We start from the raw sequence: 144,179 nt of genomic DNA, 5'->3' as shown, positions 1-144,179 counted from the left end.
TCCACCATGTTTATGCTTAAAGATTCCATCTTTGTTGTTTCTCTTGCAATTAGGAACATGATTAGTGAGTAGTCTTCTACTAGGACTCGGTTTGACCCGACATGAGTAGTTTTACTAATTGATTCTCATAAAGGCTAATTGTTTGGGGAAATTGGTGAGGGTAGTTTAGAGGAATTACATGGTTTAAGGATTGATTTTTGGGTAGTGTCGACTTGTAACCCTTGTCCACCAACGAGAGTTGGTTAGGTTGTAAATTGGATACCCGGAATTTGTCCTTGTCACCAACCAAGGTTGAGACCGAAAGGGAGAACCGAGGGAGGGTGCCTCTAGACTAGCGTTTGAAATCGACCCTCGAGAGAGGGAGTGGGATGACCCGGAATACGATGAGTACTTAATGACCTCGACCAAGTTCTTGACCACCTTGGGAATGTGCACGTTTTCGGGGTTGTTGGGTGTTGAGTTAAGGATTCCGACCTTCGAACCCGAGAGGGGAGTTGGTGGGTACTGCTAGTGTCCTACTTCGAACCCAAGAGTGGGGTCTTAGGCGAATTAGAGCCATCTCCCCCTTGCCCGTTTACCTAAACGATTAGCCTAGGGAGTTAATATGTGGAATTATGAATTGTTGTGGGAGAACCGAGTTCTAGGCCCTTTAATTATTTGAATTACAAGTTAGTCCTATCTTGCTCATTTTACATTCTCTAGATAGATTGCATTTCATTTTGTTTAGTCTAGTTTTTAGATATTTACACTCATCCTTTTATTGTTGACTTGGCTAAGCTTAAGGATTAGAACAATTAGTAATATTCTTAACTCCTAGTGGGATCGACCCTCAATTTTGCACAACGATAAATCGTGCACTTGCGAGGTTTAATTTGATAACCATCAAGTTTTTGGCGCCGTTGCCGGGGAGTTCGGCAAAATATTAGTTGTTTTCATTCTAGTTTAGACTAAGTCATTTGTTACTAATCCTTTCTTTCAAGTGCTTAGGCCTTTTGCACGAGTAGGCGACAAAGAAGAGGTCAACTGACGTATCCTATTGATCTTGAAATCGAGGCTACGGCAAGAAGGCTTAACTCACTTAGAAGAAGGGGTTTTCTTGATACACCACCGGTAGAAGAAAGTGACCAACAAGTGACTATTGAAGAGTTCGAGAATCCTTTTGGAGTAGGTGAAGAATCTAGCACAATGGCCGCGATTCCTATGCGGGATAATTTGGCTCCGAAAAAGGTGGTGAATCCAAGTATTGTCAAGCCACCTATTCAAGCCAATAATTTTGATGTGAAGGCTACCTTGTTACAACAAGTCCAACGAAACCAATTCGGAGGGGGAGCCACCGAAAACCCCAACGAACATCTCAATGAATTCTTGGATAGTTGTGACATGTTCAAAGCAAATGGAGTGTCGGAGGATGCCCTCTGCCTTAGGCTCTTTTCTTATTCTTTGAGGGGAAGTGCTAAGGAGTGGTTAAAGAGTTGTGAGCCCGATTCTCTTTGGACTTGGGATGATGCCTCTAAGGCCTTCCTAAACAAATACTTCCCACCACAAAGAACCACAAGGATCAAAAGTGAGCTTCAAGGCTTCACTCAACAAGAAGATGAGACCCTTTACGAAGCTTGGGAAAGGTACAAAGGACTCCAAAGTTTGTGTCCACACCACGGGATTGGAGATGACGAGTTGATCAACAACTTTTACGAGGGGTTGAACAATGAAATGAAGATGAACCTAGATTCCGGTTCGGGAAAGGGGGCCTTGGACAAAATTGACCACAAAACGGCCAAGGAACTTATTGAGAAATTGGCTTCTCGAACTTTTAATTGAACAATGACAGGCACAGGAGGAAGGGAAAGGCAGTCGGCCAACAATGTTGAGGTTAAAGGGATAATAGAAGAGCTCAAGCAACAAGTTGCTTTGATGAGTTCAAACAACACTACTTCTTCTATGAGGAACCAAGTTTATTCTTGTGAGATTTGTGGAGACCAAGGGCACCCACCCAATGAGTGTCCTTTGATGGTAGGAGAGGGCAATTGCATGGAGCAAGTAAATGGGATTTGGGAGTCTAGTCCGGCAAAGCAAGCATTTAACAACAACCAATATCACCCCGGAATGAGAGCCCACCCAAACTTCTCTTATGGCTCACAAAATGTCCAAAACCCCACCTTCCAACAAAAATCACAACAACCAAACTTTCAAGCTCAAAAACCAAACACAACATTCAACCAAGGTCCACCGGGTTTCCAAGGAAGATCCTTCCAACCAAGACAACAATTCCAACCACTCAATCAACCAAACAACCCACCATTCCAACAAAATTCCCAACCTTTTCAACAAACCACCCAACCTAAATCCAACGTGGAGCTCATGATAGAGCAATTGATGAGCTCTCAAACCCAATTCATCACTCATTCCAACCAAAAGCAAGAGGAAACCACATCCTCCATCAATCAATTGAGGACCCAAATGCAAGCTTCTCAAAGGATGACGGACAACCAAATTTCTCAATTGGCTTCTCAAGTGAGTCAATTACAAGCCTCAAATGGGAAATTCCCGGGTAAAACCGAGGAGAACCCGAAAACCATAAATGCCATTCATTTGAGGAGCGGAAGAGAATTGGAGGACCGTGTATTCATCAAGAAAAGAAAGAGTAACAAGCCGGATGATGTGGTTGAACCACCCAAGGTGATGCAAAAAGAGGTTGAAGATGATATTGTGGAGATTGTTGTGGAGACTCCAAAGGTAGTTGATGAACCAACAAAAATTGTTGAAGAGCCAAAACAACAAGTTGTGAGGACTTATGTGCCACCCGTTCCTTTCCCACAAAGGTTGGCAAGGGCTAAGCTTGAGCAAAAATATGGAAAGTTCATGGACATGATGAAGGGAATCAACATCACCATGCCCTTCATTGATGCCATCAAGGAGATACCAAGCTATGGAAAATCCTTGAATGAGCTAATTTCAAACAAAAATTCCTTGAGTCCAACAACAACGGTGAACTTATCCAAGGAATGTAGCGCAATCCTTATGAATGAGGCTCCTCAAAAGCTTGAAGACCCGGGGAGCTTTTCCATACCTTGCAAAATTGGAACCGTACATATTGAGAGAGCCTTGTGTGATCTAGGGGCAAGCATTAGTCTTATGCCTCTCAAGATTTTTAAGAAGTTGGGGGATTATGAGCTCTTGCCAACAAGAGTTTCTTTGTAATTAGCGGATAGATCGGTGAGATATCCCATTGGTCTTGTGGAGGATGTCCCATTCAAGGTGGGAAAACTTGAGTTCCCATGCGATTTTTATGTAATGGACATCCCCGAGGATTTAAACATTCCAATTATATTGGGGCGCTCTTGTCTTGACACAGGGGGTGCCTTGATACATGTGAAGAATGGGAAGCTATCCTTCCAAGTTGGTGAAGAAAAGGTGGAGTTCCCTTTGAACAAGGCTATGAAGGAGCCTTCGGAAGAAAATCTTGTTATATGATTGATATGGTTGAAGAAGGGATTGAAGTGAAAAGAGTTAAAGAATACAAGGGCTTGCAAGGGTACCTTGAGGGCAAGGTAAAAGATTGCAAGAAGCACCGGGAGTATGCTTTGGCTATGGAAGCAACAATTGAGGAAGACCCGGACAAGGAATTTGAGAGTTCGAAGAGGAACGGTAAAAAGGAGGAGAGATCCACGCCTCCTCAAGTGGAGTTGAAACCTCTTCCCTCTACTCTTAAACATGGTTTTCTTGGCCCTAATGACACTTACCCTATTATTGTCAATAGTGCACTCAATGACACCGAGCTTCAAAAGCTACTTGATGTTGTAAGAAAATTTAAGGATGTCATTGGGTACTCGATTGATGATATCAAGGGAATTAGCCCTTCTTTTTGCACTCACCGTATACACTTGGAAGATGAGGGTGCATCTTCTATTTAGCCTCAACGCCGCCTTAACCCCGCTATGAAAGAAGTGGTGAGGAAGGAGGTGTTGAAGCTCTATGATGCGAGTATTATTTACCCTATCTCCGATAGTGCATGGGTGAGCCCGATGCATGTTGTGCCAAAGAAGGGCGGTGTCACGGTAGTTGACAGGGTAGTCGTATACCTATCAAAAATAACCAACTGGCTCTAACTAATATAACTAGAGAACTTCGGTCGATCTCCACAGGGAGGCAAAAATGAGATTTATCTGTTTTAAGTTAGTCTAAGAGTAACGGGGGTTTGAGTACGATTTCTAAACTAAGAGAGGAGAGAAGAGAAATTGAGCGATAAAAATAAAGGGATTAACAATAAAGAGAGAGAACTAGGATTGTCGGGTCATCAATGAATATCAGATAACTGCAGCTAAGGTCACAAATCGGTTGCTTGTATCGGTCTAAGGGGCAACGAATATCTCCTTTCGGTCTCAATTCGCCCTAAAATACTATTAGCTTAGCTTCCGCCCTCACTAAAGCATCCTAATGTTCACTGCTGGTCTCACCCCTTCCAACCTTCCGGTCTAGATCAAGGCTTACCAAGATTAATTATCTAGTTGTGTCGACTCAAGTAAATAAGAACAATTATATGCGGTGATTAACAACAAAGACATGATTTAAGCAACAGATCTGCAAACCTAATTAGCAACTAACATCAATTCATTGAATCCCCTAAATCCTAGCAGAAGAATTAGCTAAACATAATAATGAATAAAGAAAAAGAAAAGGAAGAAGAAAGAACAAACATAATGAAGGAATAAGCAAAAGAGAATTAATATAAAAAAAGAGAAGAAAGGTTACAAAAGTTTAGAATCCGGCAAAAGAACATGGTAGCAGCAGTGATTAAGAGTAAAAACAGTGATTAAGAGTATATGAGATGTGATAAGTGATGTTTATTAACCTAATGACGACTTCCTTATATAGGGAAGTGAAAATAAACAAAAGATAACCTAAACACGGATTAAAAATCCCGAGTATAATAGCTAAATACTCGATCGAGGACTTTTATATCACTCGATCGAGCAAATCCAAGCTAAAACCTCACGATCGAGTACTTTAGTTAATCGATCGAACACTTTTTAAATAGGCACTACTCGATCAAGTAGAAAAAGGAGTCGATCAAACGCAATTGTACTCGATCGAGTACTTTCCAGCGCACAATTCCTGCTTCACGTACTGAACTTCAAACGGCTGCCATTTCTTCGTTACTTGGGCAAACAGGGCGTTTCCGGTGGAGTTGGAAATCTAAGAGGACAAGCTTTCATCTCCAATTAGAATCACCTGAAAATAAGTTGTATAACTTGAGATATGGCTCTTCAAAGTAGGTACTAGTAATTTGAAGTTCTTCCTTTGCTCGTCTAGCTTTCTTACTTCTTTGCGCATCACAATTAGTAGTTTAAAAGCTCCGACTCAACTCATCTCCTAAATGCATGCATAGGGACGTGTTTTAGGATTGATTATGATACTTTCCGGTTCATACCTGTAAATAATACAAGAGAAACCAAAGTAGACAATTCGGGGGACATTTGTAGCTAAACACTACACAAAATGCATAGAAATGCGTGCAAATGAAGTGCAAAATACTTATATAAAATACACGCATCAGTAGTCACCAATGATAAGAATGAATTATTCCCAACAAGAATCACCACCGGATAGAGAATGTGTATGACGCCTCAACAAGGCGACTAGGAAAGACCATTTCCCCCTTCCTTTCCTTGACCAAATGTTGGAAAGACTTGCCCAACACTCTCACTTTTGCTACCGAGATGGGTTTTTCGGGTTTTTCCAAATCCCGATTCACCCTAATGATCAAGAAAAGACCACTTTCACGTGCCCATTTGGTACCTTTGCCTATAGGCGCATGCCCTTTGGGCTATGCAATGCGCCGGCCACATTTCAAAGATGTATGCTAGCTATATTCTCCGAATATGTTGAGGATATCATGGAGGTGTTTATGGACGATTTCTCCGTCGTAGGCACCTCATTTGATGGATGTCTAGCTAATTTGGGTAAGGTCTTGAAAAGGTGTCAAGAGACCGGTCTTGTCTTAAATTGGGAGAAATGTCACTTTATGGTGACATCCGGAGTTGTTTTGGGTAATGTTGTGTCAAGTAAGGGCTTAGAAGTGGATCAAGCCAAGATTGAAGTGATCAAAACTTTACCCCATCCCACAAATGTCAAAGGAGTTAGAAGTTTTCTTGGACATGCCGGTTTCTACCGGAGATTTATTAAGGATTTTTCTTTGATTGCCCGGCCATTAACATTGCTACTTGGCAAGGATGTCCCCTTTGAGTTTACTAATGAATGTTTGAATGCTTTTAATAGGTTGAAAGATACTCTCATCATCGCTCTAATTATGCAACCTCCCACTTGGGGAGAACCTTTTGAATTGATGTGCGATGTAGCGGTGGGAGCGGTGCTTGGACAAAGAAAGGATGGCAAACTTCATGCCATATATTATGCAAGCAAAACCTTGGATGAAGCTCAAGCACACTACACCACCACCGAAAAGGAGCTTTTGGCGGTCATATATGCTATGAACAAGTTCTGTTCCTACTTGGTGGGCTCTAAGGTAATTGTACACACCGATCATACGGCATTTAGGCACTTGCTAATCAAGAAGGAATCGAAACCACGCTTGATCCGGTGGATGCTTTTGCTTCAAGAGTTTGATATTGAAATTAGGGACAAGAAGGGTGTGGAGAACGTAGTGGCCGACCATCTCTCTCGATTATTCCATGCAAATGTAAAGGGTGGGCTACCTATTGATGACTCATTGCCGGATGATCAACTATTTGCTCTTGCTCTATTGGATGTCCCTTGGTACGCGGACTATGTCAACTACTTGGTATCCGGAGTCATCCCACATGACTATGACTCACACAAGAGGAAGAAATTCTTTTATGATCTAAAGCAATATTTTTGGGATGAACCTTGCCTTTACAAATCTTGTGCGGATGGTATAATTAGAAGGTGCATTCCAAGCGAAGAGGTGAAGCCGATAATCTCTCATTGCCACGACATTTCAAGTGGAGGGCATGGAAGTTCAAGGAAGACCGCCGCAAGGGTGCTCCAATGCGGTTTATATTGGCCTACCCTATTTCATGATGTGGCAACTTATGTCAAGAGGTGTGATAAGTGCCAACGAAGCGGCAATATTTCAAGGAGGCGTGAGATGCCAATGAACTACATCCTAGAGGTTGAGTTGTTTGATGTATGGGGTATCTGTGGGGTAATATCCGTATAAGACCCTCTAAATTTAGGACTATAACGTAAATTTAGCATGCGAATATGGTCATAAAACATAAAAACAATAGAGAAACGATAAGGAACAAGAATTAACCTCGGGTCCTTTATAGTGCGGCGTAAAGAACAGAAATCAAACGAGATTCCCTCCTAATTGTTGCACCCAAGACTTGTCCGAGATATGCCCTTGTGCTAGATGGTGTTCTCCGATTGCCTTGCAATATTGGGAGAACTGATGTGAGTTTTTCGAGATGAGAGATCTCGGTTTTTCATAGAAGAATGCTCTTCAAAACCCTAGTTATTTTTCACTAATGATGATTTTGGTCAGAAGGGAGGAGAAGCTCTCCCTTTTGATCTCCTAATCTCGGCCAAACCGAGTCCATGGGGAGGAAATGGGCTTTTCCATTTCCTCTTCATTTTAACTCGTAGTCCGTACCCAAATGACTAAATGTATATGACGCGGTTTTTATAAATCGTCATCGGTTATCGGCTATTAAAACATCAACTAATAACACGGGTTAGTTGAAGTATTAATACATGTCCGACAAAGACGATATTGTATAATTTATTCAATATACATTAATTAAATATAAATCGCTTATATTTAATTTTACGAATTAACTGGTTAATTCGCCTTAGCCCATGATATTTAATCTGTATTAAATATAATATCTCAACATCACATTTTGACTAATTACTAGTCAAATAACTCGGACTAACCGGTTAGTCGATTTGGCATCTACATGATTGTATTTTCATATCGTCACGTCTCTCAAACGTATCCTATAGGTGTGACTTTTAGGGACCAGTTGATCACCGCCATCAGTATGACAATAACGTCAAACTTATCTAGCAAGCCAACCGTTATTGATAAACGTGGATCAACCGATAATAATACCAAAAGTATGCCCTTTGATCCTTTTAGAGGTTTATAAGTCCTTGCACTAACCGTTAAGGACACTAACCCCAACAAGCTCCCACTTGTCCGTACAAGTGCATGTGCAATGACGTTATCCGCACTAACTGGAGGACACAAGCTCCAACAAACTCCCACTTGTCCGTACAAGTGTATGTGCGATAACCGATTCTCATATTCATTTAAAATTTCTCCCACTCAATGTAAAACAATTTGCAGATCTGGATCCACAAAGGTCGTATTTTACAATCGATCTGTATCTAGAGTGGTTTCCCCGACTAGAGAGTAACTCAACTGATAAAACGAATCCGTATCCGAGCATGGCCATGCATTTCGATTCTGACTCCTCGAGTGGCCCCGAGAAATATCGAGTACCGATAAAGGCTGAATATTTCCTTCAACTCGACTCCTTCCGATCTAAGCACAGCATGAAATGACCCAGAAAAAATCTACTTGGCCCCCTGTTACGGATGACCGTGAGAAAGAAACCAAAGTCACCCAAAATCGGCCTTAGTCTCAAGAGACAGTCGATAGTCAAAAGAATCGACTCTTAGGATCACCATGGAGGTCCTATCCACGACCGGGCACCGAATGTTATAAAACATTTAGGACTCCACGTCGATGTCACAATTGTGTCCTACGAAATATCCGTATAAATCGCCTTTGTGATTGGTCAGTCAACCGGTTGACTTATGGCTCGTTGAACCCACCATCAACCAACGTCACAAAATAATTGCCAGAGTTATCAGCTCATGTGGGCAATTAAGGCTCGAAACATATAATGTTCGTTCGAGTTCACTTTGTGGTGTTCAAAATTTGTCGTACAAATCCACATGAAAAACAAAATATATATATAAAATATCAAAACGATGATGTCGTATAGAGTACAAGAGAGAATGAATCTGATCCATAAAAGAGTACTACAACTTAGGAACACGTTTAATTCCCATGGAATTAACATGCCCTTCATGCTTATCTTGTCGTAATGCTTTAGTGAGAGGATCTGCTATGTTATCATCTGTAGCAATCTTTTCTATCACTACTTCCTTTTGCTCCACGTAATCCCGGATTAGATGAGCTTTCCGTTGTACATGTCTAGACTTGTTGCTAGACTTTGGCTCCTTAGCTTGGAAGATGGCACCACTATTGTCGCAATAGATGGTGATCGGGTCATTCGAACTAGGCACTACTGAGAGCCCATGTAAGAATTGACGCATCCATATCGCTTCCTTTGTAGCTTCAGACGCGGCATAGTACTCGGACTCGGTCGTAGAATCTCTTAATGTGATTTGTTTCGAACTCTTCGGTGATGCAGCGCCATTAAGAGTAAAAACGAATCCAGATCGAGATTTCAAGTCATCTCGATCCGTTTGGAAGCTAGCATCTGCGTAGAGGTTGCGCATAGCTTTTGATCGCCTCCATAAGTCAATGCCCAATCTTTAGTCCTCCGTAGGTACTTAAGAATGTTCTTGACGAGCCACCAATGTGGTTCACCTGGATCTTTGTTGGAATCGACTTGTCATACTCAATGCATATGCCACGTCCGGACGTGTGCATATCATGGCATACATGATTGATCCTATTGCCGAGGCATAAGGAATCCGTGTCATGCGCTCTTTCTCTTCCGGTGTCTCTGGTGCCTGAGACTTGCTCAAATGCACCCCTGGAGACATAGGAAGGAACCCCTTCTTGGAGTTAGTCATCTTTGAATCTCTCTAGGACTTTGTCTATGTAAGACTCTGATCGAGAGATAACATCCGTCGTGATCTATCTCGATAGATACGGATGCCTAGAATTCTTTGTGCCTCTCCCAGATCTTTCATCTGGAAATGGTTTTTCAACCATACTTTCACCGAAGTTAAGAGAGGTATGTCATTCCCAATCAGGAGTATGTCGTCAACATACAATATTAGGAAGACAATCTTGCTCCCACTCGACTTGATATATAAACATGGTTCCTCGACCGATCGAGTAAATCCATTTTCTTTAATCACTTGGTCGAAGCGATGATTCCAACTCCGAGATGCTTGCTTAAGTCCATAAATGGAACGCTTAAGTTTGCATACTTTCTTAGGATGTTGTGGATCGATGAAACCTTCGGGTTGTACCATGTACAACTCTTCCTCCAAAAAACCGTTTAAGAAGGCGGTTTTCACGTCCATTTGCCAAATTTCATAGTCATGAAAAGCAGCGATCGCTAAGATAATCCGAATGGAACGCAGCATGACTACGGGTGCGAAAATTTCATCGTAGTGCAAACCTGGCACTTGGGTGAAACCTTTAGCAACTAGTCGTGCTTTATAGATGTCTTGTTGACCTTCCACAGAATGCTTTATCTTGTAAAGCCATTTGCATTGAAGGGGACGAACCTTAGCAGGTAAGTCAACAAGATCCCATACGTTATTCTCATACATGGAGTCCATCTCGGATTGCATGGCCTCAAGCCATAGCTTTGAGTCAGAACTAGTCATGGCACCTTTATAGGTTGCGGGTTCACTACTCGTTAAGAGTAGAACGTCATCTATGTCATGTTCCTCGACCATACCAATGTATCTGTCTGGAGGAATAGAGACTCTTCCCGACCTCCTAGGTTCCTCAGGAATATTCACCGCAGCCGGGATTGAAGGAACAGGTTCCTCCAATGGTTGCTCGGTGTTTGGTTCTGGAATCTCCGACAGGTCGAAGGTTCTATCACTCTTTGCATTCTCGAGAAATTCCTTCTCTAAGAATGTCGCACTAGCCGCAACAAAAACGCGTTGTTCGGTTGGCGAATAGAAGTAATGACCAAGCGTTCCTTTAGGATAACCTATAAAGTATGTCTTGACCGATCGCGGGCCGAGCTTATCCTCGTGTCTCCACTTGACATAAGCCTCGCAGCCCCAAACCCGTATAAAGGACAAGTTAGGGACCGTTCCCTTCCATAGTTCATATAGAGTCTTGTCAATGACTTTAGACGGACTTCGGTTAAGTATTAGAGCAAATTTGTAAGAGCATAACCCCACAATGAGTCGGGCAACACGGTGTGACTCATCATGGATCGAACCATATCAAGTAGTGTTCGATTTCTCCGTTCGGACACACCATTCAACCGAGGTGTTCCGGTGGAGTTAAGCGTAGGGCAATCCCACAAAGTCCTTTAGGTGCCGATCAAACTCGTGAGAAAGATACTCGCCACCACGATCCGAACGCAGTGTTTTAATCTTCCTACCTAATAGGTTCTCAGTACCCTATTCGGTATTCCTTGAATTTCTCAAAGGATTCACTTTGTGCTTCATTAAGTAGACATAGCCATATCTACTTAAATCGCCCGTGAAAGTGATGAAATACCTATAGCCTTCTCGTGCGGTGATTGACATAGGACCACATACATCCGTGTGTATGAGTCCTAATAGGTCGCCAGCCGCGCATTCCAACACCTTTGAAGGAAATCCGAGTCATCTTACCGATGAGACATGGATTCACACGTGCCAAATGATTGAAAATCAAAGGCCGAGATAGCTCCATGTTTAATGAGCTGTTTTACGCGTTTCTCATTAATGTGTCCCATACGCAGCGATTGCCATAGATACGTTTGATCTTTGTCACCAACCTTTACCCTTTTATTCATTACGTGTAATATTTCGGTGGTCTGATCTAAAACATAAATTCCGTTCATGGAGACTGCCTTGCCATAAATCATATCGTGTAAAGAGAAAATGCAAGTATTATTCTCTATTACAAATGAAAAACCAAGTTTGTCAAGTGCGTAAACCGAAATAATGTTTTTCGAAAGACTAGGAACATAATAGCAATCATATAATGATAACTCAAATCCACTAGGAAGCTGGATCACATATGTTCCCCTCGAGACGGCAGCCACTCTTGCTCCATTCCCGACACGCAGGTCAACCTCACCCTTTACGAGAGGCTCGAGATTTCGGAGGCCCTGCACATGATTACACAGATGAGAACCACAACCAGTATCAAGTACCCAAGTTCCGTAACTTGCGTGGTTAATCTCAATCATATGAATAAAAGTAGAAGAAGAGGAAGACATACCAACAGGTTTAACACGACCTGCCTTTAAGTCCTCATGATAAACAGGACATGTGCGTCTCCAATGCCCGGTCTTGTGGCAATGATGGCATTCCATGTTTTCACTCTTGCTCTTTGTCGTGCACGATGAGATGCTCGACTCACCAGGCCCACTCTTACCCGAACCCGACTTCTTGAACTTCGCCTTACCTACTGCTAGGTTTGCCCGAGCTTTGCCCTTACCCTTTCCCTTGTTTGTCACAACGAGAACATCCTGTTTCATGCTCCCACTGAACTTCATGTCCTTCTCGGTCTGTACGAGGAGGGAGTGCAGTTCATGGGGAGTTTTCTTCAAATCATTCATATAGTAATTCGCTCTAAATTGCGAATAACCATCGTGGAGTGAGTGAAGTATGCGGTCGATAACGATGTTCTCGCTGATCTTACAATCAAAGGTCTCCAGCTTCTCGACATTCTCAATCATGCTGAGAATGTGTGGGCTAACCGGTTGGCCCTTCTGGAGTCTCGCATCAAAGAAGCGAGTGGTATGCTCATAGGTCACGATTCTCGGTGCTTTCGAGAATTCCTTAGTGAGCGTGGTGAAAATCTTGTTTGCACCTTGGGCTATGAAGCGTTTCTGCAAATTGGGTTCCATTGCAAAAATGAGTACGTTTTTAATCGCACCCGCTTCCATACAGAAATCATTAAACTTGGTGATTTCAGAAGCTCTAGCCGTGGGACCTGGGTTTGCCGGGATGGGCTCTAATAGATATTTGAGCTTCCCGTCGCCAGCGGCAAGCATTCCGTAATACCGCCTCCCGTCCGCGAAGTTTGATCCATCATTCTTGATCGAGTAGACCGATTCATCCGATTCATGAAGATCCGAAGCCAGGACTCACGGTCCAATGTGGCACTTGGCATTGGGTTATCGGTAGAACCAGCCATTTGTTATTTGCGAGTTTAATAAAACGTGATCTACATCGAAAAAGAAAGAAAAACAAAACGAAATAAGCAACTCATCGAGGTGATTTAAGTCTATTAAAAATTCATTTTAACATGTAGACTCTCGCACTTGCATAATTGATCTCCCTCAAGAATGATACAAGTGATCCCAAGACTCAATTTCTGTAAATTGATAAGCCAACTGTTTAGCTAATTCTTCCGGAAGAACTCTTGGTCGATAGATTTCCGTAAATCCTATCTATAGTCCACCATAGTCACAGGATCGTACGAGTGACCATGGTGTTGAGATAAAATAGGTCAATCGGTTCCAACTTACCCGACGTAGAAGGGGTCATATTATGCCTACCGACGAAGAAGGGACTCATTGGAGTTTGACCTATAAAGACCGTTCTCAATTTTTGTTTATACGAGGAAGATCCCATCAACTAAATTATAATTCATATTAAATGAACGAATAACTAGCGTCTGCGTGAATGAATTAATTTGGGTGATGGCTTAAAAACGTGTGACATACGAATGTCAAGGAAAACTAACTCGTGACCTCTATATGTGTCAGTTTTCATGCAATTATTAGGTGGTTTGGTTTTAGGCGGAATATGATGCATACTATCGTTACGATAAAATAAATAATTGAATGCAATACGTAAATAAAATTTCCTAGTGTGGCCTATCCTAATAAAAAGAACAAAATACAACTTTGGAATCCACCGTTGGACCCAAGAAGCTTGTCTTGTTGTTCCATCTTGATCCAGTTAGCGGGAGTGAGCATCTGGTCTCCGTCTTTGGTCTTCTCAAAATTACAATTAAAATTACAAAAATAAACCTATTTACATTCTAATTAAAACTGTAATTACAAGTGAAAAATCCAAAACGGAGATACGAGATCTCAAAATACAACCAAGACCGTGTTCCATCATTACGGTAACACGTTCTACTAAGGCCACACTAAGTTACAATCGATTGTAAAATTAAATACGTAATAAAAGGCATTCACAAGCATTCAAAATTAACGATAAAAAAAAATGCATCAACTAAAACAAATTCATTCGTGACATAATTCCGTAATTATGTTAAATTTATCCAAACCTCCTTTTAATGATTAAAATTCATGTGATAAAACCGCTTCTATCATTTAATTTTAATCCAATACAGTCCGTTACTTTAAATACGCTTTAAAATAACTTAATGGTACGTGTGTGAACTGTTTCACAATCATAGCGAGTGTACAATATCCGTATAATGTACATTTTGTAGCCAAAAGAAAATTTAAAGCAAAAAGAATAAATTTTCAAAGTCAAAAAAGTAAATCCTTCGATCCAGGGACACAGGTGCTCGATCGAGGAATGAAAGGGCTCGATCGATGAATCGCAAGTCGATCGAGAGGTGTGCTAATCGGGAAGTACTCGATCGACAAAACTGGTAGTCGATCGAGGACTTATATCAACAATATCTTGCTCGATCGAGTACGAGGACTTCTCGATCGAGCGGTGGGGTTTTAAAGCGGGTCGATCGAGTACAAGCCAAGGACTCGATCGAGTAAAAACATGTCAGAAAAACCATTCGATCGACTAAAAACATGCTCGATCGAGGGAAAAAGTTTCTGGAAAACATAAAACCCTCGTGAAAACAGTTTGACAAAACAAAATCAATTGTAATTTTGATCAAAAACGCATCAAAAACAATTTAACAATTGACAAAACTTGACATGTTGCTGTAATCTCCGTATAAAACAACAATATGCATAAAAACAAATCGAAAACAAGGTGATAAAACCGTGTAAAACATGTCACGGTTTCAACAAGAACAAAAACCGAATCAGCCGTGTATACATGGCACGGAATTCGAGACAAAACAATCGTTTCAAAAACGTTTTATGAAAAACACATGAAAAAATTTACGTGGCCTCGCTCTGATACCACTTGTGGGGTAATATCCGTATAAGACCCTCTAAATTTAGGACTATAACGTAAATTTAGCATGCGAATATGGTCATAAAACATAAAAACAATAGAGAAACGATAAGGAACAAGAATTAACCTCGGGTCCTTTATAGTGCGGCGTAAAGAACAGAAATCAAACGAGATTCCCTCCTAATTGTTGCACCCAAGACTTGTCCGAGATATGCCCTTGTGCTAGATGGTGTTCTCCGATTGCCTTGCAATATTGGGAGAACTGATGTGAGTTTTTCGAGATGAGAGATCTCGGTTTTTCAGAGAAGAATGCTCTTCAAAACCCTAATTATTTTTCACTAATGATGATTTTGGTCAGAAGGGAGGAGAAGCTCTCCCTTTTGATCTCCAAATCTCGGCCAAACCGAGTCCATGGGGAGGAAATGGGCTTTTCCATTTCCTCTTCATTTTAACTCGTAGTCCGTACCCAAATGACTAAATGTATATGACGCGGTTTTTATAAATCGTCATCGGTTATCGGCTATTAAAACATCAACTAATAACACGGGTTAGTTGAAGTATTAATACATGTCCGACAAAGACGATATTGTATAATTTATTCAATATACATTAATTAAATATAAATCGCTTATATTTAATTTTACGAATTCTTGGTTAATTCGCCTTAGCCCATGATATTTAATCCGTATTAAATATAATATCTCAACATCACATTTTGACTAATTACTAGTCAAATAACTCGGACTAACTGGTTAGTCAGATTTGGCATCTACATGACTGTATTTTCATACTGTCACGTCTCTCAAACGTATCCTATAGGTGTGACTTTTAGGGACCAGTTGATCACCGCCATCTGTATGACAATAACGTCAAACTTATCTAGCAAGCCAACCGTTATTGATAAACGTGGATCAACTGATAATAATACCAAAAGTATGCCCTTTGATCCTTTTAGAGGTTTATAAGTCCTTGCACTAACTGTTAAGGACACCAACCCCAACAGTATCGATTACCAAGGCCCCTACCCTTCCTCCTATGGATACGCGTACATACTTGTGGCGGTAGACTATGTGAGTAAGTGGGTCGAGGCTATTCCGACCAAGACTTGTGATGCCAAGTCGGTTGGCAAGTTTTTGAAGAATATGATTTTCCCAAGATTTGGAGTGCCGAGAATACTAATAAGTGATAGAGGTTTGCACTTTCATGAAAGGACCTTTGAAGCTTTGCTCAAGAAACACGGGGTTCAACATAGAAGAAGTCTTGCTTATCACCCCCAAGCCAATGGGCAAGCCGAAGTCTCTAACCGGGAAATCAAGTCTATTCTTGAGAAAACCGTGGCAAAGTCGCGAAAAGATTGGTCAATTAAGCTTGATGATGCTCTATGGGCGTACCGTACCGCCTACAAGACTCCTATTGGCACTTCGCCTTTTAGGTTGGTTTATGGTAAGCCTTGTCATCTCCCCGTTGAATTGGAGCACCGTGCCTTTTGGGCGATAAAATTCTTGAATTTTGACATGAAGAAAGCGGGAGAGAAAAGGCTTCTTGACATGAATGAGTTGGAGGAATTTCGCCTCGATGCATATTAGAGTTCAAGAATTTATAATGAGAAGACGAAGAAGTTCCATGACAAAGCTATCTTAAGGAGGGAATTCAAGGTGGGAGACTTGGTTCTCCTCTTTAACTCGAGGTTCAAGTTATTTTCGGGAAAGTTAAAGTCAAAATGGTCGGGTCCCTTCACCGTGGTCCGAGTTTTCCCCTATGGTTCGGTTGAAATATCCGATGGGGACCAAGCTTTCAAGGTAAATGGACAACGGCTAAAGCACTACGTCGCCGGCCCTCCCATATCGAAGAATATAAGCTCAATTGACACATATCTTGTAACACCCCCATACTCCAAGTGCCTTACCAGGACCACTCAGTTATAAGGATACTACCATCTCGGTTACCCAAGGCATGATAATCATAAGACAATAACGAAATAACATTTAATAGTATAACTTTAGTGAAAAGTACAAATCAAGCCAAATCCCAAAATACGGGTACAAGTTCTCAAACCAACTGTCTAATCAACTAAATGCAAAGTTTATTAAACTATTAAGCTACAGCGGAAGACTTCTATCGTCAGACAGTGGCACATCCCAGCAATCCCATGTGACTCAACTCAAACCTGCTCAATTACTGCTCACCATCCCCGAATGGATCACCGCAGTTTTACAAACAACAACACGGGGTCAGTACTAATCACACAATCTATATATATCAACAATACGATAAACAGATATCTCACACCGTCACACACACAATCACATCAGTCCCACCAATCTCAATCACCGACTGTCCACTGGACCAGCCCTGCCAGTGGGGGGACCGCAGCCGTACCCACCAAATCCCCGCTCATCATATTGAGCGATTTCCACGTTCATTAATGTGCACATCCCCTTTCGTGGCGGGTTCCACGAAGGGCGAAACTAGGGCGTGAAGCCACTCCCGCAAGTGACTCCACTCAGCCGAGAACGCGTCTCGAGAACCAGAGACAACCAATCACAATCAACGACCGTCACAATACAATTACTATATTATTCAATCAACCACAACACATCAACATCACATTATGGGACTAATACTGAGTAGGAAATCCTACCTGGAAAGCACAACTATCAGACGGTCTCAACAGCTGTATCAAAAAGCCTCTTCTACAAAACCTCCTCCTATCATACAAACACATAAACACTACCAAATCACAATCTACACAAAACCCCCAAATCCCCATATTAAGGTTTAAACAACTTAAAGGAAATACTATAAAAACGGTACATAGGTCTTACCCTCGACGCAAGGATCTCAACGGTATAACGAACGATGAAATCCGACCTTCCAAACTCCGGGATTTGCTAACAATGCGATTAAAGTGAAGAACGTACTTTGCTATCTCTCTTGACAGTAATTTAGGTTTTGAAAAGTGTTAAGAACAATGACGGAAAAGATTATATACCTTAATCGCATAATTAACAAAACCCGAGAAATAACTCCCTCAGAACCGGCTACTCGATCGAGTAGCTAAGGTACTCGATCGAGTGCCCCCTTACTCGATCGAGTATCTTAGTTACTCGATCGAGTACCCAACAGGTCAGAAACTATTTTAAAACGCAACTCACCCTTACTCGACAGAGTAAGGCCTACTCGATAGAGTACCCAGAGACTCATAAATACGGAGTATTACAGTCTTCCCTCCTTAAAAAGAACTTCGTCCCCGAAGTTCAAACCACCACAAAACAAAGATACACCCACAACACTTCCGACTCAACAACCAAAACAAAACTCGACATAAAACATGTTACTAACCCAAACTCATCCCGACAAACATACCGACACAACATACAAATGGGTACAAAAACTCTTAAAAGCTCTTCGCGATCATCTCCTACCCCCCTAAAAGAAACAAGGTTACGTCCCCGTAACCATACATACCTGATAAAAAAGGAAAGGGTAACGCTCTTTCATGGCCTCCTCTGGCTCCCATGTAGCTTCCTCGGTCTCGTGGTTAGACCAAAGGATCTTAAGCAAAACTGTCTCACCACTCCTAGTCTTCCTAACCTTTCGGTCAAGAATCTGCTTAGGAACCTCAAGATATGATAAGGACTCATCTAGCTCTAAGCTCTCTGCCTCTAACACATGTGACGAATCACTCACATACTTCCGCAGCTGCGATACATGAAACACATTATGCACTCTCTCTAACGCAGCTGGTAAAGCCAGACGATATGCAACTTCCCCAACTCGCTCTAAGATCTCATAAGGCCCGATAAACTTCTGACTCAGCTTGCTTTTCTTCCCAAATCTCATTACCCCACGCATAGGAGACACTTTCAGAAGAACCTCGTCCCCAACCTGAAACTCTATATCTCGACGATGTAGATCTGCATAACTCTTTTGCCTATCCTGAGCTGCTCTCATCCGTTCCCTGATCATCTTGATCTGTTCAACCATCTCATGTACCATCTCTGGTCCTAAAACCACTGCCTCAGCACTATCATCCCAACAAATCGGACTCCTACATCTCCTCCCATACAAAGCCTCAAACGGTGCCATACCAATACTAGTGTGGTAGCTGTTGTTGTAAGAAAACTCTATCAAATCCAACCTCTGTTCCCAGCTACCACCAAAGTCCATCACACAAGCTCGTAACATATCCTCAAGAGTTTTGATCGTTCTCTCTGTCTGTCCGTCTGTCGCAGGATGAAATGTTGTACTCATCTTCAAAGTTGTTCCCAACGATTCCTGCAACTCTTTCCAAAACCTTGATATAAATCTCGCATCTCTGTCAGACACTATGTCCTTAGGGACTCCATGTAACTTAAGCACGTTCTTTCGATAGGCCATAGCCAATTGTGCTTTAGTCCATGTATCTTTCATTGGAACAAAGTGAGCTGACTTTGTCAGTCGATCCACTATTACCCAAATCATGTTGTTACCCTGTTGACTCTTTGGCAAACCCACGATAAAATCCATAGAAATGGACTCCCACTTCCACTCAGGTACCGTTAAAGACTGAATCTTACCTTGTGGTCGTTGCTGTTCCCCTTTAACTCTCTGGCATGTCAAACAATGGCCACAAACTCAGCTGTCTCTTTCTTCATCCCAGGCCACCAAAACGTGTTCTTTAAATCCTTATACAACTTATCTCCACCTGGATGAACTGAATATGGTGTGCAAAGTGCCTCTGTCATGATAGTCTTTTTCAACTCCTCGTCTTTAGGGACACACCACCTACCGTCAAACCTCAAACTACCATCTGTATGAATAGAGAATCGAGACACTGTCCCTTTCTCTACTCCAGCTCTCCACTCAACCATCTTAGGATCCAACGCCTGTTTATCTCGAATATCCTCATAAAGATCAAGCTGCACTGTCAAATCTCCCATGGCATCTCCTTTCTGCATCATATGTATCCCAAACTTCGCTACCTCATCTCTCAACCTCATCAAAGATAGAGCTGTACACAAAGAATGTACACTCTTCCTACTCAAAGCATCTGCAACAACATTGGCCTTCCCTTCATGGTAGATAATTTCCATGTCATAATCGCCAATCAGCTCCATCCACCTCCTCTGTCTCATGTTCAACTCCTTTTGAGTGAAAATGTACTTGAGACTCTTGTGATCAGAAAATACCTTAAAGATTGCTCCATAAAGGTAATGTCTCCATATCTTGAGAGCAAACACCACTGCACCCAACTCCAGATCATGAGTAGGGTAGTTCTCCTCATAAGGCTTCAATTGCCTAGAAGCATAGGCAATCACCTTACCGTTCTGCATCAACACACATCCCAACCCATTCTTTGAGGCATCTGTATAAACCTCAAAGTTCTCAATCCCTTCAGTCAATGCTAAGATATGAGCTGTGGTCAAACGCTCATTTAATGTTTGGAACGCCGTCTCACAACTCTCATCCCAACGAAACCTGTTCTCTTTTCTCATCAACGCTGTCATAGGTCTAGCTATCTTGGAGAAATCTTTCACAAACCGTCTATAGTACCCAGCTAAACCCAGAAAACTCCTGATCTCAGCAACATTCTTTGGTGCTTCCCACTTTGTCACTGCCTCAATCTTCGCCGGATCCACAGCTACTCCCTCCTTAGAGATCACATGCCCCAGAAAAGCAACTTTCTCTAACCAGAACTCGCACTTGGACATCTTAGCATATAACTCATGCTCGCTCAGAGTCTGCAACACAATCCTCAGATGCTCCTCATGCTCATCCTTAGTCTTGGAGTAGACTAAGATGTCATCGATAAATACCACCACAAACTTATCCAAAAACTGTCTGAAGATCTTATTCATCAAATCCATAAACACTGCCGGTGCATTAGATAACCCAAACGGCATCACCACATACTCATAATGGCCATACCTCGACGTGAAAGTGGTCTTTGGTATGTCCATCTCTCTAATCTTCACCTGATGGTACCCCGACCTCAAATCAATCTTGGAAAAGACTGATGCACCACTCAACTGATCAAACAAGTCATTTATCCTTGGCAAAGGATACTTTTTCTTTACTGTCACTCGGTTCAGCTCTCTATAGTCTATGCACAACCTCAAACTCCCATCTTTCTTCTTCACAAAAAGAACTGGTGCTCCCCACGGCGATACACTTGGTCTAATGTATCCCTTCTCTATCAGATCATCTAACTGCTTCCTAAGCTCCTCCATCTCCTTAGGACCCATCCGGTACGGTGCCTTAGAGATTGGTCCCGTCCCCGGTTTCAACTCAACTGTGAAATCTATCTCCCTCTTCGGTGGTAACCCCGGAATCTCCTCTGGAAAAACATCTGCAAACTCACCCACCACTGGTATCTGATCAACTGTCGGACTCTCTATCCGATCATCTCTCACATGGCACAAGATCAAAGGGCATCCCTTCCTCAGATAGGACTTCAAGGTAACAGCTGCAATCAACTTAAATTTAGGTTTGATCACAAACCCACGATAAGACACACTAACGCCCTTAGGACCTCTCAAAGACACTTTTTTTTTATGACAGTCTATCTTAGCTTTATACTTTCCCAACCAATCCATCCCGACTATCATCTCAAAACCATCAAAAGGAAACTCTAGCAAGTCTACAGGTAGATCAACTTGCCAAACTATCATAGATACATCCCTATTCAACCTCCCACATGATACAGACTCACCCGAAGGTATAAAAACTTTCTCACTTACAGACTCATATACCCTCAAACCCAACCGTTTAACATGACTCGAAGATACAAACGACTGAGACGCCCCCAAATCAAACAAAACAAAGGTATGAATACCGTTAACAAGAAAAGTACCAGTGATAACGTATGCATCATCTTCAGCTGCTTTCTTCTCCATCATGAATGACTTTCCATCGGTCTTTGTCCACCTCCCCGGACAAGTCTTTGGTGATGTGGTCGGCTTAGCACCCGACCCTTGATTGTTGTTGTTGTTCGTTGGTGGTTTCTGATAAGAATTACCGCTGTTGCGGTTACCTCCACTCTGATAGCTCTGACTTCCCCGGTTTGACCATGATCCAGTCGGTCTATTGCTCGCATAGCTCTGCGCAAGTCTCTGGAAAGTTCCAGGTGCACTTGTGCACTCATGTGTCTTGTGGCCTACGCCACCACAACTATAGCAGGTCATTCCCCAACTACCACTAACACTTCCACGGCCACACCCAAAGGAAGCCCCAGCACTGAACCCTGACCCAGAAGAAAACCCTCTAGTTTGATTGTGGTTGCCTTTCTTGTGACTAGATTGGTCACCACCCTCACTCTCAGACTTTCTTTTCTCAACACCCACTCTCTCCTGAGCCATCTCTACTAACCTCTCAGCTCTTCCAGCTCTCTCATAAGCTTCCTTAACGTCAGTAAGGATTCCCACGGGTAACTTATCCATGATCTTAGACTTCTCATTAAATTGCCTATAATACTCGGCCACAGACATGTTAAACCCATCGAACTCCTCACTCAAACCCATATCCTCAGCATACCTAGACTTCTCATTAAATTGCCTATAATACTCGGCCACAGACATGTCAGATGTCATCTTAAACCCATCGAACTCCTCTCTCAACTTACTCCTCACATGCTCCGGTACAAACTCTTTTCTCATAGCCTTACGAAACTCTTCCCAAGGTATAGCAGGTAAACCTTGGTTCGCATACAACTCCTTAGCACTCACTTTCACCGTATCCCACCACTTGCCTTTTTGCTTCCCTCGGGTAGAACGCAGCTTGTTCTACTCTCATCTCATCAGGACAGTGAACCAAATCTAGTATGTTCTCCATCTCTCTATGCCAGTTATCAAGAAGGTTAGGCTCCCCAACCCCCTTGTACTCTTTCGGGTTAAACCTCGCTATATAGAGGCTGATTTTAGAGTGATCAACCTCCTTCTCCTTATCCTTATCCTTATCCTTTTCCACCGTCTTTAAAGCCTCCGTAAGAGCATCCTGATGCTCCAACATCTTAACGATATCATCTATGTTCATAAGCTCAGCTCTCGCATACAAAGCATTCTTCTTGGGTGGCATCTTGAAACTATATCAGAAAAGGGGTGGATATAAACATACGTACCACAACCTCAAAACACGAAGGCAAGCTGCCCAGGACATACTCGATCGAGTTCCCTAACCTACTCGATCGAGTAGCAGGCTACTCGATCGAGTGCCCAACATACTCGATCGAGTGCCCCGACTCCAGACCCAAAACAGACCTTCTGACCTCTAACATACTCGACCGAGTAGCCCGGCTACTCGATCGAGTAACCCCCTACTCGATCGAGTGCCCGAGGTACTCGATCGAGTGCCCAAAAACACGATTCTGGATTTAAAATCGTCAAATACCCACCCGATCAAGTCAGTCCCACTTGATCGAGTCATGCTAACTCAAAAACGTTGATGTATCACTTTCATATATACTTTTATAGCTCCCTTTGTACCGTTTTACATACCGATTCGTGCCTATTATATCATTTATATGCTTTATTTCAATGAATTGTCGATACTGCCGCTATTTTGTGTTTTGATGCAGAAATGACTCGTTATGAGTATGATCAAGCTAAGATTAGCATGGCGGAGACGGCATAGAAGAATACACGAAGCATGGCACGGGAAACGAGGAATCATGAAGACTAGAAGTCAAAGAAGAGAAGGAGGAACCTGTGAGCTAGTTCCTCGATCGAGTCACCGCCGACTCGATCGAGCGGTAAAGCTGGCCCTCGATCGAGTCACCTCTGACTCGATCGAGGATCCTTTCTGGCGGGTTTATTTCCGGAATTTCCTAAAACGTTAATCTTTTGGTTATAAATTAAAGACTCGGGTTTTATTGTAAACTCACGATATATTTTGCTTAGTATTGCTGGAAAACTCTCTTAAGAACCCTAATCTTCCTTTTGTATGGTACTGTAGATACCCGTATCCGTCGATATTGGAATTTATAGAGAACCCGACAAACACCCGATGATGATAGGACACATGTATTCTTTAGTTGTCATTGTCATTATTTGGAGCTCGTTTTACGAGGTAGAATGGGCGTCGTCGATGAAGTATTCTATTAATTTAAATGATATTTAAATTAACGTTTTTAGTGAATTCATTCTGTTAATTTAAATGATATTTAAATTAATGTTTTTAGTGGGTTCATTTTGTTATTTTAAATGATATTTAAAATTAATGTGTTTTTTGAGTGAATTCATTTTTATTTAGTTTAAATGATATTTAAATTAAAGCTTTATTTTGAATTTATTTTCTTAAGTTTATTTTTATTGAAAATGAAATAAATATTTGATTTGAAAAATAATTTTATAAGTATATTTGATTTGAAAAGTCATTTATTTCAATTTGTTAATTGATTTGAAAAATCGTTTTTTAAAAGCGAAGAACTCGTTTTGCATCGTGTGTTTTGAGCTCGATTTTAGCTCGGTTTTTAAGCCCGTTTCCTTTGCGAATTGGCACGAATCTCGAGTACACTAACCCACCTATACCAATACCCATCAACCCATGTTCGAACCCCCTCACGAGCAGCCCAAATTCTCGTTCAAAACCAACCCCAAGCAGCCCGCATAAAACCGCAAACAGTCCCCTGTTTTGCGAGCCAATTCCCGAGCCCAAACCCGCTCCAAACACTACCAAGACCCGTACCCATTAACCCTAACCCATACCCTAGTATCCTACCCATATTATCCTAGCTTAATCACCAAGAAAACCCCAAAAACGAACCCTAGAAACCCCCCCAAAAGCTGCTGGACAGCAGCTATGTTCAGCTAGCCCGATTTGCCCTCCCTCTCTTTTAACCTATTTTAACTCCCTATAAATACCACCCCTCCACCATACAATCATTCCTCTAAGTTCTCCACACATCCAAGCATCACATACAAGCTTTAAACCTCAGAAACAAACCCTAAACATCCTTCAAAAACCCTAAACAAAACCGACACACAAACTGAAACTGTTTGTGTGTCCCCTTCGAAAACCCTTTCGTTCCTCCAGCAAAACTCCATAAAAATTCGAGTTTCTTATTCCTAATTAACCACATAACATCCATCTACATATTAGACAAAGAATTACGAGCCAAATTGCCCTTGAGAGTACACGAGATCCCTCGAAAAACAGAGTGAAATAACACTCTGTTTTCGCGGTTTACTCTTGTCTGTCCAGTTCTGTTTGTGCTCGTTTTTCGTGCCCAATAACCCAAAACGAGCCGGGGTTGCTTTAAGATCCTTGTTCTCCTCTCTTTCTAGTTTCCAAAACATCTTTCGAATCGAATTTTCGTCGTGAAACGAGGGAGATATCACTGTTTTAAAATCGCTGTCCAGAAACTTTCCAAAACCCGTGTTTGCTTTGTTCTTCGTCGACGACGGCCTCTCGAGATAAAATCTACCATCGATTACGACCCAAGACGGTGTCAACGATACATGTAGGTTGAGGGTGCATCAAATCCCCTTCTCTTTTCTCTTTTTATTTCGTTTTTTTATGCCCTTTTTATTGTCTTTTGTTTGTTTGTTTTTTCGCTTGTTTATCGTTTGTTTTAATTAACTATGAAACTAGTTAGTCCGAGTATGAGTTAAAGTACCACCACGAACACCCGCGTTGACTTGAGATGGGAAAAGAAACCGCTACTTCTGTCGGTCGTACACCCCCGTCTCATTTACATATCCTCGTGTTCAAGGTAGGGCATAAATAAAACGAGTTGTCTAACTTTCATCGCTTTCGACCCCTTTTTTGTTTCGGCCAAATCGACATACCCTAGGACCCGTTGCATGTTAGTTTAACCTCTGATTGTTAACCTATGACGTATTTAGATGACTTTAAATTAATTTAATAATCTAATTAGACACGATAGGTGGCTTTGACGTAAGTTATAAAATCAATCGACGATTCTGTAAATAATTGAATGCATCCCTCTCTTTCACCTAATTTCTCGCTAGTATAAGAGTGCGTGATTAGCACCTTCTTATTGACACTCGATGAGTTAAATTAATTAGCGAATTTGACCTAATTAGACCCTTTAGGCCGTGTAGAATGCACCCTTGCGCGACAATCAATCGACATCGTTTTCAACTCGTTTCCTAACTTGTTTCCTATCCCTTTTCGCAATCATTCGATCTAACCAATGAATCTAACTTAGGAACTAGGTTGGCTTTCTCTTGGCCGTGGCTTTAGGCCGTGGGGTTAGCCACGTCTTTCTTTGTCTCGCTTCATTTCTTACCTTTCGTTCTTTGTCGTTTGTTAGCTTGTAATTTATCGTTGTTTATTGAGTTGTAATTTTCGAGTTTGTTTTACTTCTTTTGAGTCAAAACCTCTTCAAAAACCTTGGTCTTGTTTGGTTAGACGGTTGTTCCCCAATGCTTGTAGGAGCGTAGTAAACCGCATGTTGTTTAAAGCAACATGGCCCGGTTTATGCTAATGCATGCTTTGGTGCGTAGCCTTATGTCTAATTCGATGAGATTAAGCGCGAGCACGCATTACGAGGAGTGACCCAAGGACCGTGGGTCATGTGAGCCGTGGGCCACCCTCATGTGCACGGTTTTCAAGGCCCAATGGCCGTGTGTTTTGTGTCGTGTTTTGAGTTGTATGTAGCAATTGTAATTAGATCGAGTTGTAATTTATTTATCGTTGTGTCGGCATGAAATGCCTGGTTTGTAATAGGTAGATCCCAACGGCTCCCCGATTCCCCCTTAAGCCTTGTTTGTTTGCCTTGAATGTTGCTAGATTAATCAACCCACATGCTAAATTACAACTTTGACAAAGTTAGTTTAGTTACATCTAAAACGACATAGAAATTGTTGTCACATGATAGGGTTAAAACAACGTTTGCATATCATACATCGTACGTAGCTATGACCTTGTTTGAAATCCGACACTTGACTTAGTAGAGGCCGTTATTGACGGGCGGGGTTGGGTGTCCTTATGGGCTTCCCAACACGTACCCTCACCCCTTACTCAAGATCTATGGTTTGTGGATCCGTCTAAATACCATTGGATTACGAGAGTCATTTAAATCGAGTGATATAGGGTACAAGTCTTTATCTTTAATCACTCGTAGTCGATGGGCTTTATGCTTTTCGATGAAAGGTGTAAAGTTGACTTGAACGGTTCCAAGTTCCCAAAAAACTTGGTGGCGACTCTAATTGGTCTTAATTCGATTCGAAAGAACCTCGAGTCGATTATGCCTAGTGTGGATCCCGCGGACGCAGATCCCGAGGGCCTTGTCCTGATTTGGCGACTCTTTGGGGAAAAGAGGACTAGTTACACTGTGTTTCTAGGGTCCTTTCCTCCGAGGTGAAACTTGAAAAAAAAGTGTTGGAAAGTAAAACATTACTCATAGTGCTACGATTCATGCATAAACCCTTAAGGACTTGCCCGGGCCGTCCCAGCGTTTCTTCGTGATGCGTGGGGGGCGACGTCCCACTATGCCAGGAAGCTGCACATTGCTCGCTTCCACTCCGCCTCGCGTGGTTCTTGAGGGTGGGGACGATCTTCTAGGTACTTTACCTTAAGACACCTTGCTCTATAAGACCGCAAAAGGATGGAGGGCATAGACCTTCTTGTAGAAGACCTGCCGAGACTTAGAGATGTCTAGGAGCATACATCCTTATAACATGAGAATGACAATGTGCAATGTGTTTTCCCGAGTCCTTTTTTCGAAAATTCCAAGTCCTTTTTAAAACCGAACTTTTGAACAACTTACTTTCAAACCTAGCATGATTTTCAAAACGCGGAATGCTGCCCAAATAGGACTAGAATTTCGGCCCAAAACAAGCTTTTATAGCCGGCATGCTGCCCATTTCAAATCTCATTTTTCAAATCGATCATTCATTTTTCAAAATCAATCCAAAATGTTTCTCGAACCTCAACCAAGCATGAAATGCATCGAGTCGTGTCCGGGTCATGGCCGTGTTAGGCCGGGTTTGTTTCAAGAGTCTAGAACACGACCTTGTTGGGTCACCCAAACTCACCTCTTGGGCTTTGAGTCATGTTGGTCGACCTTTTGGTCTAGAATAGTCCATAAAAAAAAAAAAAAAAAAAACGTCCAAGCTAGGCCTTATGGACGTTTCACTCGAACCCTGGGCTATGTTAGCCCAATCACGGGTTTAGTCACACCGAGTCCAGTTTAGAATCGAGTTATGACAGTTTGAGTCATGTCGTTTTGTCGAGTCTAAAGTGAACCGATGTCTAAATCAAACCGTGAGTTGAACCTTTGGTTAGTCAATCTCAAGTCGAGTCTTTGTTCAAGTCAAGTTAGGGTCGTGTCCTTAAGTGTGCATGGGCTCTTACTTTAAATATTGACTCAGTGCGGGGTTTTCTTGTAGAAAGGCCGCCAAAAACCTGACGTCAAGCAATGGAAGATGCTGTTAACAAGCTTACTGAGGCCGTGAACCTCATGATGACCCGAATGGATGCAATCGAATCCAAGCTAGGTGAAGACTCCGCCTCATCTACCCCACCTCTAACTGATCTGGAGAAACGGTTCAAGTTCATTGCGGACCGTTTGAAGCTCTCCCAGGGGAAGAACATCCACTATGAGAATGCTAGGGCCTATGCCCCAGTTCAGGACAAATTGCCCACGAACATGGTACTCACTGACATCCCAAAGTTCAAGGGCACCGAAGATCCAGTCCACCATGTTAAGGCCTATAAGGGGTACTTAGCACTGAAGGGAGTACCTGCTGACATGCTCTCTGAAATTTTCGCTCAATCTCTGGATGAACACCCGAAGGCGTGGTTCTATAATCTGGACCTTAAGAACTTCCCCACTTTCGAAGATATTACGGTGGAGTTCTGTAAGCACTATGCCGACAATGTTGAGATTCAAACCAACATAAGAACTTTGGAGGTTATGACACAGAAGGAAAAAGAGGGCTTTACTGAATTCCTCGCAAGATGGCGCGCTGAAAGCGTGAAACTAGCTAAGAAGCCTGATGAAGTTGAAATGGTAGATAAGTTCGTGAAGAATTTATGACCTGTTTACCGTAATGCTCTGAAATACCAGAATTTTGGCTCTTTCAAAGAATTGATAAGAATCGGGATAAAGGTAGAGGACGATGTCCGAATGGCAGAAGTTGAGAAGCCAAAAGGATACCAAGGGGCCTCATCGTCTAGGACCAAAGCCCCAACAACGACCCATTTGGATGAAGCCATCAATCTCTTAGAAGGGCAATCGAAGAAGCCGCAGCACCAAGCTCCGAGGGCATTCACCGATATCGGATGCACTTATACATACGCTCTCCAAAGGCTCATAGCCCAAGGCAAGTTGAAGCCTATTGGTCCAACTCCGGACCCTCCCGCTGATCAACAAGGTAAATGGTATAAACCAAATGCCTACTGTGCCTTTCATCAAGCGAAAGGCCATGATACTGAAAGGTGCTATCGACTGAAGCACGAAATCCAAGACATGATTGAGAATGGAACACTCCCGATCCCAACTATTAAACCCAATAACATCACCAATCCATTTGGCGATCACGCCAACTTTGTTTCTGTCGAAGACAATGTCGATTATTCCCATCTTATCCGCCCATGTCACTGGAAAGGAGTGTTTATCGGCAAAATATTTGTGGATTGCTCTGAATTCTTACCAAACCAGAAGAATGAAATTCAAGTCGGGAGTCTTACTCTAGAATGAACTCCTCTCGTTAACGAAGTTAATAAAGGACAATTCGATCCACCAACCTTCATCATTGGCGTAGATCCTCAGAGGACTACCTCGGGATGGAGGAAGACCATCAAAGGGATCAAGGATCAGAGCCGAGCATCTAAGCTGACAGCTGAACAAGAGAAAGCTCATGACCAGATTTGAAATTATGAGTCGGGCACTGTTTTCTTATCTTAGTCGAGTCGAGTCTAGGACTTTCTTTTCTTGAAGTTGAGTCGTTTGTTCCACGATGACCTAGGGTGTGTCCCAGGAATCGTTCCTTCGAGTCTGTTAAGCATGTGTCATTCCAATAAAAGTTCCAGTTTCGTTTCCAAATTTGTCTTGTTTCCAATCCTCAATCATTCTGAAAGCATGATAAAATGCACAACACACTCAAAGGCATCCCTGGGGTAGAAATATATCCCGTTTCAAAATGTAAGGTACACTAGGATCCTGTGTTTGATTCCTTTACCTATTCCATGTCTGGCGGTAGAAAACCTCCATCAAAACCAATGCTTAACACACACCTTTAGATGATTCTATGATGAACCCGGACTAGCTCCTTGTTTCCCCTATCGATGATGGAAGGCAAGCCTTTTCCCCAACAAAATCATCCCATCTCGAAGAGAGAAGATATCAACCCGTTCTAACAAGGAATTGTTAGTTCTTACCCAAATTAGTTGGCGAAGCCCAGTTTTCAAGGTGTATCCATTTATGACTAAGAGAATGAATAGAAGATCATTTTCAAAGAGAGAAAAAAGATGAAAAAGAATGAAAAAAAGAGAAAAAATGAAAAAATGAAAAAATGAAAAAAAAAAAGAAAAATGAAAAAAAGATGAAAGAAAAAAGGAAAAAAGGAAAAAAGATGTTGAAGTTATTGCGGAATGCTTTTTGGTTGAATGTCGAAGTTCGAAGCCGTAAGCTTTAAATCAAGTCAAGTACCCATAGTTGAAGTTCAATGGGCGAAGCCCAAAAGCTTAAGTAGTAACCTCTTTACCCTCTAAGTCCTTCCTGAGACGGTTACAACGGGATAGTCAGGAATTTTGAGAATCATTCCACTTGTGTTGTTATACCTAGCCTTTAGGGTCCAGACATGGAAATTTGAACCCACATCATTTTCCAACCCATTTGCACACGGGTTTCATCAAACCCGAGACACCATTTCCAACCACATCAGAAGCCATATCCTTTGGCCTTAGCACCACAAAACGAACCTTCAGAATGATGGTTTACTTTTCAAACCTATTTTTACCAAGCTTCACATCCCAAAAGATCCAAGCCTTTTACACCTAACCCCAAACACGGGATTTAACGGTACTTTACATGCTAGAATGGGATATGACATGATACCTTAGGTGAAACCTTCGAGGGTGTACACACAATCAAAATGCCATGTTTATGCACCTTGATCGAACTACGTCGGATTTGATTTCGCTCCATGCGAATACGTAGGCAGTCCTTCAGAATAAGGGATTCAATCCACTCATCAACCAAGTTGTCATCTTGTCGGTTTCTTACGGGTCTTAACCAAGTCCAAATGAAGCCACCTTTGTTTGAGTCGGTCTTAGCACTCGATGTAGGCTAGGATAAGGATATAGGTTCAGATGAGTAGTGTCAAGTCTCAGAATGAGCTTTATCTAACGGTGTAAGCAAAGATGCTCAGTCATATAGATGTGGGTTTTTGTTGGGAACAGAAAATATGAAAAGCCCGCTGAAAAGAAAGAAGGCGGTGGCAAGAAAATATGAAAAGCCCGCTGAAAAGAAAGAAGGCGGTGGCAAGAAATGATGAAAGCCCGCTGAAAAGAAAGAAGGCGGTGGCAAGAAAATATGAAAAACTCGCTGAAAAGAAAGGAGGCGAGGAGAAGAGTGACAGAATGTTCCCAACAAGAGTGATGTGTGATGTCTAAGTGTTCTCATAAAATCAGTCTGTGTTTAGTGTCTGGGCGAAGCCAACGTTGTTGCTCCATGAGTTTAATCCACCTTGTCAATGCCAAGTGATCTTGATTCCCATGTGCCCTAGGGAGCACGCCCATGCCATACGATATCTCTGTCTCAAGTCCGGCGACCTATAGATTCCCATTTGCCATCTTTTGGCGCCAAAATGGCCAATTTACATTTCTACCTCCAACAAGTCAATAATTGAATTAAAACCCGTGCACACTTACGGTTTTATTTTCCTTTTTGTTTTACGGTAGCGGGCTACGCCCACGTTGTTTACGGGTCATACGGAATGTCTGAGTCGTATTTCATGCTCACCCATCAAGGTTCGATTTCAAAAATTTCAAAATTTCAAAATTCCAAAAACTTTTTGCGAATTATGGGATAGATGATCCAAGTAGTGGAATCCTTGTGGGTCGATGACCCAATCATTCAAAATTTTCAAATTCAATTTTCGGGTCGATGACCCAATCATTCAAAATTTTCAAATTCAATTTTCGGGTCGATGACCCAGTATTTCAAATGATCCAATTACAAGATCGATGATCCAAATGTGCTTATGTGATGATTATTGCTAGTACGTTTTTGTGTTTCAAATGTAGCAGGATATGCTTCAACATATGCTTCAACTGGGGGCTCTAAAGACTTCGACTTTAGAGCCATTGCAAACTGGGGGCTCTGAAGCCGTTGGCTTCAGAGACCATTGTCAAGATGAAATGGATGACATCCACCGAGAATTCAATTCAATTACAAGAGTATGAAATGGAAGAATTCCTTAGCTGAAAGCAAATGATGAAAGCGACGGCAACCTCCTCGGAAAGTCCCGTCCCATTTAGACAAGTGCCAGCAGATGATATATTTTGGGCCAATGTCAGTAGATGATGAATTTTGGACATACGCGCAGATGATAAACTTTGGGCTGTGTCGGCGATTCTGCCGAACTACGACGCTGGTTTGATTCCGTCGAAACGGATACGTAGGCGCCTAAGGATAAGGCTCAACCCACCATTTATGCAATTCATGGGTCGATGACCAACAATGATAATTCGACGCAACAGAAGCAAGAGTTAATCCCCAACGAAGTTTCAGGTATGATCTCTTCTTATGGCTGGCGAGCTTATATACGCAAGTCTAATGGACTATAAACGACCGAAGAATCCTCGGGTCGAAAGGGACTGGGGTATACTTTGACTTTCGCCTTGTCCAAGCCTCAGTCAAAGTGGGGGCTCTGTAGATACCCGTATCCGTCGATATTGGAATTTATAGAGAACCCGACAAACACCCGATGATGATAGGACACATGTATTCTTTAGTTGTCATTGTCATTATTTGGAGCTCGTTTTACGAGGTAGAATGGGCGTCGTCGATGAAGTATTCTATTAATTTAAATGATATTTAAATTAACGTTTTTAGTGAATTCATTCTGTTAATTTAAATGATATTAAAATTAATGTTTTTAGTGGGTTCATTTTGTTATTTTAAATGATATTTAAAATTAATGTGTTTTTTGAGTGAATTCATTTTTATTTAGTTTAAATGATATTTAAATTAAAGCTTTATTTTGAATTTATTTTCTTAAGTTTATTTTTATTGAAAATGAAATAAATATTTGATTTGAAAAATAATTTTATAAGTATATTTGATTTGAAAAGTCATTTATTTCAATTTGTTAATTGATTTGAAAAATCGTTTTTTAAAAGCGAAGAACTCGTTTTGCATCGTGTGTTTTGAGCTCGATTTTAGCTCGGTTTTTAAGCCCGTTTCCTTTGCGAATTGGCACGAATCTCGAGTACACTAACCCACCTATACCAATACCCATCAACCCATGTTCGAACCCCCTCACGAGCAGCCCAAATTCTCGTTCAAAACCAACCCCAAGCAGCCCGCATAAAACCGCAAACAGTCCCCTGTTTTGCGAGCCAATTCCCGAGCCCAAACCCGCTCCAAACACTACCAAGACCCGTACCCATTAACCCTAACCCATACCCTAGTATCCTACCCATATTATCCTAGCTTAATCACCAAGAAAACCCCAAAAACGAACCCTAGAAACCCCCCCAAAAGCTGCTGGACAGCAGCTATGTTCAGCTAGCCCGATTTGCCCTCCCTCTCTTTTAACCTATTTTAACTCCCTATAAATACCACCCCTCCACCATACAATCATTCCTCTAAGTTCTCCACACATCCAAGCATCACATACAAGCTTTAAACCTCAGAAACAAACCCTAAACATCCTTCAAAAACCCTAAACAAAACCGACACACAAACTGAAACTGTTTGTGTGTCCCCTTCGAAAACCCTTTCGTTCCTCCAGCAAAACTCCATAAAAATTCGAGTTTCTTGTTCCTAATTAACCACATAACATCCATCTACATATTAGACAAAGAATTACGAGCCAAATTGCCCTTGAGAGTACACGAGATCCCTCGAAAAACAGAGTGAAATAACACTCTGTTTTCGCGGTTTACTCTTGTCTGTCCAGTTCTGTTTGTGCTCGTTTTTCGTGCCCAATAACCCAAAACGAGCCGGGGTTGCTTTAAGATCCTAGTTCTCCTCTCTTTCTAGTTTCCAAAACATCTTTCGAATCGAATTTTCGTCGTGAAACGAGGGAGATATCACTGTTTTAAAATCGCTGTCCAGAAACTTTCCAAAACCCGTGTTTGCTTTGTTCTTCGTCGACGACGGCCTCTCGAGATAAAATCTACCATCGATTACGACCCAAGACGGTGTCAACGATACATGTAGGTTGAGGGTGCATCAAATCCCCTTCTCTTTTCTCTTTTTATTTCGTTTTTTTATGCCCTTTTTATTGTCTTTTTTTTGTTTGTTTTTTCGCTTGTTTATCGTTTGTTTTAATTAACTATGAAACTAGTTAGTCCGAGTATGAGTTAAAGTACCACCACGAACACCCGCGTTGACTTGAGATGGGAAAAGAAACCGCTACTTCTGTCGGTCGTACACCCCCGTCTCATTTACATATCCTCGTGTTCAAGGTAGGGCATAAATAAAACGAGTTGTCTAACTTTCATCGCTTTCGACCCTTTTTTGTTTCGCCAAATCGACATACCCTAGGACCCGTTGCATGTTAGTTTAACCTCTGATTGTTAACCTATGACGTATTTAGATGACTTTAAATTAATTTAATAATCTAATTAGACACGATAGGTGGCTTTGACGTAAGTTATAAAATCAATCGACGATTCTGTAAATAATTGAATGCATCCCTCTCTTTCACCTAATTTCTCGCTAGTATAAGAGTGCGTGATTAGCACCTTCTTATTGACACTCGATGAGTTAAATTAATTAGCGAATTTGACCTAATTAGACCCTTTAGGCCGTGTAGAATGCACCCTTGCGCGACAATCAATCGACATCGTTTTCAACTCGTTTCCTAACTTGTTTCCTATCCCTTTTCGCAATCATTCGATCTAACCAATGAATCTAACTTAGGAACTAGGTTGGCTTTCTCTTGGCCGTGGCTTTAGGCCGTGGGGTTAGCCACGTCTTTCTTTGTCTCGCTTCATTTCTTACCTTTCGTTCTTTGTCGTTTGTTAGCTTGTAATTTATCGTTGTTTATTGAGTTGTAATTTTCGAGTTTGTTTTACTTCTTTTGAGTCAAAACCTCTTCAAAAACCTTGGTCTTGTTTGGTTAGACGGTTGTTCCCCAATGCTTGTAGGAGCGTAGTAAACCGCATGTTGTTTAAAGCAACATGGCCCGGTTTATGCTAATGCATGCTTTGGTGCGTAGCCTTATGTCTAATTCGATGAGATTAAGCGCGAGCACGCATTACGAGGAGTGACCCAAGGACCGTGGGTCATGTGAGCCGTGGGCCACCCTCATGTGCACGGTTTTCAAGGCCCAATGGCCGTGTGTTTTGTGTCGTGTTTTGAGTTGTATGTAGCAATTGTAATTAGATCGAGTTGTAATTTATTTATCGTTGTGTCGGCATGAAATGCCTGGTTTGTAATAGGTAGATCCCAACGGCTCCCCGATTCCCCCTTAAGCCTTGTTTGTTTGCCTTGAATGTTGCTAGATTAATCAACCCACATGCTAAATTACAACTTTGACAAAGTTAGTTTAGTTACATCTAAAACGACATAGAAATTGTTGTCACATGATAGGGTTAAAACAACGTTTCCATATCATACATCGTACGTAGCTATGACCTTGTTTGAAATCCGACACTTGACTTAGTAGAGGCCGTTATTGACGGGCGGGGTTGGGTGTCCTTATGGGCTTCCCAACACGTACCCTCACCCCTTACTCAAGATCTATGGTTTGTGGATCCGTCTAAATACCATTGGATTACGAGAGTCATTCAAATCGAGTGATATAGGGTACAAGTCTTTATCTTTAATCACTCGTAGTCGATGGGCTTTATGCTTTTCGATGAAAGGTGTAAAGTTGACTTGAACGGTTCCAAGTTCCCAAAAAACTTGGTGGCGACTCTAATTGGTCTTAATTCGATTCGAAAGAACCTCGAGTCGATTATGCCTAGTGTGGATCCCGCGGACGCAGTTCCCGAGGGCCTTGTCCACAGGTACTAATCTTTCCTCACTAATTTAATCATTGTTTTATGTTCTTCAATTATTGTTTTATACTTGCAATTAGGTCTTCATCTTTAATCATATTCATTGTTGTTATCGTAGTTATGAGTAGCTAATCCCCTCATCTAGGATGAAGGGGATCTAGGTTAATTAAAAGGGAAAATCAATTAGTGCTATTGATATCATTAAAGTTGTTGTTTGATTGTTGTAATTCTTCTAGTTAATGAACTTGAGGCCTGAGTTATTAATTAGTGTAGCGAATCGATCCTATCGCCGACCGGGTTAGAATTGATATAGGCTGCGATAATCAAATAGAGAGTATCTAATCATAGCGACCGTATGTTAGAATCGATCTAAAGGGCATAATTGAGTCGACCGATCTTATGACGTTAAACAACTTGATAGATCTAGTAATTGATTGATAATCCCCAACTGATTGACCTAGTGAACCTAATTCCTAGACTTTTAATAATATTGTTTTTCATCCTTTAATTACATTGCAATTAGTCTGTTAGAATCAACTCAAAACAAAACCCCCGAAATTGGTTACTTCTAGACAGTTTGAATACTCTTAGACTTAGCTTTTACCGCCTCCCTGTGGATTCGATACCTGTCTTATCACTAGCTATTCTTGTTAGTCCTGAGATAGTTTTACTTTGATTTGGTAATACGACTTTAGCCACATCAAATTTGGCGCCGTTCCCGGGGAGGCAACAATTGTTTAGTCTTTTTGTGTTTATTTTGTCTTTTTGTCTCAGGGAACCCAGTTCCTTGAGACCGTTCTCACACTTTCTTGTTAGTTCTGTTTATGCCCAGGTCTAATAGGTCCGAGATTATTCCTTTTGATCCTGAACCTGAGAAGACTTTTCGCTACAGACGGAAATTTAATCAAGAAGTGAGTCAAGTAGAAGACTCGAGTATACTTGACGTCGAAACGGCGAGCCCTACAGAGATAGCCGATCGGTCCTACGAAGAGGAAGAGGAAGAAATTCCTATCTCTGATATTCCTATTCCTGAAACTCCTGTTCGAGATTATCATCATGTCTACCCTAGCAGTCACTCGAGCCAACCTTAGATTCTATTCCACAAGGTTTCAAGCTGCCCACTTCTACCAATGGAACATTCGAGATTCGGCCATCTTACATTAATTTGGTGGAACGAAACATGTTTGGAGGGACAGCTGCTGAGGACCCTACGACGCATATGGAAAAGTTTGTCACTTACTGCTGTTCAATCCCATTAACAGCTGGAGTGACACAAGATCAAGTTAAGCAGGTGCTCTTTCCTTTCTCTCTGAAAGATGGAGCTGCTGAGTGGTTAAGAGATATGGATATGGACACAGAAGGAGTTACAGACTGGAATTCCTTGGCTCTTGCTTTCTACAAGAGGTACTTCCCACCTAAGAAGACTAATGCTTTGAGGAATCAAATTACTAGTTTCAAGCAAGCGGCCACTGAAGATTTGAACGAAGCTTGGACTCGCTTCAAGCGTTTAGTTCGATCAGTTCCCCATCATGGTTTCCCAAAGTGGTTCCTTTGCAACCAGTTTTATAACGGGTTGTTTGACGATCATCGTGCCCTTTTGGATTCATCTGCTAATGGGAGGTTTCAAGATAACACACTAGATGGTGACGCGTGGAAGTTGATTGATCAGATTGCTACCCATACCGCGAGGTATGGAAATCCTAGGGGAAGCACGCGAGGCACTGGGGTTGATAGTGCTTTGGCGGCACAGCTGGAGGCTATTTCTGCCCAGATTGCTGAGATGAAGACTACCCAATCATTGGGTAGTAAAGAGAGAGTTCATGCTATGAGTCAGCAAGTAGAGGAGACTTGTGCTAGATGCGGTTTGGATGGTCATGGTGCAGCTGATTGTATGAGCACATTTGAGCAGGTTAACGCCTTTCAGGCTTACAGACAAGGTGCACAAGGTACACCTTTCTCTAATTTCTACAATGAAAGAACAAAGGAGCATCCGTTCCTTCAATGGTCTAGCCAGAATGTGCAAAACCCGCAGCAGTCACAACCGCAAAAGAATCCTTATATCCCTCCTAACAATCGCGGTAATCAACAACAAGGGGGATATCAAAGGCAAAATCAAGGAGGCCAGCAGTTCAACAATCAATATCAATGACCTCCTCAAAGCAAATTCCTCAACAAATTCCTCAACAAGCTCCGAATAATGATATGGCAGAGTTGCGCAATCTTTTGCAACAAACTTTGTCAATGCAACGCAGACAGACGGCTCGATTTCGAGTTGATTGCCCATAACAAGATGCTAGATAATCAAGTGGCTCAGATGGCACTTCAAAACCCATCAAAACAGGCCGTAGGTCTTCCTCCTCAAGGTAAGCAAGCTCATGAGCAAGCTAATGTCATTGATTGAGGAGCGGTACTTCTTATGTGAATCCCGACCTACAAAGCCTTGAGAGAGATGTGCCCATTATTGTTGATGAAGTCCCTTACATGCATCCCAAAGGATTGGGTAATTTGGAGCTTAGTGATGATGAGAAAGAGCCTGACGAAGTTGAAACACGAGCCGACGATAAAAGTAAGAAAGACGAAAAAGTCGAATCAGTAAAGGTTCCTCGACCGAGTCACAAAGCGACTCGATCGAGGATCCACCAGCTCGATCGAGTCACCCCGACTCGATCGAGGATCCAATATTGCCGCCGACGGTGTTTCAAAAGTGGTTTCTAAGGATAAGCAAGCCGAGCCCATAACTATTTCTCTACCTTTTCCTCACCGACAACAAAAATCCAAGTGGATAAGCGATTCGGTAAGTTTATGGAGGTCGTGAAGAATATACGGGTAAGTGTCCCTTTTACTTGAATTGATCACTCAAGTGCCGGCTTATGCAAAGTTCATGAAGGAGATTTTGACAAGGAAGAGATCCTTTGACGCGGTAGAAACTATTGCTTACACTCGAAGTGCGGTGCCATGTTGCCAATTAACTCACCACCGAAATTAAAGGATCCAGGAAGTTTTTCTATCCCTTGTCAAATTGGTCATCTTTCTATTAGTAAAGCTCTTTGTGATTTGGGAGCTAGTGTCGGTGTTATGCCGTATTCTATCTGTAAAAAGTTAAATATGGGTCCGTTGTGATTACTAATATGACACTGCAGATGGCCGATAGAATCGTTAAACACCCTGCGGGGGTGTTAGAGGATGTTCCGTTCGAATAGGGAAGTTTTTCATCCCCGTTGATTTTGTTGTCATGGACATGGCTGAAGACAACCAAATCCCTATCATCTTGGGCAGACCGTTCTTACATATGCGGGGCGGTCATAGATGTTAGGCAAGGGAGATTGACCTTAGTTGTGGGGGATGACACGATTATTTTCAACTTAGAAAAAGCATTGAAAAACCCCATGATAGAAGAGACTTGTCATAGTATAGATGTTGTTGATTTTACTATTGATGAGTGTCTTCCTATGTGTTTTGACAGGATCCTCCGGAGATTGCCCTGGTTTCGATCCGGTGATCGACGGGTTCATGGAGTCCAGAAGTTCATCGAATTGAGAAGCTTCTAAGCGGAGAGGAATGCCCACATCGAAGGTATACGAGTTTGGGTGTCACACCTAAGGTAAGCGAGGTAAAGAAACCGAATTGAAACCCCTTCCCTCTCATCTCAAATATGAATTTCTTGATGACTGTGAGATGAATCCAGTGATTGTCAATGCTAACCTAATCAAGGTCAACTATCGCTTTGTTGACGATTGTTTTGAGAACTCATAAAAAGGCAATTGGGTATAGCATTGACGATCTCAAAGGTATTAGTCCCGACTTTTGTATGCATAGAATTCACTTGGAAGAAGGCCACAAGCCTAGTGCACAAGGTCAGAGACGACTAAATCCTCCTATGCAGGAGGTGGTAAGAAAAGAGGTGAGAAATTACTTGATCTTTGGTATTATTTTCTCTATTTCGATTCTAAATGGGTGGATCTGTCCAAGTTGTACCTAAGAAGGAGGTACTAAAGTAGTAAGGAATGATAAAAATGAATTGATTGCTACTAGACTTGTCACAGGATGGAGGATGTGCATTGACTATAGGAAGTTGAACACGGCCACTAAAAAGGACCATTTCCCACTTCCTTACATTGACCAAATGTTAGAGAGATTAGCATGTCATAGTTATTTCTGTTACCTAGATGGCTACTCCGGTTTCTTTCAGATACCCATTCATCCTGAGGATCAGGAAAAGACCACTTTCACTTGTCCATATGGTGTATTTGCTTATAGGAGGATGCCCTTTGGTTTATGTAATGCTCCTGCTACCTTTCAGCGTTGTATGATGGCCATATTTTCTGATTACATAGAGTCTATCATGGAAGTCTTTATGGATGATTTCGGTGTATATGGTACTCGATTTTGATGTTTGCTTGAGAAACTTGACTAAGGTTTTGCAGTCATTGTGAGGAGAGCAACCTTGTTCTCAATCGGGAAAAGTGCCACTTCATGGTTATGAAGGAGTGGTACTCTGTCATTTGGTGTCGTAAGGGCATTCAAGTGGATAAAGCTAAGGTTGAGGTAATTGAGCAACTCCGTGCCGGTTAATGTTAAAAGTGTGCGTAGTTTTCTTGGTCATGCAGGGTTCTATCGCCGCTTTATAAAGGATTTTTCTAAAATTGCCCAACCTCTAACTCAGCTTCTTCATAAAGATGCTCCTTTTGTGTTTACTGACAAGTGTGTTCAAGCCTTTGACAGGATCAAACAAGCACTTATCTCAGCTCCTATTATCCGATCTCCGGATTGGAGCCTTCCTTTTGAGATTATGTGCGATGCCAGTGACTATGCAGTTGGAGCTGTTTTGGGGCAGCGAAAGGACAAGGTGTTACATGCCATTTATTATGCAAGCAAGACTCTCGACGTTGCACAAATCAACAATGCTACTACAGAGAAGGAGCTTCTTGCAGTTGTCTATTCTTTAGACAAATTTAGAGCTTATCTTGTTGGTTCTAAAGTTATTGTACACACTGACCATGCAGCTTTAAAATATCTTTTAACCAAACAAGAGGCTAAACCTAGACTTATTAGATGGATTTTATTATTGCAAGAATTTGATTTGGAAATCCGTGATAAGTCCTGGTCTGAAAAATGTTGTTGCAGATCATTTGTCAGTTGAGATTCTCAGGAAGAGAGATTTTGCCCATCGATGATTCTTTTCCAGACGACCATCTTCTAGCTGTAGCTGCAAATACCCCATGGTTTGCAGATTATGCCAATTATTTGGTAGGAGGTACACTTCCTCTTGATTTATCTTATCAGCAGAAGAAGAGGTTCATGCATGATGTGAAGAGGTACTTCTGGGACGATCCCTATCTGCTTCGAGAGAGTGTCTTTGATGGTATATACGAGACGATGTATCCCGAGAGGGTGAGGTACGTGCCATCCTTTCTCATTGTCACTCTTCTTCATATGGTGGTCATCATGGTCCTTCTAGGACATTTGCTAAGGTAATGCAATCGGGTTTTTATTGGCCTACTATCCTTAAGGATGCTACTAACTTTGTCCGTTCTTGTGATGCTTGTCAAAGAACTGGCAATATCTCGCAAAGGCATGAGATGCCTCAAACTGGAATCTCCGAAGTAGAGATTTTTGATGTTTGGGGCATTGATTACCAAGGGCCGTTCCCTACATCTTTTGGGAACCAATACATATTAGTAGATGTAGATTATGTTTCTAAATGGGTAGAGGCAATTGCCACCTCCACTTGTGATGCTAAATCTGTTGTTAAGTCGTTTTTAAGACTATCTTTCCACGGTTTGGAGTGCCTCGCGCAGTGATCAGTGATGGAGGCAAGCATTTCAATGAGCGTCATCTCAATTCTCTCATGAAGAAGTATGGCGTTATACACCGAAGAGGACTGGCTTATCATCCTCAAACCAGTAGACAAGTAGAAGTTTCCAATAGAGAGCTGAAACAGATCTTGGAAAAGGTGGTAAGCAAGAATAGAAAGGATTGGAGTCGGAAGCTCGATGATACTTTGTGGGCTTACCGATCGCCTTCAAAACGCCGATTGGCACCTCACCTTACCGACTTGTCTATGGCAAGTCCTGTCATTTACCCGTGGAGCTTGAGTATAGGGCTATGTGGGCCATTAAGGAGCTGAATATGGATCCCTCATTGGCGGGTGAGAAACGACCGATGATGCGATTGAATGAGCTAGATGAATTTCGATTTCGCATGCCTATGATAGTGCTCAAGTTTACAAGGAACGAACGAAGAAGTGGCATGACAAGCATATCTTGCAAAGAGAATTTCATGTTGGTGAGAAAGTTCTCTTGTTTAACTCTCGTTTGCGCTTGTTTCCAGGTAAATTGAAGAGTAGATGGTCCGGACCGTTCATCATTCGATGTGAACAAATTTGGGTCGATTACACCGCATTGCATTCGACACAGGAAAGACCTTCAAAGTGAATGGGCAACGCTTGAAGACTTATTATGAAGGTGCTTTCGTGGGGGTAATAGAGGCTCTTGACCTCTTCCCCATTGATTCTTCTTACTGATGAAGAATTACGGTCGTGCGGGACCGCAAAAACCTGGCGCTACCGAGAGGCGGCTCGGATTTTGTAAATCATTAGTTTGTAATTAGGATTTAAATTCACGTATTGCTTTTGTTTTTATGTTTCTTTGAACTTGGAGAGACGAGGAGAGGGTACTTGATGTGCTTTCAAGTGTCTTTTGCAGGAAATTTGACGGGATTTGAAGTTATGAGTAACAAATGACGAAGAAAGGAGCCTGTACCTACTTCCTCGATCGAGTCAATGGCGACTCGATCGAGGAACCTATCAGCTCGATCGAGTCACTTGCGACTCGATCGAGGAACCTGTGGTGAATTTAGAAAAGTTTAAAACGAGAGTTGGGTATTCCTGAAATTGGTTCCTCGACCGAGTCACATGCGACTCGATCGAGGATCCAATTTAAACCCGGTTCCGTGCTTTGTTTATACCGGTTTTGTGATTAATTGCTCCTACTTCTTTCACTTTCCTTCTTCCTTTATCGCCATAATTCCTGCATTCCTTCCTCCTCTACTACTCATTCTCTCTTGATTCTTCATCAATCATCATCAAAACTCACTTAAACTTTGTGCTTTCTTGCTTATTACTTGATTGAGTCATTCTCTTGTGCTTATTTTCTCCATTCTATTGCTTAAACTACCAAGGTAAGTCGCGATTTGGTCTTTGTATGTCTCGAAAATTCTGATTTTTCTTGCTTAAATCTTGAGTTTATTGTATTCAATCTTCCATTGCTAGTATACAATTGCTATTTCCTTGCTTTCTAGCCCCTTACTTGTTGAAATTCATGCCTAATTTGCTAATTTGGGAATTAGGGTTCTTTAAAATCCGGGTAGAAATTTTGCATTAAATTGGTTAGAATTGTATTCTATTGCTTGGAATCTTCAATATTTGATACATACTCATGTTCCCCTAAGTTTTTGGATGCTTTCATTGTCATTTGGAGTCTTAAAAATTGATTTTTCGGACCCATGAGTGCCAAAACCGGGACTGTTTTCTGACATTGTTGGAGTTTAATTTTCTACTTGCTCTTATGTAGATAATGTCGACTTCCAGGCAAGGAAATAAGCGGACTAGAGAAAGGAGAGCACCGGTTCAACAACCCGAAGTAATTCCTGAGGAGGTTGTGTCTTCAGAGGATGATTTGTCTCCCTTAGACGATTATCCATTTATCGAGTTTCGTGACAAAGTGCGATGAAGGACGGGTTTGTGTATCCGTTATCCAAGTCTATGAGTGCCACTCGATGTGTTGATAGGAAAATTTTGCGCACTTTGAAGATAGACGACATTATGTTTGGCATGTTTAATGAAATCGGTGCGGGGTCTTTTCACGCTCCACGAGTTATCTTACCCCGCCCTAACTCTTGAATTTCGAGCTCTTATACTTATTTCCCGGTGATCACCTAATCGATTTCGTTTGCTTAATGTTGAACGGTCTTTAACCTTTGGCCGTATTTCTGAAATCTTGGAGTTGGATAAGCATACTGAAGGGGACTTGTATGGTGTTGGTGGGTTGTCTGCCGTTCATTATTTTCCATTGTTTACTGGTTATATGGATGCGGACATTAGTGCTATGGCTTTGTTAGATGTCCAACACGTTTGCCTTCGTATGTTTTTGAGATATTTGAGCTATTTGTTGTATGGTCGGAGCGATAAGAGCAAGACCTCCACTATTGAGGTCTTAATACTTGCTAGTTACTTGAATCCTTATAGGGAGGAGACATTCCAATTCTCTCCCCCTGCTCTTGTCTGCTCAGCATTTGATACGGCGATTGGGCGGTACGGGAACTTTGACTGTGGTGCTCTTATCACCAAGATTGCTAGGGCTGTTTGTGACTTTGAGGGTGATGACCCATATGAGCCCATGGCTGACTATGAGCCACTTGTTGATGATGACCACCTTCGCTATGACATTTCCTATATTGATATTAAGAATGGGAAGGACCATTCTTTGGAGGGTCCGAGGTGAGTCGTACATGCTTCTTCCTTGCGCCCGTTTGCCTCGTTGACCCCCTCGAGGAGAGTACGGCGTGGTGCGACCCCACCCGTTACTTATCCGATTCCCGAGGATCTTTTGGTTACTTTTCCGGGTCTAGTACTACTACCACCACGGCGGGCGCCGAGACGTCGAGCACCCACTACCCATCCGCCGGGTTCCTACCAGCCCGCTCCTCCTCCACCTCCTTCAGCCTATTCCACTTCAGGCTATGCTCCGTGTTACCATTTTGATCCCGTCGTTGAACGGGAAGTGAGGATGCATACTGGCATCAACACTACTTTGACAGAGAGGAGGATGTGGGAACAGATGGAGGCTATGACTTTAGCTTCTGGGGGACAGTATGGCGGTGTGTCACCTTCTTACTACACTACTCCTGGTGACGACAGCCATGTGTTTCATCTTTACAGAGTGACTCCTACAGAGTTTGGACAGTTTAGCACCGAGTTTGGTGCCTTAGGCCGTCCCTTCTACACTCCAGTCCGCCCCTCTCAGCCTACTGCATTTTGGGAGGACACGGCATCCCTTGTTCCCAGAGAGGCCCATTCGGCCGTTTGTCGCTTCTACTTCCACCGTTTGCATCGGAGGCACTCGTGGTCGCAGCCGTGTTAGGAGACCCACTCGTGGTAGAGGCCGTGGCCGCAGTGCCGTTCCTGATCCTGAGCTTATGTCATTATATGCTGATATTGATGATTTTGATGATGCTTCTGGAGCCCAGTAGTGACAGTTGGTCACTACATCCCTCTCTTTCCATTTGGTTTGGGGAGGCTCTTTGCACACACTGGTGGTATTATCTTTCTTGTTTTGTTTTATTGCATTTCTTTTTACCCTCTTTCCTTTATTAGTAGTGTCCTATAGGTTGCTGGTTTTCTGTGTGATTGCTATGCTGTAGGCGTCACAATGAGGACACTGTGACATTTAGGTTTGGGGGAGTGTGTTTATTCTCGTTGTGTGCTTTTATTTAAAAATCAAAAATTCAAAAAAAAATTGAAAAATTAAAAAATCCAAAAACATGTCTTCTATTTATTTTTGTTTATTTTGAGTCGAGTCATGGTGAATTGTATAGCAATGATGATAACTTGCTTTGTCTTTGCATTTGAGTCTCATTTAGTTGTCCATGTACGTTGTTTTGACCTGTTAGCTATGATGAACAAAGCTCTTTACTCAAGTCTTGACCGTCACAATATGCCTTATGCCGAGTAGACTTGACTTTATTTTGTTGGTAAGCCACTTAAATTTCTGAGGTCTTTAGAGCTTCCTAGGCCGGGAACATAAATAAACCGGTCTCATTGTTATTTAGGCTAATGAGTGTGGTCTCCTTGTGGTATATGTAATATCAAACTGCATAAGTGTGACATTAGTTTCTTAGCTTTTGCGCGTTCATTTGATTAAGTACATGTGGATAGGCGATTCTTATTGTTCAAATAAGCCTTACATTACCCAGTTTTGTTAGCCCGTTTGAACCATGTAGCCATTTTATATCCTATTTCTTAGCTACATTCCAGAATTTGCCTACCTTTTTCGGGACAGTCGCAGTTGTTTGAGTCCTTATTGTTATAGCTACTTTGGTTGGGTTGGGACTTTATTTGTCATGTGGGTAGTAGCTATCTTTTTGTAGCAACTGTGTGACCTCTTATGTGGAAAAGGAGAATGTTATGAAGCAGAGAAAAAAAAAATGAAATGATGAAAGTCTCGAAAAAGAAAAAAAAAAAGAGAAGAAAAAAAAGAAAAAAAAAAAAAAAAAAAAAAAAAAAAATGAAAAGATTCAAAAGAGAAAAGAAGAGAAAAAATGTATGCTTCATTCAGTTTTGTTAGGAGGTCGTGTGTGGTAATTACCGGAGTCTAATGCACATTTGGAGAGCCTTTACATTTCTCTCATATGTTGTCAAAGTTGAGATTATTTCTCCAGTCGGATGTTTGATTTGTTACTTTTTAGTTTTGGCTATTGGTCTAGAGCTGCGACTACCGTCTGAGCCTCACATACCCATACGTGCTTTTGCACAAGCCACTTCTATACCCATGCCACTTTACCACCATTCTGTCCTTGATACATGTACTTGGTCTGTTTCGTGAATGCGTATTAGTTGGAGAATCTCTTATCACATTAGATTGCATGCATATCTCATAAGTTGAGTGAGAGTCTACTTCTTTCTATCTTACATAAATCACCCATTATGAGTGCATGAGTGAAACCGCGAGAATCCGACAAAATGGTCTTGCAAGGTTGAAAAGTGTTTGGTTGAGTCTCGGTATCATGTCACATCTTGAGTAAGAGCTGCGTGAGTCTATTACCCGTGCTTTTGAATTTGTTTTATTAGCACAACTTCGGTCATTACTTTGTTATAGATATGGACAATTTGAGTCTTGTATGTGCCTAGACATTTGCTCTGAGTTATTCATTCACCATATGTTTGTTGTTCTTTGTTTGGTCTGACTGCTTTGCTTGAGGACAAGCAAAGGTTTGGTTTGGGGGAGTTTGATGTATCACTTTGATATATACTTTTATAGCTCCCTTTGTACCGTTTTACATACCGTTTCGTGTCTATTATATCATTTATATGCTTTATTTCAATGAATTGTCGATACTGCCGCTATTTTGTGTTTTGATGCAGAAATGACTCGTTATGAGTATGATCAAGCTAAGATTAGCATGGCGGAGACGGCATAGAAGAATACACGAAGCATGGCACGGGAAACGAGGAATCATGAAGACTAGAAGTCAAAGAAGAGAAGGAGGAACCTGTGAGCTAGTTCCTCGATCGAGTCACTGCTGACTCGATCGAGCAGCTCGTCTCGATCGAGTCACCTCGACTCGATCGAGGATCCCCTTTCTCAGCGGGTTTATTTCCGGAATTTCCTAAAACGTTAATCTTTTGGTTATAAATTAAAGACTCGGGTTTTATTGTAAACTCACGATATATTTTGCTTAGTATTGCTGGAAAACTCTCTTAAGAACCCTAATCTTCCTTTTGTATGGTACTAATCTTTCCTCACTAATTTAATCATTGTTTTATGTTCTTCAATTATTGTTTTATACTTGCAATTAGGTCTTCATCTTTAATCATATTCATTGTTGTTATCGTAGTTATGAGTAGCTAATCCCCTCATCTAGGATGAAGGGGATCTAGGTTAATTAAAAGGGAAAATCAATTAGTTGCTATTGATATCATTAAAGTTGTTGTTTGATTGTTGTAATTCTTCTAGTTAATCAACTTGAGGCCTGAGTTATTAATTAGTGTAGCGAATCAATCCTATCGCCGACCGGGTTAGAATTGATATAGGCTGCGATAATCAAGTAGAGAGTATCTAATCATAGCGACCGCATGTTAGAATCGATCTAAAGGGCATAATTGAGTCGACCGATCTTATGACCTTAAACAACTTGATAGATCTAGTAATTGATTGATAATCCCCGACTGATTGACCTAGTGAACCTAATTCCTAGACTTTTAATAATATTGTTTTTCATCCTTTAATTACATTGCAATTAGTCTGTTAGAATCAACTCAAAACAAAACCCCCGAAATTGGTTACTTCTAGACAGTTTGAATACTCTTAGACTTAGCTTTTACCGCCTCCCTGTGGATTCGATACCTGTCTTATCACTAGCTATTCTTGTTAGTCCTGAGATAGTTTTACTTTGATTTGGTAATACGACTTTAGCCACATCAAACGCTACCCGCATGTTATATCATATCCCAACATTATATCATAACTAAGCATATAATGCTACACAACTCTTCATAAGATCAACGAAATAACTCTATTATGTTATTAAACGCCACATAGTAAACATCCATCATGCTTCTCATTCCAACAACAGTTCTATATATCTCATCAATCTTTCTTTCACATTCTCAACTTTCTACTAAAAACATCCAACAATTACACATACTTCATCACATCCACACACAAGCTAACAAACAACGCATACGACCTCGACATACACCCCCCATGTGACCGGTTCAAAATTGTAGGGCAAGTTCGCGACTTCAGGACGTCTCCCAAGCCTTTGCATTAGATTCTACAATCTTTACCCCGGGTTCATTTTAATTGACTCCCTATATTCATTAGATTTATTGGTTACAGGTTTCAGGATCGTCGCTCTGATACCATTTGTAACACCCCCATACTCCAAGTGCCTTACCAGGACCACTCAGGTATAAGGATACTACCATCTCGGTTACCCGAGGCATGATAATCATAAGACAATAACGAAACAACATTTAATAGTATAACTTTAGTGAAAAGTACAAATCAAGCCAAATCCCAAAATACGGGTACAAGTTCTCAAACCAACTGTCTAATCAACTAAATGCAAAGTTTATTAAACTACTAAGCTACAGCGGAAGACTTCTATCGTCAGACAGTGGCACATCCCAGCAATCCCATGTGACTCAACTCAAACCTGCTCAATTACTGCTCACCATCCCCGAATGGATCACCGCAGGTTTTACAAACAAAAAACGGGGTCAGTACTAATCACACAATCTATATATATCAACAATACGATAAACAGATATCTCACACCGTCACACACACAATCACATCAGTCCCACCAATCTCAATCACCGACTGTCCACTGGACCAGCCCTGCCAATGGGGGACCGCAGCCGTACCCACCAAATCCTCGCTCATCATATTGAGCGATTTCTCTGTTCATTAATGTGCACATCCCCTTCCGTGGCGGGTTCCACGATGGGCGAAATTAGGGCGTGAAGTCAGTCCCGCAAGTGACTCCACTCAGCCGAGAACGCGTCTCGAGAACCAGAGACAACCAATCACAATCAACGACCGTCACAATACAATTACTATATTATTCAATCAACCACAACACATCAACATCACATTATGGGACTAATACTGAGTAGGAAATCCTACCTGGAAAGCACAACTATCAGACGGTCTCAACAACTGTATCAAAAAGCCTCTTCTACAAAACCTCCTCCTATCATACAAACACATAAACACTACCAAATCACAATCTACACAAAACCCCCAAATCCCCATATTAGGGTTTAAACAACTTAAAGGAAATACTATAAAAACGGTACATAGGTCTTACCCTCGACGCAAGGATCTCAACGGTATAACGAACGATGAAATCCGACCTTCCAAACTCCGGGATTTGCTAACAATGCGATTAAAGTGAAGAACGTACTTTGCTATCTCTCTTGACAGTAATTTAGGTTTTGAAAAGTGTTTAGAACAATGACGGAAAAGATTATATACCTTAATCGCATAATTAACAAAACCCGAGAAATAACTCCCCGTAAACCGGTTACTCGATCGAGTAGCTAAGGTACTCGATCGAGTGCCCCCTTACTCGATCGAGTATCTTAGTTACTCGATCGAGTACCCAACAAGTCAGAAACTATTTTAAAACGCAACTCACCCTTACTCGACAGAGTAAGGCCTACTCGATAGAGTACCCAGAGACTCATAAATACGGAGTATTTCATATCTTGTCCAATATTGATTGTCATTCACTTTTTGGTGCATTGTCCGTGTACATGGGTAATTTGTGACTTAGTCGAGCCTACGACGTTAAACAAGGGCGCTTCATGGGAGGCAACCCATGGGTCACACTTTAGTTTAATTATTTACTAGCCTAACCATCGGGGAATCGAAACAATTTGGTGAGCAACTAAGCTTGGCATTTGATTTTTTAAAGGAGGATGTTATGTGGTGGCATAACAATGCTTTGTATGAAGGATTGACAGGGGGAAGGGTGACCGGTGGCCGGTTGGCATACCGGTGCCGAGGCATATGGAATTTGGGGATAAAATCTTTTTAAAATCAAGCAAAAGAAGGCTGGGAGCCGGATGACCGGCGGCCGGTTGGCATACCGGCGCCGAGACATCTCTATTTTGACACTTAAAAATTGTTTTTGAAAATAGGCTGAATGACTGGGAGCCGGGTGACCGACCGCCGGCACCCAACCGGCTCAGCGCCGACTTTCACTGGCCTATTTATTCTCTCCACTTCCCAAATTCACACCACTCTCTAAAAAACACACTCTCTCTCTACAATCCCACAACCTCAAATCCTCTCTAATTCCCCAATAATCCCACCCACCAACACTCAACCTTTCCAACCAACTTGACTATGGCATCTAAGAGAACAAGAGTGGACACGGCTAGGGCCGCTATGGAACCGGCTCAATTCGGAGTGGCTCAAATGACTGATTCCTCGCCGGATCCCGACTTCACCAATCTTGTATTCGCATCCGGGGCTCAAAAATGTAAGTTTCTTTTATTCAAAAATCGTCTTATTCATGCTACTAAATTCATTTGTAGCCAAACCATGAAAGATTTAGGGATCGATTCCGATGCTAAGAAACTATTTAGAGGGGTTGGAATGGGATTCTTGTACACCCTTAAACGATTGACCTACCCTTGCCTTACTTGGGAATTCTTGAGCTCACTCCAAGTGGATAAAAGGAGAAGTACCGGTGAAATTGTTGAAATTAGGTTCCGCCTTATGAACCGTGACCACACTATGACCTTGAAGAGGTTTGGAAAAGTTTTTGGCTTGAACTACATGGACTCCTATAGAGCACCCGCTGATTTCCACCATTCTCGGGTTTGGGAAGCTATATCGGGTAAACCCGAACCCACGGTAGGGAAAATGAGTGCCAACTCTATCCATTTTCCGGCTATTAGGGTTTGGCACCGATTCATGGGGTGGACTATTTTTGCTAGGAGTGAACCGTGGACCGTTAGAACTGATGAACTAAACATCCTTGGTTCTTACCTTTTCCAAAAGCCCAAGCCGTTTCAAATGAACATTGCCCACCACTTTGTGCTTCACCTTAGGAAATTGGCGAATTTTCCGGATCAAAGTGTGGGAATTTTTGTGGGCGGATGATCACACAATTGGCCAAGGATATAGGCGGGTTTGATGAATCATTGTACAATCCGGTTCAAGAGCCTAATGTCCTATCAAAGTTTTACATGACCCACTCCTTAGATTGGTTCAAGGTTGACCCGGCCGATAATCGTGAGTATTGGCAAATCGATGATAAGGATTAAATTGTGCTTCCTAACACTAAAGCTACAACAATCAAGCAAGATTAATCAAGCTACCTCCTCTCGGTACATGAGCGTGATCACACAGGGGGTTCCCACCAAACACTTTCTCTGCGAGAACGCCACGGCCCAACCTCGGATTCCCACCCATCCACTTTTACCACTTTACCACAGCAATTTGAAGCTCACTCTATGCCATCAACGTCTCAACAACCGAACTACCAATACCCTCCCCTCGACCCGACTTTAGTAGGGTAATTGGACAACTTTAACTTGGGATTGGGTGAATTGAAGAGAAATGAACACTCGGTTTGACGTGGTGAACCAAAGGCTAGATCATATCTACTATAACCAAGGAGTAGGGAATTTCCCGATTTATGATGACTATGCCCGCCGCGGGTTTGTCACTAGGGATGGGCCGCACTCGGATTTCTTCGCATGGCCTACCCAAGGATACACCGCGCCGACTATTCGTGGAGAGTTCCATATGCAATCAGATTACTTTAGTAACCCGGCTTTTCCTACTCCCGTGGTTCATCAAGAGAGTGGTGCGTGGTATAGTGGAGTGGCTCCTACATTCCATGGTGACACGGGGGCATCGGGGTCCGGAGGAGGGTGGAATATGAGTACCAATGATGATGTTATCCGTGATGAAGGAAATGCCGTTTTTAATGTGGAAGATGATATTGATTTTGATAGTTGAGTTGGTGAAGTGGAGTGGGTACTTTTAAATGTGAGCTCTTGGCAATGGTGTCTTCATATGCATCTCGTTCCTTGACCCTTTGTAAGTATTTCATCTCTCCATTTCTTGTTGGTTGGAAGAGTCGAGGGACTCTTGGTGATTTATAGCCTTGCACCACCATGAGGCTATTGCTCCCGTTTGAAAATCCAAAAAGACAAGTATGACCTCTCCCTTAATCCAAATTTTCTCATTCATGTTTTTTTTTTTTTGTATGCATTTAGCTTAGAAACTCACATAGTTGCATTCATCTAGGATTGCATTAGATTTCAAATTTATAATATATCGTCACATTTAGACATTGAATTCATGTAGTATACCTTGCATTGTAATTCAAATATTGCATATAGAATAGACCATGCATTGCATTCTTATTTTTAAAATCACAAAAAAATCGAAAAATGACAAAAACCAACAAAAACATGTTCTTTTATTTCCCAACATGCCCTCCCATGTTTATAAATAAGTGTAGGGAGGGCCTAAAAAAAACTTTCAAAAAAAAAAAAAAAAAAAAAAAACAAAATTCCAAAAACATGCATTTTAATTTTCCTATTTCCTCCACACATTTATTTCCATTTGGAACTAATGTAAATAAATAAGTGTGGGGAGGAAATTCAAATCTTGAAAAACACCAAAAATATATCCTTTTAATTTTCAAAAAAACAAAAATACCAAAAATATGTTATTTTTATTTTCAAAAATCAAAAAATACAAAAATATGTTCCTTTCTTTTCCTGTTCTCCTTATGCTTTTGTCCATTGAGGACAATGTACATCTCAAGTGTGGGGAGGGAAATATCCACTCTTGTGAATATTTGTTTATATTTGTAAATACTTTAAATTTGATAAAATTTCAAAAAAAAAATCCATAAAAATTTAAAAAAAATTCAAAAATTTACAAACATATTTGCATGTATATATATGTCTTATCTAACCTTTGGCATAGCGCATTGAACACTTGAGGCAAAAAGTAGCTAGAAGACCGCTTGGTATAATCCTTCCTATCTCTTACTCCTTTTTACTATTCTTTCTTTTTGGTATCTTGAATATTTTGAAGGAGAATGGGAATTTTGTTACCTTGGGTGTCTCCTTGGGAGACCACATGGATTGTTGGTATTGATGCGTGCTTCTAGGATTAGATATTGGTTGCATGTCTATTTTCACGTTCTTTTGATTTCCGCTTGCATTTTGTCACATGTGCATATGTGTTGTTGTTAGACTTAGTTGCACTTAGTTTGTAAATATTTTGCATAAACATGGTCAAGGAAGGGAATCAAGTACCCCCGTGATGAGCTATGTATCCAATTGTGCCTTTCCCCTCCCCGTGGCTCGCACCCGTGACCTCTTAGTTAGCCGAGGGAGGTGGGCTTGGCCAATGAGTTTAGACCGATCTTGTGAGACCTAGGACCGTAGACTAGACCTAAGGCTCGACTTAGCTACTCAAAGGTAAAGGTAGAGCCTTCTAGGGTGGGTACATTCATACCCCAGCCTCATCTAGGTTTGAGAGTAGGCCTCCTCGCAAGGCGTGTCACATCAAGACGCGTAAGTGTGTCATTTCGTCCTTAGACCATGAATTGCATTTCATTTTTTTTGTGCGCATATTATGAGACAAAATCCATTTGTATGAGCCTCACATAGCCAAAGTAGCTAAGTTTCGTCCCTTGTATTGATCTCCTTTTTTATTCACCCCCTTGAGCCTTAACCTTTTCATTTGGCAAACCCATTAAAATAGCTACATTCCATAACCACCCTTCCTTGATCAAGAATTGGTCGGTTTTGTAGTAGTGTTGAAGGAGGTGATTTGGGTCATGATGGTGGATAGTATACATATCTACTTGGGTCGGAATTTGGTGTGTATTTGGCGTTGTAAATAAATAAGAGGTCTTGAAAAAGAAATGAAAAACAAAATAGAAAAGTGAAAATGTCATGAAAAATCAAAAAAATGAGTCACTTGTGTTGTACATATGTTGTCAAGAAAAGAAAAAGGTAAGCAACGCCCCTCCTGATCATTAAACGGGGTAGAAAAAGCCGTTGCTAAATAAAGGGGCAATTTGATGTTTTTCCAAAATGAGTCGGGTTTACACATTTTTTGCATGGCTTGGGAAACCGAGCCTTTGTTACGGTGTAGACGTTACCATTTGTTGAAATAAGAGGAGTACTTTCAAATTTTTCAAATTTGAGTTGGGTTTATGCAATTTTTGCATAGTTTTGGTAAGCAATCCTATGTTAGGGCATAGACGTGTCTCCTGTGTTGCAATAAGAAATGGGTTACGATGTGTCGGCAATTCTTGATTTGAACTCCACATATCCAAACGGTGCTTGCACCAATCCCGTTTTGTCCTACTCCTTAGCCCCGTTACAACCCTTGTTTCATATTGTGTGCATTGTACCATTGTTTGCATTTCATTGGACATAGGACGGTCTTACACATTAGATTGCGGGCACGTTTTCGCTAGTCGGGTTAGGAGAGTGATTTTGGTTACTTTTTGTCACAAAAATCACCATGTTCTTTCATTGCGTGACGAGTGAAAACCGTGAGGATGTCATTGCCTAGGTTACCTTAGTCATGGGTCTCATGGTCGAATCTCATGTCGGTTTTGTAATTCTCGGCGGACTTTCCTATTTCCCCTTACCCCGCTCTTGAATGTGTTTCTTGAGCATTGGTCACGCTAAGGGTTGCTTGAGCCATGCTTAGGAGGTTGGCACCTCCGTTGGAACTTCTGAGACGGTACTCCCGACCAAGACCATGTTTTGTTGTTTGAAAATCCGGCCACTTAGATGGGGAAAGTGGACTATTTTTGTTAGATGTATTCTATTGCTTGATTATGTGATTCATGATAGATGCATTGCAATTTTGTAGCAAGACCCAACTTAACTTGCGATAGGGCACTTTTCCCTCATGAGTGTCAAATTGTGAGTTGAAGGGGCGTTGAGTGCGCTAATACTCATTCGGCTATTAATTTAGAATAATTGAGTGATGCTTATATAGTGCACACACTCTTGGTGGTTATTGTAGTAGTCTCTTATGCTTTGGCTTTGGACTTACTCGGGGACGAGTAAGGACTAAGTGTGGGGAGGTTTGATGATTGAACATTTAGCCTCTTTTTAGCCTTCGGTTTGCTAATCCTTTGGACTACTTAGGCACAATCTTAGGCCGTTTTCTTGCATTTTGCCTTTTATTCCCGCTATTACCGACTCTGGCACTTGAATGTAGGTAATTGAGCTAGCTAAAGAAAATTTGGCAAGAAACAAGGCACACGAGGAAGCTAGCAAGGAGGAAAGGGAGGAAAAAGCAGAAGATGCTCCTGGGCCGACCAGCCGGCGGCCGGTCAACCGGCGGAGCGTCGCTTGGCCATTTTAAAAGCTTCAAATTTGATATGTCTCGGCGCCGGAGGTGCAGCCGGCCACCGGTCGACCGGCTGGGGGTCGCTGCTACCCGTGTTTTGTCTTAATTTCCCTTTTTTGTAACCTAAGAAGGAGGATACTATAAATACTCCCTCAAAATCGTGTTTAGACACAGAACCCTAGATCCATTTTAATTTCCTTTTCCAAGTTTGAATCTTGTTAATTACATTACTAATCTTTCCTTAATTAGAGCAAGTTCTTCAATAATTACATCATATTTAGTCTTAGAAATTGGGTTGTAAGATGATTGAAGGTTTCTCCTTTCTTATTATCAATCCAAGTTCCTTTCTTTGCTATTAAGTTGGTATAATTTCTCTTCCTTATTTCATTTGTTTACATTTTGTTTTTCTCTTAATTCTTGTTTAGTTGTTCATGTTAGAATACTACTTCTTGTTGTTTAATTGATGCTATTCTCTCTCTTGTTCATCTTTTATTTATTTTCCATTGTTGTTGCCCTCAAAGATTGAGTCTTTAACTTTCTTGTGTCAAAGATTGAATCTTTGAGTTACTTGTGTTAAAGGTTATGTCTTTTAGTTTAATTCTCACCCATTCTTAGTTTAATTTGTCTTTCTTCATAATTTGTGTTGGATATTTGCATGATTAGTAGTAGAATTTGTTCTTCCACCATGTTTATGCTTAAAGATTCCATCTTTGTTGTTTCTCTTGCAATTAGGAACATGATTAGTGAGTAGTCTTCTACTAGGACTCGGTTTGACCCGACATGAGTAATTTTACTAATTGATTCTCATAAAGGCTAATTGTTTGGGGAAATTGGCGAGGGTAGTTTAGAGGAATTACATGGTTTAAGGATTGATTTTTGGGTAGTGTCGACTTGTAACCCTTGTCCACCAACGAGAGTTGGTTAGGTTGTAAATTGGATACCCGAAATTTGTCCTTGTCACCTTCCAAGGTTGAGACCGAAAGGGAGAACCGAGGGAGGGTGCCTCTAGACTAGCGTTTGAAATCGACCCTTGAGAGAGAGAGTGGGATGACCCGGAATACGATGAGTACTTAATGACCTCGACCAAGTTCTTGACCACCTTGGGAATGTGCATGTTTTCGGGGTTGTTGGGTGTTGAGTTAAGGATTCCGATCTTCGAACCCGAGAGGGGGGGTGGGTGGGTAGTGCTAGTGTCCTACTTCGAACCCGAGAGGGGGGTCTTAGGCGAATTAGAGCCATCTCCCCCTTGCCCGTTTACCTAAATGATTAGCCTAGGGAGTTAATATGTGGAATTATGAATTGTTGTGGGAGAACCGAGTTCTAGGCCCTTTACTTATTTGAATTACAACTTAGTCCTATCTTGCTCATTTTACATTCTCTAGATAGATTGCATTTCATTTTGTTTAGTCTAGTTTTTAGATATTTACACTCATCATTTTATTGTTGACTTGGCTTAGTAATCTTCTTAACTCCTTGTGGGATCGACCCTCAATTTTGCACAACGATAAATCTTGCACTTGCGAGGTTTAATTTGATAACCATCAACAGAGTATGAGTAATTTAGATCTATCTTAGTGTTCATTCCGGAGTATTATAGTTTTTGTTATCGAGCTCAACTTGCTTAGATTGTAGCTATTCAAAAACAATTTTAGCCATAACTTCGTTAAACTGTTGTACCATCCCCTATTTACTAAATGAATAGGCGAAACTCCAAATTTTCTCGCCTAAGCATATTTCCTAAAATAAAATTTAGTTATTTTTAGCATATTCTATTGTATGGTGTGTTATAATACACATAATCTTTCATATTTATAAACCTATTTGTGATATTCATGTCATTTAGTATTTTATATTCTACACAAAATTATCTCCAATCTTTTTATAATATAAAAAGGGAGTTTTTTTTTTTGTTTAAAGAATCATACGAAAAAAATTTCATTGATTTTCTATGATAAAAGTTGCGGCAAAAAATGTATTATCAGTAAAAAATTATAAAATAACACCATTAATCTCTCGCTAATAAGAAAAACTTTCATTGAAATACTCATTTCATGATTAATACGATTTTGACTTTAATTTTTCAAATTAAATATAACGATGAGAAACGTTTAAAAAAAAAGATTATTTAGTTTAAATTTCATAAATATAATACACTAAAAAAAGTAAAACTCTATATATACCGTGCATATATTGCACGGGAGCTAAACTAGTTTTTGATTAAATGGCTTGGTACATCCGTACATGGTATGATCACCTACCTTTTGGTTATTATGCATTCTGTTTGGGCCCAATTTTCACCTGGAGTGGGCCAAATGAGAGATACGAGTTAGCTGGAAGTCAAGGGGAAGAGCAACCACGCACGTATCCTGCAAGATAGATGGGGCAGTTGGAGGCCCATCAAAGCGAGATAAAAACCCAATTTGTAAATATCAACGACGTTTTATTAACTATCGACAACGTTTTTAGTGCAAAAGACGGTATTGTCCCCCACATCTCATTCTTTTCTCTCTAATTCAAAATTCTTCAAAATTCACCCAACTTCCACCATCACCACCACCACCTAGCCGACTACCACACGTCACCCCCACTGCCGCCACCAACATTGAATTAGTTGCTTGTTTGAGGTTTTATCCAATTTAATTGAATTAGTTTTTGAATTAAGTTTAGTTTTTGTTAGAATTTGAGAGAAAAATACTTAGAGAGAGAAAGTAGTGTTAATGTGCAAGGGGGTTATCGTCTTTTGGATTGAAAACTTCGTCGATAGTTACTAAAACGTCGTCGATGAAAATCAGCCCTCGTTGTGAAGATCCTATCTTGGCACGCAAGACAGAGAAGCCCTAATAGGGTAAAGGTTATATAAGGCAAGGGGGACGTGTTATGAAGATCATTCACAACTTATGCCAAACCCTACTCTATACGAATCACTAACAATTAGCCGTCTTTGTAACATCCCGACCCAAACCCTGGGTGGGGCTGTCACTCAGGTAACTAGCTATGATGTGTACACGGCTCATAGATCAACAAGTGTTCTTTCCAGCGCATTTTGTCTCCATTCATGCACATCCCGGGAACCTTCATATGAGGTCACCCATTCTAAGACTACTCTCATAGCCAAGCACGCTTGACTGTGGAGTTCTTCTACATGGATAATCATAAAAGAAAGTGTACTTTGTGGATATTAGTAGTACTTTCAATTACTTTAATCACTAGTCATTTAAGCCTATTAATGGATCTCTTCAAGGGAATACTCCCACCCGAATAACGTCTTCGGTTCACATGAAGTTTTACACTCTTTCTCCTAATGTACATGTGTCCCCATATTGATTGCTAGTGAACATATTGGTGGAATTCCATCTTCTCCACGGTTCTTTCCCACATCGAGTTTTCTGCATCACCAAATCTCTGGTGTCATTTCTTTAGATTCATCCAATCATATATTCATCTCCGCATAATAAAGTCGATTAGTAGATATGTCGCTTTAACCCACGCTTAAATATCATCATGGTAGAATTTTACCAAACGGTGCTCCTTTTTCGTTTCTTAATCTTATATATTGTACAAATTTGAGTATAATTTATATTTAGAATTTTTTAATGAAATCTCATTATTTATTACCTCGAATAATTCACATATACACATAATTGCCATTGCCATTGTATTACCTAGCAAGGGATGTATAATTTGCATTATATTTTTTTCTACTAGATATTGAAAAGAATTTTTTTTACACATTTTGGGATATTTTCACTCAATAGGACTTTAGTTATGGTTGAAGGAGGTTTGTTTGCTGCTAATAATTTTATTTTAGTAAAGAAATGATCATTCGGCCTTCTTTCGGTTAGAACTTGGGTATAAAAGTATTCATACGAGGTCAAATGTTCAAACTTCGGCCTTTTTTTTTTTTTCTTCAGAGTTTGCCACTTTTAGAAATGACAAAAGATCGGGTTAAGGTCGGACGAACTTTCCTCCATCATTAATCCATCGCTTTAAAATCTCACATCCAATAATCTGTGAAATATATCAACCGTCATCCATCGTCCACTTTGTACACTAAGGCATATTGAAATTCCCAGACTAGCCTAGTCGAGAGTCGACTCGAGACTTGAGAAATCAATTGTTTTTGGAGCATAGTCAGCAACATGGACAAATTTGATACTAAGAAATTGCGAATAAGGTCATAATTGTCATTTTTCATAACTTTCTGGTTAAGTCAGCTGATATCTAATACCGTATAAAATCAATATACCGTGTAAGTAATTTAATAACCAATGTTGGCAAATTCAAATAATGAGTGAGATCCAGTCCATAATTATGAGTCATAGCCTAATTAACTTAGGTGCATTGGCAAAACTCTAAACGGATAAATGCCAGATAAGCTATAAAATATAATTTGATTGACATTTGTTGAAATTTGAAAACGGACATAATTGTCAACTTAGACATAAAAAAGGTCGACCTTCCAACTCATTAAAATAGTTGAAATGGAAGGCTAATTATAATTTGTAAGTGAGTTTTAGCTGTCGTGATGTCGACGAAATTCTGGTGGATCGAATTTGGGATGATTTATTACGGCAGGCTATGTCAATTACGGAGTAATTAATGGTCAAACAATTGTTTAATTCTTTAACAATTCATTTTTTAGGCTAATCTTTGTAGTTACGAAACCCGTTTCTTGAACTATTCTTGGAGCTCCGAACCCACTTGTTCATTGAATATTGACTTCAATTCAAAGTGACCTTTTGTCAAGGGGTCAACTGTTCATTCGGTCGACGCTTAGCTTATTCATTGTTTTACTAATTACAACAATTTTCTTAGTCATTAGATTATTTACTAATAATTTAGATTGAAAATGTCAGACATTAAACTAGGTCGATCACGCAATACATTAAGAATTGAGTTGGCATTCAGAGGAAGAAAAGGTCATTTGATTATGCATACAATTAGTGTCATTTTAACCTATATTAAAATTTATGAAATCAAGGAGTATAAGCTTCAGGACATTATTAGAGAAGCTAGCTCAACAACGCAAAATCATACATGAAAAGTTAAAAATAAATTAGTTCATCAATTTTGATAATAAGATAATGAAATTGAACAAACTATTGTAAAATAAAAGGCAATATGCATTTGAGGTAAGGAATGCATATATTTTGGATATAGATCAGAATTCTCCTATCCATGATCAGAGTTGGGTTATGGTGCAATTCGTGGAAGGAAAGTTTACCTTATACCTTAGAAGAATGGTTAAACAATTGGAAAACATTTAGAAAATGGAAGGAGAAAAGGATAGGGCAAAGGACGATTCTGCGACTTGATTTTTGATGCTAGCAATTGCTAAATTTTATTTGTTTTTAGTTGTGTTGTATATCATTTTGTAAGCTTGTTTGGGACCCTACTCGCCGTAGGTCTCGGGATTACCTCGCCTTTTAATCAAAGAAAAAATTTTGGAGCCAAAAATAAAGGACGGGTTTGAACTTTAAACCTTAATTCTAAGGTTGACTATTTATTAATCATGTATTTAAAGGAAGACCAAATGATAAAATGTACAATAGATGCATATAAACGGAGAAAGCGGAGCGGAATGAAAAAGAGTTTGATAAAAAAAAAAAAAGTTCTGAGCTTGAGAGCGGAGCTCGATTAGTTTCCACTAAACAGGAAACAAAAAAACGTAACCAATACAAGAAAAAACAGAATAACGAACAATAATTGTTTTTGCACCCCAAACATTATGAGGCTCAATGCGAGTTCACAACTCACCAAGGCTCAAAAGTTCCTAGCACTTCATCAACAATAGATCGAATGATTCTATAAGAAAGCCGTCTTACCAGACTTTCTAAACTAGTTAGACTCGGACAGTCTCCTTCCAATTACACTAACATTCGTCATTCCTACTATTCTATTTGAAATGTAACAATAGCAACATGATATTATGTAACCTTTTTTTAAAAAAAAATTAGTAATAAACCTAGGCCAAAATTTAAAGGACGACAAAAAAGAGAGCCGGTATACATTGAAAACCATGAGGAAGATGTTAAATCGAAGAAATATCATGTGAATTTTTCGAATACATAACAACTAAAGGAAACAAAACAATAAAGATCTCATAATTCTCACAACTCGTAAGTAACTCACCTTGCCTTCCATGCTCATTAAATTCCATATGTTACATAATTTAACTTTTCCAGGCTTTGTTCAGGTTTAAAAATTTAAGAATTTTAGTGACATTTTTAGGTCTTGTTAATATAGATTTAATTTCAATTTTATAAATCAAATTTAATCCACACTTATAAATTTAATTTATTTCAGTTTAGTTGCGTTTAATTTATCCTAACTTTAACACACGTCCTTCTTACAAGTGTACTGTGTATTTTGCTTGGGTGCTCTACCGCTCTTCTACCAATTGTACAACTGTACAAGGCCTCTAATCAGACAAGTTTTGATTTAAAAAAAAATAGGGATAGAATACTTGTGTGGAAACAAACAAAAAAGGAGAAGACTTGTTTTTGAAAAAAAGAGGAATAATAATAAGATAAAGATCCGGAAAAAGAGTCAATAATTGTTCCCATTGTTTCCATGTAATCTGTTGGACAACGGGGTTGAGCAAGTCTGATCCTGATTTTGTGAACTGTTAAACAAATACTTCATACTCAAATAGAGAACAGCTGGATGTAGTGCTTAAAAAGCTGAAATACACACAAGTCATCCAGTTGTATTTCGACAGCCTCGTTGTTATACCCACTCCCTACCCGCACTTGACCAGCTACGTGACAAATCCCTCCTCAATTGCGAGCATGTTATTTTTCTCAAGATTCTCTTCTATTTTCCGTTTGCTCATTGAGTGATCACTTGATCATCGATTCACCGGGTTGTTTTAAGTATAATTTGATTTTTAACCCAATTTATAAAAATGTTCCGGGTTTGATATAATATGGGTTAGATGGTATAGATTAAAATACATGTCTAATTAATTAAGGCATTTTGTGGATTACGATTTGGTGTTACTATATAAGATAATATAGTAGTCTCGACCTTGACTGCACTAGTCTAGTAGTCTCGACCTTGGTAAGGGAACCGAACCATGGAGGACTGAGCCACTTGGGTTGGCAAACACATAGTCGTATTTTGAGAATTTTCTACAGTTCGTCTCCACCTTGCATTGGTAGAGCGATCAGGCTCGGAGAAACCTAGTTTTCAAGGTTTTTGCCTCAGTTTAGGGGTTAGCCAGCCGAGATTTAGTTACTATGCAAAAACGAACACATCTTATTCATTTTGGCGGTGTATTTATTATATATACACATTCTACGCTGAGAGACGTAATCGGTATGCAAATTAATCGCTACAAACTTGGGTTTTTCGAATTTCTGAGCAGACTTTGCAAAAAAAAAAAAAAAAAAAAAAAAAAAAAAAAAACTCTATATAGTATTTTTCTTTATCTTTTGCCAAGTATAAGATCAGGAGCCTTTAAGTGTGACACCCCCATACTCCAAGTGAGACGTCACCATCTCGGTTACCCGAGGCAATGATAATCAAATGACAATAAAGAAACATAATTTAAATAGCAATATGGTTTAAAGTGTTACATATCCAAAACCAAAACTGTTAAAAGTACGATACATGTTCTCAAAAACCAAATGTCTCAAACAACTAAAGTATGACAGCGGAAGACTCTAAACTGCTCGTCGTGACTCATCCCAGCTAGCCCAAATGCCTCAAATCAAACCTGCTCAACAACCGCTCACCATCCCCCGAATGGATCACCACAGTTTTTAAAACAATAAACGGGGTCAGTACTAATTACACAACATAAATCACAAAAGACAGAAGTCAAACAGCTCAATCATCACATCAAACCCCAAACTCCATACTCAATCTCCTCATAACTAACTACACACTAAAGTGTGTAGCCTTGCCAGAGTACCCATCGCAACAGGTACTCCACACCGCAGTGGGGGACCGCAGCCGTACCCACCAAATCCCCGCTCATCTCCATCGAGCGATAAACCCATGTTCATTAATGTGCACATCCCTTCTGTGGCGGGTTCCACAGAAGGCGAATCAAGGGCGTGGAGCCACTCCCGCAAGTGACTCCACTCAGCCAGGGACGCGCCACGAAGATCACAGACAGATACAACAACAACAATGATAATATTCAACAACCGTCACAATACCAACATTATACATTAACTACAATCATCACAAAATCACCAACCACATCATGTAATTAATACTGAGTAGGGAAAACCCTACCTGGAATACAAACACAAAATCAGACGATTAGCAGCTGTCTCAAAATCTCTCTTCTACGAACTCTCCTCCTATACACACAATCATACAATCACTACTAACAAAACATAATCATAGAAACCCCCAATCCCAAAATTAGGGTTTAATCAACCTCAACCAAATGCTATAAAAACGGTACGTAGAACTTACCCTTGATGCAAGGATCACAATGATGCAAAGAACAACGAAATCCGACCTCTCTACCTCCGGGATTTGCCAATAATGCGAATGTGGATAACAACGTAGTTTGCAATCTCTTTTTGAGTGTATTAGGTTTATAAAAGTGTTTAGGAAAGATAACGGAGTATTATATATACTAATTCGCATTATTAACAAAACCCGTCAACATATTACCCGATAACCGACGTACTCGATCGAATAAGTAACATACTCGATCGAGTGCCACTTACTCGATCGAGTGCCAAGGCTACTCGATCGAGTACCCTACAGGCAGAACATTGTTTCATAAAACAAAACATACTTACTCGACAGAGTAAGCCCCACTCGATAGAGTACCCAAAGACTCATAAAACCGTAGTATTACATTAAGCGTCTTATGACTCTTATCCTATAGAGAATTTTTGCAACTTTAGACATTATAATATTACATCGAGTAAAAATACTTTTAAAGAAAGTGTACTCATAGTAATTAGATTGTTATATAAGATACTTTTGTAACCCTAGACATTACATAAGAGATTTTTGTAATCTAGATGTGAAGAATAGACATAAAGTGACAAAAATATTTGAAAAATGACAAAAATAATACAAGTCGAATGATCATGAATTGTTTTAATAAAAGAAAGAAAATAAAAATAAAAAGTAGACTAAGGAATATGAAAATCAAACATACTCCTCCCAGAGGGTTCATTCCCACCATATTGAAAGCCGGTGGCTTCAACTTATCTCTATCATTCGAAAGGATGAAATAGGTTGATCATACCTTAGAGGATCAATTTAGTTTTATTACCTAATAAAAAAAAATTTCCACCATATTGCCCTTTTGAACAATATAGTTTTTCCGATTTGTCATCAATTCATATCGTCTTCTGTCACGAACACACGTTCATTCATGTTTATGTTAATTTTTCCTTCTAGCGACAGTTTTCTCATTAATTCATTCGCCAACTCTCCTAACCAAGGCCTCATGTGATATCCAACTCACATCGACAAACAACCTCAGATGATTTTTCTCCTCTTATCTGCAACATACGTAACTCTTAACGTCTTCGTAACATTCTCATTCCTCAACCGATTCTTTGTATGACTCCAGCGGAATCTGCACATCTCCCTTACATTCAGCTTTTACATGTGACATTGGTTTATCGCCTACAACTCCGACATACTTACCTCCAACCAAGAGTGCAAGCCTAATTATTGCTAGAGTTTTCCAGAATCTCTAGAGGTTTAGAAATTTACGACCATTTTAAACACGACTCAATCTCTTTGTTAAGTCTGGAATATAATAAACATTAGTAACATCACATATTTATATATCAACCTAAAACAATTTTTAAAGTATTTTCACTATGTGCTTTGAGATTTTGGATAATTTACGTTGGCTACCGAGGGTTTAGATTGTTTCATACTTTGATTACCAGATCGATCTGTACCATTATTTCAAAGTTGTCCATTAAAAAAGTACTCATATTTTTGTTGCATAATACAGAGTATACAAGTTTTTGAGCAAAAAAAGTTCATTTAGTATTAACTTCAATGTTCACTTTGACTTTACTAGGTTGAAAAAAACATTATTATTTTTTTTGAAATAAAACCACAAAGGTTATATTAGATTAAATTACCAATCTCCGACGCCGCAACGTCATTTATGTATGGAGGAAGTACACCAAAAGTGACTACCTGCTTCCCAAGGACATACATGAACAAGCTCATGTCCCACCTTATTACAAGACCGTCTAGCAAAAACAAATTTAACTTCAGCAAAAAAACAAACATAAAGCGTAAATATCATCGTAAACAAGACAAATATCACTCCGACCACTTATCCACTTCTTCAAATCTTCCACCATCGTTAAACAGTCACTTTCAATAGTAATACGTGGTAAACCTGCTCGTCGTGCTTCCTTCAAACCTGTCAACACCGCTTCAGCCTCCAACATAGCCGTATCCCGTTGAGCTTGTTCTTGAAATACAGCTCCCCATAGCTCCGTCCCCGTCTCATCAAGACACACCACACCCAGCCCCAATCCCACTCCCTCTAACTAGCCCGCGTCAACATTAATTTTAGGCCAACACGATCTCGGTCTCTGCCACCTCTGTCCCTCCTCAACCAGCCGCGTCTTCTACCACTTCTCCACCTCCTCCTCCCCCGTCATCTCATTAATAAGCTCACTGACCCTTCTCACCACTTCAACTACACTCCATCTCCTCCCTTCGAACACTGCTTTATTTCTCGCTTCCCAGATAACCAACATCCACACATCAAAGACATCCACTCCCTCGCCCCTGCTTCCCTCATCACTACCTCCACCCACTCCCTCACCCGCTCAAACCCAGTGTTCTCCGTCATCTCCAGCCGCAGCCCTTCCCAAATCCCTTTGACCCACCCACAACCCCATACAACATGGAAACAAGTTTCCACATCGTAACAACAAAGCGGATAACTATCATCTACTCCACGAATACGCCTGGCTATATTTCGTTTTGTAGCAATAACGTCGTTGCACAATTGCCAAAAGAACGCCTTAATTCGAGGGAAAACCGGTACCTTCCGTATCCTATCCCATAGCCATTTCTCGCAAGCATAATCGGACTGCTCACCATTATCCCCGGCGCCCTCTACCAACTTCCAATATGCCGTCCTTACCAAGTAATTGACCTCCTTCGTTAAGTCCCAATGTAATACCACGGTATTCTGTGTCTTGTTACTCGGCCGAATAGGGCTAACTCGGCCGAGTAATGCGTCGTGTGTTTCTGTTCAGGCTACTGTCCAGGAACACTCGGCCGAGTAAGGGATACTCGGTCGAGTATTCTCAATACTAGACCTACTCGACCGAGTATCCGGTCTGACGGGAATTATTTTCGCGGTTTGGTTAAGGATGATTAGAGTTATAAATTACGATTAGCAGTTTCACTTTTACCAAAACCTAAAACATTCCTACGTACTCTAATAATCTCTAATCTCTCCCAAGATCGTTGATTGTTCGTGAGTACTTGTTCATTTCTCTCTTGCGTCGTTTGCGATGTTAATTCACTAGTCTTGTACCTTTGTCAGTTTGTCTTTCTAGGGTTTTATACCCTAGTATTGGAAATTGGAGAAAAGGGATGTTTTGCATGTTGTGATTGGATTATTGTGATTGTTGTTAGGTGGAGAATTTGTAGAACAGCAATCTAGCATCCTTGTTGACTCGTAATCGGATATGTGCTAAGGTAGGGTTTCCCTACTCAGTTGATTGCATAATTAATTTAAGATGTGATGTTGTGATTGGATTATTGTGATGATTATATTCAGGAGTATTGGAGTTGTGGTGAATTGACTATGATTGTGAGGTGAGTCCTTGGCTGAGTGAAGTCACTTGCGAGAGTGGCTTCCCGCCCTTGATTCACCCCTTGTTGAACCCACCACAAAAGGGGATGTGCACATTATGGAAGATGGGTTGTTGCTCGTTGCGATGAGCGGGGCTTAGGTGGGCAAGGCTGCGGTCCCCCACTGGCGGTGTGGATTAACTGTCGCGATAGTAATCTGGCAGTACTACACACTTAAGTGTGTAGTTAGTTATGAGACATGATTGGGAATGGAGATGATTGGAAGGTTGTTGTCATGGTTATTTCTCGTATTTTGCTTATCTTGATTATGCAGTAAACTGACCCCGTTGTTGTTTTGTAAAACTGTGGTGATCCATTCGGGGATGGTGAGCAGATTATGACAGGTGATGGTTGTCTTTAGCTACGGGGACGAGATGAGATGTCATCACTTCGAGTCTAGCTTCCGCTGTTACGAGTTTAGGAGTTTTGGATTTCCTTGTATTGAGACTTTATACGCTTTCAGTTTGGAATTTCTTTGAGACGGTGTAATAGTTTAACTTTATACTTTAATAAATATTTTTGAATGGTTACTTTTGATATACTAACCTCGAGCAAGCGAGATGGCAACAACTTCTCATTATAGGGTGGTCCTTGGTAAGGCACCTTGGTATGTGGGGGTGTTACACCTAGGGCTGAGCAAAAAAAGTCCGAACCGTATTTTTAAACCGAAACCGAACCGAAAATCGAATTATGGAGTCCGAATACTCGATTTTTTTCGGTGCGATAACCGAACCGGATTTTTTACTATAAAAACGGAACAGATTCGGTTGTAGAAAATTCAAAACAGAGGACCAGTTTTTAAACCAGTTTCTTTTTTAGAAACTAAAAGTAAAAAATAACGTTAATTCAAAACCGGTAAACAAAATTTTCTATCCATTTCTATTCATTTGATTGTGCATTTTCCTTGAACCGGTTATGAAAACCGGAGCGGGTAAACCGGTTTACGGATCCGATTTTTAAATTCAGAAAAAACTGATTAACCGGATTAATCCGGAGCGGATTCGGTTTAGGAAAGAAACCAATTTTTAAAACCGGTTTGTAAAACCGGAGCGGATAACCGGTTTTGCTCAGCCCTATCCCTAGCCTCCCATATACTCCTCCAAGTATAGCTTGGGTGAGCTCCTAATTCAACCTCCATAAATGATTTCCCTTGGAAATATTTGACTAGCATAACACGGACCATCAGCGACTCCTTGTCATTCAACAATCTCCACGCTTGCTTACCTAGAAGGGCAGAATTAAATTTATTAAAATCTTTAAACCCAGACCTCCCTTAGCTTTTGGAAGACAAATTTTTTTCTCACAAGCGACCCATGCCATCTTCCTTTTTCCATCCTTCGAACCCCACCAAAAATTCGAGACAAGAGTCCGTAATTCATCGCAAAAATTAGCCGGTAACTTGAACACAGTCATCGCATACGTCGGAATAGATTGGGCTACGGCCTTTATCAACACCTCCTGACCCGCCTTACTGAGCAACATTCCCAACCATCCATGCAACTTCTTACTTAGATTATCTCGAGCAATTTTAGTAACAACCTGCCGTGAATGCCCAATTACCGCCGGTAATCCCAGGTATCTCTCTTGGACCTCCACAACCCGGACCCAAGCACCGCTGTTACACGTTGTCTCCTCCCCCCCACTCGTGCCCCTGCTAAATGAGACCGTTGTCTTATCAAAATTAACCAGTTTCCCCGAGGCCATCTCATTTGCTTTAATGAAGAAAATACTGTCATTAGAAAACAACAGATGTGATATATCTGGAGCCGTAGGTGTGGACAGCGGGGGGCCCACGGGGGCGCTTGGGAGGAAGAGAACAAGCGTTTGCATTTTGTTGGAGTCGCCACCAATTTTTATGGGAAATTGGAACCGTTCGAATACCTCGTGCCATGTCAAAACACAAAGTAGAGACATGAACACCAAGCAATCGTTACCCTTAGCATTCTATGTCTAGAATGACTCTCGTGAATGCCAATGAACACGGATGTTCACAGAGATCTGGAGTAAGGGGTGCGGGTACGTATTAGGAAGCTCTTTTGATCGAACACCTAATCCCGCCCGCCTCGATAGCGGCCTCTACTAATGATTAGGGACATCATCTATACTCGATATATCGTCGGTTATATGCATGCAATGCAACATCCAAGTTTTAATCCTAGCATGTGAAGATTAATACTAAGTCGGTGAACACGTAATTAGCAAACAATTGATGTCAAAGTAGGATTTAATGTTCAATTACATGTGAAGACATACAAATGATACAAGAAAATATGACAAATAATAAAGAAAATTACAATAATTACAATAGATTTAGCGATTTATGTCGAAAATACCTTTAAAACGAATAATTTGAGAAAACGAATAAAAGAAGAATTAACGAACAAGTCAGAAGGTGATAATACGGATAATAGTCAATCATACGTAAGCTAATTAAACTAGGTCAAGCAACAACGGAGTTCAGAGACAGAACTCATCCTGGAACAGGCGCAGCAGAGCTGCGCCCTCTGGAAGAGGCGTAGCAGTTGCTGCGTCTGTTCCAAGGGTGAGTTCTGGCTGTGAAGCCGGAACTGCAAATCGTTAATATTAATTGGTGAATTTAAGGATTGATTAATATATTTACTCGGATGGAAGTGATTAATAGATTATTTACATGTGATTGAAGGTCTTAAAAGCAATAAAACATGGATGAGACGGAATATTACTAATTATTTACATGAACGAATGATTGATTAGTGACATGGGTGAATTAAATAAACTAAACATGATGAATTGATGACAAATTAATGACGAACATGCGATGAATATGACAATAAACAGATGAAAATATATCAAAGGTCGAATTCCAGAAACCCGATATGAACAAATCGAATTCCTACAACCCGGATTGAATTTAATGACGAAAACCCGCAAATATGAGATTATTAGGGATTTAAGTCGGATTTATGATGGATAAAACATGTTAACGATGATAATTAATATACATGTGAAATCAATATGCTATTATGGCAAAGAATTAAAGGAACAAACGAAAATAAACAAACACGAACGAATTACAGAGGACGAAGGAAGAAGAAAGGAAGCAGGAACTGCGGCAGCCTCACGAAGAGGCGCAGCAGAATCGCGCTCCTTCAAGAGGCGCAGCGATTCTTTGCGTCCTTTCTCGACGGTTTGTCTTCTGGAAATCCGTAAAAAGAGGTTTTAAAGCACGGTTTTAGAAATCGGTTTTAATTGGTATTTTCGACATAAACCTTACAATAGTGGTACAAAAAGTAAATAACAATAATAAAAGGGAGATTTACATCCTCAAACTTACATGTTTGACGAAACGAGAAGGACTAAGTTATCGATTAGCGATGCTCGACTCGAACTATAATGCAAATATGAAAGTGCCCTCGTAAGAGGAAAACGATTAGATTAATTAAGTTGATTGATTGTGGAGTTGGTCAAATTGGTCGGTCATGCAAACGAGGCTGGTACTCAGAAGGATCCGAGCTTACGTGGTCGAATGTTCAAGCACGTAGACGCCAAAAAGTAAGAACAGAGGTCTAGAATGCAAAGGGAGAAGAGAAGGGCGGACACTCGCGTGAGAAATATGAGGAGCAAAGGCTCCTATTTATACTAATCACGTGAAGGAATTAGGGTTTCGGAGAGTCTTTGGAAGTGAATCTCGGAAAGATATGAAAAAGATACGAAAATTACGAGAAAAGGACTGGGAAGAGGCGCAGCGAGCCCATCGCTGCGTCTCTTGGAAAGGCGCAAAGACCCTGCTGCGTCTGTTCCCAAGTGGTTTCCTCCTGCGGAAGAAAGATTTCCGTGTTTGAGTTATAGAAGGACGGAATAATTTGGTTTTCCTTAATATTTTGTGTGAATATTACGGGAAATTGTTTACCAAAGATTAAAGATTGTGAAATATTTATAAAATATGGAATAGAAATATCCAGGAACATTCGAACATTCGACTCGGGATTTAACGGTTATCAGAAAATGAAGACGGTTTTAGGTCCGGACTCCAAATGTACTCTAATTACTGTCAAAACGACCGTATCGGCACGTAGATGACAACTAAGAGGTAGACATTAATATTTGAGCAATCACTTGACGATTAAACTTACGAACTATCACAAATCGTTCCGCGTAGCAAACATGCGGCCCAATCATCACCGGGTAGTTTGCGAGAGGTGCAGAAATGAGGTATCTACAGTAGGCGCTCGCTATACGAATCCCATGAATGGAGCTATTCTCAACCGCCCTTCTAAGCAGACTAAAAAGAACCTCATCGCATAGAATGAAGAGATAAGGTGATAACGGATCTCATTGTCCGAGGGCCCTGCCCGGTACAAAACCCTCTCTTGTAGAGCCATTAACTACTTACTCATCATAAGAGACGGACCTTACACACATCATAACATGATCAGTCCAACCTCCGTAAAAACCAATAACCCCAAGTACCCTCTCCAAAAAGATCCACTCTACCCGGTCGTATGCGTTATACATGTCGAGCTTCAAGGCCATATAACCCCCAGCTCTCCTGGAATTCTTCATACGGTGAAACATCTCGAAGGCAAGTAAAATATTATCCGTGATAAGCCTACCCGGGGTAAACACACTTTAGTTTTCCAACACAATATCACCAAGAAAAACCTTCAGCTGATTAGCTAACACTTTAGAAACAATTTTATTTATCACATTACATAAGCAAATAGGCCTGGAATCAACCATCTTATTTGGTGCTTTGGATAATTATAATTTTATCGTAGGTTAACAAAGTCAATTGCTTGCATTCTACAACTCATCAAATTTGGCAAATAGTTAGAACCAAATTTACGAGAAAGGATAACAATTCCCTATTTTATTTACTAAAAGAGTAGGTGGTCTCTATTATTTTTCCGCCAAAATGCATATTCTCGGAAAATGAAATTAATGATAATTACGTTCATTCACTAAATAAGGAAACTAAGAATTATAATTTAATTCATTTATTATATTTTCATTAAAATTTTCACTAGAACTCTAATCTATAGTATTTTAATTAAAATAAAATAAAATTGATATAAAACTATAAATTGCTAAATCTTTTACTGATATTATTAGATGATGAGTTGACCTTGTATAAAAACAAATTGAAAAAAATAAAAATTGAAACTCATTAGCTTTATGCTATAAAAATATTTTCGTTAAAATATATTTCAACTCATTACTCAATTCTCTTAACTAATTTTCAATTCTCTTAACTAATTTTCAATTCCAGCTTTTATTTATCAAAGCAAAATATATTGATGAAATTGTAAACATTTAAACGGTACCAATATTATATAAGTAATTCTATAATATTAATAGCATTATAGGTATTACATGAGGTTTAAACTAGTATAGCATTACGGTTAAAAGATATTAATAACAAGTTTAGCTATCAAATTAAACTAGCAGAATTAAAAAATGTATTTGGTAATTAACCAAATTATAAGGTAATTACATTATTTTCTTGCATGGATTGAATATGTTGTTACTATATGTTGCTATCAAGTATCAACTGCATATTCAAAAGCGGAAGATTCCAACAAATCTGCTATCGGAATATGCGATTTACCAAACATATGGGCACTGTTTGGTAAACAGCGGAAGCCTAAGTAGATTGTAAAAACAGATTATAAATAGCAGATTTTATCAGAATGTTTGACTAGTGTATTATAACTAGCAGAATTAATTTGAGTGTTTGGTAATTGACAGATTACGATTAGTAGATTGTTAATTTTCTTTGTAAAATGGAATAAAATTTCCTATTTTACAATATGCTAACCAATATGCTGAGGTAAGCAACATTTGTAAAACAACATATTAACCCCAAATATGTTGCATTTGTAAAACAACATATTGACCCCAAATATGTTGTTTCAATATGCTATTTACCAAACACTAAAATTAGCATATTGATTGGTCAAACATGCTAAAACCTTTGAATATGCTAAAAATCGACTAATATGCCATTTTCCAAACACTCCATGATTATTCTTTGTTATAGTTCCTGAAAAGCTACTGATTTTACTCGATTTTTTTTCATAATTTCTACCCATCCAAGATCATATTGAGATACACAACCTATTTATTTTGGCAAAATATACAACCCTATAAAGTAGATTATCACTGAAATTAGGATAAAATCATCCTACCTACTAATCCTACGCTGGATATTAGCTTATCTTCCATTTAATTAAACCTCCAATACAAACCCAAACAGGATGTAATTTATGGTATACCAAAACATTATCTTATTTATGTGGGTCTATAAATCCAAAACAACCTAATAAATTTAATTTAAAAATAATAAAAATAATAAAAATGACAAAAAATCATGATTGATTGGCCAAAAAATACGTATATATTAATATTATTAATTAGCTGTCAAACTTATATTTTAGCTGTACGTGCGCACTGTCCACCACTCCACAGCTAAGCTCTCTCACGCTTCCCTTATTTTGCTTAATTATTCCTTCCTATATTTTCCAGCCTGTTTCTCCTCTCTTTCCCTTCACTTAAAACTCTCCCTTTCCCCCCTTCACCCTACACTATCCCCATCCCATCTCATATTATTTTCCTATATGCTCTCATTCGAATCGGGATTTTGATAACAATGGATCCGTGCCAGTTCCTGAAAATAGTTATCGGGAACTTAGCGATCAAGTTCCCAGGTTCGAATCCCCCTTCCTCCTGCTACTGCAGGATCAAGTTTAAAGACTTGACCCCGCAGTCAGCAGCGATCCCGGTAATTCCCTTTGATGGGACCCACCCCGACAGCGGGTCTCATTCCGTGTCAGCCTGTTTCAACCTGTCGAAATCCGACGTGGAAAAACTCGTCGCTGCTAAAAAAACTCCGTCTAAAAAACCCGCTACCAATACAATACTCAAAGTTGACGTGTATGACGGGTCGGGTGCGGGTACGGGTTGCGGATTCGGGTCGAATGGGAAGTTATTGGGCCGGGTTTCGGTTCCGTTGGAGTTTAGTACACAGGTTTTGGAATCGAAGAATGGTACGGTTGTGATGAACGGGTGGGTATTGGTTGGTGAGAGGAAAAATAAGGGTTTGAATCCGCAAGTGTTTGTGAGTGTTAAGGTTCAACCCGACCCGAGATTTGTTTTCGCTTTCGATGGCGAACCCGAATGTAGTCCGCAAGTGTTTCAAGTTAAAGGGAATGCTAGACAGCCTGTGTTTTCCTGTAATTTCAGTTGTCGACAGCCTGCTGATTGGATTTCTAGATCAAGGTTCGTACTTTATTATTCCCGTCATTTATTTACGTTTTTATTCTTTACGATGGGGTATTTCAATCAAATATCAAATAATTAGTACGGAGGGAGCATATGGTATGTCATTGACGATTTGTTGGTTTTGAATTAGGCAATTTAGGTTTTCATTAAATAAAAATCGGAAATCTTAAAATTTTCGAATTTTTCATTGTTCTAAGAAGGTTAAATTATTTAAAAAAAAGTGAAATCTGCAGCCGCTACCTTAGCTGTAATCTTAGGTGAATTGTTTCGGCGGGTTTGAACTTGAGATCCTTAATGCGAGCTTTTGAAGAATTAAATTGAATTTTCATTGATTGGGGTTAATTAAGAGTTGATTGAAGTTGATGGTCAAGCAATTATGTGATGTATAGAATGTCTAGCTGGAAACCTACTTTAACAGCTAGAGTGGATTAGTTATAGCTGGATTGTTGGACCACTTCTTCAAGTTGATACTTGTACACATTGTATTATGGAGTAATCCTAATTAAGCAATTTGAATTTGATTTTATTTAAAATAATTGACATTGAGCAATTTGAACAAATTTGACCCGGTAATCAGTGTGCTGATTAGAACTTGTCATATTTTTAACAGCTCAGAGACAAGTACTTCAAGAAGTTGGCTTAGCTCACTTAAAGTTGATAAGGACCATCACCACCACCAATCGAAAGAGCGTAAAGGATGGTCCATTACAATCCACGACCTCTCCGGCTCGCCTGTTGCAGCTGCCTCTATGGTTACCCCTTTCGTCCCGTCCCAAGGTTCGGATTGGGTAAGCCGGTCTAACCCGGGCGCATGGCTAATCATGCGCCCGGGGGAGGGGACTTGGAAGCCGTGGGGTAGACTCGAGTCATGGAGGGAGCGAGCTGGAACCGACGGAGTTGGCCATCGTTTCGAGCTCATCCCGGATGTGGGGGTACCTGCGTCCGTGATGGGCCCCACCGGGATTACCCTAGCTCAAGGCTCAGTCCCAGCTCGGTCTGGCGGCAAGTTCTCAATCGACATCACCACCGGCCCATCCCCCGCGAGCAGCCCAAACAGCAGCATTGACTTCGGATCGTGGAACGGGTCAGGGTCCGCCTCGTCTTCGGGGTCGGAGCCTGGGCCGGGGATGGGATGGTGGGCAGGGTTGGTGTACAGAGGGTTTGTGATGTCCTCAACGGTAGGAGGGGAAGGGAAAGCGAGCAGGCCGGAGGTGGAGGTGGGGTCACAGCATGTGGCATGCGCAGAGGATGCAGCAGTATTTGTTGCATTAGCTGCAGCTATGGATCTAAGTATGGATGCATGTAGGCCCTTTTCACAGAAGCTAAGGAAAGAGCTGAGGCAAAACAGTGGGGATTTTGTCGTTTGATACTGTTTAGTTTGTCGTTTGATTGAGATACCTGACCCTTTTGCTATTCTTTGTAATTTTGTGCTATTTTTCCGGGGTTTGTTTGGTATAACGGCTTTTTCCTTGTTTGTACAGTCCCATTTTTCCATTTTTGTGAGCTCTTAGAAGTTGAGAATTGAAATGCAAAAACGAAGTTTTTACTCTTCACATCATCTTTTACTTCTGTTTTCCTGTGCATGAAATTTCTGTGACGATACTTTCCGTCCTCATTTCTCTGATGAACAGAGAAAGATAATACGGAGTACAAAGTAAGCTAATTATTCAGTACCAGTAATACTATTGTAAAACTATTATTCAAATCATCTTTTACTTGTGTTTTCCTCTGCATGGATTTTTCGTGATGATAATTTACGACACTTCATTTTTCCCAGTAAACAGACAATGATAATATAAAGTGTGCAAATTATTCAGTACCAGTAAAACTATTTTCATCGAATTTGTGCTGTACAAGTATAAAAATGTCGTAAAATGGGTGACAGATTAATACAATTGGCAGGAGTGGCGCGAGAAGGTTCAACCACTGCCGACTTTTTTTTTACCTATACAGATAAAGGAAGTAATAATCCAAGGATTCAAACTTCAGCTCTACCTACAATAAACACACATGAAAACAGCTAATGAAGAAAGACGGCCGAGAGAGTAATGCTACTGATATTCTGTTTAATAAACACACACTTGAAAACAACTAACAGTAAAAGTGAATCGAGAGAAGAATGCTACCGACGGTTTGTTTTCGCATTCTGGACTAATAAACAAATACTTCCAAGAGAAAGGGTGCATGGTAGTACAGTATAGATCTTGGAAATGAATGAATACAGGAAGGGTATTAAATAAGATCCAGGTGATACTACCTGGAATGGCAAAATGAGAAGAATTGGGATCCAAGGCTAAAACAAGGAAGGTGGGAATTGAGTAATGCAAGGTTGTCAAATTAAAGATAAGTAATAATTGGATGTCAGTTTAGTAGAGATGGACCACGTGGAGCATTCTAGCTATAGCTAGCAACTTGCTTGCTTAACAATGGTCCAATTATTTATTTAATTTTTGTTTTATGGGTGAATATACCAGGAGGAAGCTGTGTGCCAACATTCTGCATCAGGATACTATGGACCGACGCATTTGTATACTTGTAAATTGTAATCTTGTATGAATAGACTGGTAATAGTTTAGACTATCTAGTGGTGTTTATTTGATCAACCTTGGGAAACCACAATATCGTCTTTGGAATTGTTGTTTGCTAGATCCTTCTACTATGGTCCTATTACACAATTCTATACATCTCCATTCAATGCTTACAATAGAATGACACTTTGGAATTAGTTGACACGCTAAATCTTGATATATTCTGTAGTTCGTAAGGTCATTTTATTATGTTTTCGAGATAGTTGACCTATTTCTGAACACAAGCACAAATTTAACTGTTGAAAGACGGGATTAAAATCGTTATTATTACATAAGATTGTTCATATACACGAGAATTTACCGAGGCAGTTGCATTGTAATTTTATACAGAATTTTATTTTTGTTTTATTTCATATGAGAAAATTAGATTACATTGTATGTTATCTGAACTAATAAGTAAAAAATATGTTCAGGTTATAATGTACTGAGTAGAATAGACTTGGAGTGAAAGTTTGCTAAACTTTAACACTTGTATGATCACTTTAGTTAGTTATTAGCTCACATTCTTTTTTCAACTTACTTTCAATTTACATTTAGCTAAGTTTAACTCAATTTAGTTCAGCTCTACTCAAATTGTCTCTTTAGTTCATCTCAATTCAGTCCAATTTAGTTTTTTTTTGAGGTAAAACAGAGGGATGTAATATTATAAATCAAGCTCCGCAAGAGTCAAGATCGCTTGCAGAAAATCAGTCACATACATGATTTCGTCACCTTTACTAGTGCATAGTCTAGCAGCAAGATGAGCCACGGTATTACCCCCGTTTTACATGAGAAAGATGATTACTAGCGAAAGAAATTAACATAGCTTTAATATCCTCTACGACTAAACCCATGTAAATCCTCTTAGAGCTCTGCCCACTCAACTCATTAACTAACAGCAGCGAATCCGACTCGAGGTGCACCCTCTCCATATCCAACCTCAATGCCATTTCGAGTCCAAACAAAGCAGCTTTAGCTTCCGCTTGTTCCACAGTTCGTGTCCGTACAATGCGCTTGCAGCTAACCACCACTAATCCTCCATTATGATCCCTCCCAACCACACCTAGGCCCATCGTCCCATTTAGTTAATTTGTTTCAACTCAATTCAGTTGAACTAGCTTCAACTCAACTTAGTTCAGTTGAACTAGTTTTAACTCAACTCACTTCACTTCAGTTCAATTTAACTACTTTAATTTCACAGCAAAAGAATATGACCTTATGAAAGTCATGTCAAATTTAATCAACTAATGAGTTTTATTCATTATAGCACTTGATTCAGTGTCAAACTTAACCTTTTATTTTCTAAGCAGAAATAATTACAACTCTTCCTTCTTCTTATCCCCTATTGATGTTATATAGCTTGAGATAGGCTAGGCAAGTAAAGCCAAAGAAGAAGAAAATAAATAGGAAGTATCTTAGTCTCAAAGTAACAAAACACAAGTGCAAAAGAAAAAAAGGGACAAAGAGGAAAAAAAATGTCAAATATTCTCAAGATGAACTCTTCGACGTTTAAAATAAGTCCAAAGAAAAAGACATTGACTTGCCATCAACAAGAGGCCATGGAGTTGGTAATGTGACTCTTAAGATAATGTTGAATGAAATTGGGTTTGGTAGCCTAACATCTCATCTTCATCCTTTTTATATAGAGAAGTACTAATAAGTAGGCATCCATCTTAACAAAATAATTGACCTCAACACTAAACATTTTTTTTTGTTATACTCGGTAATTTTTGTGTTTGTGATTTAAATTTTGTCTAAACCTGAGTACTATCCGGCAAAGTAATTATCCTCATATTGGACAATTATTTGTTTAAATTATGTTACATTTAAAGTTGCAGTCGGACTCAAATTAGTTTCAAACAAACGTGTAACAACCTAGTGAACCGTTATTCAACACCAACTCGAGTTAGGTGATAACACAACCATCATCCAACACTCCATACTCGAGCTGGTGATGACTCTTCGACACTTCATTTTCAAGTTTGAGTAATCTACTGTAGTTAGGACTTGGGAGTGTCACAAATGACTAAAGTAGCACCAAATGAGGATGCAAAGACTTGTTGACCAAATTAAGATTTAACTACTTCAGAAAAGAATACAGAGCTTGATGACTAGGCGCCTAATCTTCTAAATTTCATAAGAAAGCTATTTTATTATCTCATTAACAGCAATAGTTGCAACTCTATATTAGTAGTATGCATCCTGTTAGTCAGTAGGGGTATAGTCAGAAATGAAATTTTGGAGTAGTTTAATATCTTTGCTAAGACCGCATTTTTAGAATTTTCCAGATAGCAGAAATCAATGATTTTAACTAATTTTTTTAGAATTACTCGCTACCCTTGCTACTATGTAGTTTCCCCCGGTTGGAGGTGACTAGAGTGGAGATAGTAACCATAACAAAACCAAGGATCAGTGAAGTTTTCCAGAAATATTGGTACTGAATTCAACATATTCATAAAGTCACTGCACATTCTGCTGAAAACGCAGCACATAATAGTCAGCATTCGGAGACAGAAACAGAACTATTTTAAGCATACAATGGCATGCCAATAAATTCTGTGATAATAGGTCCCAGGCTCGAATCCCCCCACCCCCGATATTGTACTGCTCTTGTGCCTCATTTGACACCAAAAAAAATCTGTGAGAAATTTTGTGACATTTTTTCAATAGATTTTTTGGGTACGAGTGCAGCTGGTGTATGAAGTGCAAGAACCACTCTCCACCACATGAACATACATACAAAGGAAACGTCGAGATTGGCAGATAAGGACCAAAATGGAAGGCTAAACGATAGATTAACAGAGAAACGCAAGCTAGACAATGATGCTTACACAGTTCCGAGGTGAATCAGTGTTTTTCTGCTTGATCAAGTCCAGGTCTTTTGTCATTGGGGAAGTGACCTTTTTGGGGTTTAAGAGACGTTTTTTGACATAGATATGCAGTAAAAATTTTATGCCTACGATACAGTTGCAAGATGGTTGTATGTTAATATAATGTGAGACTACTCCATTTAACTCTCTAACTTACAGAATTCGCTAAACCATTCTCATATGGATTATTATGAAATATTCTCATATGAGAATTTATGATACCTCTGAAGCTGAGACGATCTTTTTCTACACGACCGAAGAACATTACATAAGCCAAAAACATGGCCTACCATGTAGTCCATGCTTGAATAAATGATGAAAACCATGCTAACATTCTAGATTTCAAGGGTTTAGTAAAGATTACTCACAACATGATCTGAACTCTCATTCGGCCATAGCTTCTTCTGCATTTTGAACTTCCCTTTTCACATCCTGCAGTTTGTCCAAATCAATACCGGACTCTTTCTTTTCTTCAGTAGTGATAGTGTCAGAGTCATCAATCGGGTCATACTGATCGACATTGGCATTAGATGTCGTTTGTGTTAAGACAGATAAAGCAAGGTGTTCGCCATTAAGAGATGTCGAATTGTAGGAACTTTCGATTTCTGACTTCTGTCCAAAGTTTACTTCACCAAATATATTATTTGCATGACCCTTCGTCAAATTCTCAGTTTCAGGAATAGTACTTGGAACATGCTGAGCCACTTCACTGGAAGCATCATCTGCTTTGTAAGGCTCCTCTCGTTCCTCGTGTGTATCCTCATCGTCTCCATCCCGATCACGTTCAATGGAAGCAATATGTCTTTCAGTATGGTCTTCAATTCTAATATCCTCATCCTTCTCATCCTCAAAATGATTTTTTCCTGGAAACTCTTTTTCTTCATTTTCAGCATGATTTTCTTCCTCATCTCCTTCATTGTCTTCCTTCTCGATAGTTTCATCTTCACTCTCAGTCTCATCTTCTCCATGATTGTTTTCTTCTTCATCTACTTCATGCTTGTTGACACCGTCACCTTCGTCTGTAAATATAGGAAGGCCTTTTCTACTAAATCTTAGAATCTCGCTGCTCGTTTGCAATTTATCTACACCCTTTTCTTCTTTAACGCCAAGTTCTTTTCTTTTTTCTTGAGAATGCTTGACTTGAGAAATCAACCATAAGCAAATCACCAGTAACAAACAGATTTGAAGAACGTGCTTCAGTTTGATGTCTTTTAAGCTATAGCTTCTACTAGTAGACTGTTTGTACATTGTGATAATTACACATAGTTTTCAGACCACCTGCCGAACAAATATACATGAAGATCAGCTCAGAGAGACCAAAGACATCTCGTCACAAGAAAAGACTGAGTGGCTATTCTTGTCATGCTATGAGCATATCACAAGTCAAGTACGGTCTCATCGAAGATGGCTAAACCAACTGGTGATATGGGGAGCAGTCCACTAAGTTATAAACTAGTCTCCTCGCTCCTATTTTTATCATTGTGAAACAATGTTTTCCACACACTTGGGAAAACCTAAACATATATCTCAGGAGTCATGACAAGTGGGAAGCTGCATACACAATAGCTCAACACACAGAAATCTCCAGGAAAACAAGTCACCATACTCACCAAAGCCAAGTTAGCCCGAGAGGGTGGGATTGTCTAGCAAATCAAATCAATCAAACCTATGATGCACGTTGACATAATATATTACTTTGTGTATCGTAAAGAGCTCTTAGCACACGGACAAAGTGCTGCCCTACCCCCTTGACAAATTTTAAGATGGCATTGCAGAGGTAAACTGGCTATATCTTTCAATTTAGACAGGGTGTGTTTGAAGAACATAGAAATGACAATGTAGCGCCTGTGCGAAGATATTCCGTGATAATGAAAAAGAAAACAATTTGAGTGTAAACTAAAATGTACAAAAGGATATCTTTTCAGACATCTTAAAGTGTCATTAAAGAGTCACTCAAGTTGGTCCTACTCTCATTCTACCATGTAACCAGTTGAAAGACTAAAGTTCGTTGATTCGCTTACAATACATAGAACTTTACGAATGACAGGACAATATCTGCCTATCTCCATGAAAACCCAACTTCTAGAGTTTAGCTAGGAAAAACTGAGGGAATGTTTGGCCAAATCCATAGTATTTCATGCAAAACTGCAGTAATATGACATGTATGACAACATAATCCTAGTGACTCAGAGGGTTCAACCGCGGTAAGCAGCTGTAATCCAAGGATTGCTTCTACATGATCCTTAAACCACATTTTCACAAGGTAAATGATCAATTGCAAAGTAAAGGAACCGGTAGTGAGTCCTACATTGAACAAGTTGTCTATAGTTTATGTGAAACACCAACCACCAACCTGGAGCCATCTTTGCAATCGCCGCTCACCAGGGTATAGGCAGTTCCGGAATCTAGAGGTATAAAGCCTATGTAAACTAAACAAACAACCAATTTTGAAGACAGCCAACAAATCATAATTAAATTTTATGAAAATTCAGTAAAATGGCAATGGTTAACTAATAGGAATATTTATAATAGTTGAGCCTCAACCATAACCTTAAGGTTTTGGTTGAGTTGGTTCATCTATCATGGTATCAGAGCCAGTGACCGTAGGTCACGGGTTCGAATCCTGGCAACCTCAAAACTCCTCAAAAACTCGAAGCGGAAACCCAGCACACGGTACGGGGGAGCCGTGCACAACTAACCATTCTTCAAGCCCAACGGGCATTTGAGTGAGGGAGCGTAATAGGAATATTTATAATAGTTGGGCCTCATGACCTTAAGGTTTTGGTTGAGTTGGTTCATCTATCATGATATCAGAGCCAATGACCGTAGGTCACGGGTTCGAATCCTGGCAACCTCAAAACTCCTCAAAAACTCGAAGTGGAAACCCAGCACACGGTACGGGGGAGCCGGTGCACAACTAACCACTCTTCAAGTCCAACGGGCATTTGAGTGAGGGAGCGTAATAGGAATATTTATAATAGTTGAGCCTCAACCATAACCTGAAGGTTTTCCTTGAGATGGTTCATCTATCATTAACGACGTAAACTACCAGAAAACAGTAACAGACAGTGTTAAATGTTAGTACAAGGCTACAAGCGGAGCCATTGCAATAACTGAGCCTCAATTCCAAAATGATTTAGTGTCGTGAGTTAATCACAAAAAGTGAAATCAAAGACCCAATTAAGAGACATTACCACATCTCACCTATAGCTAAGGAAATGTAGCATACACTAATAATCTCAAATTACCAAAACCCTGAAATACCCACATCAAAATTTCCATAAGAACATGAATTAGAAATTACAGTGATGAAATTCACCTAATTTTAAGCAATTACACTAAAAACAAGTATCAACATAAACATTTCTCCATAATAAGCAGTAAGTTAACAAAAAGGTAGAGACTTTTACCAAATAAAGAAGCAAGAACACAGTACAGCTGATGAAAGGAAGAGAAAGAGTGAAGTGAAATAGAGGAAGAAAGAAAAGGGGTGTGAATATCTGATGTATGTGTACCATTGTGACACCACAATGTGGGGAAAACAAAAAGCAGTAATTGCAGGCATGGAGTAATTAGAGTGATAAAGTAACAAAGTATGTGTGATTGACTGATGGGTTCTTCATGTGATTATGAACAGCAACGTCCAAACAAACAAAGCGTCGTCTTGCTTTGCAGAACGCTAATCCGTCATGTTCAAGACCTCTCACAAAAAGGAGAGGGACAAGGTGGAAAGACTCACGCGTCTTCCCCACTCACCTCTCATGAGTATTTTATTAGAGGAAACGGTATCCGTCACAAGATTGTGGAACGGATATCGCCGTCTTCAATGAGATTTTGTGCCAAATTATAAGGGTTTTTGCCAAATTTGATTGTAAAGTGTCGGTGGGTTTAGAACCGTTATTATTACTTCCTCCATTCAACTCCACTCTACCACTTTCTATTTTCTACACTATTCATAACTTAACATTCAATTTCAATTTTCTCTCAATACATAAGTGAAAATATATTCATGTGAGATCTTGTTTGATTCGTCTTTACGAGTACATTAAAAATACCTAACTTTTATAATTTCTGCAAATACGTAGCTAACGATATTTACCGCGTAAAATACGCGTTGGCAAACGTGAAAAAGTAAAGTGGTAGAGTGGAGTTGAATGGAGGAAGTATGTCATTCAATTCATTCAATTAGAATTAGAATTGGAGATTCCATGATGGGGAATTGAATGAATTTGATGATTATAGGATGGCCGGATGAGTAGACCTAGAGATAAAGAGGTGGCAATTAGGGATGGCAATGTGTAGGGTTTGGGTAGGGTCCGCCTAGATCCAGACCCGGACCCGAGATTTTTCTTTTGGACCCGTACCCGACCCAGACCCGCAAGGGTCTAAAATTTGAGGACCCATACCCGGACCCTATGGGTAAGGGTAGGCTCTGGTCTACCATGGTCCGAGTTTCACCACTTTAAGAATAACGGGATTAACGGTATGGAGTCTATAATATTAAAAAAAAAAAATCATACTTCCTTAACATTATGAGTTTATTAATCTCTATTGTACACTACCAAATCCAATATCCATACCAAAGAGATTAAGAAAGACAAAGAAGACCTAAATTAATTTTACATCCAAATACATGTGAAAGAATCAAACTCGGAACCCAAAAATCAATAACGTACTTGATAGCCCTCTCCATCTGACCGTCGCTGGCTGCCATTAATGGTGGTTGTCGGTCGCCGCCTATTAGAGAGGTGGTTGTCAGTCGTGTATCAGTGCTGTGGTGGTGATTTTCTTGTGTGAGTGGTGGAGTGGTGGTATTGTCAGAAGAGTTTGGTTGGGTTTTATCACTTTATGGGATGAGGGAAGAGAAAGAGACTTTAGTTGGGTTTCTACGGTCTGCCAATATGAATTCAGAAAAGTTGTGATTTTGATTTTTTTTTTTTTTTATAATAAAGGGTCTAAGGGTCGGGTATGGGTCTCATAACTTAGACCCGGACCCGGACCCGAAATATTTTCTTAAGAGCCATACCCGACCCATACCCATTGGGTCTGAAAAAATGAGACCCATACCCGACCCATTAGGGTCCGACCCTCAGGGTCTGGGTCGGGTCCCCGACCCACTGCCATCCCTAGTGGCAATCGGGATAGTCAGGTCGGATAATATTGGATTCCGGTTATTTTGTGTCAGCTTACCATTTCAGGCCGAGCCGAGTTCGGGTTATTTCGGGTCAAATAATATATCAGATAGGGCCAGGTTTGATTTGGATCATTAGCCACTCTAGTTATTTTATCTCATTAATTCAAGTTTTAACCATTAAGTTTAGTTTTCAACTATTATCGGTTTAATCACTTCATTATTATTAAGTCTAACCTATCAAATTATTAAACAATCGATTTCATTTTGATCACTATTAAGCTTAATATTTATCGGGTCATTAATTTTAACACTAAAACTTGGGAGAGACGGTCTCTCATTAAGTTATTGAGAGACCAATCTCTTGTACCCTTTTATTTGTATTTCGTACCCTTTTTATTGTTAATCGTGACATAGTAATTTCGTACCTATTTACATAATAAATGTACCCATTTTATCATTAATCATGATTTGTACCTATTTTACTAACTTTAGTAACACTTTTTCTAAAAATTGTAAAATGGTCTTTCAATAAAGCTTATTAAGAGACCGTCTCTCAGGAGACCTACTCTTAATTTAATCAGGTCAATATGAGATCAGGTCATATTCGGTTAGTAACATTCCCAGGTTCTATCGAGTCAGATTTGCTCGATTTTGAGGCGGGTCATACTTGCCAAACTCTAGGTATACCTGAGTGCGGCATGGGCATTACCGCATCCGGTCCACGCTAGTTCCAGTAGATATGGATCGTGTTTAAGCAGGTCGTGGAATGAATTTGAATCTCGAACAAATCCGTCACAAGTTATAGGTCGGTCATGATTCTATTTTTCAAGTAGTGTAATATAAAAGACTTTCCAAAATATACTTTCATTCTAGTTGTGAAAAGTCAAGTTAAATTGAGTGATTGATATATTTCTGTTATTGGTCATAATAATTTGTTTATCGTTAAAAATATCGCACCCAAACAATATACGAGCAAAAGTTACAAAGTAATTAAGACGACGAAGGGAGTATTTTTTTCAAAGTCACTAATAGACAATTTTTTCAAGGTAAATTATCGTCAAATGTTAGATTATATCAATACTATATATTAATTCCAGAAACCAAGGGACTTTAATGTAATTAAAGAAATTTATACAAATTAATTATACTATATAGTTTTAAATCACTAGCACCGTGTGATGGACCCAATTAAGGGATCTCAATGCAAATATTATATAGGTTGGGTTAAAATTAAATTATATAGAAGCTTGGTAATTTTCCTAAACATTTGTAAGAGACTAAAACATGGTCAATTTTCTTAAAATAAAATAATTAATTAAAATGGTCAATTTTTTTAAAATGAAATAATTAATTAAGATGGTCAATTTCAATGAGACTAAAAGAAAGAAGATGCTTGGTAATTTTCCTAAATATTTATTGAAGACTAGAAGATGGTCAATTTCCTTGAAATAAAATAATTAATTAGGATGCACACTTATGGTATTAATTATTATCATCATAAAATTATATATTAACTTTATAGGTTATTAAATGTATAGAGATGTTAATTATTTAACGTACAAAAATATAATATAAGTAGGTTATAAATAATTCAAATTAGATTCCATAATATATAATATTGCATAATTCTTTCGATTTGATTTAATGCATATATGTAATATATTTATATAAATATATAATCCCCTTAAAATTGCATGTCTAAGTAGTAAAAGTAATTTCGTAGTAAAGAAAAGAATCGTAGTAACATTGGATATAGTTATATGATAGTAATCACTCATTTGAATAGTAAAAGTAACAATATTATCAACGAGATTAGTGAAAGTGGTAGAAACAACAACGGGAGTAGTGTAGTAATCAATATTAATGCGTCAATAGTGAAAGTAACAATAATTACGGCGGGAGTAGTGAAATTATCAATATTAATGCGGCAGTAGTGACAGTAACAATAATTACGACGGGAGTAGTGAAAGTAACAATGATTACGAGCAAATAGTGAAATGTTATTACTATTGTTTCATTAATAAGAGTAAAATATTAATAGCGGGAGTAGTGAATTTGTCTCAAAATTTATTTCGTCGTAATTTTAGGATATGTCATAGAAAAATATATTAATGATAAATTTATGGATTATGCAACTTTAAGTAATTTTATTTAATGAAAAAAAAATTTAATGGTAAGTAGAGGTAGCCCGGGCGAAGCCGGGCACCAATACTAGTTTAGAGTAAATTATCGATTACACCCCCGCTTAATCCACTTTTTTTAAAATTATTCCCACATCAATTTTCTTTGGATTTTTCTATATGACAACCCTATATTTTTTTCAAATTCTACATGGTAACCCCGTTTTTCAGGGAACACACATGGTAACCCTCAACTCTATTAATACCTATTGTCGTGACCCTAAACTTTTTTTCCGTAAATTTTGTCCGTTAAGTACGTGACGTGGCAAATTAAACTTTGAGATTTTCTACATGGTAACCCTATATTTTTAAAAATTATACTACATGATAACCCTACTTTTTCTAAAAATCACACGTTCTTAAAAATATAATATGTTAATTAATCTTCTTTTCACAATTTTACACAATTACACCCAAATTGTCAAATCCACCTGATTACCCTTCAATTAACCAAGTTTTGAAAGAAAAACCTAGTAAGAACTTTGTTCCATATCAAAAAATTGCCGACAAGATATTCTAAATACCAAAGTAATAAAAGTACTCAATATCGACCATTATAATAATCAATCCCAATTTTGATTCATCATAGGTTTAATCCAATAAAAAAAAATACGAAATCTCGTCAAATACCCCAAAACTGAAAATGTTGCAAACATAACAATGACTCATTTCAATTATTCAACAAAATGGCACAATAAAGTTGGGTACAATTAAGGAGTGGAGACTCATTTGTACACATTGTGCTTAATAGTGGATTTTTTTATTAATTATTAATTGAATCCGATTTGGAGATTTATAGTAATGATACCTTAAAGAGATGATGATATTGAGAGTTGACATTTTTTCTGAGTAATCGAGTAAAAAACGTGTTAAGAATGATAGATTGAGGAACTAAGGACGTACTTTTAAGAGTGTTTCATTTGTAAAAATAAACACAAAAAAAACAAATAGATCAAGTTATCTTGTAGAATTTTAAAAAAACATAGAGTTACATTGTAGAAAATCTCAAATCCAATTTGCCGCGTCACATATTTAACGGAAAATATTGACGGAAAAAAATTTAGGGTCACCATGTGTGTTCCCTGAAAACTAGGGTAACTATGTAAGATTTGAAAAAATACAGGATTATCATGTAGAAAAACCCATTTTTTTAAATTACACCCAAATTAATAGCTCATGCTATATTTTGCACCCAATACCGGATTCAGACAAAATTTCCGTCAAATTTCAATTTTTTTTGTTTATTAAGACGATTTTACCCTTCTTCTTTCCTTTACAAAGCATATATATGGCGCTGTTTGGTAAACGGCATATTGACCAATTTTTAGCATATTCAAGGGTTTTAGCATGTTTGACCAATCAATATGCTAATTTTAGTGTTTGGTAAACATCATATTGAAACAACATATTTGGGGTCAATATGTTGTTTTACAATATGTTGCTTACCCTAACATATTGGTTAGCATATTGTAAAATAGGAAATTTTTCTCCATTTTACAAAGAAAACTAACAATCTACTAATCATAATCTGTCAATTACCAAACTCTCAATTTAATTATGCTAATTATAATATGCTAGTCAAACCTTCTAATAAAATCTGTCATTTATAATCTGCTTTTGCAATCTGCTTATGCTGAAATTAATCCGCTGTTTACAAAACAGGGCCTATGTGTTCATCCTTCTCCCTCATTCATTCCCTTCTTCATCCTTCTCTCTTATTCATTCCCCAATTTAATTTTGTTCATTGTATTCCTCATCCTCAAGGTAACACAATTATGTTTGCTACTTATTATACCACCATCGATTAGCTCTCCCTCCTAAATATTGTGCAGCTTGAGCTACTTCATCCTATCAGGGCAATTTTTTTTATTGAAACAACTTTTCAACTCCCTTAATCACTCTAATAGCTGAGTCGGTTCATCCGTCCCGTCATACTTCTCGGTCAGTGTCAGACAATCACCACACTCATACTTAGTGACCTCACCCCTTCCATTTTACTAACTCGTGTGGCTCAACTGCTACCATAGTATTTGTTCCGGGTGTAATTCCAGATCAAGTATAGTTACCACCCGTGGCTTGTTGAATGATGTCTTGAGTTGGATTCTCCTTTGGTCTCAATCGTTCCTCACGGCCTCTCCTGCAACAATGAACGAACTGAGGGCTTGGCTTTGTGCCAAGCGTACTCACTCCGACGCTCAAGTCAGTAAACTTAAGAGATAAGTTGTTACTTGGCTGAATGTGTATTGTAGAGAGATAAGGAAGATATTACCAGATGAATAGTGTATTTAGGTTTAGTTGTGGATTAGTTGGGATCCTTTCCTCAATGAAGGTTGAGGAGTATTTATAGGCTTTCACCTTTTGTCACGTAGTGGCCAAGTGGCTAGCAGGTGGAAAGACTGATCTACCCCTCGGCCGAGGGGCCTATGGCTGGCCGGCGGATCCTGTTGACTCGCCGCCGAGGGGTCTTGGATATGAGTACGCGGATATGTGTCCCGGCTGGCAGGTTACCATGCCGAGACCCAGGCTGACGGGCCAATGGGCTGCATCGGCTAGATTGTCCAAGTCGTTGACTTGCTGTGGATATCTTTGACCTTGCTCAATCATGTTGACTTGGTCAGCGGTGCAGAATATGCCCCATCAGTATTCATTATACAATCATGTTTATCAATTCTAACATCCTATGAAACCATCAATCATCAACGAGTATAATCATTACTCCCTCCCATTCATTAAAATTATACCATTTGTTAAATATATGTAAAGGGGAATATTTTTATTTTGCATTAAGACGAAATTTGGGGGAATTTTTAGGGGGAATATTTGGGGGAATTTTTAGAGGAGAAATTAGATTAAACAGGTGAAATTGGGCAAGTAAATAGGGCAAGTAAACGAAGAATCAAAGTAAAACTGAGACTTATACACGCGGGGGCAAACTGGTCATTTTTTACCTGAAAATAGCTTTGGATGTAAAATATAGCCTGAGCTATTAATTTGGGTGTAATTTAAAAAAAAAAAAATTAATGTGGGAGTAATTTTAAAAAGCGGATTAAGCGAGGTGTAATCGATAATTTACGCTTATATTTACACAATTACTTGAAATACAACACATATGTCTAAAATAAATTTGTAACATTGATTCATTTTATTGTTGGTCAATAATACCGATGAATGGAGGATGATGGATAAATAATAAGGGCATATATATTTTTAATTTAATTTAATTTTTATCTATTAATATGTTGTTTATGTTATACTCCAAATAAATTCATTAAGTAGATTATACATTTGATGTACTATCACTAGTTGTATAGTTTTTGAGCATAATAATAAAGTTTTTGAGTTTTGTTGTAGAAATTATGAGTTTTACTATAAAGTTTCTGAGTCCATTCATTTAAATATTAAGCTCAAAAAATTACAATATAACTAAAAAATTTTACATATAAGTTTAGTTAAATTTTTTGATGGAAAAAAAATAACATCTAACTTATAAATTTTTGGGATTTTTCCATCTATACCCCCGTGGTTTTCACTTTTCCCAACTATACCCTCGCGTATCAGAGATTACTAATTGTACCCCTAAGCTTATATAATGGTTCCCAACCGTGGCTAATCTCCAATTTTTCGTCAAATGTTGTTGTTAATTGCCAACATGGCACGCTTAATGCGCCAACAAGGCATGACTTGGCTGCTAACATGGCATTACTAAAACCTCTTCTACCATTCACTAGTCATACCCTTAATTTCATTATATTGACGGTTTTTCTTATTTATCGTCTCACTCACGCTTTATCGACTTTTAATTATTTGTAATGTCCCGCCTTATTCACACTCACCAACCTCTTCACTCTATCCTATTCCTCAACCCAAACCGCCTCCTACCTTGCTCTGCTGCCCCCACCTCTGTCAGCCTCCGTGGGTCAGTAGGTGGTTGTAGGTGAGGTCCACGGTGGCTGGAGTTGGCTGTTGTGGGTGGTTGAAAGATGGGTGCATGAGATGGTTGTTGTTTGTATTGTTTACGGACGGGGGTGGAAGAAGGGTTCGTGGTGGCTGTTGCGGTGGTCCATGGTGGTCGTGGATGGTTGGGATGTGATGTTGGAAGTGGAGGGTGGTGAGTGGTGGCTGCCATGGTGGCCGGAGGTGGTAGTAAAAGCTCAGCAAAGACCGTTTGAAATTAGCACCTGCTCCTTTACTTAGTTTATTTTTCCATGATTTGGCCTATTTTCACCTCCGCCATTTCTTCTCATAATCCCGTCTTGCTCTTCCGCCTCACTTTCCCGTCTTGCCTGCACATTAAATTAATATAATAATAATAATACTAATATTATACATAAATACAATTAATTATTAGTTATAAACTAATACGACTAATTATTATAAATTAGTAATTAAATGAGCTTATTAGACAATTAAGCACACAAAATGAGTCGGAATAAGGTAATAGGACGGGGCTAAACCGTCCTAAATTAGGACGATATCATTCGCTCACTGTTGCGGCGTCTTTCTCAGGTACCCTTGAAACCCTAACCCCCAAATCCATGTTATATATTGTGTGAAGCAATTGGGGTGCTGGATGCTGCGATTAAGGATTTGGGCTCAATAACGATGTGAAGTCGGGTTTCTGAGTTTGAATAAGACTAAGTTAGAGGGTGGTTTGAAGAGGATTTGGGCGAAATTTTCTGGATTTAATTAGATCGATTTTGATTCAGAATCTGAAAATAATAAGGGTAGATTGGTCATTGCAAATAATTAAAAGTCGATAAAACGTAAGTGAGACGATAAATTAGAAAAACCGTCGATATAATGCCATGTAAGCAGCCATGTTGGCATAAGGCGTGCCATGGTAGCACTTAACGGCCAAAACAAACGGAGTAGCCAAGTTTAGTCACGGATGGAATTCATTAATTAAGTTTAAGGGCACAATTAGTAATCTCTGATACGCGAGGGTACAGTTGGGAAAAGTGAAAACCACGGGGGTACAGATGGGAAAAACCCTAAATTTTTATATGCTAAGAAAAAAGGAAAATAAGATGGCGTCACCTGGTGGTATCGATTTTGACTTTTGAGTGCCATCGGGGATAATTATGTAATTTAATGACATTTTAATATTTATTTAAGATTGGTAAAACTATTTAGTTAAGGGCAAGAATGAAATTACAATAACCGTATTTTAGTAATCTTTGCCTTCAATTAAAGCTCGTTCTTCGTTTCACGCCAGTCGCCATATCAATCTCTGATGGGCCACCGTCATAAGCTAATATATAATATACACTTTTGTCCATTGATGAGCAAAACGATGCAAAACACACCCAACTTTTGAACGAAATGTGATAATGAAACATCTAATAGAAATCAAATCGTAATTCAAAGTAAAATTATTTAACAAAAGTTGAATCATGACGATTGTCTACGAAACCGACTCCAATAAATTCATGGCTACAAAATTGTTTGCTTGTACGAATAGCTAATTGTAGCTCCTTCTGTAATCATGATTACAACCTATGGCTATCACTTCATAAACCTTGTATGATCAAGAAACAAGCACATGGTCGTATGTAGCTATATGTAAATTAAGTTTACTTTTCTGCCTCTTTACCCTAGCCAAAATCTAAACTAACTTGAATATTTGTTAATATACGATTATTTTAATTAAGGTGGTACCGAGATTGTGTATCACCTGATGGCGCCGTAACATTGTTCAAGAAAAAATACACATAAACTCAAAAACAAATAACACATGAAGTAGTAGTACATCCGATATATATTACTTTTTTCTCCTATATATTATATCACTATAAATTTTGTGAAACAATTGTGTAGGATGTTTGTAACATTAGAATGTCATACACCTTCCACGTTCCACTAATTTGTTATTTTGAAGCTATCAACCAAGCAGACATTGCTTTCCTTCCTCCAAAAGATATTCTTTCTTAGTCTAAAAACTTGGTACTGTTTCATTCTTTTCTTAGTTGATCGTATATATGCCATACCTATATATATTATGAACTATCTCTCATTATAAATTAAGGTCTATATTCCATCTTATTTGTCGAAAATAAACCATGTCACCTTACCATTCTATATTTTTCCCACTAATTTTGATTAGTATATCATGGGTGTCGGGATTGCTGGCTTCAGTTGTTTCAACAGGGAACTTCGACAAGGATTTCTTTATTTCATGGGCACCTACTCACGTAAACACGTCCAACGACGGCAAGTTAAGAAGCTTAACACTTGACCAAAAATCAGGTTTCAGCTTTTATTATTATAGCGTCATTTCATTAACCTTATAGCGTCTCAATCAACTAATACTTTACTTACGATATAATTAAAATACTCCTTATAAATGAATCAAAACGTAAAGCATAAGTTGAGATGTAGAGAACACTACGTGGATATCTTTAATAATGTCTAATTCGCGTAGCTTTTTATTGATTTAAAATGATTTTTCATGACAGGTTCCGCTGTTGAATCGAACAACATGTTTATGTTTGGTCAAATAGATATGCAAATAAAGTTGGTACCAGGGTATTCAGCTGGTACTGTCCTTGCTTATTATGTAAGAAATATTTGACTATACTTTTTATTAGTATTTCTCCATTATTGGGTTATTTCGAGTATGAGTCATTTTGGTTCGATACAGATCGAGTCATTATTTGCTATTTGTACGTCATAAGTTATGTACATTGCAGCTTGCATCGGATTCACCAAACCGGGATGAGATAGATATGGAGTTCCTAGGAAACGTGACGGGGGAACCCTATATACTCCAAACCAATGTTTATGCAGATGGCTTTGGAGATAGGGAAGAACGTATTTATCTCTGGTTTGATCCAACCGCAGACTTCCACACTTATTCCATTTTGTGGAATCTATACCACATTGTGTAAGTTTTAAGTTATGACTCGTAAGACTATGTTTATCTCCAGACCCATTTACGAGTATACACCCTTCATTTCATGCCTCTTTTCGGGCTATTTAAAGTCGGTATATAGCTTTAAACTCTTTGTAAATGTAAATAATTATGAAATAGAATTAAAAGTATCAAAAATAACAAATTCCAGTCATGTAGGGTGTAGTAATGTAGCTTGTTGAATATAAAATCAATATTTATTGGGTAAGACGGTCTTTTTATTGATTAAACGCTAACTTAATATATGAACTCCATCCTCTAATGTTAATCAAATGCATGTCTTATCCTTTGAACAGGATAATGGTAGATTGGGTACCAATTAGGGTTTACAGAAACCATGCAAACAAGGGAGTGGCATTTCCAAGATCACAACCAATGAGCCTCAAAGCCAGCTTATGGAATGGAGACGGGTGGGCGACACGTGGAGGGCAAGACAAGATTGACTGGTCCAAGGCTCCCTTCGTCGCCTCCTTCCGAAACTACAAGATTGATGCATGTTTATGGAGAGGAAACCCTAGAGAATGCATGGCTTCTAGTTCTATTAATTGGTGGAACAATGAGAGATTCAATACATTGTCTTGGTATCAAAGGAGATTGTTCAAATGGGTTAGGAAATATCACCTTATTTATGATTATTGCCAAGATAGCCAAAGGTTTAACGGCAGTCTTCCCCTAGAGTGTTCCCTTCCCAAATATTAAAACTACATCTGAGCATTATTCGAATCTTATACTATAGACTATATAAGTAAGCATTGTTGTTGTTTGAAACTGTCAACCAATATATGTATAGTACTAAAATTAAATTTCTATGTATTTTGTAGATATATATTCGTAGACATTGTAATATTGTATGACTAGCTAAACCTTTGCTTAATTCATTGATTGCCAAAAATTTCGTAGTAAAATGGTACGAGTAGATATCCTATTATAAGTTTGTCTTACATAAGAATTGTGCTATAAGTTGGTTAACACAGAAACCAATAAAACTCATGTAATGAGATAAAACACCGGACATACCGAGTTCGGTACCACCATACTCAAATAAGACTATTTTTATTGATATATAGTGTTAGGGATAAAAAATACTGTTTATCACTCCTGACGTGGCATCACGTTGACAGGGAAAAGTGGCAAAAAGGTGGCCACGTGGAACGCAACGATTGGTAGAAGGGGGGAGAGAAGGATAGCTGAGGTGGCGTGTTATGGACCACAGGATCAAATAATAACAAACACAAGTTGGGCCAAGTAAAAACACACGGAAGAGAAGAAAGGATTGGGCTTTGACCTTTTCAAATAACCACTACCTATTTTCATGGTAGTCATCCAAGAATCGCGGAGCAGAGGCAGGAGGAAGTCCACCAACCTCAAACCTATTTTTGAAGACTATATAAAGCAAAACGAAGAGGCATTAAAGGCATCGGTACTTCAGAAGATCAACACAACATCTCTCATAATTCCCATTTATTCTTGGTGATAATTCATTAAGCTAAAATCAATATTGTATTTCCTTACTTGGGCATATTATCCTCGATCATAGTACAAAATTTGGCGAGATTCCGACTCCCCCCGCGGTTGTTCCCACACGGGTTTTCCGCGTCACCAAAATCCTCCGTGTCATTCTATTTGTTCGTCTTTATTTCGTCATTCCTGTCGTTGTATTTAAACCATAATTGGCATTAGATTAATCACTATCACTCACATAAAAATATTCATAACCGGTAGATTTTTACCAAAATAGTTTGGCGCCCACCGTGGGGCATAGTGATCATTTTCTATAGCCAAACCTCGCAAGACCGAACCAGCCGTCACCATGTCTGGAACGGCCGAGAACCCTTCCAAAGCAGCCGAGCATGTCGCCCTGTCTTCCGGCAGAATTACTTCTGCATCCGCAGGATCAGTCAGTGCATCCCCAGCGTCCAGCCAGACGATCCCTGTCAGCATGTCGACCAGAGCCATGCCCCAGCCTCAGAAACCACCACAGATTCCAAAGGCAACAGGTGCATCCAGCCAGTCCAAATCCAGTAGGGAAAGCAGCCCCAGCAGAAGTGAAGCTGTATCCAGGAGCCAGACCCAGGAAGGCTCAGGCGCAGAAGTTTTCCGAAGTAGATCTTCAGCACTTGATCCGATGCAGGTGATGATTCAGGGGATGGACACTCTGCGTCAGGCCGTTGAGGATCTGAGGAAGGACAACCAAAACCTGATTGCTCAGATCGTAACAGCAGTCCAGCCCAAACCAACATCAACAACAGAGGCTCCAACCAGAACCAGCGGTGGAGGATCGGGTCGATCAATTCCATCAGAACTAGTCACCAGACTAGACTTAGCAGGAATAGCACCCAGCGAACCAATTGAGCCCAGAGGATTGGGATGCCTGTCATTTGATAATCCACCGAGTCTGCAGCAGACAATAGGTAACGCTTTGTTTAGCACCCCGTCAGGTTCTGGCCTTCCACCCTTTTCAGGTACCCCCGCACACCAGACACCAGGATGGCAATCTGGACCTGTCCTCAATACAACAATTCCATCCTGCAACCAGTTCACCAGTGGAGCCTGGATCGGCGGATCACAGCAGACACCAGGATGGCAGCCTGGATCCATAATCAGTGCAACACCAGTAACCAGTCACCCAAAGCACCAGGCCAACTTTCTGGAGCACCCTGGCTAGGAGGTACACCTGTTGGTTCCTTTCCACTGCTTTCTAACCCTCTTGCGGCAGAGCGGGTAATTACGGAGCAAAGCAATACCGGGAGCTAATGTATAGGATACCAGGCGTAGCCCGTCCGCTGGAGAAAGCAGCCAGAGATAGCTACGCAGACTCACCTTTCGTGGATGATATAGCCCTAATCGGTGTTCCTAAAGGATGCGTGCCGCCAGCTATGACACTCTACGACGGAACCACAGATCCACTTGACCATATCAACCACTACAAGCAGAAAATGATGGTGATAACCGCAACTGAATCTCTAAAGGAAGCTTGTATGTGCAAGGGTTTGGTCAACACTGTCGAGAGCGACCCTGCAGTGGTTCGTCGGTCTACCTAATAAAAGCATATCGACTTCACGACCTAGTCAATGCCTTCAACTAAAGATAGTTCACAAACAGACGTTAAAAACCGGAGAAGCAAACCAGTGACCTCTACCGGATAGTGCAAGGGTTTGAGGAATCTACCCGTGATTACTTGAACCGGTTTAACAAAGAGAAGGTGTCAATTCCGAGGTGCGATATAGCAACCGCTATACAAGCCTTCCGCCGAGGACTGCACCAGGATTCACAGCTATACAAGGACCTAACCATGCATCCATGCACTACCTTTGAGGAGGTACAATAGAAGGCAATTGCTGTCATGAGGCTGGAAGAAGACTCTGCACCTGTAAGAGGCACTTATGATTCAGACCCAGTATCCAGAAAAGCTCCAGTAGAGAAGAAGAGCGAAAGATCCAAACCCTACAGCAGGAGCGTGAATAAAGTTTCTGGAAATTCTGAAGGAAAGGGCGAAGCAGATCTGCCTCCGAAAGTAAGTGAGTATGGTTTCACTACCAATATTGCTGGACTATTCAAAGCCTTGAAGGAGCTGGGACGCAGAGTCAGATGGCCAAAACTTCCAAAAGGAAACCCCAGCAGCAGAGACACAGGCAAGAAGTGTGAGTTCCACGGCAGCAACACCCACAACACCGATGAATGCCACTCCCTCAGAAAGGAAGTCAAATTCCACTATGACCAAAAAAACCTGGATCACCTCCTACCCAGAAACGCAACCAGAGTAAATTCAGCGGACCAGGTTCTGCCATCCCCCCCTCCTCATTGCTCTAGAACTGTGAATGTCATTACAGGTGGATCAGAGCTGTATGGGCTGACCTATTCAGCAGCTAAGAGGCACGCAACCAGGACTAAGGGAGACAGACTAGAAAGCTCCTGCAGGGTTAACCACCAGAATCTGCCGTCAGTCACCTTCGACGAAACAGACGCAGGATCTGCTCCTGAACAGCACCACGATGCCTTAATCATCACGCTCCCCATAGGAAATTGCAAGGTGAAAAAGATCCTGGTGGATACCGGAAGCTCCGTCAACTTGATCATGATGGAAACACTCAAAGGAATGGGATTCACCGAGAAAGATCTGGCAAAGAAGGCAATTCCCTTAGTTGGTTTCAGTGGCGAAACAAAGCACTCCCTAGGAGAAATCATCATCCCAACCTACGCCGGGGGTGTAAACAAACAGGTAAGGTATCTGGTTATTGATGGGCCCTCTACTTACAATGTGATCCTTGGCAGGCCCTGGATCCATGAGATGAAAGCAATCCCTCAACGTACCACCAAAGCCTAAAGTTTCCAACACCTTGGGGGGTACAAGAGATACGTGGGGACCAGGAAGAAGCTAAGGATTGCTACAAAGTGACTCTGAAGCCAACAACCGGTTCGCCCGCATAACAATTACAAAGCCAGCGCATCCAGGAAGAGTACATTGAGCCTCAGCAGGCAGAGCTAGAAGAAGTTATCCTGGACGCGCTGCACCCAGAACGAACTGTTCTCATTGGATCTGAATGTACAGGTAAAATTCGTGAAGAACTCGTTCGGTTATTGAGAACTAACATAGACTGCTTTGCTTGGTCACATGATGATATGATAGGAATAGACCCAAGTGTGATAACTCACAATCTAAGTGTGGATCCAAGCTATAAACCCGTGCAGCAGAAACGAAGAAAATTTGCTTCTGAAAGAAACCAGGTCATAAATCAAGAAGTAGATAACCTGCTTGCTGCAGGAAAGATTCGTGAAGTAAAGTACCCGGAGTGGTTGTCTAATGTGGTAGTGGTTCCAAAGAAGAATGACAAGTGGAGGGTCTGCGTCGATTTCACGGATTTAAACAAAGCTTGCCCAAAGGATCCATTCCCTCTACCACACATAGACGCCATGGTGGATGCAACTGCAGGCCACGAGATGTTGACATTTCTGGATGCCTGGAGTGGATATAACCAGATAAAGATGCACCCCAGTGACCAGGAAAATACAGCATTCAGATCCGAGAGAGGTATCTATTGTTATAATGTCATGCCTTTTGGACTGAAAAATGCAGGATCTACCTATCAGAGGCTGGTAAACATGATGTTTGAAGAGCAAATAGGCCAAACTATGGAAGTATACATAGACGATATGGTCGTTAAATCGAAGCAGGCTTCACAGCACCACCAGCACCTGGCAGAAACTTTCAATACCCTCAGGAAATACCAAATGAAGTTGAATCCTACGAAGTGTACCTTTGGAGTATCCAGTGGAAAGTTTCTGGGGTATATGGTAACCCAGAGAGGGATAGAGGCCAGCACCGAGCAAATAAAAGCAATTCTGCAGCTGGAATCACCGTAGAAACCAAAAGACGTCCAAATACCGACCGGAAGAGTGATGACCTTAAACAGATTCATATCCAGATCCTCGGACAGATGCAGGCTATTCTATGATATACTCAGAAAAAGCCAAAGATTTGAGTGGACGGATGATCACGAGAAAGCATTTCAGGAGCTGAAGCGTTATCTCAGCACCCCACCCCTCTTGTCGAAACCAGAGCCAGGAGAACCACTGTTCCTGTATCTATCGGTCACGTAGCGCGAAATCGGTGCAAGATTAGTACGAGAGCAGGAAGGATCACAGCATCCAGTATACTACATCAGTAAGTCTCTGCTTCCGGCAGAGACCAGGTACACGTCACTAGAAAAACTTGTCCTTGCACTAGTTACTGCATCCTATAAATTGCGTCCCTACTTTGAGTCTCATACAATTTCTGTGATAACTAATTATCCTCTAAAAACTATCATGAGAAAACCAGAATTGTCGGGAAGAATGGCTAAATGGTCCGTGCATTTGAGCGGGTACGATTTGAAGTTTGAACCCCGTACGGCCATAGAGTCCCAGGCTATGGCAGACTTTGTGTCCGACTTCTGTCCAGCACTCCAGACCCAGGCCGAACAGGACATCCTGAATCTGGAAGAAGACAAAGGAGAGCAAGTATGGGAGCTACATGTGGACGGAGCCTCCAACGCCAAAGGAGCAGGAGTAGGGCTGGTCCTCAAATCACCCCAGGGAGACCTCATAGTCCAAGCCGTACGATGTGGATTCAAAGCCACAAACAACGAAGCAGAATATGAGGCACTAATCCTGGGTCTGAAGAAGGCGGCTCGGATCGAAAATCGACACCTTCAGTCGCAGTGATTCTAAGCTTATAGTTAACCATGTTAATGACAGCTATGAGGCCAGGGATCCCAGGATGATGGCATATCTAGACGTAGCAAAGGAGCTGAAAATCAGATTTGTCACATTCAATATCAAGCAAATCCCTAGGGAGCAGAATGCAGAAGCTGACGCACTAGCCACCCTAGGGGCAACCTTCAAGACAGGAACTATCTCCACGATACCAATTGTCCACGTGCTGGAGCCAGCAACATTAAAATCTCAGCAGGAAGCAGAAAAGGTGTGTAACACCAGCAGTGAAGAAAATACTCCAGACTGGAGGAAACCCTACCTAGACTGGGTGCAGAATGACGTCCTACCAGCAGATAAAAAGGAGGTAAGGAGCTTTAAAATGAGAGCATCCAGATTCATACTAATTGATGATGTTCTTTTCAGGAAATCCCTCGCTGGACCCTACCTTAGATGCCTGGATCGGGGAGAGTCTCAGGCTGTTTCGCATGCTCTCCACAGTGGAGAATGTGGAAACCATGCAGGGGGTAGGAGCCTGTCCAACAAGGCACTGAGGCAGGGATACTTCTGGCCCACAATGCGCAAAGATGCCATGGAATTCGCAAAAAGATGCGACGCTTGTCAAAGGCACGCCCATGTTAGCCACCAGCCAACAGAGCCTCTGCACCAGGTTATCTCACCATGGCCCTTCATGAAGTGGGGGATGGATATCGTGGGACCACTACCCAGAGCACCAGGAAACAAAGTCTATATGCTCGCCATGATGGACTACTTCTCCAAATGGATAGAAGCAGAATCATTCTCCCAGGTTACAGAAACCCAGGTGATATCTTTCATTAAACGCAATATCATATGCAGGTTTGACATTCCATCTGAGATTATATGTGATAATGGGTCCCAATTCATTGGAAATAAGACGGAAGCTTTTTGTGCTAGGTGGAATATCTCGTTGCAGAAATCTACTCCTAGGAACCCCCAGTCCAATGGACAAGCTGAATCCAGCAATAAGATTATCATTGAAAACTTGAAAAAGAAACTAGAGGAGATTGGGGGCAAATGGGCAGAAGAGCTACCTTTGGTTCTCTGGGCTGACAGAACCACACCAAAGGTTGCAACGGGGCAAACTCCCTTCAGCCTGGTGTTACAGAAGGCGTGTGTCCGTGGCTAAGCACGTACAACCGGGACAACTAGCCTCCCGCGATGTATTACCACCCACGCAAGCCTGGCTCCTCTGGACGAGTGGGCATACTAGACCCCTTAGCCAGCAATCTAACAGCGATGGCCAAACAAACGACGTGCATGCACAAATCAAAGCACCAGAAACGGTACGACACAAAGAGATAACCATTAGAAAATACTTAAGTTGCAAAAGCAAAGTACGTCTGGCACTAGAGCCAGACCAAAGTACATCAACTGTTCAAAATAAAGATATTATGCCCCGTAGGGCCAGAAACTAACTAAACATAGCAAAAGTCTTTCAGATGCAGGAGAAAGCTAATCTATATCAATATGCTCCACAGCCTCAGAAGCAGCTGCCTGAGTGTCAGGAGCAGGAGAATTCACCTCATCCTCAGCACCCGGATCATCAACAGAAGCAGTACCGGGTTCCACCAAGCCAGCCAGCACATCCAGATTCAGACCATCCGGTAAAGCAGCAGCAAGCTTCTGTTGGAATATGTGTCCTCCGACAATAATGCGATCACGACTATTGATCATGATGATCACATGTTTAAGTCTCATTAAAATGAATACAATTGGGAAGTAATATTGTTACTGTCAACTGGTCAACATATATCGGTAATGATTGGCTGACTAGAGTTTGACATTACTGTCGTGTGACGGTGGTGATCAGTTGACCCCCTAGGTCATACCTAAAGGGCAATACTCTTAATTGATTATTTAATTAATCGTATAATGTTGCGAGTTGATTAAATTACTTGAAAATTGACGGACGATTTTGGAAGTAAAATTTACGTATCATATTGAAATGTGATTAAATAAGATACGGTCTGAGTAATTGAATTGTATCATTACTCGGATGAAATAATTGTTTAATGTAACAATTAAATTGAATGAATTGTTATAAATACAATCAGTTGTAATTTATAAATGGTAAAATATTTTGGCACAAGTAATTATAAAATTACTAAGTCGATTTTTGTATGTGACGTATTTTTTTGATAATACGTTGATTTTTAATATGTTAAAAAAAATACATAACAAATTTATGTCACATATGACATGTGACATATTGAAAATTGACAAAAATAATATGGAATCCATATTATAGAATGGGCCGAAAATTAGAGGGATTTAAGCTAATTATATGTTGTTTGTAATTAGTGGAAGGCATGATGATTGCACTAGTCACTAGCCATGCAAGCCTATTGTTCATTGTGAAGAACAACTTTTCCATGCATTGGCTCCCCTAATGACCTCCTCTTACACGGTTTTGAGAAGGCAAATGCTATCATTGTTTTTCCATAATTTTACCTAATAATATACTAAGTGTAGTGTATTATTCATTCAATTCAATCAATCATCCAAATATACAATTTTAGAGAGAATAAAAATCCTCTTCTCTTTCTCTCTAAAACCGAAAATAATCAAGGGTTTACATTATTTTTGGGTCAATTTTCTACTTGATTAATATTATACTAGTATTTGTAATATTAATTAAAATTAAGAGGAGCCTTGGGTATAAAGCTTAGGGAGAGATCTTATACTTAGATCTTGTTCATCCATAAGGAAAAGCTCAAGATCAAAAGAGAAAGGTGATCTCTTTTGTGCCCTTAAATCCGAAATCAACAATGTAAGGACATTATTTCTCTTCTATTATATTATTTGTTTGCATGCATAAAATCCGTTTTAATTTTATGACAAATTTATTTAGACATATATGAGTATGTTAATATGTATATGAATCTACATTTCCTTCAGCTTCCCCTCTTCAGCTCCTAAGTCCCAGGCCAAATGCTCTCCCTTCTGGAACATATTTATACATTTGATCTTCGTCTCCAGAGCAGCATAGGACAGAGCATTCACCAAAGTCTCTTTCAACTCTTGCACATCAGAAGCCTTCTCCTCCTGGATCTGAGCAACACGAGCCTCAGCATCTGAAGCACGAGCCTCAGCATCTGAAGCACGTTTCTCAGCATCTGCAGCGCGTTTCTCCACCTCAGAAGTACGTCCCTCTGCTTCTGAGGCACGCTTTTCAGCATCGGCAGCCTTCTTCTCAGCATCAGCAACCTTCCCCTCAGCGCCAGAAATCCGCCCTTCAGCAATAGAGAGACTGTTCCGCAAACTCTGCTTCTGAGTGGCCTCCTCCAACAGCAAACTCTGGGACTTGTTTAGATCAGCCTGAGTCTTAGGCCTATCCTCATTAGCTTTTTCGCCAACTTCTGGAGTTTTGCATTTTCTGCTACCAGGAGAGACACCTTCTCCCGCAGATACAGAGCCATCTGGAAGGACTGGTGCACCAGAACCAAGTGTTAAAAAAAAAAAAATATGGCAGCGGCCAATGGTCGTTTACCTCAAAAGAATGCTCAGCTGCACGGTCCACCGAGTCAAGCAAAGGTTTACTATCCAACGCAGACCTAGGAGCTGGAAGAAGCATCTGGTTCATTAAGTCCAAGTTACTCGCAGAGCTAGCCCTTCCAAAATCGTTTGGAAGTGTGAAGACAATAACCCCAGAAGCAGGAGCAGATTTGGAACCCGAGGCAGCCCCAGAAGCAGGGACGGCCCCAGAAGCAGGGGTAGCTCCGGAAGCAGGAAGGGCTTCAGACATTGGGATTGGGCCAGAAGCAGACTTGGCTGGGACAGAAGCGGGAATAGGCTTAGGGACCGGGGGACCCCCAGAAGCAGATGACCCATGCCCAGGTAGTGGAGGCCTCACAGCTAGAGGAGTAGCTTCGATAGGAGTCTGCTCCTTGGCCTGGCTAGCAGCAGCAGACCTTCTCTTGGGATGAGGTCCAGAACCAGGGGCAGGGGTAGACTTTCTTTTTTCAGCAGGCTTGGGGGCAACTGCAACCTGCTCCTTTACTTTCTGAGCCAGAACATCGTCCAGTAAAATTCTAGATTTTGCAGAACCTGGAAGCAGCAAAGATCAAGTCAAAACCAGATATATGAAATATCCAGAAACAGAACCTAGTCAAAAAAGGAAGAACAACGCACTAGTCGACATTGAATCTTTTTCTTCAGCAGCTGTTTTCTTCACCACAGCAGCAGAATCCTGAACCAGATTGGGGAAAGTCCTATTTTCTGGAGGTGGACTGAATAGCTTGGAAAGAGATGCGGTTCCGTCAGGAGATAAAGGCAAGGGGCACAAACCTGCACAAAAACCAAGTAAGGAAATATGAGCATCAAAGGAAAATACACAGGAATAAGGGCATGCAAATACCGTCTGTTGATCGCCAGACACTGACAATGTAGTTAGTAGGAGCAGGAAGAGTGTCAATTTTCACGAAAATAAAGCGGGAAAACCACTTGCTGTCGTCCGGCTTCACGGGGAAGATGATGCAACTCTTTTCCCCGTCTCGAACCCGAATGGTCACTTGACCCCGAGCGAGGGACCTGACCGAAAACAGGTGTGCAAGGTCTGAGAGACCAATCCCATAACCAAAACGGTTATTCATAGCCTCAATCGCAAGCAAGGTCCGCCAAGTATAGGGAGCCACTTGGCAAATAGCCAACTGATTCAAGTTCAGAAACTCTTGAATCAGAGGAGGAAAAGGAAACCTCAAACCCAGACGGAAAGCATATTCATATAAACATATCCACCCCACCCTCACTGAGTCGGCTTTTTGGCCAGGGGTTGGGATGTGAAACACCACATCATCAGAAAAACCAAAGGTTTTCTTGATATAATCAAGATCCTCGGAGGTGAAATCGGAGTCACAAGAATGTTTGGCGGAAAGGACGCCGCCGGAGAGGAAAATGTCAGACGGCATCACTGGATCCGAGGCCGAGGTCGAAGAAGCAGATTTTTGTGACATGATATGCAAAGAAATGAAAAGAAAGCGAGTTGAAGACGAAGTACTTGTGGAAAAGCAATCGGCAGAAAGAATGAGGGTTTATAGGAGAGGGAGATGAAAGTGATCGATGGTGATGGAGAAGTGAGAAAGTAGAGAGTTTTGGAATACCGAGGGGATATAAAGGAGAGAGAGGAAGAGTTAGTGGGAGAGTGGGAGAGTTATTATGGCAGTTGGGAAGTTATCAAGGCTAAGGTAACTGATAAAAGCCCCGTCAGATCTCCGCGTCGCAAACAGAAATTCCCGCCTAAAATCATTTGAGACGGAAATTTGGGGGCAATTGTTAGGGATAAAAAATACTGTTTATCACTCCTGACGTGGCATCACGTTGACAGGGAAAAGTGGCAAAAAGGTGGCCACGTGGAACGCAACGATTGGTAGAAGGAGGGGGGGGGGGGGGAGAGAAGGATAGCTGAGGTGGCGCGTTATGGACCACAGGATCAAATAATAACAAACACAAGTTGGGCCAAGTAAAAACACACGGAAGAGAAGAAAGGATTGGGCTTTGACCTTTTCAAATAACCACTACCTATTTTCATGGTAGTCATCCAAGAATCCCGGAGCAGAGGCAGGAGGAAGTCCACCAACCTCAAACCTATTTTTGAAGACTATATAAAGCAAAAAGAAGAGGCATTAAAGGCATCGGTACTTCAGAAGATCAACACAACATCTCTCATAATTCCCATTTATTCTTGGTGATAATTCATTAAGCTAAAATCAATATTGTATTTCCTTACTTGGGCATATTATCCTCGATCATAGTACAAAATTTGGCGGGATTCCGACACCCCTCGCGGTTGTTCCCACATCCACTACTACAAATCCAGGCAACTACAACGCCCCTTTAACAACGATTATTCACGAAAATCACAATAGACGTTGTAGAATGTATGGCGCGAATTTTACTAAAATCAATTACAACGGGTATGGTTATAAAAACCGTTGTTATTAGTTTTAACAACGGGTCACACATGCACAACCGTTGTTAATAATTTGGCGCAAAATTGGCGCAAAGTTAGTGAAAAGTAATCACAACGGTTATTTTTGAAACCCGTTGTTAAACCTTATTTAACAACGGGTGTTTTTTACAACCGTTGTTAAAACTTATTTCACAACGGTTGTTGTTTAATAACCGTTGTCAATACCTTCCATACTATAAACCACACAAACAGAAGTCTGCTGCAGCCACAAAACACAACCCTTAATACACAAACACAAACACAAACACAGCAGACAAACAAACACAAAACACATACACACTCTCTTTCTCTCTTTCTCTATTTCTCTCTTTCTCATCGTCGCTTTATCTTCTCGCCGTCACGGTGATTTCATCGTCTATTACGTTCTGTATTTATCGGTAAATCTCAAAATCCACCGTTAGTTTCATCGTCATTATTTTCTTTTTCTATTTATTTCTTTTGCATGTATGTGTTTTTATCGACCATTATGTTATTTGTTTAAGTATTGTTCGCATAATTAGTTAGTAAAACAATGAAGAAGCAAGATGAAGAAGTAAGATAAACATAATTAATATATATATATATATATTTATAAATACATAAATAAAAAAAAAATTACATATGTAAAAATGCAATTCTTATATTTTCATGGAGGATCTTATTCTGCTCTATCGTATCCGTCCTCTCCTCCTTGGCTATTTGGAGGTTCCGTTCAGCAGTTGCTATATCGTCATATAGCCGCAATCGCTCGCCGCTTTCCGTCAAGCCATCTTCTTTGGCGTACTTCAGTGCGGATCGAGCTTCCGCAAGGTAGCTCCTGAAACTTTCCTCAATATGGAGGAACCGGCGGATGAAGTTGTTGTTGTTCTCGATCATGGTAAGAGTCATAAGGATGAAATCATTCATTTTGTTGGAGTTTTTTGAGTTTGATTTGAAAGATTAAGTAGAGTTTGTTTTAGCAGTTAGAGTTTGGAGATGAATATATGAGATAATGGAAATGTTAGTTGAGATATGCAATGTATTTATACTAAGCAATGTGTGGGTTGAGTTAATTGCTTTTTAATTAATATATATGTTAGGAAGTTGTGCCATAATCATCATCATATCTCTCAATAATGCTGCTTCAAATCCTATTACTAACCCTTCTCATTCCATATTATCCGTTCATATGTACAGTGATGTCAGTAATAATGCATGCATCGGAATTCTAACAGGCCGTAATTATGCATGCATCTAGTAATATTTAATTTAATTTTTTTTATTTTTTAAGAACAAACAACAACGGTTATTTTAAACAACCCGTTGTCTTTAGTTATAACAACGGTTTTGTATATTAAAACCCGTTGTTATAACTTTCCCCCCAAAATTGAGTCACACTTTCCACAACGGGTTTTTATACATAAAACCGTGGTTAATAGTTTTAACAACGGTTTCCTTAAGTAAACCAACCGTTGTTAAAACCTTCTACAACGGACGCTTTAACAACGTCCGCTTTTTTATATAACAACGGTTTTTGACCGTTATTATAGCCTGTATCTGTAGTAGTGATCGGGTTTTCCGCGTCACCAAAATCCTCCGTGTCATTCTATTTGTTTGTCTTTATTTCGTCATTCCTGTCGTTATATTTAAACCATAATTGGCATTAGATTAATCACTATCATTCAAATAAAAATATTCATAACCGGTAGATTTGTACCAAAACATATAGTATGTTATTAAAATAATTTAAATAACTATTGGTACTAAAACTTAGCAGCATACATCCTGTGATCGATCGAATAGTAGCTGTTTCGGTAGAAAATTGCAATATCCGAATTTTTTGAGATTTTTAAAAGAACATTGGGATGCGTAAGAGGACCTTTAGACTTGACGAGAGGCTACTTGTGTGTAAGGTATGGCTATGCAGTAGACCAAGTGTAAACTACACTAGACCTAGTGAGTGCGCAGTGGACCTACTGGAGAGTGCAGTGGATCGAGTAGGTAGCACTCGGCCGAGTACGAGTAGTACTCAACCGAGTGAGTGGCACTCGGCGGAGTACGAGTCATCACTCGACCGAGTACAGCGAGTCAGATGACGATATAACCTATGACGGGATCTATGTTTCACCTAATCCTAAATCATTTCCCTCTCTCTAAACCTCCAAACCCTCTCTCGTCTCTCTAAAATTATCCCTAACCCTCTCCCATGGCATGTAAGCTTGGATTTGAAAATGGCACCTCCTTTCCTCCACCTATTTCCCGATCTACCCTTATAACTCGGAATCTCACCTTTTCCCTCTGTCTTTCTTTTAAACTCTAAATTTTGGGGTTTTTTGGTGGGTTGATTTATTGGTAATTAGTAGGAGTAATAAGGGTAATTAAAAGGTAATAATAAGGGGTTTTGTATTGTATAATAGATAGGATATATTGTGATGGTTACTATGTGATTTATGTAGGATAAGACGTGTTTATGAGACGGGATCTTGCTTGTCTCAGATTGCTTATGGAGTATGCTAAAAGGTAGGATTTTCCTACTCGGTTTTGGTAATATGAATGTGTGTTTGTTTGTCCATTTGTCATTGTTTTTCATAGTTGAGTTAGTGATCATGAATCATATCATGATATTGGGAATTATTGTGAGTCTCACGTTGTTGTCGGAATCGCATTATCGCATGATAATGAGCTGTGTTTGACTTAAAGAGTCGGAATATTTGAGGAGTTGACGTTCATGGCATATTTGGGTGTGTGTCTCATGATGAGTCGTATATTAGCATGTTGTGTTGCATATTACATTTATTAAGATTGTGGTATATAGGATATGATGGAGTTGTGGTGGTGAAATTTGGTTGTTTAGGAGACGTAAGTTGGGCGGGAGACCGTCTTGCGCTTGGGTCGCCTCTTGGAGCTTCCCACTCCAAGAGGGACGTGCACGTTTATAACTTGAGTACGGAGGGGCTCGTGTGGTGTCACAACACCTGGCAGGGCCCGGTTAGCGCCTGAGCTCGGTATCACGGACGTGTTCCGAGTACATGATTTACGGGTTGCGGTCCGGCTGTTTGGTGGGCCGTGGTGCGGTACCGTCATCGGGTTGTTGGTACTGTGGACGTGTTCCTGGTACCGGTAAGGTAGTTGTGAAGTTTTTGGTGGACGGTGAGTTGTGACTTTTGTACTTTTGATGCATTGCATGCATATACGTAGCCATGTGTCGTGTATTGAGTATTTGTATTACTAAAACTGACGTGCGTTGGTTGTGTGTAAATTGTCACCTGCTTTAATTGAGGTGGCCGGTGTTGATCCATATTATATTTATGATCATATGGGAAGAAGTTCGAGTACATGTTTGGTTTTAGTGACGAGGGGGACGGGCCGAGCCACGAGCTTTAGAGTTCATTTGAGTCATCGCATGCTAGTCGACATAGTTGTAATAGAAAGATTGTAGTAGTCATGATATTTGTAATATTCATTTAATTATTTATGTAATTCACTAAACATGTTATTTATATAAATGTTGCTTAATTGTAGTTCCGATTCACTGCCTCGGGAAATCATATGTATTTATTTTGTCATGATTCCTCCCTCTTCTCTATGCATTTTGATCCGTTTTGAGACGATTTGTATACCTTTGCTTGTATTTTATGTCCCAATTACTCGTTGTACGAGTTTGTGTCTCATTTTTTAGGATTTGAGACGAAAATGAAGAAACGGGAGCAAGAGAGGTCGTTTTGAAGATATCATTGGAAAGAAGAGGAGAAAAAGTTGATAAAGGGCCTCAGCCGGTCGGCCGGTCTACCAGCTGGGAACCCCTCCTCTTAAGCCAAAAGAAGAAATGGTGAAGAAAGAGTCAGGAGGTCCCCAGCCGGTTAGGCCACCAGTGGTCGGTCCACCGGCCAGAGGCACCTGATGATGTTTGGGAAGTTGAAGTTTGAAGAAAACTTACCGGAGGTTCCCAGCCGACGGGCCAACCGGCAGCCGGCCTTGCACGCCTGATGATCCAAAAATTGTTAAAAACTTACAGAAGCCTCTGAGCCGGTCAGGCCACCGGTGGCGGGTCAACCGGCTCAGCCTATTTCATCTGCATTTTCTTTCCTTATAATTTTTGACCTAAATTTTGTAGAAACTATAAATACCCCCTCCCTAATTCATTTGGACACAATACTCTGGATGCAATTAATTTCACTTTCCAAGTTTGAAACTTTCTTAATCATTTTGTTAATCATTCTCATATTAGACTTAATCCTTCAATTAATTAGTTTGTTTTAGATTTAGAAATTGGGTTGTGACAAGATTGAAGCTTTCCTCCATTCTTATTCAATCCAAGCTTACTTCTTTTGCATCCTTGGTATAATCTCTTTTCTTTGTTCATTTGTTTGTTCTTGTTTAATTGAAAGTAGTTGTTGGATTCCTCTTGTTTATTGGTAGGATAGTCTCTCTCTCTCTCTCTCTCTCTCTCTCTCTCTCTCTCTCTCTCTCTCTCTCTCTCTCTCTCTCTCTCTCTCTCTCTCTCTCTCTCTCTCTCTCTCTCTCTCTCTCTCTTGTTTAATTGTTCATGAATTTGGGTGTTGTTCTTCTAGTAAAGTTTGAATCTTTGACTTGTATTGTCAAAGTTTCCTCCTTTTTGCATTAACCTAACATAATTTTAGTTTAATTAGTCAATACTCTTCTTTCTCCTAATTTGTTGCATGCTTAATTGTGAGAATCAATTTCATATCATGTTATTTGTCATAACATCTACCTTTATCAATTGTTTTGCCTGAATCAACATGAATAGTGTAACACCCCGACCAAAACCAGGTCGGGAGCGGTTACTTATGATAGCTCACCAGGCTGTGTACATGACCAACATAGCAACACATGTCCTTTATAGCGCATTTTGTCTTCACTCGTGCGCATCCCGGGAACCTTTCCAGGAGGTCACCCATCCTAAGACTACTTCCAGCCAAGCACGCTTAACTGTGGAGTTCTTTTGTATGGATGACCATAAAAGAAAGTGAACTTTGTTGATATGAGTAGTATATTCAATCTCTTTAAGCACTCGTCATTTAAGCTTATCACTGGACCTCTTCAATTAACGTGGACTGTTACAAATAGTGAGTAGTCCTTTAACTAGGGTGAGATTAGGCCCCAACATGAGTAATTTACCTAATTAGTTTCCTTTAAATTAGTTGTTGAGGGGGAATTTGTCGGGTTTAAGTAAGGGGTTCGTATTGGTTATGCTTTAATTGAGATAATAGTTTATTCTTATTACTTTACCATCAATGGGAATTGATTAGGTTGAGATTTTACTACCCTTTTAGTTTGTTTTTCGACTTGGGGTGAACCTGGAAGGGAGAACCCAAGTAGGGTGTTCTTACTTAAAAGTTTGAAATCCACCTTCAGGAGAAGGGTCGGGATGACTGAGGATTATTGCGGGCTTAAGCCTTGGCCTTTGTGAGAGGTGAACGATAATGGGCCCGTTTTAGTGAGCCTTGAGCAGTTAGTTGGGGAATTAAATTATGAGCCCGGGAGGGAGTTGAGTCGATATTGCTAGTGTCCTTTTATGAACCCGGGAGGGAGATATTAGACGACCTAGAGGCGTTTCCACCCGAAATCCTACTCCTTGGCAACTAATTGATAAAATAAATGGCAAATTATGATTGTTGGTGGTTGAGTCGTACCCTAGGCTTTAATTCATTTGAGTAAAACCGAATTTATATGCTTGTTTCTTATTTTAGAATCTACTTTAGTTTATTTCATTTCTTGTTATCTAGTCTAGTTCATTAGATAATCAATTAGTTCATTAGATAATCAATCATACAAGTGTTATTTGATTTAGCTAAACAATTAAACATAACAATTGGCAGTCTCCTTACTTCTTGTGGTTCGACCCTTAAAAGTACAACGAATCTCGTTCACTTGTGTAGTAATTAAATTTACATCAGGAAACCGAGATGGTGACATCTCCCAATTACCTTGGCCGGATAAGAAGGGGGTGATACATAAATAATTAAGTGAGCGTTGCTCGAATCTGGGTCAGGTCATTGCGCTCATTTCGGATGGTACCTCGGGTTAATGCATGTTCTCCTTGGATGGTTCCTTCACACGTTGTAGCAAATATGGCCTCAGAGGGTTCTCAAAGAGTCCCTCTTCGATGCCTAAGTTAGCACGGTACTCATGGATAGTAGCTTGTTTAGTCTTGCTTCTAGAGAGAGGTTGTTGTAAGTGAGAAGCGTTTACCATTGGTTGGTGAATAATGTGGTATTTATAGAATTCCACGTGTACCTTGAACGATGAGTTGACAAGAATGTTGATTCGTATCACCAGTATCGACAAACAGGTCAGGTCGCATGGTTGTGCCCCATCAATTTGCCCCAGACGGGAAAAGGTCAAGTAAAGATGCCAAAGAGTCTACTTTCGTAAACTGTGGGTCGACAAAATCCTTAGATATTTTGGCACAAATCTGGGGATGATATGTGCTCAAATGGAAATAGGTTGTTTAATGACCTCTTGTGGCTCAGCCAAAGTTGTTGTCAGGATCGGGATTATACTTTTAATCGTTCGGGTTCTGTGAGATCGGATCGTGGGATCGGATAGTTGGATCGTACGATTCTACGATTCTCGCTAGTTTAGGCATAATTGATGGAGGGGTCTCATAAAAATGTAAATTAACTATAAAATAACATAAATAAAGTACTAATTATATCATTATAAACAATTAGTCTCACTTTAGAAGGGTATATCCGTCTAAAGTGTAGGCGGGTCAAATATGTCACTACTTACATAACACTACTACAAAACTCGTTATCTACATCGGACTTTTTGGGCCATGGACATCGGATACTCAACCGATGTTAAGTTGAGTGATGTCCATTGTGGATTAATGTACATCGGATTTACAACTGATGTCCATTAAAATTTGCACAATGGATTTCTAGTTACCTGATGTCAATATACTTTAATATACATCAGAGTTTCCTTGTAAGCCGATGTAACAATACGGATTATAAAACAAAGGAAAAACTTATAAAAGGAAATATCAGAGTACGATATTGATAAACGGGTCAAGGTGGCGGAAACACCTGACCAATCTGGTGCGCTACTAAAACCAAAACTAACTAATACATTATTCAAAGGGTTTTTAAAAACGTAAAAGCAAACTCCTATTTATTATTAAGCTTGCTTCGCACATTCCCCAAGCAAGCATCATCTAGACAGCAACAATCTAAACAACCTGAGAAAGGGGTCGACAATCAATCGGGAGTAACTAGATGCTCTCCCAGTCATGTTTACAACAATTGAATATAATCAACAATCAATAATAGGCATAAACAGTAAACATGTGAGACCATCTATACTCATGAAAACCAAATACAGCTTACCATGACTTTATCAACCTTAGACGAATGCAATCATGCAAACCTATACCATATGCAACCACTAGACCATTAACACTTACAAGACTAGTAGCGACAAACGACCCACAACAACTTAAGGTACAAAGCTAGCATTAAAGCATACCAAGCACAGAACACACAATCCACAGCAACCAAAGGCACAAAGCTAGCAATCAAGCGTAGCGAATAGAGTGAACGCCCGTTAGAGCGTATAACCACTGCCTCTAACGTGTCAGTGCGTATAACCACTGCCTCTAGCTGACGGAGCGTATAACCACTACCTCCATCGGTGTGGAGCGTATAACCACTGCATCCACAGTACTATCTATAGCCTATAACCACTGCCTATATGTCTAAGACCTGGTCAGACTCTCGGTAAACCGAACGACACTCGGGACCCATAGCGTATAACCACTGCCTCTGGCCACCCCCGAATACAGACCAAAATAAATTCGGCATCAACGGGTAGCATTGGTTCATTCCGATAGTATATAACGGATACTACCGTCATCTATTCAAACTAGAAAACAAACCAATGCACAACATAACCGAGTGTATTAACTTGCGTGAACAATATCACGACTCAACTCATAAGATAGTATAACTGACTATCCTACTTATCACATGAACAAGAGTAACCAAATATATATATGCAAACACAAGGACATAACACGTTGAACACAATACAACATATGAGACAAGTATAAGTAACCAGTGTTATAATAACTTCAGCTATAACTGATACGTGTCGTCAAGCGTATACAAATTAAAAATTTATAAACCTATCTTAACCTCAAAAATAACAAACGTAGTAAAGGATAAGTAGGGTCGATCCCACGGAGAGATTGGAAAATTAATTAACTATTAAGTATTAACATTATTTACGATTAGGGGGGAGTTTGTTTGTAATTTTGAACTAAACTTAAAGGACTAAATACTAAAGCTAAACGCGAAGTTAAATACCCCCATTAAGCTCATATTCTACTGGTAATTCTAGTTTGTGAACCGATTATTGTTTACGTCAAATCTCCAGTTTATTTATAGATTAACTGCGAAATTAAAGATAAAAATAACTCCCTATCCTCTCTTAGATTACAACCGACCTGAACTAAGCCTAGATCGATTCTTAACTAACCGACCGATGTAAGTTTGTCGCACCCTACTAAAGACCGGGTTAGAAGCATTATCGAACCAAGAAGACGTCATTAATCCAATTAATCCCTTCAGTGTCGTCACTACCTAAAGATTAACTGACTAAATTTTACTCCTAACTTAAACTAAACCTCAATTTGCAGAGATTTACCTAAACTAGTTGCTACTGGCATTATGCAACTCGAACTAAGCCTGAATTACATAATTAGCGAAAGCATACAATTCCAATCATAATAAGGTAACAAATTACCACTGAAAATTGCAACTGTTAATCGAGAATGAGTAAAGCTTTGGATACAAATTACTGAAAGATTAACAATAAACAACCAACGGTTTCCAATACTAAAATTAATCAACGAAAATGAACCATAAATTGAATACTAGAGAGGTAGAGAGAACTTAATTACTGCCCGGAATTTGTAGTCGGAACTTCGGATGTCGCACCTCAGGAACCGCCTCAAATTCGCCCTTACTCGAACGTGTGCTAAGACTACGCCGGAGTACGGTCTCCTACTACTCTCACGACCCAATCAGGTCTCAAATCGTCACACAATTTCGCTCAATATCTATAAAATATATCTGGGTATTCTCTTCTCCTTTTTTCATTCTGACAAAGGAATCGGGTATTTATACTCGATCAAGGTCATTATTTGCGGAAGATTTGGGATTGATATTGTGAGTAAAATATGGGAAAAGATCAAATTTGAGAACCCGAGACAAGATTGAGTTTCAATTGTAGTTGGCTGCTTGGTTTCTCGTAGTTTCTATTTCTGCTCCTTTTCCAAAAACTCTTCCTCTTGTGTCTTCTTTTTTTTGTACCAAGCCCACATGCTCCTTTGGACCAAGTATTCATGAGATCAACTTCTATTATTTCCAATTAACATTTATACGTGGACATCCTACCAGCAAACATAATGGGCTTGATTCTCACGTGTGATCAGCCCAACACCTTTGTAAAGCAAATCTAGTTGGTCTTGTTAATACGGATAACAACCTGACAATTAGAAATGAAACCAAATTAGTCCATTTAGTCATAAAAGTAATATTTCAGTAATCAAAATGCAATATTAGTAAAAAGATAACACACAGCTCAAAATACGCGAAAGACGACCATAAAAATATAAAGATAAGGAGTGTAAATATGGATAAATATCGTCTTATCAAATTCCCCCATACTTAGCTTATTGTCGCCCTCGACAATGACAAAACATGAGCTATGAACAAATTATCAACCTCAAAGATTTTAGACTTACTAAGACAAAGTTTATCGACGACAAACTAAAACATTTTTAGATATCATTTTTTTTTAAATTAATGAGTCAACGGAAAACATTTGTAGTTAGATTAGATAGCAACATATACCAAATTTTACCTCCACTCTAAACTATACAACCAACTAATTAGCCAACATAAATATTTTAAACCGCTTCTAAATTATAATGATAAATAAATGCATTAGCAATACACTCGGTCCAACTATCTTCGTGCGCATGTGGAAGTGTATTGACTCGTAGAGGAAGGGTTCAGCAATTTAAGGTCCTAGGGAAAGGGGATTTACTTTCAGTACATAGTACGAGGATCGTTCTCCCGAACATTCAAGTGTATCCGTCATACCTCAATTAACTTACCACCAACATTCCACAACCACATCACATTGTTATTCACGTTTTTTTTTCCTCATTTTTTTTTTCATTTTCAGTTTTTTTTTTCACATTTTTTTCTCCTGTTTTTTTCAATCTTTTTTTTTTCTTTTCTTTTTTTTTTTTTTTTGAATCTCCACCATCAACATTCCGTACCCGTGGATATATCCAGTGTCCCTTGTAGCGAGCTTTTGACCAATGGATCCCGCCCATCCGGACAAGTCATTAGGCATTCTCCCAATACATTGATTGGGTTCCCCTAAGGGTCTAATCACTCGGGCACCGGATAGAATTGAGGTCAAGAACTTAAAGCAGGAGTCACCTATGAAAGTAAATTGGTTAATAAGACCGGCTTACGCTCCCACACTCTAGAGTCAACGAAAAGTGTAATAAAGATAGCCAAATTAAGTGCTTTATTATTCTAATTTAAAAGAGACTTAAAATATGTATGTCACTTAATTAATCAATCCAAGTTCAAAATGGAGGAAAAATTCATGTATACACGACTTCAAAACATTTTTAGTACTACTAATATTATTAGTGAAATTATTTTTAAGTTAGTATTTTTTGAAAAGTTGTTAGATTAATAATTGAGCTTGTCGTCGACTCCCTAGTCTAGCTAGTCCAATAAGCACAAAGGTTGTTTACTTATCAAGTACCAATTTTTGACATAATTTTGACAGCACCTCCCCTAAAAATGGACATATCCAAAAATTAACCACCTGAAAGTGCAACAAAAATATATATGGCAACCCGCCATACTCCATTTTCAGTACACAAAACCACAAACTCCAGCAATGTTTTTTAAGTAAACCCAGTTTTTAAGCCTTGCCTCTCCCCCACACTTATTATAAACCATACATCACTTTTGGGGATAAAAATAACAGAGGGAGAGATTCAGGTGATAGGCTTCAGAGAGATGAAAGGGTCAAGCAAACGTAAAACAAAAAACAAGTAGTTAGCTAGACTACTAGTTCCCTAAAAAAATCGTCACTCGACCGACTCTTTGTTCTTATACTCACTGCAAAAATTTGCACACTCTCAATCAGACTATCAATCTCCAAAATTTCTCCTGCAAGTATTTCAAATTTCCTTTCGACTCTTTTGTCATATGTCAAACAATTCAATCAAGGTAAAATTAGTAGTCCTTACTCCTCCACACAATCCAGCTTTGTCCACAAATAGCTGTCAACAGTTTATGATAACTCAAACCGGTCAAACATTATCTCATATCTTTTCAATTCGGCAATATTCACCAGCATTCCTTGTAAATTAAAGCTCCTAGCAAAGAACGATTATCTAACTAGGAAGTAAGGGAGATAACTTAAACTAGTACACTGAGGTTACACTTAAACATGTGCCATTATTCAGAAAAGACCTCTAACTTATGCCATTAAACTAAAAGACTTCAAGCATTCAAATATATTACATTACACAGGACCTATAATGTGTACTAACTAACAAAGTGACATTGATGAATTTCACACTTATGATTTGCTCTAAAACGTTATACTACAAAATATCAGCTTAGCAAGACTACCAGTTTAGCAAGACTCAAAAACAGGAAGAAAATATACGGCAAACAACATGCAAAAATTGTTAGGAAACATGTTGTCAGCTCATAATTTCTACCTAAATAAAGTCCAAATCATAACTGACTTAGTTAGTGTCGAAAAATACAAAATACATAGAAAATTAATTCTATCATCAATCTCCCCGGCAACGGCGCCAAAATTTGATACGTGTCGTCAAGCGTATACAAATTAATAATTTATAAACCTATCTTAACCTCAAAAATAACAAACGTAGTAGAGGATAAGTAGGGTCGATCCCACGGAGAGATTGGAAAATTAATTAAGTATTAAGTATTAACATTATTTACGATGAGGGGGGAGTTTGTTTGTAATTTTGAACTAAACTTAAAGGACTAAATACTAAAGCTAAACGCGAAGTTAAATACCCCCATTAAGCTCATATTCTACTGGTAATTCTAGTTTGTGAACCGATTATTGTTTACGTCAAATCTCCAGTTTATTTATAGATTAACTGCGGAATTAAAGATAAAAATAACTCCCTATCCTCTCTTAGATTACAACCGACCTGAACTAAGCCTAGATCGATTCTTAACTAACCGACCGATGTAAGTTTGTCGCACCCTACTAAAGACCGGGTTAGAAGCATTATCGAACCAAGAAGACGTCATTAATCCAATTAATCCCTTCAGTGTCGTCACTACCTAAAGATTAACTGACCAAATTTTACTCCTAACTTAAACTAAACCTCAATTTGCAGAGATTTACCTAAACTAGTTACTACTGGCATTATGCAACTCGAACTAAGCCTGAATTACATAATTAGCGAAAGCATACAATTCCAATCATAATAAGGTAACAAATTACCACTGAAAATTGCAACTGTCAATCGAGAATGAGTAAAGCTTTGGATACAAATTACTGAAAGATTAACAATAAACAACCAACGGTTTCCAATACTAAAATTAATCAACGAAAATGAACCATAAATTGAATAGTAGAGAGGTAGAGAGAACTTAATTACTGCCCGGAATTTGTAGTCGGAACTTCGGATGTCGCACCTCAGGAACCGCCTCAAATTCGCCCTTACTCGAACGTGTGCTAAGACTACGCCGGAGTACGGTCTCCTACTACTCTCACGACCCAATCAGGTCTCAAATCGTCACACAATTTCGCTCAATATCTATAAAATATATCTGGGTATTCTCTTCTCCTTTTTTCATTCTGACAAAGGAATCGGGTATTTATACTCGATCAAGGTCATTATTTGCGGAAGATTTGGGATTGATATTGTGAGTAAAATATGGGAAAAGATCAAATTTGAGAACCCGAGACAAGATTGAGTTTCAATTGTAGTTGGCTGCTTGGTTTCTCGTAGTTTCTATTTCTGCTCCTTTTCCAAAAACTCTTCCTCTTGTGTCTTCTTTTTTTTGTACCAAGCCCACATGCTCCTTTGGACCAAGTATTCATGAGATCAACTTCTATTATTTCCAATTAACATTTATACGTGGACATCCTACCAGCAAACATAATGGGCTTGATTCTCACGTGTGATCAGCCCAACACCTTTGTAAAGCAAATCTAGTTGGTCTTGTTAATACGGATAACAACCTGACAATTAGAAATGAAACCAAATTAGTCCATTTAGTCATAAAAGTAATATTTCAGTAATCAAAATGCAATATTAGTAAAAAGATAACACACAGCTCAAAATACGCGAAAGACGACCATAAAAATATAAAGATAAGGAGTGTAAATATGGATAAATATCGTCTTATCAATAACTTTAACATTTAACCATTCAATGTTATAGTAACCCTAACCATAACATGAACTCTGGATGCGAGGTTATAATACCTCGACTATAACTTTAACATATATAACTTGAAGTTATATTTACCTCAACTATAACTTTGACATGAAACTCAAAGTTATACTAGTTCCAACCATAACCTTGAGCCATAGTCTCAGGGTACGTTAGTTCTAGCTACAACCTTAACTCGTACTCCAATGTTATAGTGGATTACGCTATAACCTGGATTCATATTTTCAAGGTTATACCTCAAACAACCATAACTAGAGTAACGATCCAAAGTTGTACTAACTTCAGCTATAACACTCGAATCATCATCAAGGCTATACTAGCTTTAGCTATAACTTTGGAGAGCACTCTTTGTCGCCTATCATGCCGCCATTAAGGTTCATTCGTAAATCCTAATTACGCTCATGACACCTATAATTTAATGCATAAGCAACATATGATATATAATTAATGCACAAAATATATACAGACATGCGAGACATATTTAGTCATGATAACAAATAATCAAACATGTACCAATCATGCAAAACAATCATTAAATCATATTAATTACATCAATTGGCATAAACACAATTAAAAGAAAACACCTAGCTACCTTAATTACGCTCATGACACCCATAATTTAATGCATAAGCACAATATGATATATAATTAATGCACAAAACATATACCGACATGCGAGACATATTTAATTATGATAACAAATAATCAAACATGTACCAATCATGCAAAACAATCATTAAATCATATTAATTATATCAATTGGCATAAACACAATTAAAAGAAAACACCTAGCTACCTTAATTACGCTCATGACACCCATAATTTAATGCATAAGCACAATATGATATATAATTAATGCACAAAACATATACCGACATGCGAGACATATTTAATTATGATAACAAATAATCAAACATGTACCAATATCATGCAAAACAATCATTAAATCATATTAATTACATCAATTGCCATAAACTCAATTAAAAGAAAACACCTAGTTACCTTATTAGTGAATTAAATCCTAGAGATCGTCTTCAACGATATAAACCTCTTCTCCAGGTGCGGTTTCCATGCCTTTATCGAATCATCCACGTGCCAAAGAGAACGAATCTAATAAACATACTAACAATGTATATATATATATATATATATATATATATATATATATATATATATATATATATATATATATATATATATATATATATATATATATATATATATATATATATATATATATATATATATATATAAACTATAAAAACTACGCGAAAACATAAAACTTACGAAGAAGATAGATAGATCCAAGAAGTAGGATCTATCTAAGCATAAAAGATGATGAAGGGAGGAGGAAAGAGGCGCGGCACGAAACCCTAGAGAGGGTGGAGGAACACGGCACAAGGGGAGAGAAGAGAGGAGAGAATTAGGTTTAGGGTTTTGAGAAAAGAAAAACAAGGGTTTGGTTTCCCTTCTTATTTATAGAAAAGCTCATGGGTTTATTCTAAGCTTAGGCCCAAACTCACCCATAAACACTAAACCACACGTGAAAACCCAAGGGGAAGCGGGTCTTTATGGTAATTCGAGCCCAACAAGCCGAATAAGCAAAAGACGGATATTTTTTCCCAGAAAATAAAATATGAAATATGGGAAAATAAAATTATAGAATTATATTACGGAAATTAGGGGCGTTGCATCCGATGTCTGTTAGTATTATGTACATCAGTTTACGTATAACTCTGATGTCTTTTTGTACCTATATGCATCCGTTTTTTACCTAAAGCTCATGCGTATTACAAATGACATACATCCGTGTACTTATTAAACCACTGACCTTTATTTTGGCCATTTTTTTTTAAAAAAATTGGAATTGCTAATACAAAACAGGCCATTCCTAGATGGCTAATCAAAACACAGGCCATTGATATATATGGCTAATCAAAGTAGAGGTCATTCATAACAAATCAGTACTTGTTTGTTGCATTATCACAAATAACGCCATCCAAATTCAACAACTAACCAACAAAGGTCGTTCGTCATACTTTCATAAAATGAGCAAAACATAGTTTCATACAATGTCGTCCAAAAACAACAACCTACAAAGGCCGTTCGTCATACTTTCATACAATGACCAAAACATAGTTTGAAAAATCTAACTAATACATTACTATGACTAGACATTCAGAAAATAGTTCGCCCATAAGTCCCTAACCTCGTCGATTTCTTCTTGTGAATATGCCATTTTGTCTTGTAAAAGCTGTAAATCATACACATAAAGGTTTCTTAGATAATAACACACATAATAAAAAAAATAATAGGCCAGAGCTAAAGTTCAATTCTAGCTATAATAATGGTATTGTACGGATTTTTTTTTTTTGGCAAGGCAACACCAAGATTTGTAGGACAACAGGCGAGTGGCATTACTGGTGGGCTGGTCAAAGCTGAAGTTCAAAACAACAAGAGCCTGAGGTGATTAAAGGGAACCAGCAAACCATGGGGATAACAGGCTAGTGGCATGGTGGTCTGGGTCCTATTCTATTATTGCTTGATTTGGGATAACTGGAATTGAATTGATTAGACACGGGCAGCATCAGACAAGGGAGCAAACCATGGGGATAATGATTACTTGAAAACATCATATCAAGAGTTTTAGAATGTGGGATAATCTGACCTCATTGATACATGTCCTCGGATTAGAACGAGTGACGATTTCCAGCATGTACCTCATGATGTAGTAACCGCATTCTACAACACCTTGCTGATGAGCACACTAAAACAACATGACGACAAATTAAACCAACACACTTTGTCAATTAAATGTAATAAATGAGTCTATCATTGCATCCTTAATTATCAACAACTTACATCAATTTTCACCCATTGTGGTGTTTGAGAACTCTTTCTTGACCCACCATTGTAGCCGTATACTCTTATAGATCTAATATAAGGTTTCCAAAAAAAAATTGTTAGCCAAGTTGAAAAATGTTCTATCAATGAACATTGTGCACATCAAGAATCTATATATCTATATATATTTATAGAAGAGGCTTTTTTTCGAGCGATTCTAGAACGTCCACATCATCAAAAATCAATTTAGGAAAGTATCATAAATAATAATTTTTGATGTAAAAAATAAAGTAGAGAATCTTTTAATTATTATAATATATATATTTCCTAAATTATATTCAAGTGATATTTCCAATTTTTATATAAAAACTTTTTCATTTCATTTGACAACAAAGTATTGTTAAAAAAATTATGAAAATAATATAATTAGACTCGTGCTAAAAAATGCTATCATTAGAACATAAATTTTATATCATTTGCACATATTAAAGATAGTGTACCTCTTAGTTCTTAATACATTATATGTCCCACATTGAAAAATAATGTAGGTTTGGAGAATATACTACGTATAAATAATAGAATTATCCCACATCGTAAGATTGACAAAGTGGGTTAATCCTATGATTATAAATAGGAGGCATCCTTGAAGCTTAGGTATTAACCCAAATCTTTTGAGTCTCTTAAGTATTGTCTTAAAGAGCTCTAAAAGTTTGTATCATATCTCCACAATATGATATAAAAAATAAAATGGATATTTTTTAATTATTATAATATATATTTTCTATATTATATATCCAAGTCATGTTTATAATTTTTATATCAAAACATTTTACATTTCATTTGATAAAAAAATATTGTAAAAAAATTATATAATTAGATTTAGGATAAAAAAATTAAATTATTAGAGTATGAATTTCATATCATTTGCACACAAAAAAAGAAAAAAAACCCACACAATTTTGATTATTTTAACAACTAAGTTACTATCAACCCAAAATCTTTTGATGTGGTCATCTTATTATAAATAATAGAATTATCCCACATCGAAAAATTACCATATGATGTGGTCATCCTATTATAAATAGTAGAATTGTCCCACATCAAAAAATTAACATAAGGTGTGCTGATCATATTATTATAAATAGTAGAATTGTCTCACATCGAAAGATTAACAAAATGTGGGGTGATCCTATGATTATAAATATGAGTTATCCTTGGAACTTAAATATCAACCCAAAATCTATTGAGTCTCTTAAATATTGTCTTAGATAGCTTTTAAGAGTTTGTATTATTACCTCCACAATAGTGAAATTTATTTGTATTATACTTTTGACTTTGGTGGTTTAAACAATTATATAATTATATATTGTTATATCATCTCCTTTTCTACTCAAATTTAGTAATTTAGCAATAAGTTATTTATTTTTTAATTTTTAAGTTGAATTTTTAAATAACGAACATACGTCAGTAGTATTCTTATTATATAAGAGACTTTAAAAGTAACGTTACATAATATTAGTTTTTCAAGTTTTAACATATTTTTCATCTAGAGAGTTTAACCCTTAAAAACTACTTAATATTTATAAGAAAAAAATATTTTTATACGTAAGAAAATCATTGGAATTTAGATAAGATTAATTTGTTAGCAATAAGATAAAATTTCACAAATGTAGCCTATATACGTGCGAAAAAAATTTAGACTCTAGATAAGATTAGTTTGTTAATATTTGCTCATTATTAATCGGATTGGATGTTGAATGTACGAACATTAACATATAGTATTTGCTCATATTATTAAATATTAAATATAACTACTATTAGATATAATGAGTAGCAATTGTCCGTATTTCGGGATTCTGGTTGGATGTCGAGCTATGTGTGAAAAAGATGGTGTATTTATTAGTAGGTTATTTGTCTCACATTGAAAAATAATTGAGGTGTTGTGAATATATTACGTATAAATAGTAGATTTGTCCCACATTGAAAGGTAGGGTGATCTTATGATTATAAATAGAAGCCATCTTTGAAACTTGGGAATCAACCCAAAATCTTTTGAGGCACTTAACTAATGTGAAAGAGAGCTCTTAAGAGTTTCTATTACTAACGGTTAAAATTAAAATTTAACAAACTATAATTTTGTTGTCACTAAATAGTCTAAATTGTATGTTTGCTTATAGTGGCCAAAAACATAGACGAATTTATCTTTTACGCCTTTACGGTGGATTGATAGCAATAAGATGATCATAGGAGTATACAATACATGTGCTTTGTGAAAGAAAGAACATAAAATGAACTTTATGTATCAGTTATTATTATTATTATTATTATTATTATTATTATTATTATTATTATTATTATTATTATTATTATTATTATTATTATTATTATTATTATTATTATTATTATTATTATTATTATTATTATTATTATTATTATTATTATTATTATTAAAATTATTATTATTAAAATTATTATTATTATTATTATTATTATTATTATTAAAATTATTATTATTATTATTATTATTATTAAAATTAAAATTATTATTATTATTATTATTATTATTATTATTATTATTTCTATTATTATTATTATTATTATTATTATTATTATTATTATTATTATTATTATTATTATTATTATTATTATTATTATTATTATTATTATTATTATTATTATTATTATTATTATTATTATTATTATTATTATTATTATTATTATTATTATTATTATTATTATTATTATTATTATTATTATTATTATTATTATTATTAGTAGTAGTAGTAGTAGTAGTAGTAGTAGTAGTAGTAGTAGTAGTAGTAGTAGTAGTAGTAGTAGTAGTAGTATTATGTAACACGGTCTTATTAATTGAACAAATAAATTGAAATGACTAACTTATAAGAATGACATGTATAAGTAAATTGTCCATATTTGAAGGGTATGTATATGGTTCAAACAAAATATATACGCCCTCCGTCTCAGTCAATAGTTTACATTTGCTTTATTCTCCCTGCCAAAATATAGCAAATGTAAACTATTCATTAATTTCACACCTGTCTTTGTATTAATCATAAGGGTTATCAAAACGCCCCCATTGGCTTACACTTATGATGATTAGTAGTTAATAAATTTTGTTAGAATTCGAGATAACAAAGCTTTAGAGGCTACTTAATGCTTAGAATCAAATATGTATCAAAAGACCATAAGGAATTAGGATATTTCATTTTTTCTAGACTTATGTGACACCTGGATTTGAAGTTCGAAACACCTATCTTTATATTAATCATAAGGAGTATAAAAGCGCCCTGATTGGCTTACACTTATGATGATTAGTATTTAATAAATTTTGTTATAATTCGAGATAACAAAGCTTTAGAGGCTATTTAATGCTTAGAATCAAGTACGTATCAAGAGACCATAAGAGATTAGCATATTTCATTTTTTTTAAGAATTATGTCATCCGGATTTGAACTTCAAAACACTTAATCGATAATGTTCGATAACTTAGTTTTAAAATAATCAAGGTTATTAACCCGTACGAAGTACGAGCTTTCAAACTAGTATATACATATATATATATATATATATATATATATATATATATATATATATATATATATATATATATATATATATAAGAGAGTTTTTTCGAGCGATCTGAGAGCGTCCACATCAACAAAAATCAGTTTAGGAAAGTATAATTTTTGATGTAAAAAATAAGGTGGAGAATCTTTTAATTATTATAATATATATATTTCCTTAATTATATTCAAGTGATATTTTTAATTTTTATATCAAACTTTTACATTTCGTTTGGCAAAAAATATCGCTAAACAAATTATAAAAATAATATAATTAGCTTTGTGGTAAAAAATGCTATCATTAGAGTATAAATTTCATATTATTTGCACATATTAAAGATGGTGTGCTTCTTAATATGTAAAATTGTGTACTTTTTAGTATGTTTTGTCCCACATTGGAAAATAAGTAGGTGTGGTGAGTATACTACATATAAATAGTAGAATTGTCCCACGTCGAAAGATTAGTATAAGGTAGTGTGATCCTATGATTTTAAATAGGAGATTGATGATAACTACCCGGAAAAGAGTTAAGAACATGAACAAGAAAGACAAATCACTTAATATTGGTGTCACATAGGCAACCTATAATGAACAACATTACAACATACACAAAGTTAAAGCTGTAATACTACGGTTTTATATGTTTATGGGTACTCTATCGAGTAGGGCTTACTCTGTCGAGTAAGTAACTTTGGTTTCGAAACAGTAGTCTGCCTGATGGGTACTCGATCAAGTACGTGTGGCACTCGATCGAGTAAGTGGCACTCGATCGAGTAAGTCACTTACTCGATCGAGTAAGTCGGTATTACGGGTTATTTTGCCGGGTTTGATAGTAACGCGAGGAGGATATAAAAGCATCTTTCGTCAGTTTCTTATCATTTTACCTATTTAAGTTTCATAAGAAATAAAAACAAGTTACGTTACTCGCCTCTTTCGCATTGCTATCAAATCCTAAGGGCTAGAGTCGTCGGATCGTTGAGTTCTTTTCGCCGTTGAGACCGTCGCTTTGTGGGTCAGCTTCGAGTATGATTTTTATATCGTTTCATTGATTTTAGTTGAAACCCTAATTGGGTAATTTGGGGGTATTGGGGAGTATTGTTGATGTTAGATTGTGATTGTATGATTCTGTGTTTATAGGAGGTAATTTCGTTGAAGAACGATTATGAGTAGCTGAGTGTGACGATCTTGTGATTTCTTATTCCAGGTACGATTTCCTACTCGGTTATTGGTTACATAATTGTGATGGTGATTGTGTTATTTGTTGATCTACAACATGTTAGGTTGATGTTGAAGTTGTTGTTTGCATAATTGATTGTATAACTGTATGTGGTTCTCGAGGTGCGTCCTCGGTTGAGTGGAGTTACTTGCGGGAGTGGCTTCACGCCCTTGATTCGCCCTCTGTGGAACTCGTCACAGAGAGGATGTGCACATTAAGGAACATGGGTTATCGCTTGGATAAGATGAGCGGGGCTTAGGTGAGAACGGCTGCGGTCCCCCGCTGGCGGTGAGGATTAATGGTTGCGGCCGTAATCTGGCAGGACTAGAACTTCAAGCTAGTCAGGTGATTGGTGATGTGATGGAGTTGGGTGATTGTGTATACTTTTGATATTGTTTTATCTTATATTGTGTAATCAGTAACTGACCCCGTTTAAATGTTTTTAAAACTGTGGTGATCCATTCAGGGGTGGTGAGCAGTTATTGAGCATGTATGATTTGGATGCGCAAGGGATAGCTGGGCATGTGACACCACGAGTCTATTAGAAGTCTTCCGCTATTAAGTAGAACATTGTATTTACATTAGTTAGTTTTGGTTTTGGAATGGTTATATCATACTTTATAGTTTTGGGTGATGTATTCACTTAAACTATTTTATTAAAGTACGTTATTTTATGGTCTATTTGATATTCATTGCCTCGGGTAACCGAGTTGGTAGCACTTCCATGCATTAGGTGGTCTTGGTAAGGCACCTTGGTGTATGTGGGTGTTACAAAGTGGTATCAGAGCGACGATTTTGGAACCTGTAACTAATGAGCCCAATGAACATAGAGAATCAAATTAAAATGAACCCCGGTAGAAGTTGTAAGGAGCTAATGCAAAGACTTGGGAGACGTCCTAAAGTCGCGAACTCACCCTACAATTTTAAACCTGTCACTAGGGGGTGTAATGGGATCGCTATATGTTTACTAATGTTCTATTGCGTATGTTGGATGAAATGTTGTATAGCAATGTTGGATGAATGATTGTGGTGGATTGGTGAATATGGTGGAAAAAGGTGGAAAAGATGTATATAAAAATATGTTGTGGATGATCATGTTGTATGGTGGAACTGATTTATAATGTGGCAATCTTAGTAATATGAGATTAGGGGATGCGATATGATTATGCATGATTTTTTTTGCGTAAAGTTATATAATAAAGTTATATATTGTTTACTGTTGTTTCATATGCACATGTTGGATGAAGAATGTGGTTGAACTGGATGAATTGATTGTAAAATATGGAGTGACAATTGCATGAGAATATGAATTTCGTGACTAAGAATATGTTTAGGTGACGAAGTGGAGTTGTAATATTGATGTATTAGTAACATGGGAATTAGGAGTTGTAATGTACAAGTATGTTTTGTTTTTACGAAAAGGTATAAAGTTAAAGCATGCGAGTAGTACATGATTGATAAGATGAATAATATATGTGCATGATGGATGTTGTTGCTTGACTTTTGAAGATAGTAACATGTGATTAGGAATACTGGTTTTATGAGTATTTAGTTGTTTTTGTTTACTTTTGTAGCACCCCCATATACCAAGGAGCCTTAACAAGACCTTCCCTACCATATAAAGGCGTTACCATCTCGGTTGCCCGAGGACAGTAATAATCAAATGTCGATAAAAGAACGATTAAAGTTTATTACAAGCGATTAAACAGACTAAGGTAATAAAGATACAACTCAGCCTACTACCAACTAGGTGATCTACACTTCTGTCATAACTCGTGAAGACTCATCCCGCCAAGACTCCAACTACTAGCCAAGACATCACCTGCTAAGATTGACTGCTCACCATAATGGATCACGGCAGACACAACAAAAACAAGCAAGAAACAACCACACAAGGTCAGCAACTGAGGCAAGACACAACAACAACTACCAACACATTACAAACACAACCAAGCACACACACACACACACACACGTCATAACCACTCCAGCCAATCATCGTCACCGACTGTCCACTAGACCAGTCGTGCCATAGGGGGACCGCAGCCATTCCCGCCTAAGCCCCGCTCATCATATCGAGCGATAACCCTGTCCCATTAATGTGCACATCCCCTCCCGTGGCGGGTTCCACAGAGGCCGAAACTAGGGCGCGAAGCCACTCCCGCAAGTGACTCCACTCAGCCGAGGATGCACCTCGAGAACCATAGACAATCATTCACAATCAGCTGCACCACCACAACAACAAACGAAACAACAAAACACCAAATGATTACCATAATCAAACAACCACACCGACACTACAGCCAACACAATAATCGACACACTAAACAACCAACAGAAACTGAGTAGGCGAACCTACCTTTATCAACTGCAGCGATACCTCGTCCTATCATGCAGTACTCATCAATCAAGCAACACCTATACATACAATATAACCCTCTATCACTACTATTCCAGCCCTAACTGCAAACACAACAACAATGATGATGATGATGACATACCTACACATAGCAATCCGGCAATAAGACCGCTACCCGACTCAAGCAATCCACTCCTATGGCACAAGCATCCTTAAAGGCTTCCATGGAAGGATCTATGGTGAGGAAAATGAAGAAAGGCGACATCTAGGTCTGAAGGAAGGAGGCGAAAATGATTTGCGATTTTATCAAAACGCGATTATAAATCCCGGTTGTAAAGACGCTACTCGATCGAGTAATTAACTTACTCGATTGAGTGGCCCCTACTCGATCGAGTACCCAAGATACTCGATTGAGTAGCCTTGACTAGATCGAGTACCACTCATCCCAAGGCCTATCACGGCAGGAGTCATCTCTTGCACGAGTTCCCAAAGGCTATCACATGCCCCTAAGGTCGGTCAACGTTGTTCAACGGGTCCCTAAAAGGGCGGGTATTACAACTTTGTTGTTATTTAAGTTGTTTGGAAGTAAAAATTAAATAGTTATGTTGTCTGAATACAGCGAAGTTGTCTTTAAACTGTTATAAATTGAAATGTATATATGATTTTGATTTGATTATAATTAGATGTGATAGTTTGTTCTTTTACGATTCTAACGATAGGTCACACGCCCAAAATGACCAAGAAACGAGTGAGATATGACTGTTTTACGAAAATTGGTCAGTGCTGAGAAATGCGTAGGGTACTCGATCTTGTGGCCCTTACTCGATCGAGTGCACCTCTTGTTACTCGATCGAGTAACCTTACTCGATTGAGTATCTGACCTTCACCTACTCGATCGGTTAGGCTGTACTTGATCAAGTGACCCCTATTTTGGGTCGTATGCTAATCTTTTGACTTCATCGCATATTATGTTTAATTCAAAAGTGTTCTTTTGCTTCTTTGTGCATTGTTTTACGTTATGTTGGTCCTGATGCGTAAGTTACCCAATATTATGATGTAAGGAGTGGCATCTTATGGTGGGTATGAGTTCGGTGAGGAGGACATGAGTTATATGTGGTTGTGATAGATAGTGGAAAAAGAAAAGTAAGATTGGTATGACTTATTGAGGCATGGTGCAAGTTTTGTGAGATGTGGTGAGTGATATAATTGTGAATTTGAGTAATGTAAAAGTAAGTGAATATGGGTAAGGGAGTGATCTATGTTTATGGAACGTGAGAATGAAAAAATTGAAATGAGGGATGCAATGGTAGTAACTTGAGATGTTTAAGGATTATGAGGGGAAAGAGTTATATCCGGGTTGGTTAAGAATATATGTAATGGAAAGGTCGTTGTAGTATAAAAAGATGGAAAATAATGGTGTATAAAGAGCTTAGATTGAGTTATGCAGCGAGGTGGATTTGTAGATAGTGAGTGAGTTTGGGGAATTTGGTTTATTAAGAGGTGAAACTAGTGTGTGATTTCCTTGGGCAATTGACGGTATGAAATGAGTTTTGGTTTCTATAAGAAAAAAATGGAGAGTAAGCTTTGCTTGTGAGGATGGATTGGTGACAAGTGCGAGTGATAGTATGATGAGAGATGTTCCATGGTAAGAAAGAGTGAGATGGTACTGACATGAAATAATGGGATTTGAGTTTTGGAGCAATAAGAAGGTAACTGGAGCACTAAAGAGTTAGGCAGAAGAAACAAGGAGTTGAAATGTTAATTAATTTTGTCGAGTGTAAAAGAAAAAGAATGAGGGGAGTAAATTAAGAGAACGTTGACCGGAGTTAAGGAGCATGGAAGTAAGGAATCATGGAGATGTACGATAGCATCATGAGAGGGTGTGAGTTAACGGTTATATAGGAGTTTCGGGACAACATGTTAGCCATGAGTTTCAAGGAATTAAGGAGAGTAAAAGTTGGTAAAGTATTGACACGATATGAGATTTTGATGGTGAGTTAGGTGGCGATACAATTATAGACAGAATTTGGATGAATGTTCAGGTAAATTTTGTTGATGGAATTGATGTTCGTTGTTTGGGATGTTAACCGAAAATGGGAAAGAAACCGTGATATTTAGAGATGAGTGTAAGAGGTTTGATATGCGAACGGTGGTAGTGTTGAGGTGTTGTCACTAGTGGTTAAGGGCAGTGATAAGCATGAAAGATAGTCATTCTAAAGAGGTTGATTTTGTAGAGACCGGATTGATATGTATGGTTGTGAGGAAGTATAAGATGTGGCTATATGAGGCGGGTTCTAGTAGTTGAGTATTAGCGGTATGGTTAAATTTGGCAGGAGGTGATGGTTATGCGAATGGGAGAATGTGTTATGAAGGGCATACGAGTTAAGCTTGGGCAAGAGGTAACCTTTATCAGGTGGTAACTTACATGATCAAGATTGACTAGTTGGATGTTATTATGGGTATATGATGTGTATAAATGTTTGTGTGAGGTTCTGACCTCACGAGAAGTGGTATGGTGTGATAGTTATAAAGTGTTATCTGAATGTTTGGTAATAATGTTGGGTACGGTAACCTAGTGGAATGATATTCAAAAAGTAATAATTTGAGTGATTTGGCATGGCTAGTTATACTTGTATGTGTTTTCATGATATATGTTTATTCTGTGAAAAGGTATGGATGATATTCATGAGGTACTTATCTGTTTATTCCGTATAATATGTTGCATTGTAATCTAGTAAAGTAGTTTTGAGTAAGTTTTCTTGTCCGGGAAGTTATACGAGTCAGTGTTTATAGGAATTGTATAAGTTGTGGTGTCTGTCGATGTGGTTGTTGTGCCTCGGGTAGTGATTTGGGCACGGTACTTCATGTTGTGATGAGGGTAATTTCGCGCTGCGGTACGGCTGTTGGTGGCGGTGTTGCGATGCCGTCATCGGTTGTGGTGGAGTAGGCAGGATGATTACGATACGAGTTTTCGAAAGTACATACCAGTTATATAGATTGTTGTTTTGTTACTGATGTTTCCTGCGAGTTTCAGTTTGGACAGATTGACGGTTGTTTTGTTTGCTGATGTTTCTTACCAGTTTCGGCTTGGGAGTGAGGGTAGAGTATGATACGAAGGAAAGTTGGTTATGTTTCAGTTGTTGTTGTGATATAGTGATATCCTGTTGATTTGACACAGTTGCGAGAGGTTGTTGGAGTACTTGTGATGTTCTTTTAGAGGAGGCATTGGTTGACCTAGTAATGACAAATGATTCGTGGAACATGTGTTGTACCAATTTGGAAGTTGCAGGTGGTTCATAATCTTTTGTTGAGACAATGAGTATATGGTGTTGGGAATTAGTGTCATGTTAAGTTATGGATGTGTTTTGCAGTAATGAAAGAAAAGAACTTGAGGATCTAGTGTGAGTGTGTGTAATAAGGGTGGATCGTCAGTTATGTTTTTGGAGATAAGTGCTTTGTATAGAGGAGTATGTCATTTTACGGTAATGTGGAAGAATTGGAGTATTAGTTATACTAAGGATTTTGGGGTATAGGTTAGGTGGTGTGCCGAATGAATTGAGGTATGAGAACTATTTTAGTAAGAGAGCCTTGGGCATAGAAATGGTGGGTGTTTAGGTTATAGGCGGTTATCTTTGACATGCGGTGGTGATGAGGATAATGAGAAGGTATAGCTAAGGATCTAGTATTAGTGAGTTACGAGGACGTAACATTTATCTTAAGAGGAGTAGGATGCGAAAAAGAGAGTTTGATGGTTGTGCATGTAGTAGTATAATTGGAAGTAGAGTGTTGGTGTAGCATAAAGGATGGATCTTTGTTGTGGTTGATTTTATTAAAGGTCATGACCGTGCTTGTAGTAGTTCGATGTTTAGGAATGGGAGAATATTTCGACAGTGCTGACAGTTGGATGATGATGTTTATGAGTTCGATAGTGTTGACAGTTGGATGATGATGTTTATGAGTGTGAGTAAATTTCGAGGACTAAGTTCCTTTTAAGGGTGGTAGAATGTAGCGTTCCGTTTGATGTTTATGAGTGTCTTGATATTGGAATTTCTAGTGGATAATATGTAGTGAGACGAAGCTAGCGACGTTGGTGGATGGTATTTGGAAGTGTATGGAGTTAGTGTCGACAAACTATAATATAGTTCATATGATATCGTGAGTCATGTTGTGGAGGTAGGCATAGTTAGTGGAGTTGGCGTTGTTGTGTCTTGGTCGAGTTAGTATGTTTGTTTTGAGTATGGGTTGAACTTCGGGGACGAAGTTCCTTTTAAGGAGGGAAGACTGTAATACTATGGTTTTCTATGTTTATGGGTACTCTATCGAGTAGGGCTTACTCTGTGGAGTAAGTTTGGTTTCGAAACAGTAGTCTGCGTGATGGGTACTCGATCGAGTACGTGTGGCACTCGATCGAGTAAGTGGCACTCGATCAAGTAAGTCACTTACTCAATCGAGTAAGTCGGTATTACGGGTTATTTTGCCTGCTTTGATTGTAACGCGAGAAGGATATAAAAGCATCTTTCGTCAGTTTCTTATCATTTTACCCTATTCTAAGTTTCATAAGAAATAAAAATAAGTTACATTACTCTCCTTTTTCGCATTGCTATCAAATCCTAAGGGCTAGAGTCGTCGGATCGTTGAGTTCTTTACGGCGTTGAGACCATCGCTTTGTGGGTAAGCTTTTAGTATGATTTTTATATTGTTTCATTAATTTTAGTTGAAACCCTAATTGGGTAATTTGGGGGTTTTGGGGAGTACTGTTGATGTTACATTATGATTGTATGATTGTGTGTTTATAGGAGGTGATTTCGTTGAAGAACGATTATGATTAGCTGAGCGTGACGATCTTGTGATTGCTTATTCTAAGTAGGAATTCCTACTCGGTTAAATAATTGTGATGGTGATCGGTTATTTGTTGATCTATAACATTTTGGGTTGGTGTTGAAGTTGTTGTTGCATAATTGATTGTATAACTGTCTGTGGTTCTCGAGTTGCGTCTTCGGCTGAGTGGAGTCACTTGCGGGAGTGGCTTCACGCCCTTTATTCACCCTTTGTGGAACCCGCCACAGAGGGGATGTGCAAATTAAGGAACATGAGTTATCACTCGGATGAGATGAGTGGGGCTTAGGTGGGACCGGCTGCGGTCCCCCACTGGCAGTAAGGATTACTGGTTGCGGCCCTAATCTGGCAGGACTAGAACTTCAGGCTACTCAGATGATTGGTAATGTGACGGAGTTGGGTGATTGTGTATAATGTTGATATTATTTTATCTTATATTGTATAATCAGTAACTGACCCCGTTTAAATATTTTTAAATTTGTGGTGATCCCTTCGGGAGTGGTGAGCAGTTATTGAGCATGTATGATTTGGATGCGAAAGGGATAGCCGGACATGTGACGCCACGAGTCTATTAGAAGTCTTCCGCTGTTAAGTCGAACATTGTATTTACATTAGTTAGTTTTGGTTTTAGAACGGTTGTATCATACTTTACAGTTTTTTGGTTTTGATGTATTCACTTAAAGTATTTTATTAAAGTACGTTATTTTATGGTCTATTTAGTATTCATTGCCTCGGGTAACCGAGATGGTAGCACTTCCATGCATTAGGTGGTCTTGGTAGGGTACCTTGGTGTATGGGGGTGTTACAAAAGCACGGTACAAAACAAAGTGTTTTACTAATGGTAGTCTTCTAAAACAGTACAAAACTAAAGATTTTACCAGTGGTTGTCTCCTGAATGCACTAATAGAGCGTTAATGAGTCGTTATATGTACGATATAGAGATCCCTATTTAATGATCGAGAGTAAGTGGTTTTACCTTCAAAGAAAAATAATATGTATACAATAATGATTTTTTTTAAGAAGAGACATTTACTTTTTGGTATGTTATATCTTCCACATTGAAAATTAATGTAGGCGTGGTGAACATACTACGTCTAAATAATTAAATTATATATCTCACATCGAAAGAATAGTATACTGTAGGCTGATTCTATAAATATAAATAGGAGAAATCCTTGAAACTTAGGTATTATAACCTAAATGTTTTTGATATAAAAGATATGTGCTTCTTAGTATGTTATATGTCCACATTGAAAAGTAATGTAAGTGCGGTGAATATACTATGTATAAATTGGAGTCATCCTTGAAACTTAGGTATCAACCAAAATCTTTCAAGTCTCTTTAGTATTGTCTTATACAGAGCTCTCAAAAGTTTGTTCTCATCCCCTAATAATCTATAAATGGCTGGTAAAATTTTTATGAAAAATAATCTTTAAATGGTTGGTAAAAAATTTATTTGTACTATTACTTTTCTTAGAATATGTTATTTGTCCCACATTGAAAATTAATGTAGGTGTGGTGTATACTACGTAGACCTGACAAATCGGGTTAACGGGTTCGGGTCGGGCCATTTTGGGTTTCTTAAATTTTCCGGTTAGCTCGGGCTGGGTCATTTCGGATTCCGTGTTTATTTCAGGTTTATTGGTCGGGTCTGTTTCGGGTCAAGCGGGTCGAGTTATTTTGGATCGGGTCATTTTCAAGTCAATGATTAAGAGAGAAAAAGGCATTTCAAGTCTTTTGGGGTCAATTAGAGTTATAATTTTTCGGGTCATTTTCGGGCTAAGTAGTTTCGGGCCGGGCATTTGGGGTCCGGTCTATTACGAGTCCATGAAAGCTCAGATCATTTTTGGATCGGGTCGGGTCAATTTGGGTTTCGGGTGACATTCGGGTGCGGCAGTTCGGGTCGATTTCGGGTCTCGGGTCAACCTTTTCGGGTTGGGTTGATTTTGCAAGGTCTAATACTACGTATAAATAGTTGAATCGACCCACATCGGATTACCATAAGGTGGGGTGATCTTATGATTATAAATAGAAGTAAGAGTTTGTATTATTGTCCCTACAATAATGATTACCAACCAAAATTAATTATCCCGTTGCAACGCACGAGCGTTCAACCTAGTAACTATTAAGTCAAACTTACGTATTAATTAAAGTTCTCAACTTTGAAGGCACTATTCCCTATTGAATCGAACCAATATACTTAGTTACGCTCAACAATGTCAATTACAGCGAGCATCCAGTGATCTCTGTAAATAATTTGTAAGTTAAATAATCTATAATCAAACTGTTGACAATTTTTTTTATATAAGGGCGAGTACTTACCTTTCGTAATATGGGGCGAAGTAAATCAGGTTTTTCTTCTCTTTCATCCTCTCAGAAATATGTGTTATTGCTTCATCTGAGTCATGGCCTAGTAGTGAAGTCATTTGTGGACATAAGAACCCATATATTTTGATGTCACAAACGCTACACAAGTACCTGTAACAATATACATTGAAGTATAACCGGCATGTACTTCAAATCAATATACATATGAGATGCTAACTTTAAATCCGGAGTCAATACATAACCAACAAAAGTCTCAATGACTGGAATGCAGAGCTTTTTCATGTTCAACAATGTAGTAATGTCCTCGGCGAGGCGCAGTCTTCGCTTTGACCCTAGAACATTCTCGCTGAAAGACACATCAGTTACTTGAGTTTCGCCCATCATACTAACTACCTTGGACAAAAATCGTCTAGAATCACATTTTTGGTCCAAAAGTGTTTTCAAAGTACTGTTTGATCCAGCCGCTTCCTCATTTGTTTTAATTTTACCACTTTCGACTTTTTTGGAATTAGTACTACTCTCAGTTGCCTTCCGCTTTCTGCAGTTAGTCTTTGTCACTGACTTTTCCCCTGTTTCTAATTCATGGTTTTTCTGAGATTCCTGGAAAAAAAGGTTAACTATAATTTTCACTTTCATCTTTGACATATGCATTTTTCAACCAGCTAGATGTATGACTTTCACACCTCTAAGCAGCGCAAACTGATTAAGTTTTTCGGCCAGAGAACAAATGAACCAATTGCTCACCAACAGTAAAAAATTCTTACGTTGGTATAGGTAATGGTGTGTCCTTCTTATCTTCCATGACAACATAAATGCATACCCTTAATCATTTACTCCAAAGGCTCGACCATGACATCTTGATGTCTGACTTGAAGTCTTGAATACTCGTCCAAGTGCCACCTTCTTCAACTGCGTATTAGCTAGCTCGCATTTAACTCCTTGAGTAACATCATCATAGCCAGCATAAAAAACAAGGTCTACCTTTTTAAAAATATGAAATGAACATCACGGCCAACATAGTCATTAAAAACGACCTACTTTAGCTACAATCAGTACAAACAAGGTCTGCCCTTGCTTATTTATTTACCTTCTCAGGTATCTCATCAAATGGGTCAAGGTTATCGTAACTAGCATTCCCACTTTTGCAATTTATCTCGACCTCAGCATCTTTTTCTTTTTCAACGGAATAAGTACCATTCCCATTTGTCCGTTGCTCCACAATCACTTCTATATCTTTATACAATTGTGTCCTCCCTTTTTCTGTGATCTGCTAGGTAAGCTTCTCCACATACTCCTTTGACATTACTCCCTCAGCTCGACGATTTTTGCATTTGCCAAAGTACTGCTTATGCCCCACTCGACCCCTAACACCTCTTACACGAACATAATGCTCAGCAGTTCCAAATGCTTTTGTCAATTCATCAAGTTTTCCACTAGGTACAAATTCCCCTTTCTTGACCATTTTCTTCACTAAATTCTGTAAATAAAATATCGTTAGCAGAAAAAATGTCATGCAGTATATGATTAAATTAGCAGTAATCAGAAAGTGAAAACTCACAATGTCTTCTATTTTTTTTTAGTCTCCGAATTTAGACATTCCCCATCTTTCTCTACTCTTCCCACTATCCATAAGTCACCTCGTTTTATAGTAGCTGGGGATTGAATAATTTCCCCCTGAGTCGTCGTTGCCTATTTCTTTGTCTTTGTCTTTTTCTTTCAATTTCAATTTTGCTTCCAATTTCTGCCTTGTTTTTCGATATCCTCCAAGAGACATTTTGTAGGAGTATTTGTTCTTCATCTGCCTCTCTACAGCACTCTTACTAATAGCCTAGAAAAAAAATTACTTATCAAATATGATAATCAGAGTTGAACATAATCAACATGATACTTCTTGTTAACTCAAAAATGAAAATATATACTAAATGTTAACTACTCACTTGAAATTCTGTTGTCATATGCGTCTCTTTAAACCTTTTCCATACCTCAGATGTAATGTAAGGATACTTCTTTACCGGATCAGTCGCAAGAGGCAACTTTCTTTTTAGGGAGTTTTTTGTACACATACAACGAAGTCAACTTTGACTTAAAGTTTGTCCATGTACTATTGGCAATGCTGATGACCTGCTTCTTCTTTGTATCTGGAATGTGGTGGTAATTCTGGTCGTATCTTTTGTGCGACCATATCTTCTCTAGCTTTGACACCATCCTTAGTTTTACCAGGGATGTTGAGAAGTGTGCCAATAAAGCTATCACAAACATTTTTCTCCACGTGCATGACATCAATACAATGTCTCACGGACAAATGTTTCCAATATGGTAAATCCCAGAATATGGACTTCTTTTTGTATAAGGTCCCATTACTTGGCTTCTTATATGGTTTTCCAAAATTAGTTTCAATGTTTTTCACTTTTTCATAAACTCTCTCCCACTTAAAATTTTTGGAGGGTTTCTAAGTTCTTGTTTCCCATTAAAAGGCTTCATTTTTTTTTCTATAAGGGTGTTGCCGACGGAGAAATCTTCGATTATAAAGGTACACATTCTTTCCTCCATAAACTAAATGATCAGAAATTGTATCCTCCTCACAAATTGGGCACGCTTTAGCCTCTTTCACAGCATAACCAGATAGGTTGCCGTAAGCCGGAAAATCATTAATGGTGCAAAATATCATGACATGTAGGTTAAAAGTCTCACCATGATAAGCATCATATACCTTTACCCCTTCATCACGTAATAACTTAAAATCATCGATCAATGGTTCTAGGTAAACATCTATATCATTTCCAGGTTGCTTAGGCCCGGAAATCAGTAGTGACAACATAAGATATTTACGCTGCATGCATAACCAAGGTGGCAGATTATCAATTGTTAGCAAAACAGGCCATGTACTACACTGACTACTTAGATTACCAAACGGATTCATACCATCAGTACATACTCCAAGCCTTTAATTTCTAGCCTCGGATCCAAATTCAGGAAACAAATGATCTATTGTTTTCCACTGTGTTGAATCAGCTGGATGGCGAATTTTGTCATCTGGAATTCTACCTTCAGTGTGCCAAATTAAGTTTTTTGCATCTTTTATATTTGCAAAAATTCGTTTAAATCTTGGGATAATGGGAAGATACCACAAGACTTTAGCTAGGACCCCTATATTATTTTTTTTGGAATTTTTTTCGACAACTTGTAACGTGAAGCCCCACACTTTGGACATTTGTCGAATCTTTATAATCTTTTCGAAACAAAATGCAATCGTTAGGACATGCATGTATCTTTACATAATAAACTCCCACTGGACAAAAAAATTTCTTAGCATCATAGGTATGCTTAGCGAGTTCATTGCCATCTGGTAAAATCTCACTCAACAACTGAAGCAAACTTGTGAAACTTTTATCACTCTATCCATTTTTCGCCTTTAAACTATATAATTTTAAAGTTGCAGATAGACGAGTGAAACTTGAACCTGGGTATAGGGGTTTAATTGCATCATCATGTAGCCTATCAAACATCTCTATTTATGTTTGGTCTTCAGTGGATTGTTTCAAATCATTAATCAGATCGTCTACTCGATCAAAAAATCATCTCCCTCAAAATCGTCTAAATTACTACACAAAGTAGGCATGACATCCTCCCCATGCCAAATCCACCTTGTATAACTTTTGTCAATACCATAAGATATGAGGTGACTTTTCAATTCTCCAGCATTAAGATACACATTATTCCCACATTTAACACATGGACAATAAATTTCTTCAACATTCTCTGCATTATTAATAGCATATCTAACAAAATGTTCAACCCCTTTCTTATATCTAGGGTTCAAATGATCAACAAACATCCATTCACGATCCATATTCCCAATCTCCGTATATATTCAGGGTCCACTGCAATAGTTTATAAGGTTATTATTGTACAATTCGGGACGAATAATTCGAAATTCCACCATTAAGCAGTTACATACTTAACATCTACTCCATAATTAACAATCCACTGAAAACCCAACTACATACTGCATACTTAACAATCCACTGAAATAGTTAAGAACTGGTCCTAAATCAATTTCTTTTTCTACCTTTTACTCATTCACCCTCCCCTGCCTCTATACTTCACAAATTCAAGGTATTTCTATTTTATGCAATTCTATCACTTAAACAAACAATTCAAAAACTGACTAACTCAACATGATAATCGTAGACATAGAACAAATAAGCAAAAAATGCATGTTGTTATATGCGTTCATAGGCAGATGGACTAAGAGGTTACCAAAAATTCAATCTTTAAGCAAACCGTACGTACCCCAGAAATATAATGCATGCAGTAAAATAGGTATTAGCAAAAACCCTAATTTGATTATCAAAACCCCAATTTGATTATGAACCCATAATTCATTCTTCAATCAAAATTAGAAACAGATCAAATAAAATGACAAAATTCAGTAAATTAATCAAATTAACCATAAATTAAGCCATTAGTAAAAAGAAAAATACCTAATAATGGTAACCGACGATGTTGCCGACAAGCGCCTGGTGGTTGACGATCGCCTGGTGATATGGCCGGTGAGGTGAGCGCTGGTGATCGCGAAATGAGAATGAAGATGATGAAGTGAGGGAGAGTTTTTTTTTTAGACGGAAAAATAGTGATGAGGGAGAAGAGAGGAGTTAGGGTTATAATTATAATTATAACATATATACTGATAATAGGTGTAGTGGAATGGAATATGTAGAGCCTTTTTTTTTGCGAGCTAATTTTCACTGTGGATGCACATCGATTTAGATGAGTGTATGATGTAATTGACTATTATATAAACATGGGTTTTTATAAAGTCACATGTCTATTAAAGTCAGAAATCATGGACATAGATTTCCTAAAACAACCGATGTACATGTAATTATAAATACATCAGTTTTATGCAAACAACAGATGTGTATAATTTTTACATCAGTTTTCTAAAAAATCAGATGTCCACCAACTGATGTCCATAACGAGTTTTGTAGTCGTGTAATAAGACAAAGTGGTGACATCACACTTGTTATTTGTCCTATTATGAAACTGATGTGATATTTGACCCGTCTACAACTTTAGACGGATAGTGTCCGTCTAAAGTAAGAATTTGTGAATTATAAAAGCCACTATAGTGTTTTTGAACAAAAGAATTGATAATTCAACCGTTAATATCACCATTGGTAGCGTTACGGCAATTAAGGACCAAAATGTATAAAAAATAGTGAAAGGGACAATTATAATCTCGAACAACATACTAATATCAACACTAGTTATCAAAGCTTATTGTTGAAAAAATAGTGACAGGGACAATTGAAGTCTCGGACAACATACTAATTCAACACTAGTCATCAAAACTTATTTAGGGTTCATGGGTGATGAGCAATGATAGCAGATCGTTGAATGTTAAGTTAAGAGTTAGGGTTCGTGGGTATTTGACAAAAGAAATTAGAAAGTTGGTTTTACCGTTCAGTTCGGGTTTATTTTTATGTTTTCTTAATTCAGTTTTCATATTTTTGTTAGTCAAACGGGTTAACATAACTAAGTGGCCGGCCACATAAGTCAATGAAAGAAAGGGAATTAAGAGTGTAATAAGCCTTAAAAAGTTGTAAGAACATGTGGCCTGTTGGCCCATTACATGAAAAGACATTTATTATAGTCAAATCATAGAATCGTACGATTCTATGATTCTAATCAAGAAGGAAGCAACACCGGAAGTTGTTGAAGGCAGCAACACCGAAGCTCATTGTACTCCTTTTCATTTTCTGGTGGTTTTGGAGCGTTGGATATTAATTTACCCCATGCCGGTATCAAGGAATAGCACGGGGTTGGGGAGTAGGCATCCTGCGAGATCTGAAGAGTCACGTCTCCTTGGTGCAAGGTTGTCCCCAAGCTGGACATAGTGATGTCTGAGTCCTCTAGGGATCGTGACTGGCAAAGAATACTTGTAACACCCCCACATACCAAGGTGCCTTACCAAAGACCACCCTAGCATGAGAGACTGTTACAATTTTGGTTGCCCGAGGATAGTCTACCAAAAGAAACCATTCCACAACATTTATTAGAGTATAAAAAAGGTTAACGATTACATTATCTCAAAAGTCAAACCAACTCAGGAGAAAAGTATAGAGATCTCAATACAACTGAAATCAAAACAGCTAAACTCGTAACAGTGGAAGTTAGACTCGAAGTGATGACATCCAATCTCGTCCCCGTAGCTAAAGACAACCATCACCTGTCACAATCTGCTTACCATCCCCGAATGAATCACCAGAGGTTTACAAAACAACAACAACGGGGTCGGTTCACTGAATAATTAAAATAAGCCAAATGAACAAAGATAACATAACTTTTCCACCATCAATCTCCAACTCCCAATCACATCTCATAACTGACTACACACTAAAGTGTGTAACCCTGCTAGATTAACCATCGCAACAGATAATCTTCACCGGCAATGGGAGATCGCAGCCTTTCCCACCTAAACCATGCTCATCATACGAGCGAAAACCCATGTTCATTAATGTGCACAACTCCTCTTGTGGTGGTTTCCACAAAGGGCGAATCAAGGGCGTGAAGCCACTCCCGCAAGTGACTCCACTCAGCCGAGGACGCACCTCGCGAACATCATCAACAATCATCTCAACTCCAGCACCCCATACTCCAATCCACCAACAACAATCAATCAACAATAATAATAATATCAATTAATCACAACTATGCATCTTAAATCAATTATACAATCAACTGAGTAGGGAAACCCTACCTTAGCATAAATCTGATACGAGTCAATCAAGAAAGCTAGAATGGCTCCTCTACGAAA

At 39.0% G+C, this 144,179-nt stretch overlaps 3 protein-coding genes and 1 non-coding gene across 4 annotated transcripts; 2 read left to right on the top strand and 2 right to left on the bottom strand.

Annotated features, from left to right (window-relative positions):
- Window positions 1–1,554: 1,554 nt before the first annotated feature.
- On the bottom strand, window positions 1,555–1,661 carry LOC141615881 (small nucleolar RNA R71). Its single transcript, XR_012530270.1, has one exon. It is a non-coding gene; the product is annotated as a small nucleolar RNA R71 (small nucleolar RNA).
- Window positions 1,662–73,921: 72,260 nt separating this feature from the next.
- LOC141611406 (uncharacterized) lies at window positions 73,922–76,411 on the top strand. Its single transcript, XM_074429934.1, has 2 exons — window positions 73,922–74,855; window positions 75,469–76,411. The coding sequence occupies exons 1-2, from the start codon at window positions 74,227–74,229 to the stop codon at window positions 76,223–76,225; spliced, it is 1,386 nt and encodes a 461-aa protein (XP_074286035.1). The 5' UTR covers window positions 73,922–74,226; the 3' UTR covers window positions 76,226–76,411.
- A 3,997-nt stretch (window positions 76,412–80,408) lies between these two features.
- LOC141611405 (uncharacterized) lies at window positions 80,409–83,897 on the bottom strand. Its single transcript, XM_074429932.1, has 2 exons — window positions 83,706–83,897; window positions 80,409–81,573 (listed from the first exon to the last, which is right to left on the bottom strand). The coding sequence occupies exon 2, from the start codon at window positions 81,541–81,543 to the stop codon at window positions 80,680–80,682; it is 864 nt and encodes a 287-aa protein (XP_074286033.1). The 5' UTR covers window positions 81,544–81,573; window positions 83,706–83,897; the 3' UTR covers window positions 80,409–80,679.
- A 9,734-nt stretch (window positions 83,898–93,631) lies between these two features.
- LOC141613497 (putative xyloglucan endotransglucosylase/hydrolase protein 10) lies at window positions 93,632–95,316 on the top strand. Its single transcript, XM_074432237.1, has 4 exons — window positions 93,632–93,855; window positions 94,065–94,165; window positions 94,299–94,492; window positions 94,816–95,316. The coding sequence occupies exons 1-4, from the start codon at window positions 93,669–93,671 to the stop codon at window positions 95,216–95,218; spliced, it is 885 nt and encodes a 294-aa protein (XP_074288338.1). The 5' UTR covers window positions 93,632–93,668; the 3' UTR covers window positions 95,219–95,316.
- The last annotated feature ends 48,863 nt before the right edge of the window (window positions 95,317–144,179 follow it).

This window comes from Silene latifolia, chromosome 11 (genome assembly GCF_048544455.1).
Source record: "Silene latifolia isolate original U9 population chromosome 11, ASM4854445v1, whole genome shotgun sequence".
Taxonomy (NCBI): Eukaryota; Viridiplantae; Streptophyta; class Magnoliopsida; order Caryophyllales; family Caryophyllaceae; genus Silene; species Silene latifolia.
Note: the sequence above shows the minus strand (reverse complement) of the source record. Positions and strands in the feature narration are given on the sequence as shown.

What these genes read in the sequence shown, in the direction of transcription:
- LOC141611406 (XM_074429934.1), top strand. Translation starts at nt 74,227, where the DNA reads ATGGATCCGTGCCAGTTCCTGAAAATAGTTATCGGGAACTTAGCGATC. An exon ending in GATTGGATTTCTAGATCAAG is followed by an intron (nt 74,856 to 75,468) that starts GTTCGTACTTTA and finishes TATTTTTAACAG; the next exon opens with CTCAGAGACAAGTACTTCAA.
- LOC141611405 (XM_074429932.1), bottom strand. Translation starts at nt 81,543, where the DNA reads ATGTACAAACAGTCTACTAGTAGAAGCTATAGCTTAAAAGACATCAAA.
- LOC141613497 (XM_074432237.1), top strand. Translation starts at nt 93,669, where the DNA reads ATGTCACCTTACCATTCTATATTTTTCCCACTAATTTTGATTAGTATA. An exon ending in AACACTTGACCAAAAATCAG is followed by an intron (nt 93,856 to 94,064) that starts GTTTCAGCTTTT and finishes TTTTCATGACAG; the next exon opens with GTTCCGCTGTTGAATCGAAC. An exon ending in TGGAATCTATACCACATTGT is followed by an intron (nt 94,493 to 94,815) that starts GTAAGTTTTAAG and finishes TCCTTTGAACAG; the next exon opens with GATAATGGTAGATTGGGTAC.